At 38.7% G+C, this 128963-nt stretch overlaps 16 protein-coding genes, 1 long non-coding RNA gene and 1 pseudogene across 27 annotated transcripts; 12 read left to right on the forward strand and 6 right to left on the reverse strand.

Moving 5' to 3' along the window:
* The first annotated feature begins 912 nt into the window (after window positions 1-912).
* Window positions 913-8047, forward strand: LOC114823749 (uncharacterized). The gene is made up of 5 exons (XR_003771701.2): window positions 913-1135; window positions 1365-1428; window positions 5208-5271; window positions 6837-6880; window positions 7434-8047. It is a non-coding gene; the product is annotated as an uncharacterized lncRNA (long non-coding RNA).
* Window positions 8048-9206: 1159 nt separating this feature from the next.
* On the forward strand, window positions 9207-10081 carry LOC103426681 (auxin-binding protein ABP19a-like). Its single transcript, XM_008364768.4, has one exon. The coding sequence runs from the start codon at window positions 9274-9276 to the stop codon at window positions 9904-9906; it is 633 nt and encodes a 210-aa protein (XP_008362990.2). The 5' UTR covers window positions 9207-9273; the 3' UTR covers window positions 9907-10081.
* Window positions 10082-10808: 727 nt separating this feature from the next.
* On the forward strand, window positions 10809-11729 carry LOC103426680 (auxin-binding protein ABP20-like; annotated as a pseudogene).
* Window positions 11730-19311: 7582 nt separating this feature from the next.
* On the forward strand, window positions 19312-22349 carry LOC103406829 (MOB kinase activator-like 1A). 2 transcript variants are annotated; one of them, XM_029088966.2, is made up of 8 exons: window positions 19312-19468; window positions 19693-19739; window positions 20115-20163; window positions 21105-21213; window positions 21350-21443; window positions 21587-21720; window positions 21807-21970; window positions 22064-22349. In XM_029088966.2, the coding sequence occupies exons 2-8, from the start codon at window positions 19714-19716 to the stop codon at window positions 22136-22138; spliced, it is 651 nt and encodes a 216-aa protein (XP_028944799.1). In that variant the 5' UTR covers window positions 19312-19468; window positions 19693-19713; the 3' UTR covers window positions 22139-22349. The 2 variants fall into 2 exon arrangements, with proteins under 2 accessions (XP_028944799.1, XP_070670702.1); XM_070814601.1 differs by lacking the exon at window positions 19312-19468 and having other exon boundaries at window positions 19574-19739.
* Window positions 22350-22658: 309 nt separating this feature from the next.
* LOC103406949 (O-fucosyltransferase 35-like) lies at window positions 22659-27203 on the reverse strand. Its single transcript, XM_029088960.2, has 9 exons — window positions 26408-27203; window positions 25954-26100; window positions 25782-25854; window positions 25589-25659; window positions 25410-25498; window positions 25147-25279; window positions 24664-24896; window positions 23489-23965; window positions 22659-23381 (listed from the first exon to the last, which is right to left on the reverse strand). Exons 1-9 carry the CDS (start codon window positions 26930-26932, stop codon window positions 23180-23182), a joined length of 1950 nt encoding a protein of 649 aa, XP_028944793.1. The 5' UTR covers window positions 26933-27203; the 3' UTR covers window positions 22659-23179.
* A 3980-nt stretch (window positions 27204-31183) lies between these two features.
* Window positions 31184-35604, forward strand: LOC114819633 (DNA repair protein RAD7-like). Of its 2 annotated transcripts, XR_011576640.1 has the most exons (7): window positions 31184-32931; window positions 33608-34041; window positions 34154-34315; window positions 34394-34455; window positions 34654-34729; window positions 35059-35214; window positions 35306-35604. XR_011576640.1 is itself a non-coding variant. In XM_029088968.2 (6 exons), the coding sequence occupies exons 1-6, from the start codon at window positions 31366-31368 to the stop codon at window positions 35438-35440; spliced, it is 2529 nt and encodes an 842-aa protein (XP_028944801.1). In that variant the 5' UTR covers window positions 31184-31365; the 3' UTR covers window positions 35441-35604. The 2 variants fall into 2 exon arrangements, 1 of the variants encoding a protein (XP_028944801.1); XM_029088968.2 differs by lacking the exon at window positions 34394-34455.
* Window positions 35605-36988: 1384 nt separating this feature from the next.
* Window positions 36989-40545, forward strand: LOC114819638 (ankyrin repeat-containing protein ITN1-like). Its single transcript, XM_029088975.2, has 7 exons — window positions 36989-37292; window positions 37592-38074; window positions 38159-38308; window positions 38419-38532; window positions 39084-39131; window positions 39212-39660; window positions 39743-40545. Exons 1-7 carry the CDS (start codon window positions 37154-37156, stop codon window positions 40349-40351), a joined length of 1992 nt encoding a protein of 663 aa, XP_028944808.2. The 5' UTR covers window positions 36989-37153; the 3' UTR covers window positions 40352-40545.
* Window positions 40546-41278: 733 nt separating this feature from the next.
* Window positions 41279-48887, forward strand: LOC114823750 (uncharacterized). Of its 2 annotated transcripts, XM_070814630.1 has the most exons (5): window positions 41279-41490; window positions 41832-41937; window positions 44833-44881; window positions 47747-48105; window positions 48203-48887. In XM_070814630.1, the coding sequence occupies exons 4-5, from the start codon at window positions 47749-47751 to the stop codon at window positions 48737-48739; spliced, it is 894 nt and encodes a 297-aa protein (XP_070670731.1). In that variant the 5' UTR covers window positions 41279-41490; window positions 41832-41937; window positions 44833-44881; window positions 47747-47748; the 3' UTR covers window positions 48740-48887. The 2 variants fall into 2 exon arrangements, 1 of the variants encoding a protein (XP_070670731.1); XR_003771702.2 differs by lacking the exons at window positions 44833-44881; window positions 47747-48105; window positions 48203-48887 and adding an exon at window positions 42502-42552.
* Window positions 45708-47698, forward strand: LOC139192465 (protein ANTAGONIST OF LIKE HETEROCHROMATIN PROTEIN 1-like). Its single transcript, XM_070814627.1, has 3 exons — window positions 45708-46675; window positions 46770-46995; window positions 47090-47698. Exons 1-3 carry the CDS (start codon window positions 46166-46168, stop codon window positions 47545-47547), a joined length of 1194 nt encoding a protein of 397 aa, XP_070670728.1. The 5' UTR covers window positions 45708-46165; the 3' UTR covers window positions 47548-47698.
* Window positions 48888-57240: 8353 nt separating the features above from the next.
* LOC114822689 (ankyrin repeat-containing protein NPR4-like) lies at window positions 57241-57780 on the forward strand. Its single transcript, XM_029097625.2, has one exon. The coding sequence runs from the start codon at window positions 57241-57243 to the stop codon at window positions 57778-57780; it is 540 nt and encodes a 179-aa protein (XP_028953458.2).
* Window positions 57781-67369: 9589 nt separating this feature from the next.
* On the forward strand, window positions 67370-77516 carry LOC114822692 (uncharacterized). 2 transcript variants are annotated; one of them, XM_070810575.1, is made up of 6 exons: window positions 67370-67664; window positions 69461-69933; window positions 70027-70173; window positions 70411-70539; window positions 70656-71085; window positions 76777-77516. In XM_070810575.1, the coding sequence occupies exons 2-5, from the start codon at window positions 69582-69584 to the stop codon at window positions 71081-71083; spliced, it is 1056 nt and encodes a 351-aa protein (XP_070666676.1). In that variant the 5' UTR covers window positions 67370-67664; window positions 69461-69581; the 3' UTR covers window positions 71084-71085; window positions 76777-77516. The 2 variants fall into 2 exon arrangements, with proteins under 2 accessions (XP_070666676.1, XP_070666679.1); XM_070810578.1 differs by lacking the exons at window positions 67370-67664; window positions 70027-70173; window positions 76777-77516 and having other exon boundaries at window positions 69580-69933; window positions 70656-71131.
* On the forward strand, window positions 76638-77385 carry LOC114823751 (ankyrin repeat-containing protein ITN1-like). Its single transcript, XM_070811232.1, has 2 exons — window positions 76638-76667; window positions 76777-77385. Exons 1-2 carry the CDS (start codon window positions 76638-76640, stop codon window positions 77383-77385), a joined length of 639 nt encoding a protein of 212 aa, XP_070667333.1.
* Window positions 77517-78540: 1024 nt separating the features above from the next.
* Window positions 78541-87520, forward strand: LOC103427987 (uncharacterized). Its single transcript, XM_029088980.2, has 7 exons — window positions 78541-78752; window positions 78836-79345; window positions 85121-85270; window positions 85399-85515; window positions 85650-85703; window positions 85849-86309; window positions 86544-87520. The coding sequence occupies exons 2-7, from the start codon at window positions 79009-79011 to the stop codon at window positions 87150-87152; spliced, it is 1728 nt and encodes a 575-aa protein (XP_028944813.2). The 5' UTR covers window positions 78541-78752; window positions 78836-79008; the 3' UTR covers window positions 87153-87520.
* On the reverse strand, window positions 87434-91547 carry LOC103422190 (GCN5-related N-acetyltransferase 6, chloroplastic-like). Of its 6 annotated transcripts, XR_011572445.1 has the most exons (11): window positions 90244-90499; window positions 89833-89997; window positions 89328-89538; window positions 89162-89214; window positions 88688-88724; window positions 88539-88604; window positions 88285-88389; window positions 88022-88175; window positions 87833-87912; window positions 87586-87729; window positions 87434-87553 (listed from the first exon to the last, which is right to left on the reverse strand). XR_011572445.1 is itself a non-coding variant. In XM_029088987.2 (10 exons), the coding sequence occupies exons 2-10, from the start codon at window positions 89925-89927 to the stop codon at window positions 87664-87666; spliced, it is 867 nt and encodes a 288-aa protein (XP_028944820.1). In that variant the 5' UTR covers window positions 89928-90011; window positions 91286-91547; the 3' UTR covers window positions 87434-87663. The 6 variants fall into 6 exon arrangements, 5 of the variants coding, with proteins under 5 accessions (XP_028944820.1, XP_028944830.1, XP_070663274.1 ...); XM_029088987.2 differs by lacking the exon at window positions 90244-90499 and adding an exon at window positions 91286-91547 and having other exon boundaries at window positions 87434-87729; window positions 89833-90011; XM_029088997.2 differs by lacking the exon at window positions 90244-90499 and adding an exon at window positions 91291-91430 and having other exon boundaries at window positions 87434-87729; window positions 89833-89994.
* A 454-nt stretch (window positions 91548-92001) lies between these two features.
* On the reverse strand, window positions 92002-94782 carry LOC103427980 (uncharacterized). Of its 2 annotated transcripts, none has more exons than XM_070807189.1 (5): window positions 94454-94782; window positions 93700-93852; window positions 93266-93441; window positions 92890-93013; window positions 92002-92535 (listed from the first exon to the last, which is right to left on the reverse strand). In XM_070807189.1, exons 1-5 carry the CDS (start codon window positions 94583-94585, stop codon window positions 92470-92472), a joined length of 651 nt encoding a protein of 216 aa, XP_070663290.1. In that variant the 5' UTR covers window positions 94586-94782; the 3' UTR covers window positions 92002-92469. The 2 variants fall into 2 exon arrangements, with proteins under 2 accessions (XP_070663290.1, XP_008364285.2); XM_008366063.4 differs by having other exon boundaries at window positions 92002-92538.
* Window positions 94783-97420: 2638 nt separating this feature from the next.
* Window positions 97421-98373, reverse strand: LOC103445523 (uncharacterized). Its single transcript, XM_008384545.3, has one exon. It carries the CDS (start codon window positions 98360-98362, stop codon window positions 97421-97423), a length of 942 nt encoding a protein of 313 aa, XP_008382767.2. The 5' UTR covers window positions 98363-98373.
* Window positions 98374-102455: 4082 nt separating this feature from the next.
* Window positions 102456-104980, reverse strand: LOC103445342 (protein OXIDATIVE STRESS 3 LIKE 1-like). The gene is made up of 2 exons (XM_008384340.4): window positions 104477-104980; window positions 102456-103128 (listed from the first exon to the last, which is right to left on the reverse strand). Exons 1-2 carry the CDS (start codon window positions 104773-104775, stop codon window positions 102681-102683), a joined length of 747 nt encoding a protein of 248 aa, XP_008382562.2. The 5' UTR covers window positions 104776-104980; the 3' UTR covers window positions 102456-102680.
* An 11548-nt stretch (window positions 104981-116528) lies between these two features.
* On the reverse strand, window positions 116529-120105 carry LOC103451096 (protein FIP1-like). Its single transcript, XM_029089009.2, has 13 exons — window positions 119926-120105; window positions 119615-119811; window positions 119474-119523; window positions 119078-119144; window positions 118817-118889; window positions 118524-118579; window positions 118128-118224; window positions 117839-117923; window positions 117592-117654; window positions 117369-117428; window positions 117091-117183; window positions 116936-116998; window positions 116529-116839 (listed from the first exon to the last, which is right to left on the reverse strand). The coding sequence occupies exons 1-13, from the start codon at window positions 119985-119987 to the stop codon at window positions 116735-116737; spliced, it is 1071 nt and encodes a 356-aa protein (XP_028944842.1). The 5' UTR covers window positions 119988-120105; the 3' UTR covers window positions 116529-116734.
* Window positions 120106-128963: the final 8858 nt, after the last annotated feature.

The following is a 128963-nucleotide window of genomic DNA, read 5'->3' on the forward strand; positions in this document are numbered from 1 at the left end:
TTTCTCACTCCTTCCATAAATTTCAAGATTTTGCATTTATACTTAATGATTTTCTAATCAATACAATTAAATCTGTCATGATAAGAATCCCCATGACGATAATTATCCAGGTCTGAATAAATGCACAATATCCCTCTTTTTGCTTCTTCATTCACCATATCAACGAATATCGTACTATTCCCTTAAAAAATTAAAATGGTGATATATATATATACACACACACACACAATGAGTTTGATCCCTGTGGCTAGTCCGGTAGTAGGTGCTAATTGGCCGGGGCATTGCGGTTCCCCTGTGTACACCAGTTCTGTAAGGACCCATCCCCAAAAATTATAGTTTTTATACTTTTAAAATGTGAATTTACCAAAATGCCCTTCGAGGCAAATGTGTTGACTTCATGTAAGATCCATTTTCTTGGCGTATCCTCGTAGTACTCGTTATTACAACCGCGTGGGTGCAAACAGAACACAATTTGGAGTTATAACGAATGAGTTATTAACGAACGAAGTCGAGGACAAAATGGTCAATTAATTATTTTCTAGAAGGCTCCAGATTTTGGAGCAATATCTGATTGAGCCACATGTGTGGCCCAGATTGAAGGAAATGAGAAACGGATGGATGGGAGAGAACATAAAGGAGATGAAGGAGGATGGGCGCTGCCCAATCAGGAAAGAAGAGAAGAGAGACTGACTAATTAGCAGGAAGAGAAGGGAGAGAAAGAAGGTGTAGCCAACCTAGACCCCAACTCGTTTCCAGTCGAGACCCGGTATTCCACGACTTTTTCGATGCCTTTCACAGCGTTTTCCGAGCTTTTCACGGCCATCCACCACCTAGGAACAACTCCACGACCTTCCCTCTCCCATTTACACCTAGATTCAATTTCGTTTGACCTCCAAATCACTAAGAACAAATCGTACAGGTTCATGGGTGCATGGCGGCGAATCCGCCATTCCTGCAACGATTTTCTTCAATCTCCACCACTATTACATTCTCCTTTAACCCAGGAACAAAGCCCAAAAAACCTTGGAGGCGGTGAAGCACCAGAGTTGACGGATCGAAGCACACCTAATTCTAGGGTTCCGACGGATTCTAGTGAAATTGGGGCTTTTCCTTGCCAAATTAGCCTTGGTCATAGGTATGAAATTGGTTCTTTTCATTGAGATCTTCATTCCTGTAAAATTTGGGAATTTTTGGAGTTGTTCGATTTTCAAGCGAGTCGGGGCAGCCAGCCGCGAGTGGCCGGGGGGGGGGAACCCGAGGTCCTTCTTTAGGTTTCTTGATGTGCCAAATCCGAATCCACTATCTGTTATCCCAAATTATAATGTTTTAGTAGAGTTTTACTAAAGGTCCTTAATTGTGTTTAGGAGCGTTGGCGGGAAGTGATCACATTCTCGATAGTTCGAGAGGTTTTCGGGCAATGGAAAACTTGTGAGTGGACCCCTACTTAACTATATATTTTTATAAACTATTAACCTGGCATGCATTTCATATTTCATGCACTGAATATGCTTTTTATTATGTTTTTTGGATTTTCTATACTTAACATGCACATTTGAAGTTCATTTGCAGCTGCCCACCGACATTAGCTTGCTAGAATATTCTAGCATATTCAAGCATGCACAGCCATCTTCAATATTTTATGCTAGAATCTTCTAGAACAATTCCATGCACGTTTGAACTAGAATAATCTAGTTCCTTTATATTGACTAATCTTAATGGGCTGGTGTTGATCTTTAACACTCCCCATCAACACCAGCTCATTCTTTTCTTCTCGCTGAGTTGACGCTTTATCTTGAACACCCATTTGCATGATATGGGTTTCACATCTCTTAGCCTTGCCACTGGATCCCAAGTTTGATATTTCTTTAATGCACTGACCTCTTCTCCTAGCTTTACACCACTAAGAATTATGTGATGCTTCTTTACACATCTCAGCTTCAACTGATTCTTCTACTATGGCTGCATTGACGTATTTGGGATTTGGCTTCGGTATTCCTGTTGACCTCCTTAGTTGTGATCGTGGAGTTGATACCTCCACTTCACTAGGTCTAACTTCTCTTGGTAGTTGATACACATCAGTTTGCAAATTACTCTTAGGCACTTCTTGCTTGACATCGTCACCATTAAGCAATTCCTCAAGCTCATCTTGACTCGATTGGGTTTGGGCAGCTTGATCTCCCATTTTCTCCTGCAACGTATCTTCAATTTCTCTCGAGTTAGGAAACACCTCATTTTCTGAGCACCACCAAGAAGATGCTTCAGCGTTCCATTCTTCCTCCATAGCTAGATATGCTAGGGGCGTCCCAATCATCTTTACTTTTATTCTTTGAGTTGGCAACGTTAATCTCTGCGAGTTTTTTGAACCAACAATCATTTGCCATGTGGCCCTTCTTTCCACAATTGTAACACTTACCCTCAAAACTTTTATTATTCTGGGACTGACCACGGTTGCCATGATACTTCGGAGCTCCCCTGGTCAAGAACTCCCTCCTCCTTTATGATCTTTTTCCTTGTCATCACTTCTTTTAGATCCACCACTAGCATGCTGCTTAACACTGCCTTTACTTTTGGTGTAGATCGCTTCCTCCTCACCTCTTAACGAGACCCCTCCCATTTGCTTTCCAAAGCTTCTTGATCGGCAAGTAAATTTTCAAACTCAACAAGTGATGGTTGGGTCGGCCATCCTTGTATAGCGGCAACGAAGCCTCGATATTCAGGTCTCAATCCATGGTTAATTATTCTTTTTATCCTGGATTCTACAATGGCAGCACTAGGATCTAACTCAGAAATTTCACGACAAATAGACTTTACTTTGTGGAAATATTGGGCAATCGTCATGTCTCGTTGGGCCAACGATAACAACTTGTTCTCGAGAAGCTGCAACCTTGTATCGTTTCTCTTTGAAAAGAGTGTGGCGAAGGTGTCCCACACTTCTTTTGGTGTCTTGGCCTTTCGTATGTGCTCCAACATATCCTCTTCAACTATGGTTTTTAAGGAAAACATGGCCTTACATGCCTTGATCTTCCACTTCCTCAAAGTGCCGCTGGTGTCTTCTTCCGGCTGTGTAACTTCATTACCGTTGACGACATTCCAAGGATCTTAGCCTTGTAGGTAAGACTCCATACACGTCGCCTATATGTTGTAATTTTTGTTGTTCAACTTTTTGATTCCTCCAACAACTTGAAGATCTCCCATCATGTCGACAGAACTTCAATAAGCCGAATAAGATTAGTCAACAATCTTGCGAAGTACTAAACTTCTCACGATTCTCAGAAGCTTCACTAGAGACGGTCCCCGATCGTACCGCTCTGATACCAATTGTTGAGGAAAGATTAGAATACACAACTTTAACACAAATGTTGGCAAGACAACACAAGTAAACAAATTATTTGTATTACACAAACAAAATATTACAACACACAAACTCTCAAGGACACTCTTTAGAAGTTATGACACTCACTCTTTCTAGAGACACACTCTAGACCACTCACACTCTTCACAAGACCACTCACTTACAAGACTTCTCACTCTCTTACTTAGCTCTCTCTTCTTGGATACTTTCTTGATTGTTTTTTTTTTTTGTTGGTTATTTTCTTCTTTGGTTGGTTGCTTAACAACACACATGCATACATATTTATAGGCATGTTTGCCAACATATGCCATCACTAGAATTTTCTAGTGCATAATGTTGCATACACAACACCGACCTAGGCGTTGCATATTGGCCACACAATATTACAAGCTGCTAGAACTTTCTAGCCTAATCACCTACTTAACATGCATATATGAAGTTCATTTACAACTACCCACCGACATTAGCTTGCTAGAATATTCTAGCATATTCAAGCATGTACCAGCCATCTTCAATATTATATGCTAGAATCTTCTAGAACAATTCCATGCATGTTTGAACTAGAATAATCTAGTTCTTTTATACCGACTAATCTTAATGGGCTGGTGTTGATCTTTAACATGAACACCCTATACTAAACTATGGGAGTGGAATTCGAAATCAAGTGCAGAAGTAGTCTAGCCAACTTAACTAGGCATAAGTTTGCAGCAAATTTATTTTAAAACGGAGCCTAAAAACTTTGATATTTAATGGATAACAGTGTATATGAAGGTAAGACAATCTCAACGAGCGATTGGGGTAAACCGGTGGCTACTGGTTGGAGGGATTACACTACCTGATTGATGAGACGGCTAAATGAGGTCTCTCTACCTATAACAACTTGAGCCTTGGATTAAATCAAGAGTAGCTTATTCCATATATATGCCCCGATTTGAGATGCTTGTCTGGTTTTAATGTCGTAACCTGATTGTTTAACTTTTCCTCAGATTTTCTTATATGCACGTTGAATGCTGCTATTCAATTTTAAGTCAGTCCTGTTCAATTTGCTTTTTTATTTTGCCATATTTTTTTCATTTTTTTCACACAAAGATATACTCCCGGTGACACCCAAGTACTAGGGTTTACTTTGAGATTAGTATGATATAGATGCAATCTGCAATATGTATGGTTAATCTGCATTGACTGATATTGTAATGATAAGGTGAGATGTCAAAAAATATTACAGTTACTATATATACAAAGAGACAGAATTTGAAAAGACTTTCCACAATTCCCAATGATGAAATCTAAGAACCCTGCGAGACGGCCGGGAAACTTCTGATATCCACACATTTCCCATTTTCCTGCCCCCTTAGCTACGTTGATCTTAGATTCTTAAGTCACAGTTGCAAAGATTGACTTAGAAATATCTTAATCATATGCATTACAGTTTGAAATCTGTCGCTTGCCTCGGTCGTATACGTTGCGTTATAATATTACTGCTGTCGCTTGCCTCGGTCGTATACGTTACGTTATAATATTATAATATGGAGGTCGAATCAAGCACACTCAAATCTAAAGTTCCAACGGGTTTTAGTGAAATTGGGACTTTTTCCGGATAAATTGGCTTTAGTCACATGTGTAAAAGTTGCTTCACTCATCAAGATCTTCATTCTTGTAAAATTTGAGAATTTTTGGAGTTGTTGGATTTTCCGGCTAGTCGGGGCGGCCGACCGCCACAAGCGGCGGCGCGTGCAGCGGCGAGTGGAGGAAAAATCCGTGGTTCCTCAACGTGCCGAATCCAAATCCACCATCCGTTTTCCAAAATTATAACGTTTTAGTAGAGTTTTACTAAAAGGTCCTTATTTGTGTTTAGGTGCGTTAGCGGGAAATGATTACATCCTCAATAGTTCGAGCGGCTTCGGGCAATGGAAAAACTAGTGAGTGGATCCCTTCATAACTTATATATTTTTATAAAATTTTAGCTTAGCATGCATTTCATATTTCATGCATTTAATATGTTTTACAATACGTTTTTCCGGATTTCTATAATTATGATTTGTCGAAATTACGTTTTATTAAAGAGTATGAATTATTGGATTTGCATGGTTTTCGAATATAATTTATATTACGAATTTATGAAATATGATGGATTTACGAATATGGATTTATTACGGTTATGATGATGGTTTGAACTAGAAAGTTATATGATTTTATGATGCTTTGAGCATTTGAACTTCAAGATTTAATAGAAGTTTTTGAGACATGTTTTTAGTACTTATCTAGTGGGTTATCATACGGCACATCTGCACATCACAGGTATTATGTCTATGGCCATAGGACACAGATGATGGATGAGTGAGATATGATATATTATATACCCCCAGCTTCACCTCCGAAAGCAGTGTCGGACAGCTTCACTAGCCACGACAAGTGTCGGTGTGCATGTTATGCTATTTGATTCAGTTTCACCTACGGGTGATGGAGAAGTTATATAGCTTCACCTTCGAGTGATGGACATGTATTGCCTTCGGGCGACTATGATACCCCTAGTTGAGTACTTCACTGATGACACTTACGGATTTGCCTTCGGACGACGTTTTTAGCATTTTTAGCATGGTTTTACACGTATCGATTTTACGAACAGTTTTCATTGCATGCTAGGGTTTTCATAAAATCTACTATGTAGTATTATATATATGTTTTCAAAACAGGGGGTTACTATGTTCATAAAGAAAACGGTTTTTCTATTATTAATATTATTATTATAAATTCTGGTCCACTCACCTTTTCTGGGTTTGTACCCCCTCATGAATTAGGATCGAGGCACATGATCCTGGTGTTAAGGCACTTCGGCTTAGTAATCCTTTCATATTATTCTTAGTAGTTGTATGCTCTGAACACGATTCTGCATTGGTTTATATCTTTCTAATTAAATATTATATTGATATGCATGTTTTTAATGGCTTAGTCACCCTCAGGTGTCGGCCAACACATGCCTACCCTGGTATTTGGGGATATTGGGGTTGAGGCGTGTCATCTATGGCCATAGGACACAGATGATGGAGGAGTGAGTTATTATATACATTATACCCCCAACTTCATAGCCAAAAGCGGTGTCGAACAACTTCACTAGCCACGGCTAGTGGTGGTGTGGATGTTATGCTATTTGATTCAGCTTCACCTACGAGTGATGGACAAGTTATTCAACTTCACATTCGGGTGATGGATAGGATATTCAACTTCACCTTTGGGTGATGGACATGTACTGTCTTCAAGCGACTATGATACCCCTAGTTGAGTACAGCACATATATGATTTACGATGTTTGACAAATGTTTTACACTGCATGCTAGGGTTTTTCATAAAACCTATATGTAGTATTATATATGTGTTTCCAAAACAAGGGGTTAGTATGTTAAAAAATAAAATGGTTTTCCTATTACTTGTATTATTATTATAAACTTTGGTCCACTCACCTTTTCTGTTTTTGCACCCCCTCAAGGGTTAGGATCAAGGCAATCCCAGCATCAGGGCATTCTAACTTAGGTATTCTCGAGTCTTCTCAGAGTAGATATCATTTCCTTGTTCGTATCTTTTTATAGAATTCTTCCCTATTATTTCAAATTAGTTGTACGCTCTGAACACGTTCCTGCTTTAGCATGATCATCCTAATTACATATCCTTTACTTGAATGCATGTTTAAAATGGCTTCGTCACCCTCGGGTGTTGACCAGCACATGCCTACCCTGGTATATGAGGATATCGGGGTTGGGGCGTGTCAAGTTCAATTACCCTCCTTAATTGGAAAAAGTTCAAGAGAAATTTCAAGATCATGCATACTCTTTATTAATTACATGATGGATACATAAGTTTTCTTAAAGGTTAACAGGTTGCTTGTTAGGATAACAAAGTCCAAAATGTTGCTCCACGCCACTAGGTTTCTTTTTTTTTTTTTCTTTTTTTTTTTTTGAAGAACCACTAGGTTTCTGGTTCTCATTGAACATGGCAAAAATGCACCCTCTAACGTAAGCACCAGGTTTTTTTGGTGTCCCTGTTTCGAGGTTCTGTTTTTTCATAAAATTCCTGTTATATGTCCCAGCAAGTTTTGGAGTGGTGAAATTTCCAATCCCGTCCGAAGGCCAACCACTCTCCGCCACCACAACACTGAAATCACCCCTCCAGATTTCTCCACTGCCGCCAATAACGCATCCACCTTGGCATCAAACAGGTTGTAATAGCTCACGACCCATCCTGAACCACGGGGCTTGTTGCAGTAAATTGTGCAGACTCCATGAGTAGATTTGTAGGGTCTGATGCATAGGCGAAGTAAGGATACACATTGATCACAAGGGGTGATCCTTTCGCGGGTAAAAATGCAAGAATGCCACTCATAACACTGCTTGTTCTGATGTGAATGCACCACTCGAAGGCGGATAGGAAGATTGTAAGGCATTTCAGGGCAAAACAGTCGTCACCTTAATACAGCTAAGTTTTAATCGTGGAGGACTTTTTGTAGATACTTCATTACAGGCAGGACATACCCTCCCAAGGAACCAGGAATAATCTCATTACTAACAGCAATGAAATTGAAGTTAACGTCATTTAGGTATGTTTCTACATTGGTATTAAACCACGAGTTCACGGCATTTTGATTATGTAGCAAAAAATTCTGTCAAGACTGATCAAATTCTAGTGAAAAATTGCATTAGATAATTAATTCATTCTAATCATATATAGACGAAATCACATGAAATGATCATGAATAGATGTCAATAAAAAAATTAACACCCTATACTAAACTATGGGAGTGGAATTCGAAATAGGGTGTAGAAGTAGGAGCATGTCTGTCTAGCCAACTTAACTAGGCATAAGTTTGCTGCAAATTTATTTAAAAACGAAGCCTAAAAACTTTGATATTTAGTGGATAACAATGTATATGAAGGTAACACAATCTCAACGAGCGATCGGGGTGAACCGGTGGCTGCTGGTTGGAGGGATTACACTACCTGAATGATGAGATGGCTAAATGAGGTCTCTCTACCTAAAACAACTTGAGCCTTGGATTAAATCAAGGGTAGCTCATTCCATATATATGCCCTGATTGTTTTACTTTTCCTCTGATTTTCTTATATGCACGTTGAATGCTGCTATTCAATTTTAGGTCAGTCCAGTTCATTTTACTTTTTTATTTTGCCATATTTTTTTCATTTTTTTCACACAAGGATATACTCCCGGTGACACCCAAGTACTAGGGTTTACTTTGAGATTAGTATGATATATATGCAGTCTGCAATATGTATGGTTAATCTGCATTGACTGATATTGTAATGATAAGGTGAAATGTAAAAAAATATTACAGTTACTATTTATACAAAGAGAGAATTTGAAAAGACTTTACACAATCGTCTGCCCCCTTTTAGCCGTCAAGATGTCATCTTATGCCTCCCCCTGACTCAAGGACCACAATCTTCTGCTCCATTTTCAGACACTCCTCGTTGTTTTCAATCTTAGATTCTTAAGTCACAATTGTAAAGATTGACGTAGAAACATTTCGGACCAAATTAAACGTTTGCATATGAGCTGGCTGTACGTGCTTGACCAAGCTAGAGTCTTTGAGTCACAATTGCTAAGATTGACAATCTGCAATGTAGTTGGCTGTACTGCTTCTGCTTGATTGATATAGCTACGTCGATCTTAGATTCTTAAGTCACAATTGCAAAGATCGAGGTAGAAAATGTCTTAATCACATGCCTCAAAGTTTGAAATCTGTCGCTTGACTCGGTCGTATACGTTACATTATAATATTACTGCTGTCGCTTGCCTCGGTCGTGTACGTTACGTTCTAATATCCCTCTATAAATACAGTCCTAATTTCCTTATCAAGAAACACCTCAAAATAGAAGGCTACAACCGAAAAAATTACGAAACGATCCGTGAAGATGATTTTCCCTATCTTCTTCACATTCTCTCTCCTCCTCTCCTCCTCCCTTGCTTCTGTGAAAGACTTCTGCATCGCAAACTACAAAGCCCGGGAGGGCCCTGCAGGCTACTCTTGCAAAAAGCCTGCTAAAGTTACGGTAGATGATTTCGTGTACTCTGGCCTAGGCATTCCCGGCAACACCACGAATATCTTCAAATCCGCAGTCACCCCTGCTTTTGCTGCTCAATTTCCTGGTGTGAATGGCCTCGGCATTTCATTCGCGCGCCTAGACCTAGCTGTGGGTGGAGTCATGCCACTTCACACGCACCCCAGGGGTTCGGAAATCCTACTTGTTGCTCAAGGAACAATAATTGCCGGGTTTGTTTCCTCAGCTAATAACACGGTTTATAGGAAAACTCTTAAAAAGGGTGACATTATGGCGATCCCTCAAGGTCTACTGCACTTCCAAGTGAATGGAGATAAAACTCCAGCCCTTGCATTTGTTAGCTTCAGTAGTCCAAGCCCTGGTCTGCAGATTCTGGACTATGCGCTGTTCCAAAACGACTTACCTACTGAATTGATAGCGCAGACTACTGTCCTCGACGCTGCGCAGATAAAGAAGCTTAAGGGTGTTCTCGGTGGTACCAATTAGATTGCCTCTTTCTTTTCATCCCCCGTCTTCTGGGGTTATTCCATGTCCCTTTGTTTTCTTGTTGTGATTGAGAGTAAAAGAGTTCTGTTTAGTGTTTGGAAGCATTATACTGCTTCAGTCTGACCAATGTAGCAACAATTATGTTGAAGGCAATATATGCATCTTTGAAACAAAATTCTTTCTTTTTATATATTTCTATATTATTGAGGTAACATGCTTAATTTTCAATCAAGAAACAAGAACACTAGCGTACCTTATTCATTGAAAATTGCACGATAAGGTGAACAAGAGAAGAATTTTACAGTTATCATACACAAAAAAAGACAGAATTTGAAAACTATCTTCTTATGTCCCCCCACCCCCCAATCCCGTCCATTTTCTCAAGGACCACAATCTGTTCACCATTTTCGGAATCTCGCGATGGACTTCAAATCTTAGGACACAACCTTGGACCCTCTAAGTAGAAAAGATATATAAGTTCACAAAACACGAAATACGTCTATATCTCGTTAATGCATTGATTGTTTAGGAAAACAGTTGCAAAATATGTTAGGTAATCTATAGTTGATAATTATATATAACAGACCAAAAAAAACTTACTAGTTTTCGTTGTGTGGAACACCAAATTTTTATAGTACTATTGGGATGGGATTTACTTGAAACGGTGAAAGATTTGGGAACTTGAATAACAGTAAGTCAGTAGTTTTCTGCATATCATATTGTTGCTGTTACTGTATTGTCAAAAACAAAAAGAGGCTTCTTCTTGTTATCTGAATAAAATATCACACTCACATGCTTCACGGCTTGAAATCTGTCCTATGCCTCATCGTATAATTTCAAAATACAATACATGTAACCCTAATGGGCATATTCCGAACAACCAATTGCAATATGAGCTCAAGATATTTACATTATCCCACTGTGTGTGTATATGATCCCAAATTCCTTATCAAGAAACACAACTTAGAAAAGGCTTTAGCAAGCACACAACTGTTGCGCTTTGTAACCATGCTTTTTCCTATCTTCTTCACATTTTTTCTCCTCTTCTCCTCCTCCAATGCAGCTGTGCAGGACTTCTGTGTTGCAGACCTCACAGTGCCCGACGGCCCTGCAGGCTACTCTTGCAAAAGTTAAAGTGGATGACTTTGTTTTCTCGGGCCTAGACATTGCTGGCAACACCACAAACATCATCAAAGCTGCAGTCACCCCGGCATTTGCTGCTCAGTTCCCTGGTGTCAACGGCTTTGGCATTTCGCTCACACGTCTAGACCTGGCTGTTGGTGGAGTCGTCCCATTCCACACACACACCCTGGAGCTTTGGGAGTCCTGATTGTCATCAAAGGGACAATCTGTGCCAGCTTTGTTTCCTTGGCGAACACAGTTTATCTACGAACTCTTGAGAAGGGTGATATTATGGTTTTCCCTCAGGGGTTATTGCACTTCCAAGTGAATGGAGGTGAGACTCCAGCCCTTGCATTTGCTAGCTTCAGTAGGCCAAGCCCAGGGCGACAGATTCTGGACTTTGCGCTGTTTAAAAACGATTTAGCAACGGAACTGATTGCGCAGACTACTTTCCTCGATGCTGCTCAGATCAAGAAACTGAAGGGTGTTCTTGGTGGTACTAATTAGTAGTTAAGCTCTCTCATTTCGGTTTCCTCTTAGTGGCAGTTTCTGGATTCGTTGTAGAAGAGTACCATGCTCGATTTTTGTATGCTTGTAGTAGAAGTATAGTTGTGTGGGCTTATTCTTCAAGGCGAAATGCCCCATTTATTTGAAACCCTGTTCATATTTGCATCTGAAGATAATAAATGCATGTTTCTTTACATATCTTGTATAATTTGAAGCAAGAAACAAGTCGGGTCGAACAACTTTAGGATCGATATCAGCAATGCAGTTCATCCGACGATCAACTACTGAATCCGAATTACAGAGCTACGGCACAATTAAACCCGAACGATGAAACGAACAAAGGGTTGACCTCAACCATAAACTCTCAATGTTGACCTTAACTAATATTTGCATGGTTTAAATTTCTTTATGGAATATATGCCAAGTTCCAATGTCGCCTCACCGCCACGTGATGTTACTAATCCACTCGTATAATAACACAAGTATCTTTATATTGTACTATACCTAATTTCCATCAACTATTTACTATAGTTTACATACATTATAACACACGTGAATTAATACCACCATGTAGTTTCTTTCTCAAGAAGACTTCAATCAGTAGCATAATTAAGCCATCAATCTGGGCTTAATTTCTGCAGATTAACCAAAATTTCATGCCAAATCCAATTTTGCACGACGGTTATCGATCAAAATCACATTTTCCATCTCCCTTCTTTTCTACATCAAAAGGCGCTATGGCTGTTAAAGAAAAAAAACTTTATTGGCACTTTTCAATCACTTTCCTTAGGAACTTTCCATGAAAGAAACATCAAGTTCACAACTTAAGTTAATTTCATAAATTACCAATCAATACATCCACGTCAATAAATCACTCTCTTACGATGTTGAATTAAGGTTATTTGAATTCGGACGACAATGTTTTATCCATACTCTCATTTCCTTCTTCTGCACTCTTCTCTTTTTCTCGGATTGAATAATACAAAAAAGAATCAATGTATAACAATAAAAAGAGGAGCACGTGAGGAGAAAGTAGGGATTTGAACACATGCGAGAAAATGGCGAAATGTGATGATGACAATGGGATGAACGGGGCCAACTGCAAGGAAGGCCAAGAGTGGTGGGTGAATTTGGTTTGGCCTTACTAGATGGGAATTGTTATTGGCACTCCAAACTTTTTATATTTAAAAAGAAAAATACACCTGTGAAGAGTGTCAAATGAAATTTTTGAAGTGCTAATAACAATTCCTTACCTGGATTAGGCCTTGGAGGTGGGTGGGTGGGCGGGCTTCCTTCTTTGAGCTTGAGAGAGTTTGAAAAGCCGTTATTATAACGGTACATTGAGCTCCGAGATGGCGGGAAATGTCAACTACCCAAAAATCCATTAATATTGTTACTTTTTTTCTTGATGAAGCTCATGTTCATTAATTTGCTTTTGAAATGGAACGATACGTGTTTTTAGTAAACTTTTCAAATCTAGTCGTAGTGAGTGTTTAGAGCAAGTCCATCGGAGGTGGAATAGCCCAGCACCCAGTCAAAAAATCAGGCTGGGATCCTGTCAATCCACTCCAGCCCACGGGATTGCCTGGCACCCAGCCCAAGCTGGTCTCCAGGCCAGCCCGAAATTGACAGACCTTGGGACTGGCCTATATGATGTCATGATCTGAAATCGATGATGACGAACTCCATCTCCAGCAAGGAAGACAGCTGGACGATGCTACCTTCGAGGACGAGGCCGCCGACCCGGAACTTGCTGTTGAGGACGAGCTGGTCTTGGAAGCTGTTGAGGACGATGACATCCAATCCGGCGATGCAGCTGAAGGTCAGGGCGTAGGTCCAGAGGCGGTGGGTTTGGAGCTGGGGAGCCCAGGCGCCGATGTCGACCAATTTTGGGGGGGGGTTGGACCGTGAAGGGCGCTGGGCGGTGGAAAGGAAGCGGAGAGTGAAGGGGAGGTGGGGATTTGATGGAGGGGTATGGGGTTGGCGTGCTCTGGTCTGAGGAGCATTTTTTGAGAGAAAGGGAAGGAGAGGGGGAGAAAGAGAGCTCACGGTGATGATGAAGGTGGTGGTGGGTTGGCGTGCTTTGATGTACAATCTGTCAAATTATTATTTTTTATTATTTTATAACAAAAAATAATAATATTGTAATAAAATTGACTAGGCTATTTTTTGTTAGGGGTGGAGATGATTTGGCCTATTACTGTTCACGGGGGTCTATTACTATTCACTTGAGTGGATAAATGGGCTGAGTGCTGGCGCAAAGTCTTTAGGGGTGGACTTGCTCTTACCTCATATACAAAATTATATCATTAATTCAATGTTCTTTAGTATTACAAGTAGCTTGTAAATCAGTTGATTAAGAGTCTTCATCTTTGCACTTGAGGTTCCGTGTTTGAATCCTTATCCTCGTTGCTTAATGTAGACATTTTATCGTTTTTCAAAAAGTATGGCACTTAATATAATTAATGCACATATTATAATACAAGCAGAAATTTGAAAAGACGAGCGAAAAATTGGAATTGAAGTTAATTAGCATGGCAAGTAGATATTAAGGTTATGTTATTTGGACACTTAAAGTGATAATGCTGATACACTCTTTAATCTTATATATAAAGCCAATACAAAAGGTTAATAGTGCTTTTGGTGTCACCAAGCTTCAACAAAATATTTGGACAAAAATGCCCCCAAGACAAAAAAACTTCAAAGGCATACCAAAATAATGCAGGGGTATTTTCGTCATTTTAATAGTGTTTTTTTTAATAATTAATTTTTTGTGCTTTTTTTTTTAATTAGTACATTACAATAGGCTAGTAATAATGTGATTCAATTTCTCTATTTCGCAAACACGTTCAAAACATCTTAAGAGGCGTATAATGCCGGTTATAAAAAAGGTTTTTCGCATGCGGATAATAATATGATTAAATTAGTTGTCAAATGATTGTTTTTTTTTTTAACAAACGATATTATCTACACTAAGGGAGATGAGGGGTTGGGCAGTGATGTGATTCAATTAGTTGTTTATTAAATATTATTTTCTCTATTTTTAAATACGTTCAAAACATTTTAAGAGGAGTGAAATGCCAGTTATAAAAAATGTCTTTTGCACGCGGATAATAATGTGATTAAATTAGTTGTTAAATGATTGTTTTTTTTTTTAACAAACGATATTATCTACACTAAGGAGGCGGGGTGAGCTCAATCTCGCAATAAACTAGCAACAATGTGATTCAATCAATTACTTATCAAATATTATTTTCTCTATTCTTAATATAAATTCTATAAAGACCGATTTTATTATATGAATTCAGCTTCTTTAATTAGTTTATGAGGGTTTCTTCTAGCATGATCTAAGATTATTTATTTACTTCAAATATTTGACTTTCCTTTTATCAATTTACGCATATAAATACATTTAAAACATGTAAGTCGCGCGTAGCACGCCGTGATTCAAAAAAATGCCTTCTACACACGCATAGTGTAGGAAGATTCCACATACAATGTTAAGGTCACTTTTTTGTATCCAAATATTATAATTGTTATGGGAGGTGATTTTTACACAATTTTTAGCATCTCACACACCATTATCTATTTCTAGCTGTCAAATTGAGTAAATCAAATTAACAAAACAAACATAAATAAACAAGAATGTATAAAAAGCTATCAATCCCATAGGTTTTTCAACATCAATTTGACATTTGGATGGTAGAGACTTGAGAAATGCTAAGGAGACCTTCTCAAAGTAGGACTCTCCATGAATTCTATGTCACCTCACAGTTTAACGTTAATTTTCATACCAACATTATAAAATATTGTGCTAAAAACATAAGGTGACAGAAAATTCATAGAGAATATCACTTATGAGAAAGTTTCCTTCGCATTTCTCAAGAGACTTGTCACTAATCTAATCCCACAATTAAGGTTATTATTTGTCTAATCAAAAATGACCCCAAGTTGTTGGTGGGATGATAGATCAACATCGAAATCAAAGCTTCAACCCCAAGCAATAATACAATCCTATTTATATTTAAGACCAAGTAGTTTATACATAAACAATTGATTTAGGGCAAAAGACTATTTACTACCCTTATGTTTCGTGGTTTTTAAGATTTAGTACATAAAGTTTTTTTCGTCCCAGAGTCATACCTAAAGTGTAAATTTTGGAACAGTTTCATACATCCATTAGTCAAACTGTTAAGTCTTCCGTTAATTGATGACATGACACCCACGTGGATGATTGGACGTTACGTGTCAATAAGGGTCTCACGTGGATATTAAAAATTAAAACTTACAAAATTAAAAAGAATTACAAAATTACAAAATTTTAAAAATAAAAATTTCAATTTACGTCCTGAGGAAGGAAGGTGATGGCGATGCCTCTTCCTTCTTTTTCCTTTCCTGCTGGTTTCTTTCCTGCTCTTTCACCCCAAAACTACCCAACAACCCTTGCAAGGTTGCCCTCACGACCAAGTAATCCTCAGCAGAGGTTTGGGGGACGAAGGGAAAAGCTCAGTACGGACCTCGTTATCTTCGTCGTCGCTACCAGCAGACCCATCTTCCTCTCGCTGCCACCAACGATGATGGTGTACGAAGACCGGATCAGTCACCGGTGGAGGGATCGAAGGGGAAAATGAAGCGGGCCGAATGATATGCCTATCATACCGATTTGTAGAATTCGAATTCTTCATCTATGGAGTTTCACCTTGAAATTTTTTCCAAATCCATTTCCGTTAATTTTTCCCTATTCTTGCTTGAAACCACTGTGGGCGCTAAAGATTTTATTTGTGTTTTCTGGGAAATGGATGGATTAATTCTTGGGTATATGAGAAGTCCTTTGCTCTTTTGGGTTGTTTGATGGGTTAATTCTTTGATTAATCCTTCCTTTTTGCCTTTTGGAATGGGAAAAGAAAAACGAATGTCGAGGGGTTTGGGGACGAAGGGAGAGAAAGAAACAGAGAAGCTGAAAAAAAAAATTCAAAATAATCTTAGGCCGTAGGATATGAGCTGAACGGTTCGGATGGATTGATCCCCACTGGATCCGCATAGAAAGATCCACACGAGGATCCTGGTCCCTGCGAATCCACCATTCCCCCTCCATCTTCAGCCGTGCGCCATTGACGAGTTGTTCGCCAGGAGGATGAACCCAATTGAGAACAGCGAGGCAGGTGCCAAAGAAGAAGACGGTACAGACGAAGATGGGTCGAAAAATTAGGAAAAGCCGGTGTCTTTTTCCAAGGTCGGGCTCGAAGGTTTGAGCTCACGGGGCTGTCGGAGAGGAGATGAGGGTTGGGTGGGTGCAGAGAAGAGAAGGGAGGAAGGGAGGAGGGAGGGAGGAGGGAGGGAGAATGGATGGGGTGTCGAGGAAGGGGTGGGGGAGGTAGAAGAATACCCTTTAAAAAAAAATTAATATTATTTTATTATTTATTTTAAAAAATTTAATCCACGTGTCACCTAATCATTGTTCACGTATGTGCCATATCATCAGTTAACGGAAAACTTAACAGTTTGACTAACGGATGTATGAGACTGTTCCAAAATTTACACTTTAGGTATGACTCTGGAACGAAAAAAATTTGATGTACTAAATCTTAAAAATCACGAAACATGATGGTAATAAACAGTTTTTTGCCCATTAATTTATAAGACATGGTCCATCTCCAACTCAACTTGATTGGACAAATTAAATTCGTAGAATATTTAACATATTAATTTTGCCAGTAGGTATACAGCTAAGATGCATATCATATTACACTTTCTTGGTCCCACTCTTCACTAAAAGAATAATTTACATAATACGAGTTAACCATACGCTATTTTGTGCTAGTAAAACAAAAATATTTGTATAAAAACTTACACATATTACATATCTTTATTTTACCATCAAATTATGTTACTGTGGCAGTGTACATGTGCCATGTTACCATGTAAGTCTTTCTCTTAAGTCTGTGAACACAAATTAACCTAATTAATCATGTAGTATGTCGGTCTTGCTACACACAAATTCGAATCCCCGTCCTCCAAAAAGAAAAGGTTTCTCACAAACCTAATCACTAACACAGATCCTGATGCTGAATATGGTGCGTTATCTTTATCTCTATTTGTTTCACTGTCTAACGAATCATATCTAACACTAATCACCGAGGATGGTCCTCTTTAATTATGCTAAATTCCCAATCATTGAAATCAAAGTCCCTAATCCCTAAGATTAAGATATAAAAATTATTCTATCCTCTACTTAAGTCCTTTTTAATTAATTTTAAGAAATTTTATTTGAATCAATAATTTTATTCTACGCCCAACTCACTCTCTATACTGTATTATTTTAATTAAACTATTAATATCTTCTTAAACCCAATTTAACTATCTAAACTCTCCTCACAAATCCAATTTAATATGTATTTTCTCTAGACCCATTTAAAAGATAAAAACACAAAGTCAAAGAATATGTTCCTCCTTCCGACAGATTCATCGACTTTTTTTTCAATTCTTCATGATTAATAGAAATAGAAATAGAACTTAATTAGAATTGGTGAGAATTAATTCATCGTTTAAGTTTACAGGAGGATGACAGAAAGGACATTACCAACACCAGACACTTGCTTTTGATGGAGTCTCCATCACTCTCTACAGTGTTGCTCTCAATAAATTCCAAGTTCTCTTGCATGACCATGTTAAGCAAGCCGTCCTCTCCTCTTGGGGTCCCACCGCAGGGCTACAACATTAATTTCAACATAAACCCCCTCTTTGTCAAGGCAAAAGCTTGTGGATAGATCTATTTTTTCTTTTGTTTTGCACACGAAATTCGGCTAACAAAGTCTTTTTATTGCAGGCAATACACTCATAAACCCTAAACAAAATAATTCAATAAAAAAAAAAAAAAACTTGCACAAATCACTTCATCATACCTTAATAGGAGGATCCAAAATTTTAAAATCAACATCTATACGTAAAAAAGAGCTTATTTTTCTCTATGAGATAGCCTTAGGATTTCAACCAAAATAGAACATAAGAGAAAGATTGCGCAATGGAAAGGGTTTGATTATTGGGTATGGATTTATTGATAAAAAGTTTTATTGTTCACTTCATCTCGTACTTGATCATAATAATACAATAGAGTAAAAATGTCAATTCACATTTAAAATTTATGATGCGTGTATAAAAAAGGTTATATGGATTCAAAAAAAAATTCCATCGAGTTTTGATGCATGTGAAGACTCTTTTAGAATTATCTTGTATCAACGACCGACAAAATCGTGCATTAACATGCATACACATAACTTTCCACACATCTTTCTTTAATTATCAAATTGCCACCTCAGCAGTCATAATCTTCTTTGTCTTTCCTCTTTTGGACAGTAGAAAAATTATTCTTTTTAGTTAGGGGAGTATTTTTGCTCACCACCATAAACTATGGTGTATGCTCATCATACACCTAATCAATTGACACGTGTCATTTCATTTAATCTTGGTTGATTTTTTTCAAAATTGAAAAACTAACATTTAATGTGAGAGTTAACTAGAGTTAAGTGAAATGACACGTGTCAATTGATTAGTTGTATGGTTAGCATACACCATAGTTTATGGTGGTGAGCAAAAATGCTCGTGTTACATTAAACATGAAAATTATTTTCTGACCCTTTTTTCTATTTCCGTATGCTCGTGTTTATTATGTCTCTTTAATTTTTCTTTAACTATTTAATTTATTTTTTTAAAACAAAAAATAAGCATAATTTGCAGAAGGAGAAAAGAGAGATGTACGGAAATTATTTCCCGTGATGTATCAAACATTTCCATATACACTTAATTTAGAGTAAATGAGAAAGAAATAAAGAGATTGAGCCAGGTTAGCAGGGTGACAACCAAATGGAAAAGAAAGGAAGACAAACCCTTTCTCTCTCTACGTCTGAGATGTAAATGACAGACTGGCATTAGCAAGGTCAAGCAGAGAGAGAGAATATATATATATATATATAGACAGATAAATATGCCGTTCATATATATATATATATATATATATATATATATATATATATAGTGTGTGTGTGTGTGTGTGTGTGTGTGTATAGACAGATAAATATGCCGTTCATATATAGTGTCTCTGTGTGTATATTCCTTCTTTGTCCTAGAATTGTCCCTCAATTATCGCCTTGGGTTCTGCAGAGCTAGAGAGAGAGGGACGAGATGAGTCTCTTTGGCCTGGGAAGCAGGTTTGTACCTAATGATCCCAATTTTTTAAATCCAAAACTATATTGGATTCAGGATCATGAACTCTAGAACCCTATATTTTTTTTGTCTCGGGCTTTTTTCTTGGGTTTTTGTGACGATTGTGATATACCTGTCATGTTTGATGCATGCTTTTGCAGTTTGCACCAAAACTCTTGTCATATTTTGTTTTGCTAGAGGATTCTGCTAAATGGGGATCAATCAAAATTTAAAATTTTATCTGTTTACTCACTGAAATTTGGATCAGAAAAACAAAAAACCCAATAAAAATTTGTTTGTTCGAATTCGGAACATGTTTTTTGTTTTCGTCCTTCCCCTGAATCACATCTTTGATAATTCCATCTTTGATAATTCTGCAGAAACCAGAAGACATTCCGGCCGAAAAAGAGCGCTCCGTCCGGCAGTAAGGTTGGTTTATTACATACATACATTCCTCAGCCAACCCTAATCATGCTTACTTACTTCTGTGGTTTTTGAACTTTAATCTTTGAAGAAGATTAAAATTCAATGAAAAGCTAGTGTTAGATTGGATATTGGTTTTAGTTTTTTAATGTGTACTTAATTCAAATTCATTATATTATATTTTTGTTTTAATATTTAATAAAAATCTTATTTAATGTCATTACATTAAAATTCTATAATTATTATACGCATTTAATTCATTAATTTTATTTTACTTCCTCTAATTAGTATACCTAAACATTCGAATCATAATATATTTTACTACATTAGTGTACGAAAATGTCCATACCTAAATATATTGTAGCACCTAAATATATTGTAGTGAATTAGTGGCACATAAGAAAATATGCAAAAACATAAGCATACCGAAAAATTTCGTATCTAAATATATGATACTAAACTAGTGTACCAAAACGTCGATACCTAAATATATTATACTAAACTGGTGTACTAAAATGTCCATACCTAAACATATTATATTAACCTAGTGTGCCAAAATGTTCGTACCTAAATATATTGTAATGAATTAGTGGCACATAAGAAAATATGCAAAAACATAAGTGTACCGAAAAATCTCTACAAAAATATTTTCTTATATAACTAACCATAATGAGAATTAAAATTTATAATATTTTCATAAAATTTAATTTGAACACCATAAAATTATAAATAAAATAAAATAAAAAGACATTGAATACATATGCTGGCATTAAATAAAGTCTAAGGACTAAAATCAAATTTTAATGTTGTATAAGATATTTTTCTAAACTTCATCTTATTTAAGGATTAAAATCTAGTTTTCTATTTTTTATTTCTCAAAGGTTTTTCATGATTTTTTTTTTCCTGATGGAAGCAATATGTTTATATATATACGTTGATAAATGCAGGGTGCCCAGCTTCAGAAACACATTGATGCTACTTTGGGCAGTGGCAACCTGAGGGAGGCGGTTCGTCTGCCTCCCGGCGAAGATATAAACGAATGGCTGGCAGTAAACAGTAAGAACTTCAATATGATCATCATAATTCTTATGTTGTTAATGTGTGCATGTTTATGTATCGATACAAAATTAACCGGGAAAATTGTTATTGCACTATATTTTTAACTTCTTTCAATCTTGAACTTTTTCCGCAGCTGTCGATTTTTTCAACCAAGTGAACATTCTATATGGAACTCTCACGGAGTTCTGCACGCCGGTCAATTGTCCGACTATGTCTGCAGGGCCAAAGTATAGTTCTTGATCGTCCAGTAAATTCTTTATATAATTTTGTTAACTCTGATCAATCCTCCCCATTCGACATCAGTTCCTTCGATAAGCATTTTTTTGGGAACATATTTCCTGAGTGTTAAGTGTGGTTAAACTCTCCACAGGTATGAGTACAGATGGGCTGATGGAGTAAACATCAAGAAGCCGATTGAGGTCTCTGCTCCAAAATATGTCGAGTATCTAATGGACTGGATCGAAGTTCAGCTCGATGAGGAATCCATCTTTCCTCAAAGATTGGGTAAGCAGAAAACTTTTCCGAAGTTAATTAGACCTGAATTTTGATGAAGCTCCCTCCATCAACTTATCTGCTGTTATGTGTTACAGGAGCTCCGTTTCCGTCCAATTTCCAAGATGTTGTCAAGACCATTTTTAAGCGGCTGTTTCGCGTTTACGCGCATATCTACCATTCTCATTTCCAGAAAATTGTGAGCTTGAAGGAAGAAGCTCATCTCAACACTTGCTTCAAGCACTTTGTTCTCTTCACATGCGTAAGCTTTTGCCCTACCTCCTTTCTTTCGTAAGTTTAAGTTCTTCGCTTCGATTCTATTTGCTTGATGTTCATTCTTCGTGTTGTGACGCAGGAATTCCGCTTGATTGACAAAGGGGAGCTTGCGCCTCTTCAGGACCTGGTTGAGTCCATTTTACAGCCTAAGTGATCTCTGGAATTTTGGTCTGATGTTTCTGGATTTTGGTTCGGTTTTGGAGCACACAATTTTGTCAGCTTCTTTTCTATATCCCTCTCCTGTCCTTGTTATGGACCATTTTCTTAGATTTTGGGAATTTTAAGAAAGCTGTTTCTGCTTGTAATTTATGTTCCAAGCAATTATCTCATGTCAAATTACAACCGTACAGCCTGTTTGATCAAAATTGCTAGTCGTGCATCAGTTTGGATGATAGGATTGGTAATTTCATTCAGGTTACTTGTAAGCGACTCAGATTCACCGGTTAATTTCTTGGAATAACGCACATTCAATCGTTAAAGTTAGCAATGTATATCAAAACATTGTTATACTCGGATTGACGAAAAAATGTGAACCACTTGACATAACCCTGCCCTGAGAGAAGCCCTACAAGCCAACAACCTTGGTCCCCGAAATCTCTGGACCGGCCCTGACAAAAAAAGGTAATTCCACAAGTTGCAGCTGGAAAAATGATCCATGACGAGTGAATGAGTCATTTGATAAGGAAAAGGAGCTTGTAATAAATTAATATTCTTTGAATTACATTTTTGTAATCTTGAAGTAATACATTCGATTCAGTATCAACCCTTTGTATCCAATCAAATTTTGAAACCCCCTATGTTATGGACGAAAAAAGAACGAAAAATTAAGTGCAATATAAAACAACAGTGTAAACTTAACTGCTGTGGTACACTGGCAAGGAGGTCTTCTGTTCATCGTATCAATCTTTACTTTCCAGTGGTCGCTCGGGAGAACGCACACATGACTTCTGTGTTGAACCTCAAATTAGGCTGCAAACAACATCGTGTCACAGTTCTACACTACTCGAAGGTTTTTTTTCTTCACCCAAATGAGCTGGTGGAATTGCCAACCAACCTACTGATTTCTCTTTGCAATTGGAAATTTAAGATTGCCACTCCCTTGCTGATTCGTTTGAAATAATGGCAGCACAGACCTTGATGTCTTGCACGCTGCTGAACTCATACCGTGATTTAATGCAAAACCTGTTACCGCACTCTACTTTTTCCTTCTTGCTTCACATATACAGCCTGGATATGGATTTGCGTAAAAGCTTTCCTCCAGTTTTGGAAACTCGCCAGCCTCTCTCGGATATGGAGCTCCAACTCTGTCTATGTGAAGCTTTTTCACCTTGGAACTGAACTTGTTCCAAGAGATTTTTCCTTCGTCAAACTCATCAACAAGTTTCACAAAATTCATCCTGCATCCCCAATGGAATGGAACTTAATGTACGCCGAAAATGTAATGAATGAAAAAGAAAAATAATCATGCTAGAAGGAGTTGTAAGAAAATTGGTTATGTAATTACCTGTCTGGATTAATGGTCTTCTTAAAGTTCTCAAAGCGCCTATGACCTTGCACTGCTTTTGCCATGTTTCCATCATATGTATAAAGAAAAACGTCACTCTGTAAGGCAACAACATAGTCTATACCAGCCAACATGTTCTGATGATTCCTGAATGGATTCAGCTCTTCCTCTTTAGCAAGAGTGGAATGGGAAAATATGTTTGGGAATTCATCCTCAAGATGTTGCATACTTCCATTCCCATAAGCTTCACCAGCTACCAAGTAAATCCTGGTACTGGATGAAAATCCGAGCCCTCTGAGCAAAAGCGAAGTCTCCCTTGGGGTCAATGGGCAGCCCCCAAGCAACCTTCTCTCTGTCCCATTAATTTCTTTCTCCTTCCAGTGGCTGACTTCATATCGCATTCTACGTAGTTCTTCATCCTCTTCTGCTGTCAAACTATGACTGCACCCCGTAAATGCAAGCATATCCTTCTCATACCTGATGAGGAAATTACAATTTACATAAGAGGGAGATAAGTTTACAATAAGTTGCTGCAATCACCCTACATATCAAAGAAAGCAAAAGAAAACCTACTTTTACTAATGCAAATTCATTATATATATATATATATATATATATATATATATATCAGAGAGCTTAAGGGGAGGGATCCCCATTTTTTGAAAAAAATGGGAATTAGGTGTGGGGCCCACTTCACATCGAATTTCAACAATCCGAACCGTCTATTTTGTTAGTCTCGATTCATAGATCACCCTTGCAAAAATTCAATTCAATCCGAAACCATTTGCCCATTTAATTATCAAGATCAAATTTCATTTTTTCTTATATAACAAAGTATTCGTTCATTTCCTTGAACCCAAGTAGATGTCTTAAACATTTCCAATTTAGCTAATATTTTGCAAGGATGATCTATGAATCGAGACTAACAAAATAGACGGTTCAGATCGTTGAAATTCGATGTGAAGTGGGCCCCACACCTAATCCCCATTTTTTTCAAAAAATGGGGATCCCTCCCCTTAAGCTCTCTGTATATATATATATATATATATATATATATCAATACAAATATTTAACGTGAATCGCCATTTCATCTCTGAAAGATCACCAACTTCATGCACACCAAAAGAGTGAAATGGTCCATCGGATACTAAAGTTAAAATTTATACACCACTTGCCTCAAATGAAGAGCAAGATAAGGGCCTCCACTTTTCCGCATTCTAGAAATCAAGGTTCTTCCAAGTTCTTCTATTGGAGCTGAATACTTCAATGCCCTGTAATTCACACGGCACCTCAGCCTTTGAATGGAAATTGAGAGGTCATTGTTGGCAATTCGAGAATCCGTATGAGTGAAATAGATTACTTTGTGCTGCTTCAACAGTGGGAGAACCTCTGACTTATAATAACTAGCCTGGACAAATGAATGCAAAACAAGCTAATCAGCTGGCAATAATTAATCTAAGAAATAGTAATAAATGATATGAGATACGTTGGGAATTACAGTTAAGCATAGCCATTCGTGTGCATTGAATGGACAAAATATCTGGATCGTTTTTAGAACATAGCAGAGCATCCCTAATGAATGCTCAACCTATGTTCCTCTGGCAATATTACAGTAATAAACATTACTGTACGTTGGATAAGTTTACACGGACGCTGACCTTAGACCAAGATATCAGTGTTTTGTTGAAAGGCTCGATTCCAGCATAGGCAGGGGGTAATGTCTCTACTATGTGGATATCATCCTTTAGAGTCTCAATGAAGTGTTGCCAATTGAACAGATCTTTAAAACCACTGCGAGTAGATATGAAGTACTTAGTTCAGATTATACCACCAGGAAAACTTTAACGCAATCATATCATTTGGAGCATAAAGAAACTTGAACAACTATATGATATACTCAGAACTACGGAAATAAACAAACCTCTCATCAGCCCAGTAGCTAGTGTGATCAAGTGAAGGTAGGACAAGCGTCGCCTTCAAGATCTTAGCAACAGCAACCATATCACAGATCTGCACTCTCAAAATATAATGCATCAGACTATAGTTAACACCAATGAAATCTTAAACAAGTAGAATAATCAAAATGCACAATAGCCAGACCCCAAATCTCATCTGATTCAAGCCGCCATTAGCATTTATAAGAATGTAACCGTTGGTCTTTGCGTCCAGCTCTGCCAAAAGATGCAAGTAGGACATGAGATAATGAAAACCTCAAGCTCACAAATCTAAACACACAGAGGCCAAAGACAGAGAAAGAGAACAGTAAAGTCATTTGGTTGCATGTGTCACATACGTTTGTAAGTTTTTGGCAACTCAATGCACTGACTGAAATTCTCATTGTTCGGTCGGGACCAGACACCTGTGTACTGAACCAGAAGTCAATTTCCATACCCTCAATTACTTTCAGGAAACAAGAGAGCAAAAAGCGAAAGGAATGTGATCAAGACTTAAGATTTAAGACTTACTTCAGCGCTTTTCTCTTCAACGACCACACGGTTCACACCAGACGCCATCATTATTGTTTGTTCAACATGACTTCCTCCATCCCTATATCCATATTCGTGAGAGCTTTGATCCATCCGTTTTAAAAGATTCATGGAGTCGGCACCATCCTAAATTTAGAAGAAACCATCTTAGGAAAATTTGAACAAATACACGAAAAATCTAACATAGAGCAAATGCAATCCATCCTAAAACAATCTCATCAAGCATAACACATACAATATCGAAAGCACTCACTCACTCGAGCACGCGCACACACATATGAAAACATATATATAAACATACAACCATATATTTCTTTTTTTATTCGAGCGATATTCTAACCAATCAGAGCTACGGGAAGGGGATTCGAACTGCTCTAGCTAACTTAGCTACGAAATACAAGCATATTTTATAGAAACATAATAATTTGCCAACCTGGTTGGACGAAGCAGTTTCAATAGCAGATCCAAACCAACCAGTAGCACAAATCTTCAGAATCCCGAGAAACAAACAAACCCCACAAAACGCAAAGAACATCCAATGGCCAAGCTTCCGCTTCTCCCTCAACCCCAAGTCCGCCACCACAGATCCAATTGGCCTCCTCAGGAACCCTCTCACCGCAACTCTCTGGCTTACATGGTTGTGGGTCTGCTTCCTTTCCAAAAATGAGTCAAACCCATCAGCCGGAACCGGGTTCCCGCCGATTTCAGATCTGGGCGAGTTCAGCTGGAGATCAATCTCGTACTCGCCGACGAACCCGCCATTGCCGCCGTTGGTGTTACTGCTACTTCCGATGTTGCTGCTGTGAGAACTTCCATTGTTGGAGGCAGCAGCAGCGCCGGCGTTGGGGTTGCGCTTGAACGAGTGAGCTCGGCGAGTCATTGCGCCCGAGAATCTCGGGCTGTTGACTCGCTGCGAGACGCCATCGCCGGAGTTGTGGAGGTGGTGGTGGTGACCCATGTCCTGAAACTCTGTAACACTGTAAAACGCTGCGTTTTGAAGCGATCAGAGTGGTATTTATTGGTTATCGTTGGTGATTGGATTGGGTTGCGATCGCCATTAAAGCTGTCCACAAAGCAGCAGCAACAGCCAGGCTTTCTCTTCTCTTCTCTTATCTTTCTCTCTCTAGAATTGTGACGCGTCAGAAAGTCCTGAAATCCGAAAATGTGTTGGGGGCGGAATTTGGATTTGTTTAGTAAGGCGGTGGCCAGCCAATGAAGATGGTGACACTAATTCCGATTATAATATTTGGATCCAATATTCACCATGATTCCATTTTCTTTCCGTTTTTTTTATTAAAAAAGATTTAAGATATTATAAATAAAATTTTGTAAATTAAATGACATATAAGTTGATGATTATGTTATTATTTAAACGTTGATAAATATGCTTATAAAAGACACATTATTAAAAATAAATAAATAAAAAGAGGAACAACTGGTGGCGAGCCACGATTATCCACCACATCCAAGTTCACAGAAGCATTTCAACCTCTACTGACCATAAATCTGGCTTCCACACCAGCAACAGGTTTCAAACCCTCTAGTTTTTAGTGTGAATGAAGCCTCAAAATCTGACATTTACTACTGAACTACTAGCTCTTGGTTATAAACAACATATTATTTAGTTTGCTAATTTTATCTACAAATTTAATTTTATTCGAAAGAAATATATGTAATTTATTTGGATGCTGACTTTGATTGAAATGTAAGTTTGACTGCAGAGTTGATAGCGCTTGCATGATTGCATCCTTTATTGGGAGAATACTTTTTTATTCTTTATGAATAACTTTGACTAATACTAATCGTATTCAATACTTTTCACCATCTCAGATGATTAAATTTCTTCTAATTTAAATATTCGTGTAAATTATATTTAGCTGTTAGATGATGATTTATGATTGTATTGATGAGTTTTGAGGTCTTCCTTTTGAGAATCTACGAGGAACAAATGCATATTAACGTTAAGATTATATTAATCTAGATTAAAAAGCTTTAAATATTCGTATTTTAATGGTTTACTTTATTAAGTTGTCAAATAATTTAAATTTTAGATCTATACTATAATATTGTGGTTAATATGTACTTATTATTATTATTATTATTATTATTATTATTATTATTAAGGAGATAAAGATAATTCAAAACTATTACAATAATTTAAGACAAAAAAGAGTTTCGAACCCGAAACACAAGAGTGAAAAACTTAGTACCATATCTACTAACATATTGGACCACACATGCTAATTAATATGCACTTGGTTCTCATAACTCCCTAAAATAAGAACCTTTGGAGAGCAGAATTGTTGTATTGAATAAGTATTTTAGTCAAATTATGAATTGTGTAATATTATTGATAGGATAATGCTAGGTAAACTAAATAATTATTGATATGTACATGTGTATAATTTAATAATTATTGATATGTATACATATATGATATATGCATGTATATAAAATGCACTTGTGTATATATATATATATATGTAAAGTGTATGTATATATGCAAGTAAAATATATATATATGTAAAGTGTATGTATATATGCAAGTAAAATGCACTTGTGTGTGTGTGTGTGTGTATATATATAATGTATGTATATATGCAAGTCAATAATCACAATGGGTCCAAATGGGATGACAGAAAGGTCCAGACCTTTTAGGACGACGCGTCTTCTCTTATTTGTATTTTAGTATTTTAATTTTGAACATACTTTGTTTGTTCACTTATGTTTGCTAGTGTGAATGCGTGCCCAATTGTAAACTATATAGAGAATTGAAGGGGACATTACCATTATGTTATACGTACGGAAAGATAACTCAATATCTTAACCAATGATCCTAAAAAGTGTTGCCATTTTCCTAGGAAATACATCATTTCTGGATCTCTTCTACCAAGGTCATCGGATCAAATGATCCGAGCTTTTTAAATTTCATCGAACAGTCCACTTGTTTTAATCTCTTAAAAGCTATAATAATTTTTTGCCGTTGAATGAAATTTCAAATATTCAAATCACTTGATCCGGTGATCTTGATGAAATGGAAGAGATGATCTTACACATTACCATTGTTTTCTAATCACACAAACTCTAGTATATGCTTCTTTGAGCATTTTTACTGAAAGTGTTTTTTTTTTTTTTTTCGTCATTAGTTAAATTTGGGGGTGGGGGGAATCAAACTTGGGTGAGTGGGAGTTTTCTTGGCTCTAGTGCCACTACAACTAGGCCCCATCCTCTATTAAAAGTGTTTTTGGTGAAATGGTTTTGAAACTAATTCTTAATAAAAATGCGAGTAAATCTTGAAAAAACACTTGAAGTAGTTATTACATGAAGCACTTCAAGTGCTTTTAGAACCCATAATATTTTCACTAAAAACTCTTTCAATTATTTTGAAAGAGCTTCCAACGAGCCCTAAGAATTTTAATCTAAGTGCTTTTATAATTGTAAAACACTTTAACCTATTGTGTTAAACGTGTTATCACTGACTCGAAATTCTTAAGTTCAAATTTCTCGGGCTCCGTCTATTGAACATATTTTTATGGGTGGTGCTATGCATTCACTATTTTTTACTTTCCATACACTCTCTGTTAATTTTTGTATTTTAATCATTTTAAATTCATTCGATCCGACAGTAAAAAAAAAAAATATGTGTGTATAAATTAATGTTTTTCATAACTCACGATTGGGATGAATTCAAGCTGCCTGGTTGGAAAGTAATGGAATTAGACCTGTCTGGGCCTCCGGGCATCCAATGTTCTTCCTAAACGACTAAACGAGGAGTTTCCGAGTCATTTCCCTTTGGCCATTTCTCAATGGTCTATGGAACGAAAATTCGACATTCATTGACAAAAAGAAAAGGGACAAGGGAAATTTCCATGGATAAGGATTGTCTGTTATTCCACTTCCGATGCCCTCCCATGCCCTCTTGTTTTGTATGATCATGGTTAAGCCATATTAACATTTTATTGTTTTTTTATAGAGATAATAAGACAAAAATGAATAGTAATATAAAATGTTGACGTGGCTTAATCATAACTACATAAATAGGAGGGCACCGAAAGTGGAAGGGCAGACAATCTTTGTCCAATTTCCATTTGACAAGTTTCTACGCGTGGAAGAAACAGCGGTTTGTAGTTTGCGAAACCCTAGAGATGGTTTGGGGCTAAAAGTAGCATATTAGTCCTCGGTTGAAATTGGAAATGACTTTGTATCGTTGTTATGTAACTATGTTTGTGTTAAATTACAAAGTGATCACCATGCAAAAGGATATAAGATGACTTGGGAGAAAGTTTATCATTTTATTATAATATTAGTCGAATGGTGTTAAGTGTACACATTATATTTCCTTCAAAAAGTGTGAGGTGTCGTGTTGGAAATTTGGAGTGGTTAGGTGATGGTTGGCGTGTACAAAATTATTAGCGAAATATTGCTGATATTTTTATTTTATAATGATTTGATATTGTGACATTTAGCTTATTGATAATTTAGTGATATATTATTTTATTCCCAAAACTTTTTAATATAATTTTCACGAAAAAATGGTACATTTTGCCATTTAATATATTAAATGTAAAACAATAAATATGGAATCTTTTGAGTTTTCTTTCTGTTTGATAAAATATAGAATATTTACAACGAGATAGCTCACTAACGATAAAGCCTCGTCACCATACATGCGTCAATTACAATCAGGTCCTAAGCTAATATCCAAGCAAGTCAAATCAATACACACATCAAACAATGGCAAATTAACGAAATTAAAAGTTGGTTATCGTTGAGATGATACTTGTATCACATAAATATAAATACTACAGCCAAGTCCATAAAGTTGAGGGATTTGTTTGCGAAATTGTGATAGATTTTTAGGGGCTAATTTTAGATGAGTAATGTTATTCATACTATGTTTTTGTACCACATTATACAATTTTAGATGTCATTTGATGTGAACAACCACATTATTTGAATTAATTAGATTTTTAAATTTAGTTCATTATTTAATAAACTAATAATTAAAAAAAATTAGTCAATTAAATGATGATTGTGGTATACGAGGAGTATTTCTTCTTCATTTCTTTAAATTTTACAAATTTTTTAAATAATGTAACTGTGCATATCAGATAGCACATAAGATGATGATATAAAAACATAATATAATAACATTACTCGGTTTAGATTTCAAATAGTAGTAGTAATGAAATGGTGCGAAAAGAGTTGCACTTCCACACGCTCTATATATTTGGCGGGAAAATCGAACCGGCCCCAAATTAATCGTACGGTGAAAGCTTCTCTCTTACAAAAACCCTAATTAAGTGGACCTGTCACTTCCAATTCTCCGATCGTCTCCGCTCATTTTCCCGACATTTGGCGCCATTTCTCCCCATCAATCAATCCAGTCAAATGACGGTTCATAGGTCTCGCGATATTGCTCCGCCCAAAACGACGCCTCGGAAGCCCAAGACGCCGCTCAAATTAGAGCCCCCCACGCCAGCCCAGACCCACGAGTCCTCCACTCCTTCACTCACCGCTTCGACTTCCTCCTCCTCCCAACCCCAAAACCCTGGCCCTAATTTTGCCCCGAATCCCCGAAAGGGCTCTGTCGGGTTGGGCTCCGGGTTGGCTCCTGTTGTGGGAGTGATGCGGCGGCGGAGTCTGCGTCTCGCTTCCAAGTCTCTGGGTTCTGCCGAAGCGGTGGGGATAGTTAGTGGCTGGGGAGAAGGTGATGATCGTGATTCGAATGGAGAGGTGGGTTTTGCTCTGTTTGGGAAAAGGGTTATGGTTGCGGGTGCGGGAGTTGAGGAAGAGACTGAGGAGAAGAAAAGGAAGTTGGAGATCGATATTAATGTGCCGGCTTCCGAATGTGAAGGGGAAGATGGAGAGAGTAGGCGGTTTTTGAGTTTGCGGTCGGGGAAGAAACTGGCGAAACGGGGAGTGGATGGTAGTAGTAATGGTGCTTTGGTGATTGATTTAGTTGCCGATGAGAATGGTAGCGTGACGAGGGAAGGTGGAGTTGGAAGAGGAGAGAGAGGGAAGAGAAAGTTGGGGGAGAGTCGTTCTGCAGTCAATGGTGTCGATGTGGTGGAGATGGATTCAGATTCGGATTCGGACAAGGAGAGGGCAAGTGAGAGTGTATTGAAGAGTAGTAGTCCTAAAGGGAAGAAGAAGTTGAGCGAAGCCATTGAAGATCTTGAAGATGGCGTGACTCCCAGCGAGAATGATACAGGAAAGGTCAGAAGGAGATACAGCAGCAAAGAAAAAGGGAAGGGGAAATTGGTTGGAGAAGCGGATTTATCGAATGCTAATGATGGAGGAGAGAATGTAGCCGTGGACAATGTGTTTTCTGCTCCTATTCATACTGGAGAGAAGGTAGCATTGCACGATCAGACGCAGGTAAATGACAGTAACAGTAATACAAGAGAGAATGTATCAGATGGAAACGTATACATGGAGCGGTTTCGAGAAATAGCTAGGCGAAATGCGTCTCGATTTGCATATTTTTCTGCTGAAGAGGAACAGGTGAATCATTTGCCTCCTGATGCTGAAGTGCCACAGGACATCGAAGATTGGCCTGGTCCCTTCTCTACGGCCATCAAAATTATTAAGGATCGAGCAGAAAAAGATGTGCAAGTGCACTATAAAGACAAGACCAAGCCACCATCAGTGAATTGGGTTCCTAAGAAGTTTCCAGACCGTCCCCTCCCAAAAATTTCGGTTCCCTCACTGCAAGATCTATGTTTGTTGGTTCTTGCTAAGAATGCTGATGCAATTGTTTCACTTGACCATGTGGCAGATGCTTTGAGGCACCGGCTAAGTCAGATGCTTTGTGATTCTCGAAAAATGAACAGTCATCTATTCGAACTTCTTGTTCAGGGATCTCCAACAGAGGTTCGGTTACGGGATTGCTCATGGATGACTGAGGAGCAGTTTACAAAATCTTTTCAGCAGTGCAACACCGTCAATTTATCAGTACGTTCTCTTATTTTTGGTTGAGCTTCAGTTTTTCATATATAACATTCATTTGTATCTGGTGCGTGTGTGATATATCAGGTGAATTTGAAATGCTTAGTCTGAGTCAATAGACAAGCTTGCTATGTATGAATGCAATTATGGTTCATAGGTAGAAGATGAGAATACTCTGCTCTTATTGTATTGTGATGCTCATTTAACTGAACTGAGCTTTTATGCTGAATAATTAGAGTCTTGCTTCTTATAGTATCGACGGTGTCACTCCTGTTAACTGGGAGCGGTGAGAGAGCGAGCAATTGATTTGTTATGATCACATTCACATCTGAATGTAGAGAATGTTGAACTGACCATAGTTCCTACATTAGAGTTTTCAGTGCCAATTCTGCTGCCACAAGGATGTGGGAAATTATTGGTGCTGAAAGTCTACTTCATATGGTATTCGTGATTCTGTTATATGGGAGCAGAGGGACAGCAAACATGTTTTCTCATGTTTCCAGTGATATCCTGATAAACGTAGCTTAGCAACCAGCATTAATGTTTTATAAAAGGATTAATTACTCAATGAAAGCTATTTCTGTTGTTTATCAGTAATATGGAAGTTCGTTGTTCATTGAGTGTAGACTTCCAGCTTCTTGTCTTGTGATCTGAAACTTTTTTACTCTCTGGTGAAAATCAGGTGCTACAACTTGATCAGTGTGGGCGCTGTATGCCAGATTATATATTGCATTCTACTTTAGCTCAGTCATCAAATTGCTTGCCTAACCTAGTCACTTTATCCCTAAGTGGTGCATGCCGTCTCTCAGATGTTGGGCTTGGTCAACTTATTTCTTCTGCCCCTGCACTAAGATCTCTAAACCTCAGCCAGTGCTCTCTTCTCACTTACTCGAGTATTGGCACTTTAGCTGACTCATTGGGATCAGTTCTGAAGGAACTATATCTAAATGATTGCCAAGGCATTGATGCTATGCTTATGCTACCAGAACTGAAGAAGCTTGAGCGTTTGGAGGTTTTCTCGCTAGCAGGCTTCGAAAATGTTTGCGACAATTTTATTAGGGAATTTATCACTGCTCGTGGTCACAGTTTGAAGGAGCTTGTTCTGACTGATTGTGTGTAAGTCTTTCTAACACTTCTTAGTGCACAACTTTTGCAATAAATTCTCTCATTTGTTCCTCAATTATATGTTGTTTTTCTACTTATGCGGGTTGCTTTTTATTTTGTGCAGAAAATTGACAGATTCTTCTGTGAAAGTGATAGCTGAAACCTGTTCGGGATTATGTGCACTTGACCTTGCTAACTTGAACAAATTGACTGATTCTACTTTAGGATATCTTGCAAATGGTTGCCGAGCAATTCAAACATTAAATTTTCGACGGAATCCATTCAGGTGCTTTCCTTAATGAATAGGTTTAATTTTATTCTTTTTCCATCAAAGTAGATATGATTTTTAGTTTGTTTTTGCTAGAGATTATTGCAATGCTGGTACTCAGTCCTGTTTAGACAGAGTGCACGTGACTAATTAATTTGGTATGAGACTTAATGGAGTAGTTCTTAATTGCGCTGACCCTTGATAAATTTTCTAGGTTGGATTTTCGACCCCCGTTGAGTCGTTAATAGAACCTGATATATTTTTACTGTTATATGCTGATGTGATTTTAGTTTCATTTTGGTGCTCAATGCACAAAATAGGCACACTTACAGAACAATCTATTCCCTGTGTGACAGTGATGAAGCCATTGCTGCATTCCTGGAAACTTCTGGAGAATGCTTACAGGAACTTTCACTAAATCATATTGAGATGGTAAAACTTTTTCTCTCTCTCTCTCTCTCTCTCTCTCTCTCTCTCACACACACACACACACACACACACACAGAGTCACATCTTGTATGAGGACCAGAATACACACATTCGCAGTGAGTTTGTGTGTGCACACCCACCCAAACTCACGCGCACTCACACTGTCGATAATTTATGTCTGCTAAATTGCACGAGCCAAAGTTGGGGTTTGACTGATAATCTGCTCACCACTTGCTTGAGCAGTAGGCCAGAGGTTGATTGAGACCCTGGTCTACATAGCCATAACTAGTTAGTTGTTCTTACATTATGAATACGGATTGGGTTCTTTTCAGGTCGGCCACAACACAGCCATATCACTTGCCAAACGTTCAAGGATGTTGCATACTCTAGATCTATCATGGTGCCGGAATTTGACAGATGAGGCCCTGGGTTTAATTGTGGACAGCTGCCTATCACTGAGGATACTAAAACTTCTTGGATGCACTCAGGTACTTACAAACTGTGATCAGTGTTCTAATTTTGTATCGTGTCTTGACAATCTGTGGCATGATAAGTCATGTCGAATGGTGCTCGTTGCAGATCACAGATACTTTTCTGGATGGACACTCAAATCCAGAGGTGAGAATTATTGGCTTGAAATTTTCTCCGATACTAGAACATCTCAAGGCGCTTAATCCTCACGAAGGCCCACTGCGTTATTCCTCAGTCTGTTGAATTTAATCACCTGTTCGGGTCATTGTCGCAACATTCTGTAGCCAATCCATCAACTTTTGTAAAGGAAATGCAGCGTTTTCCTGTATCTGTAATCAAACAGTGGAAAGATGGATATTTTGGTAGTCGTTTCATAGTAATCAAGACGAATGCTTTTCTTCCTTGCACTTTCGGTGGATGGAGAATTTGTATCTTTAGCTTTTCTTTAACTAGAAATCTGGTATTTTCATTTTTCAACAACCCAAAGTATCAGCTAGACAAGTAAAGGAAATTGGAAATTAAGGAACCTGTTCTATGGGATTCAACCCGAAAAAAAAGACGTTATGGGAATGACGTGTTAAGGGCTCATTTGAAAATGATTCTCGGAGGGTTGTAATTATTTTTGGAAAGAACATGGGAACTGCTTTTTTATAAAATCGCTTCAAAGAGATAATAAATATTGTAAGAGCATCTTCAAGTGAATTTAACTTATGTAACGGTTATCAGTATGAGATTTTTCATATTTTGGTTCTCATGCTTTTCTTATTTAAATGTGAGAGTTGGTTAGACTGTCGTTAGTTTTTCCACTTCAAGAGACGAGGTAGAGGTAAATTATCACCTTTTACCCTCTTCAGTTAACGAAAAGGTAAGAGTTACCGTTGCTTAAAAGTTAAAGGGCAAATAAGGAGGTAAATGTGAATGGAATGTTAAAATGAACGTAGAAAAAGCAGAAAAAAACTAAAGTTGTCTGGAAAAAAAGCAATAAGAAAAAGAGAGAAAAAGAAAAAGGTGAAAGGACTAACAATATATACACGAATTTCTGTGTTTTTATTTATTTTTTAAGAAAATTGTAGCAACAATCTCTTGATTTTAATTTAATCGGAGTAATGGTAACTTAACTAAATTTTTGACCCCCTTTTACTCACCAAAATATGCAGTTATAGTCTTTTTCATCAACTTCATTAGAACTCTGTCAAAATGTGTATAAATGTGAAAAATCAAATGATAAAAATTGTGGCAATAGTCCATCAAGTTTAATCCAATTTGAGTAATGAACCTTTAACTTTAACCTAATTGTAGCAATAATCTTTTCAAAATGACTCATTTTAATGAAATTGTAACGAAATTGATGAAAATGACTATAATTGTAAGTTTTGATATATTAAGAAATTTTAATTAAAAAACATAAATTAGTTCGTAAATCTTTAGGCTTCTATTCTATTACCCAGGAATAAAAACTTTACGGATAAAACCCAACCGAATATAAAGCGGCTGATTCCGAAGAACGGACTCAGAAATGCTCGGTGTCATTTTTTTTTTAAAGTTAAGGTACTTCTTTGAAGGTGATTGGAAAGTCTGATCGAGGGACTATGATTCTCTTCCTTTCATTCCCATCTCTTACATTTTTTTATTTTATTTTTCTCTTATTATAATATTGACGTGGTTTAACCGTGATCGTTCAAATAAAAAAAAAATTATTGACGTGACTTAACATAACTTAATTATGATGATTAAAATTAATATAAGATGTTGACGTCTCTTTGTTAAAATGCTTTTCTCTCTCTCAAAGACTTGGATTTCCTTCGTCAAACGAAGGTGCTTTTCTACAATTTTCTCTTTTCCCTTTACCGGAATACGAAGTAGAGAGTAAGCATCTTTCCTCTAATATTTGGGCTCGTCGCAGAACCAAACGAGACATTGCAGCAGAAAAATTCACACACAAACAACACTGAATCAATGGCAATTCCAGACAGGGTAATTACACTCGATGTGGAGGGAAATCCCCCTACCAGTCCTTATCTCAAAACTGGTGGAAACCCAGCAACTTCTGCAACTTGGTCTATTCCTACCCAGCATGACAGCGATGGTCAAGAAGGTAAGCTGCTAATTACCCATGTTTTGATTTTACTTTTACGGCCATGTAACTCTCAAATGATGCTTAAAGATGTCATCTTTTTTTGCGGGGTGGAGGACTTTTAACTGAACCCAGCAAGTGATTAATTGAAAACTACTCTACTGTATTGTACTGTACTGCTGCTAATTACCCATATTTTGATTTTACTTCTACTGCATATATAATGCTTAAATCACACGTAAAAGATTCCATCTTTTTGGTGGGGTGAGAGTTTTTAACTGAACCCAGTAAATGATTCTTGCAAATATGGTGGAAAAAAGTGAACTTGGATCAGTACCTGCCACTCTACCGTGCTGCATTTAGTGGCAATTGGGAAGCGGCTAGCAAGTTTCTGGACAGTGATCCAGATGCTGCGAAAGCTAGGATCTCAGATTTATCAATGACTGCACTGCATGTTGCTGCAAGTGAAGGGCACTCCGAATTCGTTGAGAAATTAGTGAAACGTGTTCCTAGTGATGTCCTCGAAATGCAGGACAAAATGGGATTCACACCGCTTCACTATGCTGCAATAGGTGGAAGCCCGAGGTCTGCCAAGGCTTTGTTGATGGAAAATCCAAAGTTGGCACAATGTGTAGATGCCAAAGGAAGAACTCCGTTGCTCCTAGCTGCCACTCTCGCATCTGAGAATAAGGAATTGATGTGGTACTTCTTGTTGGTAACTACTGATGAGGCGCCTGGTCGTCCTTTCACTGGTGATTGGGCTGCTAACCTTGTCAATGTGCTTATCGCCTCCGGTTTCCTTGGTAAAAACCACTCACAATGTGGAACATGTTCCTTTTTGCTAATCCTATCATTATAATTTGATTGCTTACAATTTTCTGCAACAGAAATTTCACTGTATCTGCTTCATCTATATCCTGAGTTGGCCATTGCTATTGATCAAGAAGATTGTACTCCTTTATATGTTTTGGCAAGCAACCAGTCATACTTCCTCAGTGGCAGCAGGCTTGGCTTCTGGGAAAGCTGCATTTACTCATGTTAAGACCCTCGTCTCATTTTCAACTTTAACATTTTCCTGCTTACTTGTTCAATTTGTTTATCGTACTGATTTTAAAGAGGTTGCTTATTATTTTCCATTTGGTTTCAGTTCTCCCAGTTGAAGTGCACTCCAGACCACCACACTCAGTGAGAGCCGATGTGGCTTGCTACCATGGAAACATCCAAAACCTTCTGGCAATGCCAACACCAGAACAGTATGGAGGTCAGGGTTTGCGATTTCTATATTAATTTGTTGTTTAACTATTGTCAGCTTTTTATCATATGTGAGAAAAAACGACGATGAGGTTTACCTCTATAGTACAACGATATTAGGCAAAGTTCTATCTTCTTTTGGTTGGATAAAAGAAAGGAAAAACAGGGGTTGCAGTGAAAAGATGTAATTAGGTGATTCTGGAGTAAAATTACACCTTTTTGAATTTTATTTTCATAATTTTTTGGAACTCACATTGACTGAAGGTGTAGATTGTGAGCTCTAAATGTTATACGTTTGAATAGGAATAAGGAGCCAAAGGAAGTGTACCCTACAGCCAAATATTGTCGTACCGCTATAGTTGTACTGCCTATTAAATGAAAATAATCGAACCTCGTCTATTTTTAAAGTTCATAGTATGAAAGAAAAATGGATTTGTCAAATCACATTCGTGGTTTTAGTGACCACTTAGAGATGAAACCAGTCATGTTACTCCGAAAGGAATTGTCAGGTATCAATCTGCATAATTGACACTTCTTGCTTGGTTTGGTTCTCTGTTGCAGTTCTTCACGGGTTAAGAAGAACACTTTTTGGAGCTATTAAACGAATAGGTGCGATTTGAAACCTTACCCTACCATATTTACCACTGCTGGATGCCTTTCACCCACATCTTCACATTTTTAATTTGCAGCACCAGATCAATTCACGCGACTCCACGATGCAAAACTTAGTCATCACTATGCATTTGAACTGGTAAAACGTATTTGCTTTCAACTTTCACAAACGCATATTTCTTGGCGTTTCAATCGTCTTTTGAAATCAGATATACTGTACATAGCCACCGTTAATGGAATAGTTGAAATTATAAGAACGCTCCTAGAATCTTTTCCTCATCTAATATGGGTTTGCAAGAACAGCACCGACCAATATTTGTTACTCCCCTCTGCTATTGAGCTTCGGCATGAACATCTTTTTCGTGCTGTGTATGATAAGACTGCACGAAGTAAATTAATGGCTACTGCACTACCTGAATCGAGGGATACCATCTTGCATCTGGCAGCAAAGTTGGCTCCTCTTCCCCAACTCTCATCAATTTCCGGTGCAGCTCTACAAATGCAGAGAGAGTTGCAGTGGTTTAAGGTGTTCACTCGCAAAATTTATCAATTGTTAGTATTTGCTCATGTTTGACATTCTTAATAATTCTTTTATTTTGTATGTTTAGATGGTGGAGAAAATAGTTCACCCTTATTATAAGGAGAGCCGGAACAAAAACGAAGAAACTGCTAGGGAATTATTCACCAAGGAGCACAAAGCATTGGCTGAGAGTGGAGAGAAATGGCTAAAGGATACATCAAATTCTTGCATGCTCGTAGCAACTCTCATTGCCACAGTTGTGTTTGCTGCTGCTTTTACAGTACCTGGAGGTAATGACAACGAAGGAGCTCCAAATTTCTTAGAGAAGAAGTCGGTCATATTCATGGTGTTTGTTGTTTCGGATGCAGTAGCTCTATTTTCTTCTTTAACTTCCCTTTTGATGTTTCTATCAATCCTAACCGCACGTTATGCTGAAGAAGATTTCCTCTACTCACTACCAAGGCGGTTGATAATCGGTTTGGCCACCCTCTTCTTTGCCATAGCCGCCACTATGGTAGCCTTCGGTGCAACCCTTTCGATTGTGCTCAGCAACAAATTCAATTGGGTTTCCACCCCAATCACTTTGCTGGCATGTTTTCCGGTGACTCTTTTTGCCTTGCAGCAGCTTCCCTTGTTTATCCAAATGGTCCGATCGACATTTGGACGGAGCATGTTTCGCCATAAAAAACTTCGGTAACTCGAAGGACGGATGGAAGAAAAAATGTTAGAACTTGTGTTTTGGCTGTGTTTTTGTATACTGAATTACTGATCAACGATGAAGGGCAAATTACGCAAAAATCCAGAGTACTTATGTATGTTGTGGCTCATATTACTGGTGATTTAATCGTCATTGTTTGGCTGGACAAGAAATTAATCACAATTATTTATGAATTCTCTGTGGTTCTAAAAAACCTTGGTCATTTTTGGGAAGTGCTTTTAAATGGCTTAAAGCATTTGTAGGGAAAATTGTGTTTCTAATCAATCTCTAGTGAAAATAAAAAATGAAACTTGGAAAAGCAGGAGTTTTTTGCAAAAAAAACACTTCAGTATTTTTGAAATACAAAATCATTTTTTTCTAAAAATGCTTTCAGTATTTAAAAGCACTTCCCAAATAATTTCCTTGTCTTACTGAGTCCATTTGTTTACACCTTGACTGGATAGGCAAATAATCGCTGTAGGCTAATTTTAATCATGGTCCATGCAGAGACAATGATTTTAATGCGACATTTATGGTGAAAAAGTTGTAAATTAAATATATGAGGTGAGACTAGTTAACAATTTTATTCCAAACCAAATTTTTCTTTAGTCCTCTGTTAAAAAAGCGAATGTGCGTCTCCCAAGTAAGATTCAAATTGTTTCAAACGATTGACTTAACTTAGAGCATCTCCAATGCGAGTCTCTATTTAGGAATTTCCATCACCGCCATTTAGGGATTTAAAACAAATATACTTGTTTTAAAAAAATATTAGTTTTAATGGGAGTGTCCTTAGGGGCCGTTTGTTTGACAGGACTAGGGATGACTGGACTGGACTAGACTATAGTCCATTGTTTGGTTTGTAGCAGGATTAGTTTTAATGACCTTAGGTCGGACTCGCTCGGATTATTCACCTCCTTACGCGTTCTTAACGAGGAACCCCAGTTTCGGGAGGACTCGTAAGCCCTGAGAGAAAGCCGCGAGAGAGTCACTCATCCAAGAACCTACGTCGCTCGTCCTCATCGCTGCGTCTTCCCTCATCGTCGTCCTTGCCCTGCTCCCTCATCGTCATCTTCCTCATTCTGATCTCTGCGCCTTCCCTCATCTGCATCTGCTCGCCCTCATCTGCTCCGACTTGTCTGGTAAACTTCGCATCTTCGCTTTATTTCGTCAATTTGTTTTGCAGATCGTGGTATTACTGAGCTTCATTTGATTTTGTTGTTTTGGGTTTGAGAAATTTTCAATGATAGACCTCTGCACTTGAACAAATTAGGGTTTTGATTTTTAGGTCAAATTAAGATTAGAATTTGGGGTTTTCATATTTCAACTTTTCTTTCAAATCCTCAGGTAGTAAAAACCGCCATCACAAAATTTGCTCAGTGATGAAATCTAAGCCCTGAAATTTTGTTTCTTTTCGCGTTTTCTGAATTGGGTTTTTTGATTTTTCGGGTTTTGATGCTTTGCTTGTTTGGATTTTGTGAAGCAATTTCGTGTCTGGGTTTCACAAGAGGAAGAAGAAGAGGAGAAGGGAAGCTGAGCAGAAGCAAGGAGAGGCATTGCGGCGGAAACGTCTCAAGCTGTGCAAAAAGGTTGGATTTTGTGGCTGTTTTTTGGCCGTTTGATTGCCTATTTTGCATAATGTATAGCTTGTTTACCACTCATTGGATTTTGATAGTTGGTTGATTTGGTTTTTAATCTCATTGTTGCGAAAAGTTGGTGTCTTTGCAAGAGGAATTACATTGAATTATGTTACTACTCTTTGGATTCTGTGAGTGATTTTTATATATACCCCGATTTTGTATATATAAATTGGTACAAGTTATTAGGTTCTTCAAATATTGGCTGCCTTTCAATGTTTAGAACTAACCCAACTTAAATAATGAATAATTTCTCTTTAGTTCTTGAGTGCCCTGCCTTTCTTTCATCTGGATCGTAGAACAGAATATTAGGATATGGCCTTCTCAGAATCTAGAATATGTTTCTAGCACAGTGGATGTTTTCAGGATTTTGTTTTACCTCCACCATGTGCCATCAACAAGTTTATTAGTATAAACGTGTAGGATATGTAATCTATGTTCTGTTATCTGCCACTTTAAATCTTACTTCATTTTGTTTGTATTCGGTTTTAATTATTATGCGTTCAATTGTTCCAGGGGAATTCTATATCGACTACAAAGTACAACTTCATTACATTTTTGCCGAAATGACTCTTTGAACATGTAATTCACGGGCCTTCAATGAATTTGATTTTAGTTTTCAATCAATCTGCTTGCTGATGCAGTTCGAAGCTTATCTGATTTTTTGTGATGAAGTGTAGTTATATCATTTTGCTATGCGTTATGCATAAACAAATTGACTAGAGTGTATGTATGCAGTGTGTATGTATGCAGTGTGTGTGTGTAGTGTAGTTATATCATTTTATTTTGTCATGGTCCTGAGAAGTTGTTACACTGCCAGTGTGTATGTATGCAGTGTGTGTGTGTAGTGTATGTAGTGTGTGTGTGTAGTGTATGTAGTGTGTGTATGTATGTATTGTGTTTGTAGTGTGTATGTATGCAGTGTGTGTGTGTAGTGTGTTTGCAGTGTGTGTGTGCAGGGTGTATGCAGTGTGTATGTATGCAGTGTGTGTGTAGTGTGTTTGCAGTGTGTGTGTGCAGGGTGTATGCAGTGTGTGTGTACTTGCAGAGTGTGTGTGTAGTGTATGTTTGCAGTGTGTATGTATGCAGTGTGTGTGTGTAGTGTGTTTGCAGTGTATGTTTGCAGTGTGTATGTATGCAGTGTGTGTGTGTAGTGTGTTTGCAGTGTGTGTGTGCAGGGTGTATGCAGTGTGTGTGTACTTGCAGGGTGTGTGTGTAGTGTATGTTTGCAGTGTGTATGTATGCAGTGTGTGTGTGTGTAGTGTGTTTGCAGTGTATGTTTGCAGTGTGTATGTATGCAGTGTGTGTGTGTAGTGTGTTTGCAGTGTGTGTGTGCAGGGTGTATGCAGTGTGTATGTGTAGTGTATGTAGTGTGTGTAGTGTATGTAGTGTGTGTATATGTGTAGTGTTTGCAGTGTGTATGTATGCAGTGTGTGTGTGTAGTGTGTTTGCAGTGTGTGTGTGCAGGGTGTATGCAGTGTGTGTGTACTTGCAGGGTGTGTGTGTAGTGTATGTTTGCAGTGTGTATGTATGCAGTGTGTGTGTGTAGTGTGTTTGCAGTGTATGTTTGCAGTGTGTATGTATGCAGTGTGTGTGTGTAGTGTGTTTGCAGTGTGTGTGTGCAGGGTGTATGCAGTGTGTGTGTACTTGCAGGGTGTGTGTGTAGTGTATGTTTGCAGTGTGTATGTATGCAGTGTGTGTGTGTGTAGTGTGTTTGCAGTGTATGTTTGCAGTGTGTATGTATGCAGTGTGTGTGTGTAGTGTGTTTGCAGTGTGTGTGTGCAGGGTGTATGCAGTGTGTATGTGTAGTGTATGTAGTGTGTGTAGTGTATGTAGTGTGTGTATATGTGTAGTGTTTGCAGTGTGTATGTATGCAGTGTGTGTGTGTAGTGTGTTTGCAGTGTGTGTGTGCAGGGTGTATGCAGTGTGTGTGTACTTGCAGGGTGTGTGTGTAGTGTATGTTTGCAGTGTGTATGTATGCAGTGTGTGTGTGTAGTGTGTTTGCAGTGTATGTTTGCAGTGTGTATGTATGCAGTGTGTGTGTGTAGTGTGTTTGCAGTGTGTGTGTGCAGGGTGTATGCAGTGTGTATGTATGCAGTGTGTGTGTGTAGTGTATGTAGTGTGTGTATATGTGTAATGTTTGCAGTGTGTGTGTGTAGTGTGTTTGCAGTGTGTGTGTGCATGGTGTATGCAGTGTGTGTGTACTTGCAGGGTGTGTGTGTAGTGTATGTTTGCAGTGTGTATGTATGCAGTGTGTGTGTGTAGTGTGTTTGCAGTGTATGTTTGCAGTGTGTATGTATGCAGTGTGTGTGTGTAGTGTGTATGCAGTGTGTATGTATGCAGTGTGTGTGTGTAGTGTATGTAGTGTGTGTAGTGTATGTAGTGTGTGTATATGTGTAGTGTTTGCAGTGTGTATGTATGCAGTGTGTGTGTGTAGTGTGTTTGCAGTGTGTGTGTGCAGGGTGTATGCAGTGTGTATGTATGCAGTGTGTGTGTAGTGTGTTTGCAGTGTGTGTGTGCAGGGTGTATGCAGTGTGTATGTATGCAGTGTGTGTGTGTAGTGTGTTTGCAGTGTGTATGTATGCAGGGTGTATGCAGTGTGTGTGTACTTGCAGGGTGTGTGTGTAGTGTATGCAGTGTGTGTGTGTAGTGTATGTAGTGTGTGTATGCACTGTATGCAGTGTGTGTATGTATGTATGAAGTGTGTGTATGTATGTATGCAGTGTGTGTATGTATGTATGCAGTGTGTGTGTGTACTTGGTTTATAACCATGATATTACAATGTGAATGTTTTGTATTGTGTGGGGTTGATGCTGAATTGCAATTTTTTGTGGTTGTTGGTTGCAGAGAAGAGGAGCATAAACGGAAGGCTAAGGCTAAGGCTACTGCATTACAGGTGTCCTTTAATTTCCCTTTTCACATGCAATGCCTAGCAATGATAGCAATCCTCATACTAGTGTTCTTAGACACATGTTTATAAATGTATAAGAGTAGAACATTTTGAATATGATGCCTCGGGTTAATGAAAACTTTTTTTTTTCAACGCCACCTGTATATTTGTTGCCTCGGGTTAATGAAAACTTTTTTTTTTTCAACGCCACCTGTATATTTGTTGCCTCGGGTTAATGAAAACTTTTTTTTTTCAACGCCACCTGTATATTTGTTGCCTCGGGTTAATGAAAACTTTTTTTTTTCAACGCCACCTGTATATTTGTTGCCTCGGGTTAATGAAAACTTTTTTTTTTCAATGCCACCTGTATATTTGTTGCCTCGGGTTAATGAAAACTTTTTTTTTTTTCAACGCCACCTGTATATTTGTTGCCTCGGTATATTTGTTGCCTCGGGTTAATGAAAACTTTTTTTTTTTCAACGCCACCTATATATTTGTTGCCTCGGGTTAATGAAAACTTTTTTTTTTCAACGCCACCTGTATATTTGTTGCCTCGGGTTAATGAAAACTTTTTTTTTTTCAATGCCACCTGTATATTTGTTGCCTCGGGTTAATGAAAACTTTTTTTTTTTTCAACGCCACCTGTATATTTGTTGCCTCGGGTTAATGAAAACTTTTTTTTTTTTCAACGCCACCTGTATATTTGTTGCCTCGGGTTAATGAAAACTTTTTTTGTTTTTTCAACGCCACCTGTATATTTGTTGCCTCGGGTTAATGAAAATTTTTTTTTTCAACGCCACCTGTATATTTGTTGCCTCGGGTTAATGAAAACTTTTTTTTTTTTCAACGCCACCTGTATATTTGTTGCCTCGGGTTAATGAAAACTTTTTTTTTTCAACGCCACCTGTATATTTGTTGCCTCGGGTTAATGAAAACTTTTTTTTTTTTTCAACGCCACCTGTATATTTGTTGCCTCGGGTTAATGAAAACTTTTTTTTTTTCAACGCCACCTGTATATTTGTTGCCTCGGGTTAATGAAAACTTTTTTTTTTTTTCAACGCCACCTGTATATTTGTTGCCTCGGGTTAATGAAAACTTTTTTTTTTCAACGCCACCTGTATATTTGTTGCCTCGGGTTAATGAAAACTTTTTTTTTTTTCAACGCCACCTGTATATTTGTTGCCTCGGGTTAATGAAAACTTTTTTTTTTCAACGCCACCTGTATATTTGTTGCCTCGGGTTAATGATCTAGTTAATTTGTTTTTTGTTTTTTGTTTTGTTTGGATAGATATGGATCGAAGGAAGCTTTTATTGATCTTATTGTTAGAGATGTCTTATTTGGAGACAATTTGTATTTGTACGATTCTTGTGGTGATGATGCTACATGGCAAACAGAGACATGTTGAACGACCCACATTGACTAACCGTTCACTTATTAGACGAGAGATTAGTTTGTGTTATCTGAATGGTATAATAGGGAATACTGATACTGAATGTGTCAACGAATTGAGAATGGATAGAAGGACTTTTGGCATATTATGCGACTTACTTCGTCAAGATGGGAGGGTAAAAACTGATGGTTTGGTGTCTGTAGAGGAACAGGTGTGTATGACTTTACAAATATTAGCACATCATACTAAGAATCGTAGTGTTGGCGGTAGATTTTATAGGTCGGGAGAGACTATAAGTAGGTATTTCAATAGCGTATTGCAAGGAATTTTGCGATTACAAGGTATCCTACTAAAAGTCCCCCAGCCTGTGCCTATTGATTCTACAGATCCTAGGTGGCGATGTTTTAAGGTATGATGAGAATTTTTTTTCATTTTCCCTAAGCTTTAACTCTTCATTCCCTTTGTATAAATTAACAAAAACTTTTTTATTTTTTATTTTTAAGAATTGCTTGGGAGCATTGGATGGAACACACATTGATGTGCATGTACCTGAAATTGACAAACCAAGATACCGAACAAGAAAGGGTCGAGTCGCAACTAATGTGTTAGGTGTGTGTTCAGGAGATATGCAGTTCATATATGTGTTTCCGGGGTGGGAGGGTTCCGCATCAGACTCTAGAGTGCTACATGATGCAATTAGTAGGCCTAATGGTTTTAAGGTACCAACGGGTAAGACTATTACTTAGTCTCAACTTTGTAAGTTAGGTTTAGTTCTGTTTGTCAACTACAAAACACTAATAAGGTCTATTTTTTTTTTCATTAGGTTGTTATTACCTTGTAGATGGTGGTTATACAAATGGTGAAGGATTCCTTGCACCCTATAGAGGAATACCTTATCATTTATCTGAATGGGAGGGACGAACACCTTCTAATAAGGAAGAATATTTTAACATGAAGCATTCTAAGGCAAGGAATGTAATTGAACGCTGTTTTGGCCTGCTAAAAGGAAGGTGGTCGATACTAAGGAGTCCATCTTTCTATCCGATAAGGACACAAGGTCGAATAATTACCGCTTGTTGCCTACTACACAATCTTATTAGGCAAGAGATGTCTGTAGATCCAATGGAGAATTTGCCAATAATAGAAGATGGACAAAATACAGAAGAAGGTGAATATGTTGGTAGTGTTCAAACATCGGACCAGTGGACTGCAATGAGGAATGATATGGCTCAGGAAATGTATAATGAGTGGAGAGCAATTAGGAACCAGCAACCGAACTAGCTATATGTGTTAATGATAACATTTTATTTTAGTATTCCTTTTTTATCATGCATTTGTTAGATATTAGCACAATGATTGGATGGTATGCAAATTAATTGGATGTTATGCAAGTTGATTGGATATTATGCAAGTTGATTGGATATTATGCAAATTGATTATTTGTATGGTATTTTCCTTCATTAAAATATTTTTTGTTTAGGTATGGATAACGAAAATTTTTTGAATGCTACTCAAGAGCCAAAAGGAAGAAGGCGTAAATGGGAAGCATTTGAGGAAGAAGTATTACTAGGAGTTCTTGAGGATTTTGTTGCTCGGAAGCAACGGTGTGACACCGGTGCTTTCAAACAAGGTACTTTGGTTGAAATAGCAAAAGCTGTCAATGTTTTATGTCCTCATTCAAATATAAAGGCAAATCCACATATTGAATCCAAGTTGAAGAAATGGAAAAAAACATATAGTATGGTCGTTGACATGATAAACACAAGTGGATTTGCATGGAATGATGTCAAAAAGTGCGTTGAAGTTGACAGTGATGACGCATGGCAAACTTATGTGCAGGTTCATATCCTATTTTATTTATGCATTAGTTATATTCTTGCTGCTATATTTGTTACGCATGCTAAATTTTAGTTTTGCTATGTTGATATAATCTTAGAGAAATAAAGAAGCCGATGGATGGAGAAGCAAACCTTTTCCACTGTTTGATAGATTTGCATATATATTTGGAAAAGATCGGGCTACGGGTAATGTAGCCGAAACCCCTGCTCAAATGATGGAGGAACAAAGTCATGATCATGTTGGTGAAAGTGATATTGGAGGTGAAAATTTTGTTTCTTCAATGAACCAACAAAGCCAACAAAGCACCCCATCTGAAAATAGCCAAAGAAAGAGGAAAAGAGCTGTGGGAAGTTCAAATGATGGAACCGAGGCAATTATCAGTGGACTGAAAGATTTTTATGTTGAAAGTGGGAAGAGGATGCAAATGGTAACTGAAGCTTTAGTTCAAGGTACTGCAGATCATACTGACATAGCTAATGAACTTGAAGCAATGGGTCTCTCTCCTATGGATCAAATTGATGCATTGTCTCTTATTTTGGATAAACCAAAAAATGTGGGAGTGTTCAGGGCAATCAAACCGGAACTCAAGAAAGTGTTCGTCCAAAGGCTTTTAAGCGACAACACAAGCGGATGAGGATTTTAGCTAATGTTAACATGGATGTATTTTAATAACGTTAACATGGATGTATTTTATTAATCATACAATCTTATGTTATGACTTATAACTTAGCTTTGCACTAGTATTTTGGCTTATGTTAACTAGCCATTTTGTAAATTATGGACATCTATTTTGGCTAATGTTAACTAATGTTAACTAGGATTTTCTAAATTATGGAGATCTTATGTACTTGTATTTGTTGAAGTTGCATGTATTGGGCACTATTATTTTTCTTCTGTTGGGTGATAGAGTTTAAATCAAGCTACATTTGCAAATTAAACCCAATTCTATTAGCAGGTAATAGAAACAAAACAATTGTCAATTTTTTTTAAGATTCATAATATACATGGCAAAAATATGCTCCAATTAACCCATATCATGAGATTTGTAGCATTACTCTATTACACAATGGCAAAAATTTGTAGTCCTAGTCTAAGCAAACACAAATCTGGTGAACAGTACTGTTTTTCTTATCCTGCTTCTTAGTCCGAGACTGCACCAAACGCTTCACTAAGTTAGTCCAGCTTAGTCCAGTCTAAGCCAGTCCAGCTTAGTCCCGGCAGCTAGTCCAGTCCGAGACAGTCCGGCGCAACAAACGCACCCTTAGAGTATAGTCCTTAAATTTAGAGACTAAAAGGCTTAAAAATAAAATATATAAAAAAAAACATTGTTGTTTTCTCAACTGTTGATTTTCCTTCAATAAACCAAAAAAATAAAAATAAAATTAGTGGGACTCATGCATGCAAATGCAGCTGGACAACAGCAAGGAATCTGCATGTGGATGGACCAAGTTTTCCACTCAAAATGCTCACTGGGCTCCATAACTTATATGTGGGGTGTAACAACCCATCCCGATAATTTTTACGGATTTTAGAACGGAAGGGCATTTTGGCTTTTTCTCCTTGTGGGCTCGATATTTTTTAAATGAGTTACTTTTTGGGTTTTAACGTGTGTGCCCGTGGGGCCCACTTGCTTATGGTGTTGTCCCCCCTCCAGCCCACTCTCATCTCTTCTCTCTTCTCTCTTCTCTCCTTGTTAAGGTCATCTCTCCCACCTCTCTTCCTAAACTCACTTTCACTTATCTCCTTTCTCTCTCGGCAAGCACCGAGATAGTGCTTAGGGAAAGCCCCATTTGAAAACCACCAGTCTCGGTGAGGCCCTTCATTCACCATCACTTGGACCTCGTCACCATGAACCTTGGATAAGGACCTGGGAACTCTACTGTGGTAGAGGCCACGGTTCACGATCTCCAGCGAGTTTCCAACACCTCCGACGTAGGTGAGCCTCAAAAACACTCTAAACTTTTCCCTTTGGTCCTTATAATTAGTTTTTAATCGAATTTGTGTGTCTTGGACGTCGAAACTACCTCAGGGAGACTTCCCCAATTTTCCAGTTAGAATGCTGTGAATTCCAGGTCCTACTCCGGCCACGACTGAGAAAACAAATGGTATGATCTCATTCCTTATCTCTCTACCTTCATATTGGCTCTTAAACCTTGAAAAATGGTTCAAAATCGGGGTTGATCGGAGCTTGGGAAACTCCGGCTTTCTTCTTTGTCGAAACCTGCCTGAAACCAAGTAGACCCGACCCGGTAGCCTTAAACCTAGATCCACAACCTTAGTTCAGCCCAAAGATTTGGGCCATGGAACCCAACCCAATTGTCAAGCCCAAACCTGAAACCCTTTGGCCCAGCTATAGGCCCAACTCAAAGAAACCAAACCTGGGCTCAGACCAGTTACCTAACCTAGCCCAGAAACCCTTAGCCTAGCCCAGATGACAACCCAAGCCCAACCCGTTGACCGGATCCGACCCATTGACCCGAATCCGACTTGTTGATTGACCTGACCAGGACCCGGATGGAATATTTTGTGTTGACTTTTTGTTGACTTTTAAGAAATTTGCCCAGGACCCCTCTTAGGGCAATTTGACATCATGAATCTGTTTACCACGTTCGTTTTTTCCAAATTCAATCGTTTTAGTATAGTTTTATTAATTGGACCTTTTATGTGCTTAGGTGCAATTGTTTATGGCGTTTCCATCTTCGCTAGTTTGCATGGCTCTTCGACGACGAAGTACTGTGAGTGGACCCCTTCTAAAATGCATGATTTTACTAGTAGGAATGCATACATGAAAAACATGATTTAATGGTTACATTTTATGAAACGTTTATGAGTAAATTGGTTTTACGCTTTATGAAATATCATGCTTTATCAATTTTACGTTCTTCGTAGTACATATGATATGATTGATGACTATATATTACAAATATGTTATATGATATGATGTTTGAGCTATTGAGATCCGATGAGATATATATACTTATGTTTTGGAAATATTATGTTCAATGATTTTTGTGCTTATCTAGTGATCACGATCTGCCTACGGGCGAATGATATCATTAACTGGCTTTGGTCGGGAGATGTAGTGCCTACCGGTGAATGATATCATTATATTAACTTCGGTCGGGTGCTGTAGGGGTCTACGAGCGAATGATACTTATATATTGGCTTTGGCCATGAGATGTAATGCTTATGGGTGGAAGATCCTGCCTACGGGCCAATGATACTGCCTATGGGCCAATGATACTGCATTCAGGCGATACTGATACCACTATTTAGCACACTATATATAATATATGTTTTTGAAAGGTTTTATGGCATGCTAGGGTTTTTGGAAAAACTATTACATAGTATACTATTGAGTTTTCATAAACTTTGGGGGTTAGTACATTGTTGAATAACTGTTTTAGTACTACTTATATATCAACTTGGTCCACTCATGTTTTGTTTTGCGCCCCCTCAGGATATAGAATTGAGGCGGCACAATCCTGGCGTCAAGGCACTCCCGCATGGGCATCTTTGAGTCTTCTCGGTGTAAAACCCATCCCTTTTTTTCATTCAATTTTATATTATTTCTTTTGTAGTGTCCTGGTTTAGTTGTATACTTTGAATACGTTCCTCAATTGCATATTCATTATAGTTAAATTTATAAGTTTTATTTATGTTCGTTATTTCTCATGCACATTAGTATGGCTTCGTTACATTCAGATATCGGCCAGCACTTGTCTACTCTGGTGTTTGGAAGATATCAGGGTCGGGCGTGTCATGGAGACTTGTCTTCTATATCCAATGAGTCATTATATTTTTAAAGACTCAATTTTCGGTGTATTGAAGATCTTTATTCTTCGTTTATAAGGTCATCTCCAACTGATCCGGCCATAGGGCTGAAAATAGCCCAAAATGCCACGAAAATTGTCTCCAAACGAGGACTAGGCCAAATGGCTTGTGGACCCCACCGGGCCAAAAAAAAGGAATCAGGAAAACAGGTTGTCCCAAAGGAGCTAGCCAGCTAGCCCCAAGCCATACATAGAAGCTGAGGCAAACCGAGGAGGCAAGAACTCATGTCCATTCTCTGCTGGTCCCCCTCTTTGTTAATCCATCAATCAGATCAAACTCAAATAAAAAATTTCTTTTCCATTACAATTGTGGTAAAAATCTCCAAATTCGCAGGAAAATTACCACACAAATACTGAGCCAAAATTGGTTAGATTCACCTTCCCCTTCCCAGTAGAAGTTCATCTTCAAGCAGCATAAGGGATGCCAATCGACTCAATCTTGTTCTCTTGCACAAAAAAAATGGAACAATTGCAAACGCTTTCCCTCTCTATCCACACCGCATGCCCACGTTTTCCCTCTCTATCCACACCGCACGCCCGATCCAACAACCTTAATCTCATCAAGATCCAAGGAATTTATTCAGATATAGGGTTGGAGAGAGAGACATGTGAGATAGCTTGAAGAACAACCCATCAAAGACGGCGTTGAGGGGAGTAGTGCAATGGGCATAGCCACAGTGTCAGAGTGTAGATTGCTCCAATGCAGTTGCTATGTCGGCTAGACGAAGAAGGAGGAGGAAATGAAAATAAAAAAGATGAAGAAGGAGCAAAGAAAATTAAAAAAATAAAGACAACAAATTGGGGGAGAGAATGGGGGATGTCGGGAGACTTCTATATAGATAATTAATGAATGAAGATGGAGAGAAAAGAAAAATGGGAGACTTCTAGAGAGACTATTAATAAATAAAATAATAATTATTTTACATTTAATATCATACCCATAGTAGCTTTATATAAAAGTTTACCAATAAAATGATTGAGATTCCTTATAAAAAATTATTGACATTACATCTCGAAAAATTATTGAGGTAGTTTAATTTACGTAGCCATATTTACTGCAATTAAAATAATAAATTATGTTTGGCCATATGGTCCTTTGGCCCTCTTGGTTGGAGATGGTTTTTTGTTACAGAGCTATATTTGGCCTATGACCCTCTAGCCCCTCGGTTGAAGATGGTAAGAAATATGTCCTAGCATTGTTCATTAAAATATTAATTTCTTAGAGGGCTATAAGGCTAAAACAAGTCATCTGACCCCCCTCCTTCGGTTGGAGATGGCCTAAGGTCTATATTGAAAACAGTTTTGAAGACTACCTTTGGGGATGCTCTTGGAAGCTGAGAACATGTATCCCATGTATGACTGGTTCCATTAACGTTTTGAAATCCTGACTGGTTCCATTTGACTGTGTTTGGATTAAAACTTGATTTTTGGCCCAAGGATGGAGTCGGCCTAAAAGGAGGCCTGGAGGAATAGAAGATCAAGGCCCGGCCGAAACTTGGGAGAGCAGGAAAGGGCCTTTTCTGACTTGATACAATTCATAAGGGCCACTTGCCTACCTACCCAAGGACCAAGTGGTGTAGACTGATCAGACTGCACAGCCCATAAAGTACTTTATGGTAGCATTACATGTAATAAAGCTGATGAGTCATCACCCTTAGACCGCATTCGGGCAAAGCTGTCGCTACAGGAGCCAAACCAAGTCGTTTATAAAAAGGGGAAGAGAAGATAGGAATAAAGACACTCAATCAAACAAACAAAAGCACAAACTCTGCTCAAAAAGCCAGATTTGCCTTTCAAAACGAAGCTGTAGTCAGCCCAAGCCTTCATCCCCAGCGGGATAATCTTTTCTCCCAACCTCTATAATAGCTCTGCTACCTTGTTCGAACTTGTTGTAGTATCGATTCACCTTTTGTATTCTCCTTTCCTCTCTCCCCCTCTAAGCTTTCAGACCTTTGACAGAACTACAAAGATAGGGACCTGCAAGACGATCAGCCTTAATTGATAAGGTTTAATCTTGCCCGACCTGCTTTGCTCTGTCTTTGTCTTCTCTTTCTTTAAAGTCTAGCAATATGTTGTATATTTCCAGTTATATGCAAGTTGTTTCTAGCAAAATCACGATGACAAAGCTTTCTCAGTACTTGGATCCGATTTGAATATATCTTCAGTGTTTAAATCAGATCCAAGTCCTAAGCCCTCAGGCATGTAAATCTGATTAGTTTAAAAGTCTTTGGCCTCAAGGCATAAAAAAGAACTTTATGTGGACTTAACCCATCCACGACAATCCTTGATAAACGAGAAATCCGAAGTTACTTGGGGCGCAAGTAATCGACCTACCTCTTGGTTTTATTTCTATTATATCATGATTATCATAGAACGCTTAAGTATAGAATGGATTCTGATAGGAAGCCTCAAGGCCTACACCTAAGGCCCCACAAAGGCACTTATTTGGATTCATTCTATTCTGCGGTCTAGATGGTTTGAGTGTAAGAACGGACTCTAATGGGAAGCCTCAAGGCCTACACCTAAGGCCCCACAAAGGCACCTATTTGGGTTCGCTCTACCTCTCAGACTCGGATAATCAGAAATATAATAGTTATAAGACTCCGACAACCATAAAGACCAAATATAATATGCTCAAGTACTAGTTTAGTTTGACAGGAAGCCTCAAGGCCTACACCTAAGGCCCCACAAAGGCACCTGTTATATCTAACACGGTTTCTCGGGTATATGCATATTCACAACTAAAACTTGACATCCATTCAACATCTGCCATGCTGAAGATGGCAGTGGCACGCCTGAGCACTAAAATGTTAACCTTGATTGTGAGCCTCAAGGCCTACACCTAAGGCCCCACAAAGGCACCTCTCAAAGTTAACGATGTCCTTCTCTTTCAGCCTTGCCCGAAGAGCCTTGCCCGAAGAGTCTTGCCCGACGAACCTGCCCGAAGAGACTTGCCCGACAAAGCCCGACAGGAAAGCAGAAGCCCGACAGCAGCCCTCAACCGGCGCCGAACCTCCAGGGGAGCTGTGTGCTCGTTCGGCCAGGAAACACCCCCGACGGGAATTCCTGCCACGAACAGACTGTGCATTCCTCAAGTCTTTAACAAGTTGTAGTTTACTCATGGATGACAGTTTAGGCTCAGAAAAAGTAGTATCGTTAAAGGCAAAGACAACCTGGTTTCTTTTCGATGGCCATTGTACATGTTTTGCGGGCCATTACCTGCAAATTTTCTTCGGAGCAACTGGGGCATTCGTACATATATTTTTTTTTAATTTAATATATGGTAAATTATTGACAATTTCAAGTGGAAAAGGATCCTCACTGGACCTTTTTCCTAGAGATCATAGAAATTCTGTGATCGTGATTATTTATCGTACATCGTGCCATCAGAAATTATTTTAACAATAAAAAATTACAATTAAATATAAATAGTACCTAAGAAAACTGACCGTACGATATACGATAAACTGTCATGATCACAAGATCCTTAGGATCTCCAGGAAAATGATCCAGCGATGATCCTTTTCCTATATTTCAAGTTACAACTTACAAGTCAGTAAATTAGAATCACTTGCAACACACGTGAGTCCTTTATCTCCTTCTATCCTTTAACTCTACCTTACTACGTAGCATTTTTGCTTACCACCCTAAACTTTAGTGTATATTTATCATATACTTATTTATTTGTCACGTGTCCTTTCACTTAATCTTAATTATTATTATTTTTTTAAATTGAAAAAGTAACATTTAGTGTGAAAGTTAAAGTTAGATGAAATGACACATGTCAAATGATTAGGTGTATGGTGAACATTGTGAGCAAAGATGCCCCCGACGCAAACCTTATTTATGATCTTCACCAATACTTTAGGACTCTTTAAGGGGCTTCAAGGGAATATTTGGATTCATAAAAGAATAATGTCTTCAATGGAAGATCCTTGTGGTAGAATCCTTAAATATAGAAACTAAAATATTAAAAAATCATTGTTAATTTCGTTGAAATATTGTTGCCATTGATAAAAACAAGAAGAAAAAACAATAAGCTATATATACCGTTGGTTTCCCAACAGTTAAAAAAATGTCCCATGACTAACGTTCCATCATCAGTTGCTAGTGAGTAAGCTTTCGCCGCATGTGAAGGAAGGGTAGAGAAGCTGTTATGTTGCATTCACGTGTGTGAGGATTCTTATATAACTTCCGGCGGTCCCTTTACTATAGGAGGTGGAGTTCCTTCCCATTAGAAACCACCAAGTCCTTAAGTTTAAGAAACACACAGTGGCAGAGACAATTTTTAAAGAACCATTAGAAATGTTCTAATATCTCCCCCACTCTCTTTCCTTCCTTCGTAGTCCCAACCAGGCCGTCCTTTCGATTTTAGTGATGCCGCTGACATTTTGGGGAGCGATCATCATATGAGTTAGAATGAAGGCACCTATAATCTACTTCTGTCAGCTACTTCCTTGTGGAACTAATCAAGTTCTGCAATTTACCATTTGTAATGTTTGAATTGTTACTTAAGTGTTGATTAACATGTTTATTTACCTTTTGTAATACATCATATTGTTTGCAAATTTGGTCTAAAAATTTGATTTACTTAGCATTACTCTTTTAGAATATAAACTCCCTAGCAGGTCATCTGGTCATTCTTTCCCAACCACACGATTGAATCCTACGGTCACAAAAAAATCTATGTGAAGGCCCAGTTGCACCGAAGAAAAATTTCATTACCTGTTGATTCCATTCCCTCACCAATCCAACACAAACTAACAAAGAATGGCAAAAGATAAAGAAAGAAAATAAAGAATTTTACTTTGTTGAGAACTGAGAAGAAAGCAACCCATCCCAACATACTCAAAACATCTTGCTATATTTTGTTGGATCTGCAAGGAGAAGATAAGTTCTCTAATAATTTTTTTTAGCAATTTAGTACAGAAATTAAGGAAAAGGGCAATGACATTGGCATCCTCTCAATCACAAACCAGTTCTAATCTTGGAGGAGGTGCTGGTGAGGCTTCATCGTCTGCGGCGACGACGAGCACTTCAGAGAATCAGAGTGGCTTCTCATGAGTTTGGTAAGAAAGAATACATGTTTTAAGTAACCTGTTTTAAGTAACCTATGCCGGAAAATGTTCTCTTTCCGGACTATTAAGACACTTAAGGTTGTCCGACCATGAATTTGAAATACGGATCATATTATTTTTTCAGTGATTTAGTTCGCAGTGTGACAAAATAAGAAATGAACCCGACAAAATAAATTTGAAAAATGTGTATTGATTTGTTTATTGCCTTGCAAAATTGTGTCGAAATGGGAATGAGACACCACTACTACCAACCTTTGCTGCTAGCTGCAATCACAGGCGACTGGGAAAGTGCTAGAACCTTCTTGGAACGTGATCCCGAGGCAGTGACTGCAGTTATCACAAGCCAAGCGCTAACTGCGCTTCACGTTGCTGCGAAAGAAGGCCAGTGGCAATTCATAATGAAGCTTGTGGAGCTTATGCCTGCAGAAGCACTAGCAGCAAGAAATATCCTTGGTCAAACTGCCTTGCACAATCTTGCAATCTCCGGTGACAGCTGCATTGAGGCTGCTAAGTCTTTGGTGACGAGAAACCCGGCATTGCCACAAATAACTGATACCGAGGGATTTACTGCACTCCTTTGGGGTTGTATGATGGCTCCTGAAACATCTAAGGAGATGAGGTGGTACCTTGTTTTAGTAACCCGAGACGACTTCCCGAGCTCTCCCTTTACCGGTCCTCTGGCTGGCACGATCATTTGCAGCTTATCCACTATGGGATTCTTTGGTAAGAAATTAGACTGGTCAGAAACATATAATAGAAAATAGAACTAGGGTGACACTAAAGAGTCTAGTGCCCCTCCATTGTCTGATTAGCGTCACTCTAGTTGTATTTTCGATATAAAGTTTGTAACTAGTTCTATTTGTGCATATTTTCCTAAAGTTAAGTGATCTCATTGTTCTATTAATCTTGTTTGCCAGATATTTGCTTATACCTAATTCAACGATACCCGAGCTTAGCCACTGAACGGACTACAGAAGGAACCAGTTATATACTCGGCGGGTTGGCATCAAACCCTTCATTCTTCCTGAGTGGAAGTAAACTTGGATTCTGGGAAAGATGCATCTACCAAAGTTGGTGTTTTTATCTCCTTCTACTTCTAGTTACCCTACATTATGCATATGTTGTGCTAGGATAGCACCAAACCTTATGGAACCAACTCAAGCTAACCCACAGGAAATATATCAAATGAAATGCAAGAACAAAATATTAAAGACACCAAGATTTTAACGAGATTCCTCAACAATCAGTGTAACTGGAGTACGTCCTCGGAGCAGTAGGAGCTCACCCAATAATCCACTATCAACCAAATGGGAGTTTACAAAGTGTTGGCAAGCTCACAACCCAAAACCCCAATACAACCAATAACTCTCACACATTAAAGAAACAAATAGAGAAAGAAATATAGTGATTAATTTCTTCTCTATACAAAGCTTAAAGATATTACAACAATAAAACTTTGATGGAGTGAGAACTAACCAAGAAAGAAAATCACATTTCTTTCTTATATGGGACCTGCGTACCTCTCTTCTTCTTTCTGCTGCTCCCTTCTATTTTCTTCTTCTATGCGACAACCTTTCTCCCTCACCAAAAGGCAGCTGTTGCTGCTAGTTAAAAACCCCAGGAGTCCCGTGACTTCTCACATGGACCAAAGAAAAAACTTTAGACAAATTGCACTTTTCTTTTCCCCAAAACAAGGAAGAAACATAATCATGTTGTCTTTTTTTTTCTTTTGATTTGTTTAATAGCCACTTGGCCACTTGGCCACGTATTCAACAATCTCCACCTTAGCCAAGTTCCGAAAAACGCCATGATAAGCCAACCAACACAATTAACACACAACATCACTCCTAAACACAAGCAAGAGAACAACTCATGCAGAGCCAAATGCTCCAAAACTCCTACTGCTCAATGCCTTCTTTATGTAGGCAAAATGTGAGCCAAGTTCAAACAATGAACAAACTTGGCGACACCAACAACCTTAGTCAACATATCAGCGGGGTTGTCTTTAGTTGGAATCTTCTGGAGAATGATTTCCCCTTCACCAACAATTTCACGAACAAAGTGATAACGCACATCTATGTGCTTGGTCCTCGCATGATGAACCTGATACTTAGCCAAATAAATGGCACTCTGACTATCACAATGTACCTCCACCTGCTTCTGATCAACCCCCAAATCTCTAATCAGCCCATGTATCCAAATGGCCTCATTTATAGCTTCAGCAACTGCCATATATTCAGCCTCTGTAGTAGACAAGGCAACAGACGACTGCAAAATGGACCTCCAACAAACTGGCCCTTTAGCCATAGTAAACACATAGCCTGTAGTAGACTTCCTTCCATCCAGATCACCTGCATAATCTAAATCAACATAACCAACTGCAAAATGACCAATACCAGAGTTATCTCTCTCAAAGCATAAACCAACATCTCGAGTACCATGAAGATACCTCAATATCCACTTAGTTGCTTGCCAATGCTCTTTACCTGGATTATGCATATATCGACTCACCATGCTAACTACATGAGCAATATCCGGTCTAGAGCATACCATTGCATACATCAAACTACCAACCAAATTTGCATATGGTATATTTTTCATTTGCAGCTTCTCTTTATCAGTTTTAGGACATTGTAGAGAGCTCAATTTAAAATGAGGAGCCAAAGGGATACTAACCGGTTTGGTTGAATCATGAACTCCAAACCTCCGAATCAACTTCTCAAGGTATTGTCTTTGATTCAAACTGACCAAACCCTTCTCTCTATCTCTAGTGATCTCCATGCCAATGATCTTCTTTGCTTCACCAAGATCCTTCATCTCAAACTCATTCTTCATTTGTTTCTTCAATTTCTCAATCTCTTCAACATTCTTTGAGGCAATCAACATATCATCAACATATATCAATAAATAAATGAAAGACCCATCTTGCAACTTCTTGAAGTACACACAATGATCGTATTGACTTCTAGAATAATTTTGGCCTCTCATAAATTTATCAAACCTTAAATACCATTGCCTTGGAGATTGCTTCAAGCCATAAAGTGATTTCTTCAATTTGCAAAACAAATTTTCCTTCCCTTTCACTATATACCCATCCGGTTGACACATATAGATCTCTTCATTCAAATCACCATGTAGGAAAGCCGTCTTCACATCGAGTTGCACAAGCTCAAGATCATATTGTGCAACAAGAGCTAACATAATACGAATTGAGGAGTGCTTCACAACCGGAGAAAATATTTCATTGTAGTCAATGCCCTCCTTTTGTGCATACCCTTTAACAACTAATCTTGCTTTAAATCTCAAATTGCTTTTCTCATCAGCATCTTCCTTCTTGGCATACACCCATTTGCAACCGATAGCTTTCTTGCCCTTAGGCATTTTAGCTAACTCCCAAGTCTTGTTCTTCAAGAGAGAATTCATCTCATCACCTATGGCATTGCACCACCTCTTCTTCTCCTCACTCTCAATGGCTTCCTCGAAATTGGATGGAATATCATCAATGATAATAGGAAAAGCAAAAGCAACATAGTCACTATACCGAGCTGGCTTGGTAATTTGTCTTTTTCCTCTGTTCTTGGCAATAGACTCTTGAGGTGAAACTTCCTCTTCAACTTGAATAGAATCTTCAAGTTCAACTTCTTCAACATCCTCATGGTCTCCAACTTCTTCATTTGTAGTGGCATCGACATCAGCGGAAATAGGATTTGAAGTACCAGAGGCAACTTTCTCAAGCTCCACCTGTTGAACATCTTTCACATTCTTCTCAGAGTCCTTGAACATACTTTCTTCATTAAATGTCACATCTCTACTGATTACAAGTTTCTTCATCTCTGGGCACCACAACCTGTAACCTTTGACACCACTACTAAAACCGAGAAAGATAGCCTTTTTGGCTCTAGAATCAAGTTTATTTTCAGTCACATGAAAATAAGCAGGTGAACCAAAAATACGGATATAGTCATAATCAGAAGAAGGTTTTTCAGTCCATACCTCCATTGGTGCCTTACCCTGAACAGCAACTGAGGGTAACCGGTTGATGATGTGACATGCATAATTAACTGCCTCTGCCCAAAATGACTTGCTTAAACCCGACTGAGACAACATACATCTAACCTTCTCAAGCAAGGTTCGATTCAATCTTTCTGTAACTCCATTTTGTTGTGGAGTTCCCCGAACACTGAAATGTCTCACAATTCCTTCCTCTTTGCAAACTTTAAAGAAAGGATCGGATGTGTATTCACCACCATTATCCGATCTCAAAATCTTAATCTTTCTCCCAGTCTGGTTCTCAACAATTTTCTTCTAACCCAAGAAAATGCTTAACACCTCACTCTTGTGCTTCATAGTGTTGACCCAAGACCTTCTTGAATAATCATCAACAAATGTCACGAACCAATGTCTACCACTCAAAGAGGGAGTTTTTTTAGGACCCCAAACATCCGAATGCACATAATCAAGAATGCCCTTCGTCTGATGTACAGCAGTACCGAACTTCACTCTAGTTTGCTTCCCCAAGACACAATGCTCGCAGAAATCAAGCTTACAAGTCATGGAACCTTTTAGAAGACCTTGTTTCACAAGCCCTTATAGAGCTTTCTCACCGGCATGGCCTAATCTCATATGCCACAGTTTAGTAGTATCTGAATCAGATGTGCCCATATTTTCAGAGATTACAGATGCTTCACCTGTCACAGTGCTTCCCTGCAATAAATACAAATGGCCACATCGAGGAGCTTTCATCACAACAAGTGCACCATAAGTAACTTTCAATGTCTGTCCATCTGAATGAAACCTGAAGCCCTTGGATTCTAAAGTACCCAAAGAAATAAGATTTTTCTTCAAATTCGGTACATACCGAACACTTGTCAACTCTTTAACCATGCCATCATGCAACTTCAAACGAACTGTACCAATCCCTTTTGTTGTGCAAGGATTGTCATCTCCCATGAACACAACACCACCATCAAACTCTTTTAAGCTTGAAAACCAATCCTTGTGAGGAGTCATATGATGAGTACAACCCGTATCTAACACCCATTTAGTAGCACAATCAAATGATGAGGAAGTGGTTAAAGCAAAATCAAAAACATCTGTTTCAACCTCAGCAACATTGGCTTTAGAACTTTCTTTTCCTTTGGTCTTCAACTTAGGACAATCTTTCTTCCAATGACCCTTATTATGACAAAAGGCACATTCATCCCTTTCCAAGGTTTTTCTACCTTTAGAGTTTCCTCTAGGTCGAGAGTGTGATTTTTTCCTACTAGAAGATGACTTCCTCTCTGACGATCTACCTCTAACAAATAAAGCTTCAGAGGTACTATCATGATTTTTATCTCTATGCCTCATTTCATAATTCATCAAGGCATTTGACACATCTTCAAATTTCACAGTTTCTTTACCATGCATAATAGTGGTAACAAAATGCTCATAAGAGTCCGGCAAGGAATTCAACAATATTAAGGCCTTATCTTCATCCTTAATATCCTCATCTAAATTTAACAAGTCGACAATCAACTTATTAAAAGCATTGTCTAATCATTTTTGTACCTTCTTTGTATTGAAAGCGGTAGAGCTTTTTCTTCAAGTGTAGCCGGTTCTCTGCACTCTTCGTCATATACTTGTCTTCCAATTTTTGCCACAACACACTTGCTACCGTCTCCCGCATCACAAAATACTTCTGAATTTTTGCAAGGCACAACCGAATTGAAGAGCAAGCCCACAAATTTAATTTCTCCCATTCCAGCTTCGACATAGCTTCCGGCTTCTCTCCCAAAGCGGCAAGTAGATCTTGTTGAGTCAACACATCTTTGACCTCACATTGCCACATCCCGAAGTTGTTTGTGCCATCAAACTTTTCCACTTCGAACTTTGCATTTTGCACCGTAGTTCTTGCAAACCCGGAGCTGCTTCCAAAAGGATTTTCATCTTACCCGTCTGACATCTTTGGCAACTAGACAGTACCCAAGAGCAACCAGTGCTCTGATACCAATTGTTGTGCTAGGATAGCACCAAACCTTATGGAACCAACTCAAGCTAACCCATAGGAAATATATCAAATGAAATGCAAGAACAAAATATTAAAGATACCAAGATTTTAACGAGGTTCCTCAACAGTCAGTGTAACTGGAGTACGTCCTCGGAGCAGTAGGAGCTCACCCAATAATCCACTATCAACCAAATGGGAGTTTACAAAGTGTTGGCAAGCTCACAATCCAAAACCCCAATACAACCAATAACTCTCACACACTAAAGAAACAAATAGAGAAAGAAATATAGTGATTAATTTCTTCTCTATACAAAGTTCAAAGCTATTACAACAATAAAACTTTGATGGAGTGAGAACTAACCAAGAAAGAAAATCACATTTCTTTCTTATATGGGAGCTGCGTACCTCTCTTCTTCTTTCTGCTGCTCCCTTCTATTTTCTTCTTCTATGCGACAACCTTTCTCCCTCACCAAAAGGCAGCTGTTGCTGCTAGTTAAAAACCCCAGGAGTCCCGTGACGTCTCACATGGACCAAAGAAAAAACTTTAGACAAATTGCACTTTTCTTTTTCCCAAAACAAGGAAGAAACATAATCATGTTGTCTTTTTTTTTCTTTTGATTTGTTTAATAGCCACTTGGCCACTTGGCCACTTATTCAACAGCATATGCATGCCCCTTCGTTTCTGATTTGTCATTTTTTTTATTTTCCGGTTGCTGTTTAAGTGGTGCCAGTGGAACTCAATTATGAGCCTCCACCTTCCGTAAGAGAGGGTTCGGGTGTCCCTCCTAGATCCGGCGAAGATGTGGAAATTCCAATCCCAATACCTTCCAAGGGTATGAAGCTAAATAGAAATTTTCCAATGTTCCATGCTCAGTGTTTAAGACTGATTATGTCTTGTTATAGTATTTCAATGGTTGACACAAGTATTTTGGAAAGCTGCTGCACGATTAGGTATGCATGATCATCACAAAAGTTGAATTACTCTATGTTTAACACATCTTATATATAGCTGTTTAATATGTAGTAATGCCCCTAATCAACCACGTACGAGAAACAAAGTCAAGACACAAATGTGCTGAAGAATTGGCTAGACAAGTTTATGCACATGCTTCAAGTATGAATTCCATGGAAATACTACGATTTTTCTTAGGAGGCGTCAATGGCAGTCTCGATCATGGGGGTGGGACAGTTGAAGTTCCAAGGATGTGCATTGAAAATTTTCCTGATCTGCTTTGGGTGCCAGCTCTACATGGGGATAACATATTGCAACGCACTATTTTCTATCGGCGAGAAAACATGTATAATATTTTAAAAGAGTGTACAAATGGTAGTACTCTGTTGTCTTTCGGCACAGGGACAACAGAGGACACTATTCTGCATACGGTAGCAAAATTGGCTCCACTTCCTCGTCTTAAATCTGTCTCCGGTCCAGCTTTTCAACTACAAAGAGAGTTGCAATGGTTCAAGGTAATAGGTACTACATAGAATTGAACTTCTTTTTCTAGTTAGCCAATTAATTAATTAATTGCACGCTACTATCTATTGCTTTTGTAGGAGGTTGAAAAATGGTGTGATGCGGTGGGTAAGGTGCGACTAGATGCTGCAGATAGAACTGCGTGTTAAGTCTTCACGGAGGAGCACAAAGGGTTGCTTAAAGAAGGAAAGAAATGGATGAAGGACACATCAAATTCTTGCATGATTGTGGCGGCTCTCATTGCCACAATTGTCTTTGCTGCTGCCTTTACCATGCCGGGAGGCAACACGAGCGATAACAAAGGAACTCCGATTTTCCTAAGGAGCAAAACATTCATGCTGTATGCTATTTCGGATGCAGTTGCTTTGTTTTCCTCTCTGACTTCTCTTCTAATGTTCTTGTCAATCCTAACTGCTCGTTACGCCGAAGAAGATTTTCTCGAGTCACTGCCTAAGAGGTTGATCATTGGGCTCGCTCTCCTCTTCTTGGCTATAGCTGCCACGATGATAGTGTTTTGCGCAACGCTTGCAATGGCACTTGGCGAAAGATTCACATGGATTTCTCTACCAATTACTTTACTACTGGCTAGTTTTCCTGTGGCCTTGTTTGTAATGCTGCAGCTTCCCTTGTTCATGCAAATGGTCCAGTCTACATATGGATCCAGCATCTTTTGCAAATAAGAATGTAACTTGCATTCTCTTTGTTTTTTTTTTTTACCGATCTTCGGTAAATAATTCGAACTCATAACATCTTCTAACTATTGGAATTTATTAGTTTATTTAAGAAATTAATTAGAGATTTGATTGATTTTGTTTTAGAGTTTTTTTGGGTACTTGCACATTAGGGTTTTTAGGTTGATGTCGTTATAAATATAACTTGTAATTTATTTTGAAATAACAAGTTAGTCACAATATAATCTTACGGATTATATAGCCGTCTCAACAAACTTGTATGCTCTTTTTCTTTTCAATTAATAAAATTTTATTCATAATTTTATATTTGATTTGTTTGTCACGTACTCTAAATGCTCAACTATCGAAAACTTGTATTGGGTTATATGGATTTGTTTCCTTTTTAAAGCGCAATCAATCATTGATTGAGCACTACTACTGTCTCACATTTATCGATTGATGATAAAAGAGAGAAGATAGAAAAAGAAAAGGACTAGAGAACTTTCATGAAAAGAGTTTGGACTAAATTTATTTTAATAAAAAACCATGCTATAACTTTATTTAATTAAAAAAACTTAAATTTTAATGAAAAATCCTTAAATTTTAATGAAAAACCCTTAAATTTTAATAAAAATGACAAAAGAATTTAAATTTTAATGAAAATAACATAATTTTAATATTAAATTTTTTTTTTTAAAATCTGACTCGTGGACCCATGCATTTTTACACTGTTTATGAAACTTCTACATTGTTTATGAAAACTTACGACACTGTTTATTAAACTTACTATACTGTTTATGAACTTAACGATACGCGAGGTTGAGTGAGGAGAATTCTTTTGGTCGAGTGGGACGAGTTGACTTGGGCACGTCAGCTCTCGACGTTGGCTGGATTGCAGAGCTAGTCAGCGAGTGAGTGCGAAGACGACAAGCCGTGGAGCCTTATCTGTTGGGTCGACTCGTTGGTCGTTTTTCCGTTTTGATTCATACTATTGGGTTGGTGCGGTAAAAATCGGTGGCCTTTTGATTCTTCAAACCTTCTGGTGTGAATAGCGCGGTTAATTTTGAAGCTTTTTGACGTAAATAGTCGATGTGGACCTGTGAAAAAGTTAACTTCGTTTTGCAAACAATGAAGAAGAATTTTTTTTTTTTGGCAAACAACAATGAAGAAGAATTTTGTCGGGGCTGCTGGGGGGGTTAGTTGGTTGGGTAGAAGCAAAGTTGTCTGATGGAGTTTTGGGTGGGGAACACGTGCACAGCGCGTTTTTTATTTTTTATGTTTTTTATTTATTTTTATTTTTTTGTCCCTATCATTAAATAAAGTTAATGTATAATTTTTTATTAAAATGCAAAGTCTTTTACATTAGTTTTCGTAAAGTACTACTCATTGCTGAATATTGAATGATGACTGAAGGTACTGACATGAGTGTCTTTCTCTTTATTCAGCGTCGGTCACTTGTGGCACACTTTGTGTGGGGTGCTAAGAAAGGAAGCAAATAATAAAGGCCTTTTATAGCAAATGGTCCGTGAATTCACCTAATTTCATTTTGATTTCTGAGTTTCAAAATCGGTGAATTTGATCCTGACTTTTACTATTGCAATTGATATGGTCATTTCGTTAGATTTTGTTAACAATTTTTTTAGTGTAATGTAAATCAAGGATTACTCAAATTACACTTTTCTTCCTTGTATTTGAGACATTTCACTTCATTTAGTTCTGTAGTTCAACGTTGAATATTTCAGTTTGTTATTCTTTAAGAAGAAGATATGAAATATGATGTGATAAAACTTTCATCTCGCACGAGACGGCCACGTGGGATTTATTTCTTAAAAAGCAACTGATTTAGTCACCTAGACTTAGACAGAAAAGTTTACCTAAGCTACAAGATTGGAAATTGTCAAAAATGGAACTACAATGACGAAATTGAAAAGTGACTCAACAGGAAGCAACTTTTAAAGACATTCATTTCTTCATCATTGGCTAATCATAATCTATTTTGATATTCTAATCTAGGGCGCGGATTATAAGTTTATAACTTGGATGTAAAGAAATAGTAAACACACTGCTCTAACCAACTCATTTAACTGAAAAAATTACTGCATGCGGAACAAGGTTTACAAACACGTGAAAAAGGAGAAAGAAAAAGAAAAAGAAAACATGCCAAAGGAAAAAGCAAGAGGTACGCACTAAAGTAGTACTAGCTAGGATCCAGATCTCTCACGTTACTTTCCACACAACCACATATGGATATGGCGGACCACCAAGACAATGTTAACGGTACTACTGTACAACCATCAGACACCGCGGCCACCGATCCACCATCATCAGAAAATCGGGATAATATAGTGCCTGATCCGACGTCGCAGCATCCAGTTGATGTTCATCATCAAACAACCAGTGTACCTACACAAGCAGGAAGTACTAGCACTAGTGCTGCAGCCGCAACAACGCCTAACATATCGCAACCACAGCCGACCCATCAAGATGCTGCTGCTGCTGCATGTGCCGAATTTGGTAAGCAGCTAGCCATGCTACACATTATCCCAATCAAGGAAGAAAATATCGGTAATATCGGAAATATCGGTAGTCCGAAAACACGGAAATATCGATGGAAATATCGGGATAATATCGATATCGATAAAAATTACATGGAAACCACGGAAATTGTAAGAAAAACTTGGAATTTTTTATTGAAACTTTGCAGGATGTTTATTTAGTCAATTATCTATTAGTTTATCACAAAAAATTGGAAGGAAATGTATTGCATGATGGATTTAACTTATTTAAGTTGATTATATAGCAAGCTGGCAAACATTGTAAGTGTAGAAAATATGTAGTAATTAATGAAATAAGTTTAAACACACCATAATCATTTATATATAATGAATTAGTACAATATTTTACACTTTATACATTGTATGGTAAGATACATGAGTGACTTAGTATCACATAGAGTGAACGTGGTGAGTAGTTCAAAAGTAGATACTTGAAAAGAAATTAATCAAATTTTAGTATGATGTAATTATTTGGACTTGATTTAAAATAGAAATTTATCATATATAATATATGTAACTGAAAAAAAAATAATCAAATTTTAATATGATGTAATTATTTGGACTTGATTTAAAATAGAAATTTATCATATAGAATATATGTAACTGAAAAAAAAATAATCAAATTTTAATATGATGTAATTATTTGGACTTGATTTAAAATAGAAATTTATCATATAGAATATATGTAACTGAAAAAAAATTAATCAAATTTTAATATGATGTAATTATTTGGACTTGATTTCTCTTTATACATATATTCTTCTTCCTATTTTCTAGTATTTCAGTTTAGTAAGTGATTTTAAATTTCGGAGACGAAATTCTTTTAAGAGGGGTAGATTGTTACACCCACCCCAATTTAAATTGTATTTTCACTAAGTTTGAGTTTATCTTGCTTTTAAAATTATTTTTAGATCTTAATAGGTGTGCCCAGGGGGCCCACCTTGCTTTTGTGTCCCCGTCTCTCTTTTCCCTCACTCTCTTATCTCTACCGTGCTCTCTCTCTGCACTCTCTCCTTCTCCCCGTGAACCAACCCACACGCCACACCCTCACTTCCACACCACTTCAACGGCGACACCTCCTCATCGCTCTCTGCACTCTCTGCATTCTCTCCTTCTCCCCGTGAACAACCCTCATTCTCCCTCTTCGCCCTCTCTGCACTCTCTGCACTCTCTCCTTCTCCCCGTGAACAACCCACACCCTCACTTCCACACCACATCAACGGCGACACCACCTCATCGCCATCTCCGTCTCTACGTCTCTGTCTCTGCCTCGGTCTCTCCGTCTCCGTCTCTCCGTCTCCGTCTCTGCCTCGGTCTCTCCGTCTCCGTCTCTCCCTCGGTCTCTCCGTCTCCATCTCTGCCTCGGTCTCTCCGTCTCCGTCTCTCCCTCGGTCTCTCCGTCTTCGTCTCTCCCTCGATCTGGTTTCTGGATCCTTCTTCTTCGATCTGGTTTCTGGATCCATCTTCTTCGATCTGGTTTCTGGATCCCTTTCTCACCTCCCGGCGGCGGCGACGACGACGAATATCGCGATAATATCGCTAATATCGATAATATCGCGATATTAGCGATATTATCGCGATATTTTAAAGATATTTTATTTTTACTAAAAAAAATATCGCCGGGTCAAAAAAACGATATTATCGGCGATATTTCGCCGATAATATCGATATTTAATTCCTTGATCCCAATTAAAAAATTAATTAACCCAAAAGAATGTAACTAACTAAAATTTGTTTGTGAACAATATAATTCAGCAAGTGGAATGAAGCATCAGTACTACCGCCCCTTGCACGAAGCTGCATTGAAAGGTGACTGGGAAAGCACTAGCAAGTTTATCGAGCACGATCCAGGCGCACTAACAGCATCACTGCGCTGATGATCGCAGTTAAGGCTAGTCATTCCCAGTTTGTGACTAAGATAGTGGAACTCATGCCCACGGAAGCGCTTTTACTACAAGACTTTAGTGGTAACACCGCCCTCCACTACGCTGCTGTGGCCGGAACTATGCAGGATGCTCAGACAATGGTAAGGAAAAACCCTGCTTTGACACAAATAACCAACGACGCAGGTGAAACTCCGCTTTTGCTGGCGGCCTCTTTTGCTGCTAATAGCAAGGACATGGTCTGGTACCTATCTTTGGTAACAAAAGACGAACCTCCTAGCTATCCTTTCACTGGTCTTTTGGCTTGTCGACTCATTAGTTTCATAACTGGGGCAGGTTTTTGTGGTAAGAAAATTAAATACTTAATTTCTTCTTCTTTGTTTTCTTTGTAGAAACTAAATTAATACAGCACAAAGCATATATTATTTTCTTTAACAGATATTAGCTTAAATTTAGTTCGACGATACCCTAACTTGGCGACTGCTGTTGAATCTGGGAGAAACGTACTCTCTTCCCTGGCATCTAAACCTTCAGATTTCCTAAGTGAATATAAGCTGGGATACTTGGAAAGCTTCATCTATCCATGTTGGTCTCTAAACTCTTCCTTCTGCTATTTCGTTACTGAAAGTAACAAATCACACACACGTCCGCAAGAAGCTTTTCGTTTTGTGTTTTGGATAAGTTATATTTATGTGTATTTATCAGACTTTGATTTAAAAGTAAGGAGCCAAGCAATGCTCTTTAATGATTACTTAAGAAAACATAATTTAGTCAGCATAATAACCTTTAATTCCTTTTTTGTGTGGAATATTGTGATATAAGTTGTTTCGGTGGATCTCACATGTCAACCACCTCATTCCGTAAGACGGTATGTGGAGGATCTCCATGGAAAGTCCGGAGACCTTGCAGCAGAAGCAAAAACACAGTCAATAATCCATTATGTGTATCAAGGTTCGTAGTTAAATTCTACTGCATCTGTTTTCCGATCTGTATCATTTGCAGCACCTGTCAATGATCCTTTTGAATTACCACTTACTAATAAAGTTTCACATTTTTTTTTGTAGCAGTACTACCAATTATTAAGCAAGTTCGAGAGAAAAAGATGGAACTCAAATGTGCGGTGGAATTAGTAAAACTTGTTTGTTCACATGGCAATTCTAGCATGAACTGCTATCAGATTATTCAATTTTTCGGTGCACAATGCCTGAGATTAGCGATGCGGGTTGGAGCAGTTGATATCGTAAAGTTATGCCTTCAACATTTTCCGATTCTGGTTACCGTGCCTTTAACAGCAGACCGAAACATTCTGCAAGCTGCTGTTGAAGTTCGGCAAGAAAGGATATACAACATTATACTAGGAATGGGTGTTAGCACCAGGTTGCTGGCTTCCGCTCTAACCAGGACAACCGGAGAAAACATACTGCATTTGGTTGCACGGTTGCCACCTTCTACTCGTCTCTCATTTGTTTCTGGTCCTGCTCTACTGTTGAATTAATGGCCACAAGTGTCCAAAAAACCTTTCGGCTATTAAACAAAGAAAGAAAAAAAAAACAACATGATGATGTTTGTTGAAAAGAGAAAAGATGGACAACATCATTGTGTCTCTTCCTTGTTTTGGGTGAAAAGTTTTTTCTTTTTCTTTTACCTTTAACACCCGTGGGTTTTTGGTTCAAGACTTGGTGTTGTTGCCTTTGAAGCTAGATATAGAGAGCTTATTTTCTGCAGAGAGAAGGGAGAGTTGCAGAGAGCCCAAAACAGAAGAAGAAGCTGCTGCTTCATTTGATTAGTAATCATCAACCAAAGTAGTTGTTGTTGTAATATGTTTGAGCTATATGTATAGAGAAGAAATTATTCATTATATTTCTTTCTCTATTTGTTTCTTTGGTGTGTGAGAGCTATTGGGTGTATTGGGCTTTTGGGTTGTGAGATTGTCAACACTTTGTAAACTCTCATTTGGTTGATAGTGGATTATTGGGTGAGCTCCTACTGCTCCGAGGACGTACTCCAGTTACACTGACTGTTGAGGAACCTCGTTAAAATCTTGGTGTTCTTTTATATTTTGTTCTTGCATTTTCATTTGATAAATTTCCTGTGGGTTAGCTTGAGTTGGTTCCAACGGGTTTGGTGCTATCCTAGCACAACAATTGGTATCAGAGCACTGGTTGCTCTTGGGTACTGTCTAGTTGCCAAAGATGTCAGACGGGCAAGATGAAAATCCTTTTGGAAGCAGCTCCGGGTTTGCAAGAACTACGGTGCAAAATGCAAAGTTCGAAGTGGAAAAGTTTGATGGCACAAACAACTTCGGGATGTGGCAATGTGAGGTCAAAGATGTGTTGGCTCAACAAGATCTACTTACCGCTTTGGGAGAGAAGCCAGAAGCTATGTCGAAGCCGGAATGGGAGAAATTAAATTTGTGGGCTTGCTCTTCAATTCGGTTGTGCCTTGCAAAAACTCAGAAGTATTTTGTGATGCGGGAGACGGTAGCAAGTGTGTTGTGGCAAAAATTGGAAGACAAGTATATGACGAAAAGTGCAGAGAACCGGCTACACTTGAAGAAAAAGCTCTACCGCTTCCAATACAAAGAAGGTACAAAAATGATTAGACACCTTGATGCTTTTAATAAGTTGATTGCCGACTTGTTAAATTTAGATGAGGATATTAAGGATGAAGATAAGGCCTTAATATTGTTGAATTCCTTGCCGGACTCTTATGAGCATTTTGTTACCACTATTATGCATGGTAAAGAAACTGTGAAATTTGAAGATGTGTCAAATGCCTTGATGAATTATGAAATGAGGCATAGAGATAAAAATCATGATAGTACCTCTGAAGCTTTATTTGTTAGAGGTAGATCATCGGAGAGAAGATCATCTTCTAGCAGGAAAAAATCACAGTCTCGACCTAGAGGAAACTCTAAAGGTAGAAAACCTTTGGAAATGGATGAATGTGCCTTTTGTCGTAATAAGGGCCATTGGAAGAAAGATTGTCCAAAATTGAAGACCAAAGGCAAAGAAAGTTCTGAAGCTAATGTTGCTGAGGTTGAAACAGATTTTTCTGATTTTGCTTTAACCACTTCCTCATCATTTGATTGTGCTACTAAGTGGGTGTTGGATACGGGTTGTACTCATCATATGACTCCTCACAAAGATTGGTTTTCAAGCTTGAAAGAGTTTGATGGTGGTGTTGTGTTCATGGGAGATGACAATCCTTGCACAACAAAAGGGATTGGTACAGTTCGTTTGAAGTTGCATGATGGCATGGTTAAAGAGTTGACAGGTGTTCGGTATGTACCGAATTTGAAGAAAAATCTTATTTCTTTGGGTACTTTGGAATCCAAGGGTTTCGGGTTTCATTCAGATGGACAGACATTGAAAGTTACTTATGGTGCACTTGTTGTGATGAAAGCTCCTAGATGTGGCCATTTGTATTTATTGCAGGGAAGCACTGTGATAGGTGAAGCATCTGTAGTCTCAGAAAATATGGGCACATCCGATTCTGATACTACTAGATTGTGGCATATGAGATTAGGCCATGCCGGTGAGAAAGCTCTACAAGGGCTTGTGAAAAAAGGTCTTCTAAAAGGTGCCACGACTTGTAAGCTTGATTTCTGCGAGCATTGTGTCTTGGGGAAGCAAACTAGAGTGAAGTTTGGTACTGCGGTACATCAGACGAAGGACATTCTTGATTATGTGCATTCGGATGTTTGGGGTCCTACAACGACTCCCTCTTTGAGTGGTAGACATTGGTTCGTGACCTTTGTTGATGATTATTCAAGAAGGTCTTGGGTCTACACTATGAAGCACAAGAGTGAGGTGTTAAGCATTTTCTTGGGTTGGAAGAAAATGGTTGAGAACCAGACTGGGAGAAAGATTAAGATTTTGAGATCGGATAATGGTGGTGAATACACATCCGATCCTTTCTTTAAAGTTTGCAAAGAAGAAGGAATTGTGAGACATTTCAGTGTTCGGGGAACTCCACAACAAAATGGAGTTGCAGAAAGATTGAATCGAACCTTGCTTGAGAAGGTTAGATGTATGTTGTCTCAGTCGGGTTTAAGCAAGTCATTTTGGGCAGAGGCAGTTAATTATGCATGTCACATCATCAACCGGTTACCCTCAGCTGCTGTTCAGGGTAAGACACCAATGGAGGTATGGACTGGAAAACCTTCTTCTGATTATGACTATATCCATATTTTTGGTTCACCTGCTTATTTTCATGTGACTGAAAATAAACTTGATCCTAGAGCCAAAAAGGCTATCTTTCTTGGTTTTAGTAGTGGTGTCAAAGGTTACAGGTTGTGGTGCCCAGAGATGAAAAAACTTGTAATCAGCAGAGATGTGACATTTGATGAAGAAAGTATGTTCAAAGACTCTGAGAAAAATGTGAAAGATGTCCAGCAGGTGGAGCTTGAGAAAGTTGCCTCTGGTACTTCAAATCCTATTTCCGCTGATGTCGATGCCACTACAAGTGAAGAAGTTGGAGACCATGAGGATGTTGAAGAAGTTGAACTTGAAGATTCTATTCAAGTTGAAGAGCAAGTTTCACCTCAAGAGTCTATTGCCAAGAACAGAGGAAAGAGACAAATTACCAAGCCAGCTCGGTATAGTGACTATGTTGCTTTTGCTCTTCCTATTATTACTGAAGAGATTCCATCCAATTTTGAGGAAGCTATTGAGAGTGAGGAGAAGAAGAGGTGGTGCAATGCCATGGGTGATGAGATGAATTCTCTCTTAAAGAACAAGACTTGGGAGTTAGCTAAATTGCCTAAGGGCAAGAAAGCTATCGGTTGCAAATGGGTGTATGCCAAGAAGGAAGATGCTGATGAGAAAAGCAATGTGAGATTCAAAGCAAGATTAGTTGCTAAAGGGTATGCACAAAAGGAGGGCATTGACTACAATGAAATCTTTTCTCCGGTTGTGAAGCACTCCTCAATTCGTATTATGTTAGCTCTTGTTGCACAATATGATCTTGAGCTTGTGCAACTTGATGTGAAGACGGCTTTCCTACATGGTGATTTGAATGAAAAGATCTATATGTGTCAACCGGATGGGTATATAGTGAAAGGGAAGGAGAATTTGTTTTGCAAATTGAAGAAATCACTTTATGGCTCGAAGCAATCTCCAAGGCAATGGTATTTGAGGTTTGATAAATTTATGAGAGGCCAAAATTATTCTAGAAGTCAATATGATCATTGTGTGTACTTCAAGAAGTTGCAAGATGGGTCTTTCATTTATTTGTTGATATATGTTGATGATATGTTGATTGCCTCAAAAAATGTTGAAGAGATTGAAAAATTGAAGAAGCAAATGAAGAATGAGTTTGAGATGAAGGATCTTGGTGAAGCGAAGAAGATCCTTGGCATGGAGATCACTAGAGATAGAGAGAAGGGTTTGGTCAGTTTGAATCAAAGACAATACCTTGAGAAGTTGATTCGGAAGTTTGGAGTTCATGATTCAACCAAACCGGTAAGTACCCCTTTGGCTCCTCATTTTAAATTGAGTTCTCTACAATGTCCTAAAAATGATAAAGAGAAGCTGCTAATGAAAAATATACCATATGCAAATTTGGTTGGTAGTTTGATGTATGCAATGGTATGCTCTAGACCGGATATTGCTCATGCAGTTGGCATGGTGAGTCGATATATGCATAATCCAGGTAAAGAGCACTGGCAAGCAGCTAAGTGGATATTGAGGTATCTCCATGGTACTCGAGATGTTGGTTTATGCTTTGAGAGGGATGACTCTGGTATTGGTCATTTTGCAGTTGGTTATGTTGATTCAGATTATGCAGGTGATCTGGATGGAAGGAAGTCTACTACAGGCTATGTGTTTACTATGGCTAAAGGACCAGTTTGTTGGAGGTCCATTTTGCAGTCGTCTGTTGCCTTGTCTACTACAGAGGCTGAATATATGGCAGTTGCTGAAGCTATAAAGGAGGCCATTTGGATACATGGGCTGATTAGAGATTTGGGGGTTGATCAGAAGCAGGTGGAGGTACATTGTGATAGTCAGAGTGCCATTTATTTGGCTAAGTATCAGGTTCATCATGCGAGGACCAAGCACATAGATGTGCGTTATCACTTTGTTCGTGAAATTGTTGGTGAGGGGGAAATCATTCTCCAGAAGATTCCAACTAAAGACAACCCCGCTGATATGTTGACTAAGGTTGTTGGTGTAGCCAAGTTTGTTCACTGTTTGAACTTGGCTCATATTTTGCCTATATAAAGAAGGCGTTGAGCAGTAGGAGTTTTGGAGCATTTGGCTCGGCATGAGTTGTTCTTTTGCTAGTGTTCGGGAGTGATGTTGTGTGCTAATTGTGTTGGTTGGCTTATCATGACGTTTTTCGGAACTTGGCCAAGGTGGAGATTGTTGAATTAATGGCCACAAGTGTCCAAAAAACCTTTCGGCTATTAAACAAAGAAAGAAAAAAAAAACAACATGATGATGTTTGTTGAAAAGAGAAAAGATGGACAACATCATTGTGTCTCTTCCTTGTTTTGGGTGAAAAGTTTTTTCTTTTTCTTTTACCTTTAACACCCGTGGGTTTTTGGTTCAAGACTTGGTGTTGTTGCCTTTGAAGCTAGATATAGAGAGCTTATTTTCTGCAGAGAGAAGGGAGAGTTGCAGAGAGCCCAAAACAGAAGAAGAAGCTGCTGCTTCATTTGATTAGTAATCATCAACCAAAGTAGTTGTTGTTGTAATAGGTTTGAGCTATATGTATAGAGAAGAAATTATTCATTATATTTCTTTCTCTATTTGTTTCTTTGGTGTGTGAGAGCTATTGGGTGTATTGGGCTTTTGGGTTGTGAGATTGTCAACACTTTGTAAACTCCCATTTGGTTGATAGTGGATTATTGGGTGAGCTCCTACTGCTCCGAGGACGTACTCCAGTTACACTGACTGTTGAGGAACCTCGTTAAAATCTTGGTGTTCTTTTATATTTTGTTCTTGCATTTTCATTTGATAAATTTCCTGTGGGTTAGCTTGAGTTGGTTCCAACGGGTTTGGTGCTATCCTAGCACAACATCTACAACTACGAAGAGAGCTGCAATGGTTTATGGTACGTACGTGCGCGAATCAGTATAACTCAAACACATATACGTCATTATTAAATTAGTCCATTTACTTACATCAAGTACACGATACATTACGTGCATGCATAACCAAAAATATCCCGCCTTCCTTGTAGGAGGTTGAGAAATTGGTTAACCCTATTTCTAAGCAAGCTGTGAATAACGAGGAGAAAACAGCGCGCCAAGTATTTACAGAGCAGCACAAAAGTTTGCTTGAAGAGGGAGAAAAGTGGATGAAGGACACAGCAAATTCTTGCATGGTGGTTTCAACTCTAATTGCCATTGTAGTCTTTGCTGCAGCATTCACCGTTCCCGGTGGAAACAACGGTGATACAGGCACTCCAATTTTCCTATGGAACAACATGTTCATGGTGTTCGCAATTTCGGATGCACTCGCTCTATTTGCCTCTCTCACTTCCCTCTTAATGTTCTTAGCAATCCTTACCACACGCTATGCAGAAGAGGATTTCCTCGAGTCCTTGCCCAGGAAGTTGATAATCGGACTCGCTTCTCTTTTCTTCGCTATAGCCACACTAATGATAGCATTTGGTGCAACTACTCTTACCATTGTGCTTAGTGAGAGATTGAAATGGATTTCATTTCCAATCACATTGCTGGCTTGTTTTCCGGTGGCTTTGTTTGCAATGCTGCAACTTCCCTTGTTCGTCCAAATGGTCCGATCAATGTATGGCTCCGGCATCTTTTGCCCTCAAAAGCTTTGGTAATTAATTTGGTAGAGGAAGTGATCACTTCCATGAACTTCGTTTTAAGTTGTCGAGCAATGAACAATTGTAATTTTAAGTTGTCGGGCTTTCGGTAACATTTCCTTAAGCAAACAAGTAAATTTTTCTATGAACTCTGAACATTGATATATAATTATTTTACTCAAATCATAGCACTTGTATTTTTTTAAAGGAACTTTAACAAATAGCTCCAAGTACTATTCATTTTAACAAAAAAAAAACCATATTTTACCTAAAAAGTCAATTTTGGTACTATTTACTTTACCTTTTTATTTTGTCTTTATCGTTAAAACTCAAATACTTCAAGTTATTTTCATTAGTTTTTATTTTTTTTAATCCTCAAAATTTCTTAGAAGCCTCATTCAGAACCTCAGACAGAGTCACAAATCAACTAGACCACGAGAACTAGGAAGATGATGTTGGAGGATGATAGTTGAGGTAGAAGAGAGAAGACTTCATGATACAGGAGACGAAAAAAAAAAGTATTACTACACTCATTACATTTTTCATACTACTTTTATATGAAAAAAGAATTTTTTTAAAAGGAAAACTAATGAAAATGGCTTGAAAACTTTGAGTTTTAATGATAAGGACAAAATAAAGGGTAAAGTGAATAGTACCAGGATTGATTTTTTAGTGTAAAAATGTGGTTTTTCGTTAAAATGAACAGTACTGAGTGCTTTTCGTTAAAGTTCCTTTTTTTAAATGCACACTCCCACTATAGTAGTGGTGCAGTGGGTCCCACTCGTGTGCTACCCCTGAGGTCTTACTTTTTTACAGAATAACATATTTTTTGGTAAAGAGATCACATTGATTTGCATAACCAAGTTCAAGAACAATCGATTTTCAATTTGAAAGACCAAAATGAAGACTTACGTAAATTTCAGAGACTATTTTGATAAAGACCCTTAAAACTATTTAGAAGGGACCCAAAAGGTCAGAACTCAGAAGGAATCGCTTACTTCTCAAATATTTGCACCTCCCAAACAAAAGCTTAGGTAAATCCTGCGTTTTACTTTATCGGATTCTACTATAATTCTCTCAGTCATTTAACTGCAAGTCTTTGAATCTTGACCGTATATTGCTTGCTCATACAGAAAAGCATAAAACTATTCGCAGTAAATAATCTCTCTCCATTTGAAGATGTTATGGAGGAAATGCTAAGCAGTAGCGCTCATCATCTGCAACAATGAGCACTTAATTCGCTTCGGGGACATCCGATAAAATTGGAACGATGAGCACTCAGTCCGTTTCGGTGGCATCCGGTGAAGTTGGAACGATGAGCACTTCAACAGATCCTGTGTATAATCATCTCCAACTCCAAGATCTTTATGTTCTTAGAGAATTTGGTAAGCGTTTAAAATCCGGATGCATGCTTAATGAATCACATATTTTAAATTTCCTTAAGTACAATTGTTTGCCAATTATTAAGCAACGGCGTTGAGGCACCAGCACTACAAGCCTTTATATCAAGCTCTGCTCAAGGGGGACTGGGAACGTACTAGAAGGTTCGTGGAGCGTGACCCCGATGCGCTGAATGCACGAATCACCATAGACACGCAAACTGCTCTGCAGGTTGCAGCTAGAGTAGGCTAATGGCAACTCATGAAAAAAATGGTTGAACATGTGCCAGTGGAAGCACTTGCAATGCAAGATTGTATCGGCCGCAATGTCTTGCACACTCTTGCAATTTCTGGAAGCGCCAAGAAGCAGGTGGCTGGACAGATGAAGGTGGCTAAGGCATTGGTGACGAAAAACCCTGTGTTGACACAAATAGCGGACCAAGACGGAATGGTCCCTCTCCACCTTTCTTGCTGTAGTGACGATAGGGAGTTGGTGTGGTATCTCACTTTGGTAACGAGGGATGAGCATCCTACTTGGCCCTTCACCGGTCCTATGGCCAGTTTTTTAACCTCCGCCGTAACCTATTCGGGCTTTCATGGTAAGACAGACACACCAACTACCTATTGGTCTAATGATATTTCTATTGTGCTTGGATAGCACCAAACCCGTTGGAACCAACTCAAGCTAACCCACAGGAAATTTACCAAATGAAAATGCAAGAACAAAATATTAAAGACACCAAGATTTTAACGAGGTTCCTCAACAGTCAGTGTAACTGGAGTACGTCCTAGGAGCTCACCCAAGAATCCACTATCAACCAAATGGGAGTTTACAAAGTGTTGGCAATCTCACAACCCAAAACCCCAATACATCCAATACTCACCAAAGAAACAAATAGAGAGGGAAATATAGTGAATAATTTCCTCTCTATACAAAGCTCAAATCTAATACACAAATACAACTTTGATTGGGTGAGTACCAACAAAGAAAGAAAATCACCTTTCTTTCTTCTCTTCACAATGGGGTTGCAGCACCTCTGTTTTCTTCTCTGTTTTTCTGCTATGTTTTTTTTCTCTTCTATGGCTGCATTACTACTCTTCATCAAAAACAGCAATTACTTATCATTCAAAACCTCAGCCGTGGCTTTCCATAGGCCAAATAAAAACAAAAGGACTTTAGACAAGGTTCCAAGTTTTCCTCCCCAAAACATTGAAGGGACATAATTATATTGTCATTTTTCCTTTTTTTCCTCCCCAAAACAAAGAAGGATGTTGTCCACCTTTTTTCTTTATAATTTTTTATAGCCAAAAGTTGGCCACTTGGCCACATACTCCAACAATCTCCACCTTGGCCAAGTTCCGAAAAACGCCATGATAAGCCAACCAACACAATTAACACGCAACATCACTCCCAAACACTAGCAAGAGAACAACTCATGCCGAGCCAAATGCTCCAAAACTTCTACTGCTCAACGCCTTCTTTATATAGGCAAAATATGAGCCAAGTTCAAGCAATGAACAAACTTGGCTACACCAACAACCTTAGTCAACATATCAGCAGTGTTGTCTTTAGTTGGAATCTTCTGGAGAATGATTTCCCTTTCACCAACAATTTCACGAATAAAGTGATAACGCACATCTATGTGCTTGGTCCTCGCATGATGAACCTGATACTTAGCCAAATAAATAGCACTTTGACTATCACAATGTACCTCCACCTGCTTCTGATCAACCCCCAAATCTCTAATCAGCCCATGTATCCAAATGGCCTCCTTTATAGCTTCAGCAACTGCCATATATTCAGCCTCTGTAGTAGACAAGGCAACAGACGACTGCAAAATGGACCTCCAACAAACTGGTCTTTTAGCCATAGTAAACACATAGCCTGTAGTAGACTTTCTTCCATCCAGATCACCTGCATAATCTGAATCAACATAACCAACTGCAAAATGACCAATACCAGAGTCATCTCTCTCAAAGCATAAACCAACATCTCAAGTACCATGGAGATACCTCAATATCCACTTAGCTGCTTGCCAATGCTCTTTACCTGGATTATGCATATATCGACTCACTATGCCAACTGCATGAGCAATATCCGGTCTAGAGCATACCATTGCATACATCAAACTACCAACCAAATTTGCATATGGTATATTTTTCATTTGCAGCTTCTCTTTATCAGTTTTAGGACACTGTAGAGAACTCAATTTAAAATGAGGAGCCAAAGGGGTACTAACCGGTTTGGTTGAATCATGAACTCCAAAATTCCGAATCAACTTCTCAAGGTATTGTCTTTGATTCAAACTAACCAAACCCTTCGCTCTATCTCTAGTGATCTCCATGCCAAGGATCTTCTTCGCTTCGCCAAGGATCTTCTTCGCTTCACCAAGATCCTTCATCTCAAACTCATTCTTCATTTACTTCTTCAATTTCTCAATCTCTTCGACATTCTTTGAGGCAATCAACATATATCAATAAATAAATGAAAGACCCATCTTGCAACTTCTTGAAGTACACACAATGATCATATTAACTTCTAGAATAATTTTGGCCTCTCATAAATTTATCAAACCTTAAATACCATTGCCTTGGAGATTGCTTCAAGCCATAAAGTGATTTCTTCAATTTGCAAAACAAATTCTCCTTCCCTTTCACTATATACCCATCCGGTTGACACATATAAATCTCTTCATTCAAATCACCATGTAGGAAAGCCGTCTTCACATCAAGTTGCACAAGCTCAAGATCATATTGTGCAACAAGAGCTAACATAATGCGAATTGAGGAGTGCTTCACAACCGGAGAAAAGATTTCATTGTAGTCAATGCCCTCCTTTTGTGCATATCCTTTAGCAACTAATCTTGCTTTGAATCTCACATTGCTTTTCTCATCAGCATCTTCTCTCTTGGCATACACCCATTTGCAACCAATAGCTTTCTTACCCTTAGGCAATTTAGCTAACTCCCAAGTCTTGTTCTTCAAGAGAGAATTCATCTCATCACCCATGGCATTGCACCACCTCTCCTTCTCCTCACTCTTAATGGCTTCCTCGAAATTAGATGGAATTTCATCAGTGATAATAGGAAGAGCAAAAGAAACATAGTCACTATACCGAGCTGGCTTGGTAATTTGTCTTTTTCCTCTGTTCTTGGCAATAGACTCTTGAGGTGAAACTTCCTCTTCAACTTGAATAGAATCTTCAAGTTCAACTTCTTCAACATCCTCATGGTCTCCAACTTCTTCACTTGTAGTGGCTTCGACATCAGCAGAAATAGGATTTGAAGTACCAGAGGCAACTTTCTCAAGCTCCACCTGTTGGACATCTTTCACATTCTTCTCAGAGTCTTTGAACATACTTTCTTCATTAAATGTCACATCTCTACTGATTACAAGTTTCTTCATCTCTAGGCACCACAACCTGTAACCTTTGACACCACTACTAAAACCAAGAAAGATAGCCCTTTTGGCTCTAGGATCAAGTTTATTTTCAGTCACATGAAAATAAGCAGGTGAACCAAAAATACGGATATAGTCATAATCAGAAGAAGGTTTTCCAGTCCATACCTCTATTGGTGTCTTACCCTGAACAGCAGCTGAGGGTAACCGGTTGATGATGTGACATGCATAATTAACTGCCTCTGCCCAAAATGACTTGCTTAAACCCGACTGAGACAACATACATCTAACCTTCTCAAGCAAGGTTCGATTCAATCTCTCTGCAACTCCATTTTGTTGTGGAGTTCCCTTGACACTGAAATGTCTTACAATCCCTTCTTCTTTGCAAACTTTAAAGAAAGGGTCGGATGTGTATTCACCACCATTATCCGATCTCAAAATCTTAATCTTTCTCCCAGTCTGGTTCTCAACCATTTTCTTCCAACCCAAGAAAATGCTCAACACCTCACTCTTGTGCTTCATAGTGTAGACCCAACACCTTCTTGAATAATCATCAACAAAGGTCACGAACCAATGTCTACCACTCAAAGAGGGAGTCTTTGTAGGACCCCAAACATCTGAATGCACATAATCAAGAATGCCCTTCGTCTGATGTACAGTAGTACCAAACTTCACTCTAGTTTGCTTTCCCAAGACACAATGCTCGCATAAATCAAGCTTACAGGTCGTGGCACCTTTTAGAAGACCTTGTTTCACAAGCCTTTGTAGAGCTTTCTCACCGGCATGGCCTAATCTCATATGCCACAGTCTAGTAGTATCAAAATCGGATGTGCCCATATTTTCTGAGACTACAGATGTTTCACCTGTCACAGTGCTTCCTTGCAATAAATACAAATGGCCACATCGAGGAGCTTTCATCACAACAAGTGCATCATAAGTAACTTTCAATGTCTGTCAATCTAAATGAAACCTGAAGCCCTTGGATTCCAAAGTACCCAAAGAAATATGATTTTTCTTCAAATTCGGTACATACCGAACACCTGTCAACTCTTTAACCATGCCATCATGCAACTTCAAACGAATTGTACCAATCCCTTTTGTTGTGCAAGGATTGTCATCTCCCATGAACACAACGCCACCATCAAACTCTTTCAAGCTTGAAAACCAATTCTTGTGAGGAGTCATATGATGAGTACAACCCGTATCCAACACCCATTTAGTAGCACAATCAAATGATGAGGAAGTGGTTAAAGCAAAATCAACAAAATCTGTTTCAACCTCAGCAACATTGGCTTCAGAACTTTCTTTTCCTTTGGTCTTCAACTTAGGACAATCTTTCTTCCAATGGCCCTTATTATGACAAAAGGCACATTCATCCATTTCCAAAGGTTTTCTACCTTTAGAGTTTCCTCTAGGTCGAGACTGTGATTTTTTTCTACTAGAAGATGATCTTCTCTCAGATGATCTACCTCTAACAAATAAAGCTTCAGAGGTACTATCATGATTTTTATCTCTATGCCTCATTTCATAATTCATCATGGCATTTGACACATCTTCAAATTTCACAATTTCTTTACCATGCATAATAGTGGTAACAAAATACTCATAAGAGTCCGGCAATGAATTCAACAATATTAAGGCCTTATCTTCATCCTTAATATCCTCATCTAAATTTAACAAGTCGGCAATCAACTTATTAAAAGCATCAAGGTGTCTAATCATTTTTGTACCTTCTTTGTATTGAAAGCGGTAGAGCTTTTTCTTCAAGTGTAGCTGGTTCTCTGCACTCTTTGTCATATACTTGTCTTCCAATTTTTTCCACAACACACTTGCTACCGTCTCCCGCATCACAAAATACTTCTGAGTTTTTGCAAGGCACAACCGAATTGAAGAGCAAGCCCACAAATTTAATTTCTCCCATTCCGGCTTCGACATAGCTTCCGGCTTCTCTCCCAAAGCGGCAAGTAGATCTTGTTGAGCCAACACATCTTTGACCTCACATTGTCACATCCCGAAGTTGTTTGTGCCATCAAACTTTTCCACTTCGAACTTTGCATTTTGCACCGTAGTTCTTGCAAACCCAGAACTGCTTCCAAAAGGATTCTCATCTTGCCCGTCTGACATCTTTGGCAACTAGACAATACCCAACAGCAACCAGTGCTCTGATACCAATTGTTGTGCTAGGATAGCACCAAACCCGTTGGAACCAACTCAAGCTAACCCACAGGAAATTTACCAAATGAAAATGTAAGAACAAAATATTAAAGACACCAAGATTTTAACGAGGTTCCTCAACAGTCAGTGTAACTGGAGTACGTCCTCGGAGCAGTAGGAGCTCACCCAAGAATCCACTATCAACCAAATGGGAGTTTACAAAGTGTTGGCAATCTCACAACCCAAAACCCAAATACACCCAATAACTCTCACTCACCAAAGAAACAAATAGAGAGGGAAATATAATGAATAATTTCCTCTCTATACAAAGCTCAAAGCTAATACACAAATACAACTTTAATTGAGTGAGTACCAACAAAGAAAGAAAATCACCTTTCTTTCTTCTCTTCAAAATGGGGTTGCAGCACCTCTGTTTTCTTCTCTGTTTTTCTGCTGCGTTTTTTTTCTCTTCTATGGCTGCATTACTACTCTTCATCAAAAACAGCAATTACTTATCATTCAAAACCTCAGCCGTGGCTTTCCATAGGCCAAATAAAAACAAAAGGACTTTAGACAAGGTTCCAAGTTTTCCTCCCCAAAACATTGAAGGGACATAATTATATTGTCTTTTTTCCTTTTTTTCCTCCCCAAAACAAGGAAGGATGTTGTCCACCTTTTTTCTTTATAATTTTTTATAGCCAAAAGTTGGCCACTTGGCCACATAGTCCAACAATTTCTGCTTAATTTTTAAAAACACATTCTGTTTTGATTTCTATCTAATAGGACTGCTTAGTTAATTTTAGCTATTTTTTGGTAAACAGAAATATGTCTGTATCTAGTCCGGCAGTACCCTAGCTTAGCGACCGCTATATCCGAAAAAGGTTATACTTTGCTAAGAGGGTTGGCAGATAGAGCTTCCGACTTCCCGAGCGGGAGTAAGCTTGGATTCTGGGAAAACTTCATCTATCAGGGTCAGTAATTTCTTCTTATTTATTTACTTACACTCCTATTTATTTTTATAGGACAATATATATTATAAACTACTGTAATCTACTGGGACGAAAATGTAAGTTTCATGCTCTTGTTTTGGGGTTTCAAGTTGTACCAGTGGAGTTCAATTATGGACCACCAAGTTCAATGAGAGGGGATGAGGAGGCTCCTCATGAAAACTCTGCACAAATTGCAGTCCAATCACTAAGAACCTATTTTCTACAAGGTTCGCACAATTGGTACACTTTGATTTTGATCAATAAAACCGTGTCTTAGTTCTAAATTGGAAAAGAACTAATTAAACTTGCCTAAAAATTGATTAATTGTGCTGACCATGGTTTTGTTTTTACGATCATGAAGTGTTTCAATTTCAGAAGTTCGAAAAATTATTTTGGAAAGCTTTAGAGCAAGTTGGTAAGTACACTAGTCTAATTAGTGTTAATTAATTGTATTGCATGCGTTGATTATATAACTTATACATATACATATATATATATATATATATATATATATAGTGGTGGAGGGAGAAGCTGATTTAGAGTTTGACCGTCACTCGCAGCGCCCTGTATCAAGAAAGTTCGAGATACAAAGTTGAGACACAGGTATGCTATGGAACTGGTAGAACATATCTTTGCACACGCTGCTTCGAGTATGAATTTATCGGAGCTCCTTGCGTTTGTACAAAATGGACAGAGCCTGACCATTGCCATATCCAGTGACATAGTTGAGATTTTGAGGGTATGCTTTCATTATGTTCCGGATGCGGTTTCCATTTCACTTCCTACATTAGGAGGTATAAACCTTCTGCAATTGGCTATGTTCCTCCGGCGAGAAAAAACTTTCAACTTTCTTTGTCGGATGAGCGACGCATGTCCTAGGATGATTGCAAACGCTTTGCTGTTCGAATCGAAGTTTACTATCTGGCATATGGTAGCTCAGTTGCCACCTACAGGATCGAGTCAATTGTCACATGTTGCCGGTTCTGCTTTGCAACTGCAGAGAGAGTTGCAGTGGTTTAAGGTGGGTGTATCTCATCGGTTTTAATTGGTTTAATCTTCTCGCCAGACCTTTGTTGCTAGACAAACACATACGTTGTAAGACTGTGAATCTAAACTATGCATACAAGAAAAATAAAAAGGTCAAATGAATATATGGTGCGGATTCACAATTTTGCAACATATAGCCTGACAGTCTGACACGAGAACATTTTTTTGTATAACTGAAACTGACACATACCATATGCATACGCTGTAGGCAGTCGAGAAGTTCATGTGCCCGGTCTTTAGGGAATGGAAAACACCCGAAGGGAAAACACCCGAAGGGAAAACAGCCATTGAAGTGTTTGTAGAGGAGCACAAAGGGCTGCGCGAAGAGGGAGAGAAATGGATGAAGGATACATCAACCTCTTGCATGGTGGTGGCCATTCTAGTTGCCTCAGTGATGTTTTCTGCCGCCTTTACTGCACCCGGAGGCAACCATACCGACAAAGGAACTCCAATATTTTTGTCCAAAACTACGTTCAAGGTGTTTGCTATTTCGGATGCACTGTCTCTATTTTCGTCTTTGACTTCAGTCCTGATATTCTTGTCACTGCTAACACCACGCTACGCTGAGAAAGACTTCTTGGAGGCCTTGCCGAAGAGGTTGATTTTGGGACTCGGATCTCTCTTCTTTTCGTTAGCCACCATGATGGTAGCGTTCGGAACAGCTCTTTCGATTGTGCTCACTCAGAGATTGGATTGGATTTATGTTCCAATTACTTTACTGGCTTGTTTTCCGGTGGCTATGTTCGTGATCTTACAGCTTCCATTGTTTATCCAGATGATCCGATCAACTTATGGATCCGGCATCTTTTCCCCCTAAAACCCTAGCCTGTCTGGAAAATCTGGCAAATAATTGTATCAATTTATGTTGTACGTGTATCTTTCAAAAACCATAGATTAATGTCTCCTTAATCTCCTCGAATACTTAGACTGGTTCGGATAAACCTTCGAGGAGATTAAGGAGACAATCAATGGCATTCCCAAACAGTGAATTCTCACAATTTCTGTGTAATATTAAATTTGTCGGAGAAGCTAGAACAACAATAATTTCTTGAAAGCAGAAACTAGAGAGAGAGAGAGAGAGAGAGAGAGAGAGAGAGAGAGCGTGAATATCGTGTTTCATTGACAATATTTGTTGAACAAAGAAGTACAATCTATACCAAGAACCTTGCAGGGTCTTTTTTTACACCAGGACTTTGCGCGGGAAGTGAAATTTCGGATTTTGACCTAACTTCACGTAACCTGTACACACATTTGTATTCTTCTACTGTAATTTTCTTTTAACTCCTAAAGAATGAAATACAATTCATGAATTTCTGTTGAATCGGCTTTCAGGTCTTGAAACAAAGCAAGTAAGTCTGCTCCTCTGACAATTGAGAGTTCGCCCTTTCAATGATCTGACAATAACGAAAATCTGCATCATTCCTCCTTGTTCCAAATATAAAAACTAGAGATCATATGCTATAACTGCAAACTACAAATGCACAACCACGATAATACCTCAAAGCCCATCTTTCGGTACAGTTCCTGGGCGGGTTTGTTCTTTCTATCCACATGCACATATATCTGTTCCACATTAGCTACATTTAAACAGAAAAAGAAAGGGAATGAGAAGACTCAGAAGAGGAATTCAAGTGGTCAGACATTTCTATAATCCCAGAGAACAGTTCATGCAGTATTTCATCTTACCATTTAAAATTGCGGATCTAATAGCAAATTGTAGCATATTGCTTGCAATACCCTGTCGTCGTGCTGCTTTGGCCACACATAAGTTTGAAATATAACCATATCTACTTGACTGTGTCCTGTTGGTACTGCAAAAGAGAGGAGCTTTTACCCGTTCCTGCAACAGAGATTAATCTCATGGTCAGTTCAGCAAAAAGCCAATAACTGGATAGACCGGTAGATACAAATGCAGTAGGGTCTTTAGTTTTTAAACAAGATGTTTGTACCCCTGGAAAGGTCTCTCCATCCAACAAGTACCGAATGCTCAAATCAAGTGTTCCAACTACACTTTTCACAACAGTGCGTTTCACATTCTTTGTGTCCTTCTTCACCTGACAAATTCGAAAGCAAACAGTCACCATCAATGGTATATTTTTATAGACTGGTAACTTTAGCTAAATATAACATGCCCTAATGCAAAGAAGGGTTTTCTGAGTTCAAACTAACAAACCAGAACCACACTCCTTCAAATATGTCATACCGTAACAATGCATGTGCATAGCTGCCCATTCTGCCCCTTTGCTCGTCTTTTTATAGCATTGAATGCCTAAAGAGATTAAAAGTATAATTCAGAATTTTATTTGAAACATCCATTTACACACATGGGAAATGCAAATGAATCTTCCCTACCCGGTCTGCAAATTTCCTTTTGTTACTATCAGCAAATCTGTGTCAATCAAGCGTAGCTAGAATCAGCAGTGTCCAACCCTCCATTTGATTGATAAAAAAAAACTTAACAGACGCTTGAAGCCTACTAAAGACTGCACATGCAGAGAGAATTCCACCACTGGCAGGATCCAGCCGTGGGGGTAATTCTGTAGAAGTCTTGATTGATACAGAACTAGAAGTTCTGAACCTTTCCTCCCTTGTTTTATCTATCACCTTGATTGCCAGCTTTTGTTAAAAGGGTAGGACTATTCTTCTGCATGTATGCTCTATATAATGACTTCAGATGGTCTAGACCATTTAGTCGGCCTACCTATATTAGGAACTTTATGTTCCCCATTTAGTTTGAGTAGTTCGATTAACAAAGACCAAAGAGACAGAGAAAGACAGAAAGACAAAGAGGGAAGTCTGAAAGTAATAAAGAACTACAGTACACACCGGTCATTTTTTTGCTCCTCCCAGTGACTTTCTGCACGTAGCCATGCTGCTGTCTGTCACAAACCCAAAAGCATAAAAAAAAAAACAAATATTATTCGTGGGCACAAATAACTTACACTTAGAAATTTCGTGGCCAAGATGTGACATCTAGAGATTGATTACTCACCCAGTATTCTTCATCCAGTGTGGCTTCTCGTGCAACAAATTGTCCAAATTCCAACTTTTTCTCTTGATCTAAATCTTCATCTGATGGCTGCAGCCGGTCAAATTGCAGATCAGGATGCTTTGATGGTTCACAGTGAGGAATAGTTTGTGTTGGAAGCTCTACTGAAAGTTCTTCCATCTTCCTTGGATGAGAGGACTTTGAATCCCTTTTCCTGTTCATTTGGTAATGAAATAAGATAATGAAAGATATGTAGCGCAGCTAATATACTAAATTTCAATTAGCTATAAGGAGACGCCTTTACTTGAACTAGAGTATTGCATAAGAAACAAAATTAACTGGCTAGATCAAATAAAACTAAAGAATTTCCATATAGGACATCAGCACACAGAAAAAAGAAAAACCTTCAAGAATACAGTACAATAAGAATTTAAGAATACAAGTTACAACAGAAAGTAAATGAACTAACCCAATATCAATCGAAATATAAATTGTAACTCACACGTACCAAGTGGCATTGATCCTGAGAAACTTTTGATGACTTCTACATTTGACATGGGAAAATCTCAACAGCACAGGCTTGTCAATTGAAATCGTCAACATCAGAACAGTTCTTCCTCTGGAATTGACTTTCACAGAGAGAGATGCTTGTGAAACGCTTGTTTGATCCCTGCTGGATGCGGCTGTCTATTAGAACAAAAGCAAATAATTTCAAAAAACATGACTCCGGATATAATACCAGTTATAACTACCCAGCTGTCAAGTGCGGGGCAGTAAATAGTGGATAAGAAAAAGATGACACCATGTGGGCTTGAGTCTATTGATTTATTAATGAAAAAGAACAATCTATCAAAAAGTGCCTAAACAACGATGGTTAAAATACCATTCTTGTGACTTCCCAGTACACAATTATTATCACATCATACGGGACCGAAATATGGATTCCCATGATGATTTTGGGGCGAGATAGAGTTCGGATTCTAGACCTCCAGCACTGAAGAGGAACCCAAACTCAAAAGTGGTCCGAACAAAAACGGCCATAAGCGGTTTATCTTCATTGCGTTACTCGGAAGGGTCTATCTGGTGAAGGAAACAAGAAGTGGGTATGCAGCAAATACACAGGTTTGTGGACAAAACCAGGGGCAGCTCTAAATGTGTACAACAAGTTGATATCACTGAAACCTCATTCTGTTATTCTTTTTTATTTCAATTTTTTTCTATAATACCAATTATTTCCTAAAATAAACAAAAACAAAAATGGTAATCAAAATCTTGGCCAAAGATTTTGTTGAGATTAATTAGTGGATAATCAGCATAACATGCTCTTAATGGTGGGACTTGAATAATAATTACTGAGGACCACTCAGAAAATATTATCCAAAAAAATAATTTACCAAATTTGGGGGCTTGAAGCTCCAATTGCAGAGAGCATTTAGCCCCACACCCACTGCCAAACTAAGCTTCTCTCCTTTTCTTCCTTCCCTTCTTTATACCAAACAAATCAAGATTTACCAAATAATCAATGGATAAATCTTTACCCTAATCACATTTTTCGCACTTGCATGCACTCATTAGAAAATTTAGAAACTTTAAGCATAAACATGGGCACATGTAATCCGCACATGGATGATGACATAAATTATGGAATTTAATTTTAAAAAATTAACGCAATATTTCTACCCACGTCAATCAATCGATATCCACAATGTAAGAGAAATTACAAACATTTCTTTTTACAATTCTTTTTCTTGTAGCGTAATTTTATACTTTCGTTGGGGAAAGAGGGCAACATTCGCCATTGTCGACTGAGTCGACTCGGAGGAGATATTCCCGACCTACTCCCTTACAGTTAAACGCCAGAATTTCGACGGAATCAAGAAAGCTAAGGGTTTCGCGCCATTGAAACGCACAAACTCACATGCAATTTCAAACTAAAGAAGAACAAGAAAAAGAAAGTTTACTCAACTCCTTGGTGGCAAAGAATCAAAGCTTCGCGTCGTTGGCGATGGAGTTGTGCGGCGAATACATGCAAAAGCGCGGGCTTTTTGGCTTGTCTGCGGTTGAAATGGATCGATACTTTGGGGCGGAGGTCACGGTGGTTTGCGGTGGCGCTGTGGGCAACGGTTACGGCGCGGTTGGATTTTTGGGGAGAGAAGAAGTGGAAAGCATTTTGCTTTGTAGGCGCGCACAGCGATGAGTCGATGGCTTGCGACGTTTTCCTTTGAAATTAAAAAATGAAAATTAGTAATAAGAGAAGGTTCGGATGTCGTATAATTGTGGGCCCCTTGATAAATAGTTCAAAACATGTTTAAAATAACAGAATTGAATCATCGCCGGATCCCCTTCCTAAGAATTCTAAGAATCAACACACACAGACTGTTGATTAAAAATCATGCGGCCACAATTTTTTCTTTTTTATATTTTTCATGCAAAACCATACTGTTTTACTTTTAAAAATATAAAAAACATTTAAATTGGGACCGCACGATTTTTTATCAACGATCTGTGTGCAATGATCCTAGGATCTCCAGGGAGGGGATCCAACGAGGATCCAAATCCTAAAATATCGATAGAGGTGGAAATAACAATATGTAAATTTATAGAAATATCAATGGATGTATATCGATACCGACAATGATTGTTTTTCAAGAAATTATGAAAACTTGCAATGGTTAGATATATCAACTCATCCAGATTTAGTCGAAATTAAAGAAAATTTTCAAAAGTTCAACATCTTCAATATGTTCCAACAAAATTTATGTAATGAATTGTAAATATGGTCGATATTCATTGATTTTCCTATATCTCGTGAAGTGTCCACCAATACATAAACTACGGACAAAAACTTTGTTCTAATACTCCTCCATTTCAATGTAAAGGATGGTAGCAGCACCCAGCAAGAAGATGGTGAACGAGGTGAACATTGCATTAGGCAGAAATTTAAACATCATTTACACGATGCTAAACAACAAAAGTAGACAAAACCGTGATCTGATTTGCAAGCATGCTCAGCTCAAGGACATAACAGCATGTACAATTACTTGTGTAAATCTGCAGCGTCCTCCTATCCATCGATCCACCACACAGAAAGGCCATTGTGTGATGAAACATTAACACACCCGTTTGCGCGAAAACTCGCTTCACTTCATTTTAAGGGATCCGAAGGACTGGAATAAGAAATCACATCCGTTTCAGGTCTCTGCTGCTGTTCCTGCTGAAGAACAATGCAACGTAAACTCAGTCTCTGGAGTATTTCGTAACAGATTAATCACAAAGTAATCTAATCCGTCCCCATCAAGGTGCAAATACCATTAGCGATTCTGAAAAATCTAAACTACGAAAAGGCACGTTTGTGAATTCAGCAGACACGGGAATCAGGAACAAAAGAAACAATCTTCACCGTAGAAAAGACATAGCAAATAACTAGCATGCTAATCGACCCTAGGATGTGTGGAGTACGTGGGTGTCAACGCAGAAAATAAGAACAAAATGTATAACAGTAAGAGCTAGGTAATCGAGTACACTGTCAAAAGCGAGTTTTCATGTGTAAATTCAACAGTCGTACCTTGTCTTTGGACTTGTATGTATTGTAGATATCAGTGTAGTTTACGATGGCCTCAACTCTATCTAGTGATGCTTGTAACTTTCCCGAGTTCATGTTGAACCACGGTTCACCAGTACCCAACGCCCTAATTAATTCAAGGTTTCGACCATGAGCCATAACTACTCACAATCAAATTAGAAGTTGAAACAGAAACAAGAACAAAACCGCATGTAATTTGAAGAAAAATAATTCGAATACTAAACAATAAAAGACGGTAAAACCTTAACAGATATGAAAAATAAATAATGATAAGGAGCTAACTTGAAAGCACACTACAAGAGATAGTACTTTGAATTATCTCTACTTCCATAAATGCATAAAAGACTAAGGAACTTGCCCGGTGATTTCTGGAAGCACATAATCCGCCCTCCACCCAAAGCGCAAATCCACACCAGGGACCAAGCCAACCGATGTCTTATTCCGGATCCGAGATATGCCATCTCCACCAAAACAAGTAGTAAGTTTCCATTTCCACCCGGTTGCATTCATTTGAAAATTATGGCCTATGCCAACCTGCTTTTTCCAACATTTTGTAACGTTAATTCTACGATACTTGAAGAAATATGAGCTCAGTCCAGGCAGGGGGGCACATACGCAGAATATATGATTGTTCAAGCTAAAACATTATGAATTCCTAGTAAGTTTGGCATACGTTAATCCAAATGTGCTTGAGATGGTGCAAAGGATCCGAAATTAAGTTTGGCATACGTTAATGGTGTAGGAAAGTGGAGCGGGGAGTTGAATAAAAATGTAGATTGAAAAGTATCAAACCTGAAGATTTAGATATCCAGTTAGAGGAATCTTTTTTGAAAGAACACGAACATCCTGATGGATAGGCTCGTAGATGAACTTCCACATCCGTTCAGGAGCCAACGGCTTCAATACAATCTTTCCTTGAAACTCATTGATTGGAGCATTAAAGAACTGAACCAAATCGATGATCTCAACAAATCAAAATTCGGAAGCACTCAATACGGATTAATAAACAAACCTAAGACTCATAGAAGCTTATGTCCCACAATGTATACAGTATACATAAACAACTGCAGCCAATCTTTATGAAAATTTGAACATTTATCAAGTACTTTCAGTTGTTCAATATAAACACATAGAAATTCAGTATTCTCATCGATTGTTTAGGAACCGTTTGATAACCATTTCTCCGTCATCCCACCGCCCCCTCTCCACCCTTTTCGTCCCTCTCTTCCCCCTCCACTTTCCCTTTATCTCTACCCAATGAACCGAAAGTAAAAACTAAAACCGAAATAGTTATCAGACGGTCCTCAATGTTTACAAACACAAAAGATAACGAATCTCTCCAATTCCAAACAAAAATTCAATCCAAAAAACCAATCTTTACGAACAGGACACTTTAACTTGTGACTAGCATGGAGTAACCCAAGTAATTCTTCATATTAACACAGAAAACAGAGAATTAAGCATTGGATTATCAAAAAATTCAAACCCTTTGAACTGGGAAGGTAAGAAAACAGTTAAAACTCTTGAAGAAATTGGAATTTCGTACCTCCAGATTGAGGCCGACCCTTAAATTCTGCACTTCTTTCCGGAACTTGAAAAATAACTCCGACGGTATCAAATTTACACTGTAAAGTTCTTCGCACGAAGTTGGTTCTTCCCCACTCGAACCCCAATCCATTTTTTTGATGAATTCGGAGCCGTGAACTGTACGGACGAGGCTTTGGAGCAGTCGCTCTCTGCTTCTTCAGTGTGAGAGGAGTTGAGAGGGAGAGGAGAGCCGGGAGGAGGTTGATGAAAATGCAGACGTAAATTGCAGATGCGCCATTAAACTAGGAACCTTCTTTGGATAAGAGTGGAGGAGGGGACGGTCCATTGGGCCATTGTCCACAAATCGTCATTATGAAGATGGGATTCATTTTGATTAAAAGTGGCCCACCAAACCTTCAAAGCTTTTTTTTTTTTTTTTTTTTTCACAAACGATGTTCTACACAAAATTCATCTAAATTATAAAGAGAGTTATTCAAACTTGGATATCGAGGAGAAAGAACACTGCTTTAACCAATTTAGTTGAATCAAAGTCTACAGTGATATTCTAGTTTATATTAATCAAAAGAGAAATGTTAGTGAAATTCTTCATGGACTCTTAGTAATTCATTTACCAACAAAACAAAATATTATGCCAAAAATATGATGTGATTGAGAGGTTATAGAAAATACCGATTTTGATAATCTCAATAGCATTTCTCTAATCAAAATTACAAGAAAAGTCAAACTCAAATGCATCAAAATTTCGATATCATAAATTCCGTATTTACAACAAAATTCGAGGACTTCACGTTTATCTAATGGCATGATGATGAAGGCACATGATCCAAGTAGTGGCTTGGGTGTGCTACTTCTTCATTAAGATCCTGCCCAAAATTTCAAAATCAGTATGAAGCCATTACTAGTGATAAAGGATTAACATTGTTTCATTCCAAGAGAAATACTAAGGTAACTCTCTTACAGTGAAATTTTTTATGAACTTTCTATCATCTCATGTTTTTAGTACACTGTTTTGTAATATTGGCACAAAAATTAACGTTAACTTGTAAAGTGACGAATAGTTCATGAAGAGTCCCACTTTTAAGAATCTCCTTAACATTTCTCTCATTCCAATTTGAAATTTGAAATTTTTGCTTAGACTATGACCTTCCAAGCTACAAAGTTAAATCAACCATTAAAAAGAGTGACAAGTTAGCCTTGTTTTCTTAAATCTTAATTAGAAACTAAATTTGGTTACATCAACCATGATTGTGTTTCACTTTCTTAAATCTTACTTAATTTCTATTGGTCTCACTCAATAGCTTATAGTTATTTTTCCCTCAAAGAAAATAAGTATTTTTATAGTCCTTTTTTTCCAAGTTAGTTTTTAGGGTTTTGCTTATTACACAAACGAGTTGTCCAAATATTTTCCTTTTATTTGGTTTGTACATTGATCACTTCTCACATTTTCGTGATAAAGTAAATTTGAAGACATTAATTTCTTCAACCTTTGACAATAGTTGGGTTACATTTCTATCAATGAGATTATGATATCTACACTATAATTATGATGTTTAAACGTTGAAAGCCTCTTCCAAAACAATCTTCTGAGTCCGCCGTTCTTCATATACGACAATGTAACACTTTATGTTCTTAACGTTATCCTTAATCATTGGCCCCTTCGTAAAGAAACCTCAACTTCGCGCCTAGGTTAATACGTGCACCACAACAATGTAGCACTTTATGTTCTTGACATCGTCCAAATAATTAAACGCGTTTATACTTGGCATGGTCCGAATTAAAGATTGATTTGCAGAGTCTAAAAATAATGATGCATATATGATGTTCCTATCAATTTTATCGGTTAACAAAGTGGCTAAACCCCCAATTATATTCCTATCCTTTGTTAAACTAAGATATTCTTCAAAATTATATCCTATGTAATATTTATGCATATATTATATTCCTATCAATTATTTTCACTGTAACATCTCACATCGCCTAGAGGAGTGATCTTTAAATGTATATTCTCATCCCTACCTATCACGATGCCTTTTGGGAACTCACTGGCTTCGGGTTCTGTAGGAACTCCGAAGTTAAGCAAGAAGGAGGCCAGAGCACTCCCAGGATGAGTGACCCACTAGGAAGTTGCTCGTGAGTTCCCAAAAACAAAACCGTGAGGGAATGGTAAGCCCAAAACGGACAATACCGTGCTACAGTGGTGGAGCTAGCCCGGGATGTGGTGGACCCGGGCCGGGATGTGACAAATGGTATCAAAGCCAATCCCTGGCTGGAAGTGTGCTGACGAGGACGTCGGGCCCCTAAGGGGGGTGGATTGTAACATCCCACATCGCACAGGAGAGTGATCCTTAAATGTATATTCTCATCCCTACCTAGCACAAGGCCTTTTGGGAGCTCACTGGCTTCGGGTTCCATAGGAACTCCGAAGTTAAGCGAGAAGGAGGCCAGAACACTCCCATGATGGGTGACCTACTAGGAAGTTGCTCGTGGGTTCCCAAAAACAAAACCGTGAGGGAATGGTAAGCCCAAAGCAGTCACTGGGAAGTTGCTCGTGGGTTACCAAAAACAAAACCGTGAGGGAATGGTAAGCTCAAAGCGAATAATATCGTGCTACGGTGGTGGAGCGGGCTCGGGATGTGGTGGACCCAGGTCGGGATGTGACATTTACTCCATCTGTCATAATTTTTTATTCACCTTATATTGATTTAACTTTTATATTTTATTATTAAGGAAGTGATTTTCACACAATTTTTAGCTTCTCAGACACTCATTTTCGTTTATGATCATCGAATTTAATAAATCAATCAAAATCAATAAATATATTAATATGAGTGTGTTAATATTACTTTCCTTACTATTAATTGAAAAGAAAAAAAAAGACAATAAAGATTGACACAGAGTTCCAAACTTTCATTTATTTCATCAAACTTTCACCATACAATTACAAAAGTCCACCACCTTCACCAATTCATGCCCCAAAAGGAGCAATTGGTGGTTGCCAAAGCATTGGTGGAAGCAACGATCGTGTCCTTCTCGGCTCATATCTCCTCACCCAAATGTGTTTTCCATTGATTGTAAACTTTGCCTTCCTCATCCCATTGAGTATGGCCTCGATCGTCGTCGGACAGTGGAAGACAATTTTCGCAAACAGTGACTGCTCGTGTGGCTGCACCTCCTGCATTTGCAGCGACTCGATTCTAGCCCCGAAAGTCATCGTGAAAAACTGCCTCACTTCCAATTCCTGCACCGGGTACCCTTTCGAGAACGTGACAAACATCGTCCTGTCGTGTGGTGGCGCCGCCTCGTTCCTCATCTGCAGAGGTTGCTGCTGCTGCTGCAGATATGGCTGCTCATTAATTGAAAGAGAAAATGGGAATAAAGACGAAGATGATGGTTGTTGGGATGGTAACGAAGACGATGATCGTTGTGATGGTAACACCACGTTGCAGTGATCCACAGAGTTCTGAGCGAAATTCCGCTCAATTGTCTTCTGCATGATGTCGTCGAAAGCCGGGAGGCAGACCTCGTTGACGGCCTTGGTGACACCGCGAGCCGCTGCATCCCGGTTCTCATGGAAAAACTGGACTGAGATTTCTTTCTCTAGAAAGCTTTGCATGAGTGGGATGTCCGTCTGCTCAGAGGAAAGAGAGAAATGGGTCCCGTTGATGAGGCCGAGACAGGTGACGGCCTCATCAGCGAGCTCGTTGATCAAAATGTAGGGCAAAGAGAGCATCCTTTTCACCACATTCTTGAACCCGTCTCTCTCCAGCCAGAGCCACAGGGCCAGAACCTGCATGGACTCCAGTGGGTCCCGGAAGAGCTTCAGCACCAGAATCGTGTACAGACTTCTGTCAACGTTGTGAAACTGTTTGAAGTTCTCCTCAGTGAAAAGCGAATAACTCGAAGCCATGTCGATCTTTCCGCAGCCCCAAAACTTCAAAAGCTGCCACCTTTTTGGTCGGAAAAACACAAAGGTTACGACAAAATACCCAGAAAATAGAAATTAAAAAAGATGAAACATAAAAGTGAAAAATCAGATGAAAAAAAAAAACCCAGAAAGGAAAATTTGAAAAATACGAGATTTTCATGATAAAAATCGAACCTTCTGAAGCTGTTTTGCTCTTCTGCTGGGATGGGTTTTTTGCGTTTGTTTTCTCTCACAGCTGAAGGCACCCAGAAGATTTAAAGAGGAGTGAGACTGGCAGTCCAGAAATTCGAAACCGATGCTGAGGTGCTGTCACAATGTTGGTGTTCTTATCAAATTTTCAGAGGATATTGTTTGTTTTAGAGATTACTTTTAAGCAAGAAATAATTAATGCAAAAACAAAAAATGTATGTTTGCTTCCAACTTGTTTTATGGAATTGTTGCCTGGTGTCATTAAATCTCTCTGCTTTACCCCTCCTTCTGAGAAAATTGTATTTACGTTTTCAATCTTTTTTTTTGTTTGTATATATATTTGTTCATCTAGAAATTTTGCGGATGTTTGGCCAGTCGATGGGTGGTTTTATCAGTAAGTATGGTTTTTATCGTGGGTGCCTTATCTTGGAAAAAGTGGGGGTGTAATTGCTAGATTAAATCGTATAGAAAATTAAGAGATGATTCAGGCAATTATATATCAAAGTAATGCATACACATGAGTAATCAATGTTGAATGAACATGACATAATGGATTAGAAAACCTGAAAATTGGTCAAGGCAAATCTGTCCTTAAGACAAGTTTACGCCCCACCTGGAAATTGATCGCGCGCTTGTCTCCCAAAATACAACGAATATGTCCGTGTAATACTAGCACACCAAATCATAAAACTCTAGCAAACCATAATTGTGTTGAAAACTCTTTGATATAAACTCAATAAGACACTCTAATATTTAGTGCATTATATTGATTATACGTACAATGATTAGGGGGCTTCTCTATTTATAAAATTTGAGATACTACTTTAGAAAACATGTGAAAATTACAACTCTTCACTTGATTAAATATATCATTCTACCAAAAGACACAAGAGATTTTTCAATGTGACCGGTACACGGAGTGGTACATCATGTGTTACTATATAAATGTTGGGATGTGTGTGCCAAAAAGTTAATAACTTAAAAAATAAAATTTCTCACCACTCCTATTAAAACACGTGATGTACCACTTGTGTTTCCGTCACAAAAAAATTTCTTCAAAAGACACCCTTTATAATTTTCATTCGATTAATAAATTTAATATAATAATTTGGCGGATTGCCTTGATTACTGCAGCTTTTTCTCTGTTTTCCGTAAAACGGCTCTGCATGAATCTCAACACTTGGCGACCAGTGTCTTTCATGCATTTTCTGCGTTTTCCTCTGCTGCAGAAGAAACGGCAAAAGAATTAATTGAGGGATGTTAGTTGAAAATTGCAGAAATTTGTAGTGTTTTTTTGCCCCTCGAAGGTACCTCAAGGTTTGTGTTGGCAGATGCCCCTCCACGACGTCCCTTCTATACGAGGAAGTCCAACTCCAGTATTCCACAAAGAACAACCAACCATAAAGTGTTTGATCACTCTCATAGACACCAGAAAATTTCTTAAGTGTGCTGGAAAATTTAGCAAGTTGGCAGTTTGATTTGTTTTATATGAGAAATTTATCAGTGCGCTAAAAATACGATATTGTACACCGAATGTTATAAGTTAACACTTGTATTATGATACTTGATGCATCGTGTTGTATTCTTGGCAATCAAAAATTTCTTCTTTATATTAGGGCATTGTTTTCTAGTAGGATGAGGATTATGATTTCTTTCCTATTTTTTTGGGATTCAGAATTTGTTTTCCTATTTGTATTAGGCTTTTATAGCACTTTCTGTAACTTAGCAGGAGAAATTAAGTCGTGATGAGATGTAGTGGTGGTTTGGGAGTGAGGTGCTTAAAAAAAAAAGCACTCATGAAAAAAAAGCTGTGAGGGTTTTAGGTGTTTGGTAAACTGAAAAAAAAAAGCTTATTTTGGAAGCTACTGTGAGAATAAGATGAAATCAAAGGAAAAAGCTGAAGCTGCTATTTGCAGCTTTGGAAAACTGGCTTTTTTTTCAAAGCACACGGAGCTACAGTGCTCCTTTAATGAAAAGACCCACTATCAGACTGTTTTTTTTTTTTTCCAAAAGCACTTTTACAAAAAAGTTTATCAAACACTCTGCTGATTTATTTCACAGCCGCTTATTCTCACAGCACATCCGCTTATTCTCACATCAGCTTTTTTTCAAAGCACAGTAATACCAAACCAGCCCGTAGTCTTCTCGTAGCGTGTTTACGAAACCAGAATGGAGGTAGAATAATAAGAATTAAATTCTTCCCTGAGTGATTTATGCTATTACCAAATTTTGGTAATGAAAATATTAGTTGACTCCACCCAAAATCAGAAGCCAGACTCCTAATATTCCAAGAATCAAGTGATTCCCCAGTTTAGGGATGTTGTTTATGTTTACTAATAGGATAAAGATTAGGATTCCTTTCCTATTTTGAACTAGGTTCAAGATTACTTTCCTTTAATATTACTTTCCAGTATATATCACAATTAGGCCTTTATAATTACAGCTCTTGTAACTCACTAAGAGAAATTAAGTCTTGACAAGATGTACTATTTTCGTTATATGGCTGTCTTGACAAATTGTTATGGATAATACTTGCATCTCCGATAGGAGAATGAACAATATCCCCAATTCAAAATACATTATACACTCTTTGCAAATAATGTATTTTCACCGTATAAATCTTGTAATTAGAACAATTCAATTTCTTAACATTCATTTAAAGATCATCTGTACAAAAAAAAAAAAAAATTCATTCGAATCAAAACGTTTATACATTCAAGTATATGAAAGAAATCGACAATGAGTACCTAATAACATATTCATAATGAACCATTAATGTATATAATTTGAATGATTCCATAAATATACAATATTCGCAAATTGTGAAATATGTGCATTTTTCCATGAGAAGATGCACATATTGTCCAATTTTTATTTTTTTTCTTTATTTTATGTCAACAAAACTCGGAAGTTGCGATCAACTTTTGCTCTTTATTTTCCCATCCTTTGATCTACCAGTATTAAAATGCACTAGAGTAAATTGTAGATATGATCCCTTAACTTTAACTCAATTAGAGCAATGGTCTCTCAACTAAAAATTCATTACCATTGGTCCCTCAACTCATCAAAACGTGCAGCTATAGTCCCTCAACTAAAAATTCATTACCATTGATTCCTCAACTCATCAAAACGTGCAGCTATGGTCAATCAACTAAAAATTCATTACCATTGGTCCCTCAACTTTAATTCAACTGGAGAAATGATCCCTTAACTTTAACCCAATTGTAGCAATGGTCCTTCCAACATAACTCGTTTTGACAAAAATTTTAACGTAGTTGACGAAAATGACTATAATTACACACTTTGATGAGATGGGGGACCCTAATTATATAAATGGTTCTTCGAACATAATTTATTTTGACAAAATTTTGACGAAATTGATGAAAAATACTATAGCTACTCATTTTGATAAGTTGAAGGATCATTGCTCCAATTTAATTAAAATTGAGGTATCATTACTACAATTTACTCAATGCACTATTTGGCTATATTTCCACTGATAGAACCATGTCGTTCTTCAAGCATTTCGTAACTAGGATGATTATTTTCGAGTACTAGTAACATCTCTGAAAACTATGTCGTTCTTCGAGCATTTCAAGTTGTATGTCGTTCCTCAAGCATTTCGTAACTAAGATAATTATTTTTTGAGTACCAATAACATCTCTGAAAACTAAGTCGTTCTTCGAGCATTTCAAGCTGCAAGTGTTCAAGCATTAACTTACAGCGACCTTCCTCTGTCTCCGGGTACCTAAGTATCAATTCGTAAGCCTTTCCCAGGACAAGCATTGAACTGAACAACTGAATTGGATTGCGGCATATAAGGAAAAGATAAATCAACTTTGTCAATAAATTTGCTTGTCTATAAAAGATGGAAAACATTTCCAAATTCGGAAACAGAAACATAAAATTGATGCTTGTATGATACAAAGGACCCATTATAGTCATCGCATAACAACTAAATCGTATACGTAGAGAAATGGGCATGCAGATTCTACAACTACACTGGAAAACCCCAGGAGACTGAAACTTAAAACACGACCAACATGCTTCCAGAACCGTGAAAACGAAACAGGAAGCTAAAACGTCAATGTAGATTGTTGTCCTCCCCGCTTCAAACTCCCACGCCAGTTACGTCAGGTGTTTCTGCAGCGATGCACTGCAGATCAGAAAGAGAGAATGATCTCCAAGGAGAACTCCGTCGAGGAAGAGGTGGTGATGGTTCTTTATCAGGTGATCGTCTACCGTGTGGAGGCAGAGGTGGAAGACAGGAAGAAGGTGATGGTGAAATTGAGTTGGATCCCTCCCCGTTGCTATAGATAGGGGAGCGGCTCAAAGTCTCCCCAATAAGAAACGATGCTCGACTAGAGTTAGCAGCTGGTCTCTTTGATAAGTCATTGCAGTTTTTATCCTGAAAATAATTCTGGGCTAATATATTCTTGCGCTTCTTGGTATAACGGCTTTTTGGCTTTGCAAGTTCCTTGACAGAAGAAACAGACGAGATATCTGCTAGGCTTGTGAAGGACTTTGATTTACCGCTATAAAACTTGGATATACCTCTCCTGAAATGAGAGAGAAGACATTATAAATATATCGCAAATCAAATGCATGAAAAACATAAGATAATATACATAAGTACGGTTTTTGAGCTTGTAGATTGTACTTAATGATCTTAAAGATTCATCTAATCCAACCATAATGGGTAAATATTGCCACAAACAAAATTTGATTCTTGCATAACGCAAAACAACTAAGTCACAAAAACTTGCACAAGGCATGGAAGGAGTGTGAAGTGCCTTCCTTTCGAGGCGTTTTGAACAATACTTTTAACCATTAAGACATTTTTATAACAATCAATCCGACCCCCTTGTTTGTTTCAACCTAATTCTTTCAACCATTAGGACATTTTTTAACCATTAACTTATCAACTTCCTAATAAGACAGTCGATAACTCAATTTTCCTCTTTCATCAAAGATTGAACATTAATTCAGGCTTGTGTGTCAATAAACTTCAAGAAAATAAAATAGATAACTACAAGCTTATTAGCTTGCATTGCAAAAAGAGTATAAGAACTATACTATGATTGCATCACCACCACACCATGACACCCTCAAAGTTTTCCTAAATGCTCTGCTTGTTGCTGAGAAGACCAGATAAGGTAGAAAAATAAATTTCAAACATGTTTCATCACCGGAGGATTGTAAAGACCAAAAGGAAGAAAACAACGAAGTGACAACAAACAAGAACAAACAAAAATCCGAATGAGAATTAGAGATTGCCAACTGACTTCCCTTTTCAATACTCAAACAACAAGAGCATCCACAAAGCCCAAACATTTAATATTCTTTCATTTCCTCTAGTTTCACGAAACCATACAAGCATACAAAAAAATCCAAATTTCAGAGAAATGAGTGAGCTTTTAATCTTAATTTCTTAGAACAATAGTTGGAAATCCACCCAGTTGTGATTAACGAATCCTAATCACGTCATCGTCAGTAGTGTTCAATTTATTGCCATTCAATCTTAATAGCTTATTTCCATTATTTCTTGTTTAGTTTGCATCTTTTGTAGTTTCTGCAAATTACTGAATCATGAACTAACAAACGCACCGGCTAATAACTTTCAAGCTCTAATTTTTTTGCAGCAAAAAGCAATAATATGCTCAAAAAACAATCAAAGCATCAAACTTTAAATCCATGAAACCACAACACCAACCACTCAAAATCCAGATTATATCAAAAACCCAACTTGCTAATTCAGTAAAACCACAACACCAACCAATCAAAATCCAAATTAAATCAAAACCCACATTTCTAATTCACCAAAACTACAACACAAATAAATCAAAATCCAGATCATTCAAATCAAAAGTTCAAAACCACTAAAGTAAAAGGTACCAAGTAACATACTTGACAGGCAAAACCTCCTCGAGCTGGTCCATGGTGTCCAACGGTCCTTTAAGCGAGCTCTGCACCTCAGCCTCACCGGATTCCTCCCCCTCCGACGACCCATCGGACGAGTCGCTGTTCCTTCCAACTGAAGACGACGAGCTGCTGCAAGAGTCCTCCTGGTCAAGACGACGATCTTGAGCAAACCCCTTATTTTCCGACGAGTCGTGGATGGGGATGCAAGGCGCCCCGTGGATGAACCTCGGCCGTCGGATCATATTATTGCCGCCACCGCCGTTTCTCTGTAGAGCGATTGACATGATGGGGGCTGGTTCCGGGTTCAAAGTTGGAGATTTTGGATAGAAGAAGAAAAGAGTGCGAATTTTGGATAGAAGGCAAACAGGGAGAAGGGAAAGGACTGAGATGGGATATAATAGCTGGTGATCAGCACATGGGGTGGCGATGATTTCGCCATTTTCTTATGTATATATACTCATAAATTAATCTCCATTATCCAAAAACCAAAAGCTCATAAATTAATAATATGATCGGAGAAGTATACTACGTATTATCATTATATAAATAAAGTGAGAGTGAAAAATATATCTATAAGTGAGTCATACCAACTACGTTGTTTACATAATGTTTCATCTTGTGTTTGGATATACATAAAATTTTCTTGATCAATTAGTCAGTCTACTTTGTTGAAAGAGTTTATGATTTTAATTTAACTCACGTAACTTCAGAACAAAAATTATATATTTACGGTGTTTTTTATTTTACAGAATTATTTGATATAAAATGGTTAAATATATTTTCTGACACTACTAGAGTGATACGGATGGAAAAGGGTTCCTGGAGATCTAGGGGATTCTGTTATCGTGTCCATTCATCGTATATCGTGCGATCAGAAATCATTTAAAATTTAAAATTTAAAATTAAATATAAATTATACCTAACAAAAACTGATAATGTACGATGAACAAACACGATTATGAAATCTTCCGGATCCTCTGAGAAAGGATCCGGCAATGATCCTTTTCCAATACTGATAACATTTTACACAAAGTTGTCGAAGTGGTTATAAAATATTTGGATTTATAATAAATTTAAAACATGTGCATAATAAAAACACTTTTATCAAAAAATACTTACCAATATAAATGATTTACAATAAACTCGCAAATGAGAGTTTTAATTATAATATTTAGTTACATACACATACAACGCGTATGATAAAAGTAAATATGCTATTATTTGAGTAAATGAATAACGATATATTTTTCAGTGCATTTGCAATAAGAAGCAGAAAATCACGTGCTATTATGCATTAGAGAAAAAGAATTCTTCTAATTATTTAATAAATAATATGTGTTATTTTATTTCATATTACGAACACATTGAAAAATCTATTGTAGATAATCAAGAAGGAAAAAAAGAGAATAAATAAGTGAGGGCGAACCTTATCATGATTTGAAACATGGCATAAAATATGGGAATATGGAAGTATAGGTTTGCGGGGAATAGTAAACTAAGTTATCTGATTACATACTTATTTATCCACTTTTTTAATCTATTTCTCAAATATATTTTTTGGGTGATTGGGGTGCTTTTGGGTGTGGTGGACTCATGGTACACTTTGTTGGGTTGTGAAAATGTACAAGGATTTGGTTTGACTCTTTGATTTGTTGTGTGTGAATGTGACGCGTGGAATGGTGGATCCCAATGTGATTTTGATAAGAGTAATGCTACACTTAAAATAAGAAAAATTGCAGACTTTAAGATCGCTCTCTGGCATTAGTAACTTAATTGGGTATTAACCTTAATTAGATAGACAAATTTAAACAAAAAAAAAAAAAATCACCTGATGAACAACCATGGAATACCAATGAAGATTGGAGACAGAAATACTAGAAGGGGAAAGAGGATTGGGGCTACAAGGCATGAGTCTGGAGATATAAATCAATAATGATTATGGTATATGAGTAAATTCTATAAAGCTTGATCATAATCATGGAAATCAACATAAATCAATAAAAAAACTGGCATGAAAAATAAAAGGGAAGGAAGAATAAGCATAATGGATAGGGGAAGGAAGATGAGATTTCTCGTATATAACAATTATCATTTAATTAACAATCTTTTTATTAATTATTGATTAACAGTTCGAAATTAAATACTAATTAATTTAGATGATGTGACTGTTTACATCAGATGCCACCTAAGATGATATACAATTATGGTACAAAATGTGGTAAGAATAACATTGATAATCATGATTAGTGGAACCCTATAGTGGGTCACACTTTTGGTCTCACACTCTAGCATATTCTAGCATATTGGTTGATTTATATAATAGCTACATTTCTTTTATAATTTTCTCTTATAGATGGACCCATTATAATATTTTTTTAAGTTTAAAGAAAATATCTCTATTACATTCGAAAAACTCATGTATGCAGTCATCGTGACGTTTCATATACTTAGTATAGTAATGTGTAAGTTGTTTTTATTTGTATTATTTGTATTTATAATTGGCATTGGACATCATAATAGTAGTGCAGACGTACAATATAAGTTGTTTACATATCTTAGTGGCATGCAAAAGGGTAGTAATATCCATACACTCACTTTTATTTTTCACACTTCTTTCAAATTTTTGTCATCGAATTGAATGAACTGAAGAAAATCGGGATTGTGGATGTAAAAATAGGTATATAATTAGACCTATCTCATACAAAAATCCCTTTCTTATCACATAAGTAAATTGTAAATCATGAATACCTACCGTAATATATAAAATTGAATCGTTGCAAACATAAAAGCGTCTAAGTTTAATGAATACATGTAGCTTACGAGTAATTGTATATATTTAGAACTTTAAGATTTTGCAAGGATGAGAAAAGTCGGTCAGTGCACCAAAATTGAAGTTAATGATCCAACTTTTTTGTGCAAACTTTTTCTTCTTTTGGCAAAAGCAAAGATGCACCAAAAATGAAGTTTAAACTCAAACCATTATAGTAATGGATGCATCCACCACCAAAGGGAGAAATCAATCTTCAATACTTTCTATTCTTTTTCTTTTTCAAAACAAACAGCGAGTGATTTGCCCACAACAGTCTACCTTTTAAATTTAAAAAAAAAATTACAGATGCATTTTAGCCTTTCTCTGAACACTATCATGTAATTCACCAGCACCATAAATAAATTTCAAAATGTGTCATGTGAAACATGGATCTGAATGTTTGCACGACATAGGCGAAGTTGCTCCCTTTTTTTTTTCTTGTAAAGTATAGGCAGGGGAAGCCAAGTTGCTCCTTTTTTTTTCTTGTAAAGTATAGGGGAAACCCTGTATTGTATTGTATGTCTCCATTCAATGTGGAGAATTTAGAGGACGTAAGAGATGATGTCACGCCGACCGACTTGACTGCCAAGTTAAAAACAACATACAGAGATTTTGAAGAAGAATAAGCAGAGCCTTGTTGTAGTAAAGTGGGGCCCAACCACATGATCATGATCTCTTGTGATCTTTGTCTTGGTTTGGTACTGAGGTGCCTCTGAAAAAAGTGGGTATAAAAAAAAGTTTTTTGTTTGGTAAACATTCAACTTCAGTTTTGTTCCACAGTTTTGAATGAAAAAAAAAAAAAAAACACAAAGCTGCAAAACCCAGCTTTGAAAAATCGGTTTTTTTTGCTTGCCCCCTCGTGAGCTTGAATCTCTTGACACAAATGCAATGCCGATAACTCCTTGTAATGCTTCCCTGTCTGCCTAACTTTGACCCATTCTGATGAAGCCGATGAAGAAGAACTTAAGTTCTTGGCGGGTTTCTGCTCCGGTAATGGTGTCAGCGGCGGCACCGTGTTTTCCCTCTCTTTCTCCCCAATCAACACACTCACAGCAGTCCCCACGCCTCGTATGCTATTCTTCAACAGAGCAACCCCTCTTCTCTTGCTCATCCTCAGGCTCTTCGAAACAAACGAATTCACCCCTGCACCAACCTTCTTGTTGTCACCACTGCCTTTGCTGGAAATGCTCTATCTTCGCATAACCTCTTTCACCATCGGCAAGTAGCGGACACATTTCTCAAACTCGTCCATCGTCAATTGCTTTCCCGTTTGAAGATCGCTAAGTCGATTCTAGCACCCGTCATGATCGTACTCGTTCACGTGTCCAAATTCTTAATCAAGAAGAAGGCTCCTAACCGGTTGTTCAACAAGACCGACAACAATCCACCTCCGGTCCAAATCGATCGGCTCTTGGGGGTTCATAACTGTTTATAAATAGTTGATATAAATCTTATAAATGTCATAAATTATTATATAATATTCAACATGTTGTAAACATTCCTAGTTTAAGTATGATTGTGTAAATCCTAGATAAGATTTGATTCTAGTTATCCTTTCCTATTACAACTTGTATTACTTGGAGGAGAAGGAATATCTTCTCTCCCTTTACTACTATAAATAAAGGCACAATGTAGGAGGGATAACAACACACACATTCCCCTACAATTCTACAAACACACATCTCTCTCCTCTCTCTCTCTGCCGCCGGCCCTAGTCCCTCTGTCAGATAAAATAGACCACAACACGTTATCAGCACGCTCTTCACGCTGTGCTTAGAAGAATTTAAAGAGAATTTATTCGTCTACAATCAGGGGAGTATTACGTTTCAATTATTTTTAATTGATTAAATCTTGATTTTATTGAATTCATATATTGTTATTGATTCAATTTATTTTTCTTCTTATGTTGAACGTGATACAAGCTTGAAGATGAAAGCCGAAATTGAAGAAATAATTTTTCTGCATCAAACCAGTTCATCCATATCATCACGCAATCAGGTTCTTTCCAAACAACGGCTTTTAACTCGATATTTTGCAAGCCCTGATAGCATGAACATTCACCATGATGCATGACCCAACTTTACGTTTAACGTATTTTAGATTCTACATAAATTGTGTATGCTTCATAATCAAAATTGCTACAATTATGTGAATTTGATATTTGTCATGAATTGAATCTTACATATGTACATGCATTGAAACTATTATTTGCATATGCATCAAAGTAAATATGTGATTCATTAAAATTATACATGCATATAATATAATTGAATACAAAAAAAAAAAAAAAAAAAAAAAAAAAAAAAAAAAAAAAAAAAAAAAACGAAAAAAAAATAAAATAAAATTTAGGGCTGCACACAGCAGCCCATTCCCCTCTTCTCACCCCGTGGGCCTGTAATCCCACCCGAGGGTTCTTGGCCTATATTTTTAGGCCCTGAGATTTTATTATTTAATTTTTTCTAAATAATATGGGTTTTTATATTTTCACCCACATTTTAATTTGGCCTCGAAGACCAAAAATAAATTAATTCACTTATCATTATACAATATTTCTGCATATATTCTTTGCATATTTGTTTGCATATATATTTGTGTTTGCTTGCAGGAATATATGAACCTGAAGTTCATAATTACTTTGAAACCCGAAGTTTCTTATACACATGCCTTGTTTGAAAACCCGAAGTTTTCACTTAAACATATCACCCATGAAAACCCGAAGTTTTTCATGCAAAATTAAACCAATACATGTCTATTAGAACCTGTATGTTCTACTCCTATGTGAATGGATTGATTTTTTCTCCATTACACTAACCACATCTTGTCCATCTATTTTGTGATAGGACCATGTCGAATTTGAACAAACTCGACTTCACCGCTTTGGAGGTTTCTGGAAGGAACTACCTCAAGTGGGTTCAAGATGTGAAGCTCCACCTCACTGCCAAGAACTTGCGTCCTGCTATTGAAGAAGCAACGGATGCACCTATTGGCGAAGCTGAAAAAGCCACTGCTATGATCTTCATCCGAAGACATATCCATGACGCTCTACAAACTGAGTACCTTGCTGAGGAGGATCCACGTGCATTATGGGTCGCTTTGGCTGATCGTTTCGATCACCAAAAGGACATATTCTTGCCTGAAGCAAGACACGACTGGCAGCACTTGCGCTTCCAAGACTTTAAGTCTGTGAATGAATATAATTATGAAGTTTGTCGAATCCGATCACTTCTCAAGTTTTGCAATGAAACTTTGACTGAAGAGGATCTCCTGGAGAAGACCTACTCGACCTTCTCTGCTTCTAATATTGTCCTGCAGCAACAATATAGAGCTCAGAAGTTCACTAAGTTCTCGGATTTGATCTCTGTTTTACTTCTTGCTGAAAAGCAGAACCAGCTATTGATGAAGAATCATCAAGCTCGACCTACTGGGGCTACTGCTGTGCCTGAAGCACATTATAGAACTAATCAGCACCCAAAACGCCAAAAGAGGCGTGGTAAGGGCGGCCAGAAGCCATCCCACCAAGGTCAACAGAGCCAAGGCCCATCCAAGGGAGGAAACAAAGCCCAGAAGCGCCCAAACCTCGCTCCCAAGGCCCCGAACTTCAAGAATAAGGGCAAAGCACCTGCCACAATGAATGACGATATGTGTTATCGTTGTGGTTCCAAGGACCATTGGTCCCGTATTTGCCGTGCTCCCAAGAAAGTTGTGGATGCATATCATTCTCGTCGTACGAAGTTTGAATCAAACTTCCTGCAAGTGGACGAACCGGAGACTACAAAGATGGAGGTTTCTGATTTTCAGGAGGATACCACTCCTATGGAAGATTAGAATCTTAGACATAGACTTATTTTTCAGTTAAAATAAGACAATTGGGGCCGAATTCCACCTAGTGGCCGAACCCCACCTTGTTTTTTGGTTGATTTTGAACAATTTTCCTTTATGTTTTGGATTATTAGTTGACGATTTATTTTGGATATTAAGTTTTTTCCTTGAATAAATGAAATTATTTTGAATTGATACTTGTTTTTATAAACTTTTATGCATGTGACCGATTCAAATTAATTTTTCATTCTAGGTATGACTAGTGGGAAAGTTAGTTGTCTGGCAGATAGTGCAACCACGCATACTGTTTTGCGTGAACGCATCTATTTCACTAACTTCGTACCTAAGAATGCACCTCTGACAACCCTCTCAGGCCCATCCAACCTGATCGAAGGATACGGTAAGGCACGTATAATGTTGTCCAATGGTACAATCTTGACCATTGCTGAGGCACTCTATTCTCCACGTTCCGGAAGAACGTTACTAAGTTTCAAGGACATTAGAGATAACAATTACCACGCTGAAACCCACGTAGAAAACGGAGTTGAATTTCTGTGCGTAACTTCCTACGAATATGGCCAGAAGCGTATTCTAGAGAAGATGGAGCGTAACCCGAGTGGTCTGTATATTACGACCATACGCCCCATAGAATGCCACTATGTGGCCGGCCCTACCACAGGGACCGCGCACGAAATTACACTTTGGCATGATCGTTTGGGACATCCTGGACGAATAGCGATGCGCCGTATCCTCAAAACTTCACACGGGCATCCACTAACCCGAAGCTTAGGTTCGATCCATGAAATTGCATGTCAAACATGTTCTATGGGAAAGCTTATTACTAAGCCTTCTTATGACAAGATTCGTTCGAATCCTCCCATTTTTCTACAACGGATTCAGGGGGACATTTGTGGACCGATTCAACCTCCCTGCGGACCATTTAGATATTTTATGGTTTTGGTTGACGCTTCTACACGTTGGTCACACGTGTGCTTGTTGTCCACAAGGAACGCTGCATTCTCCAAACTGTTGGCTCAGGTTATCAAGCTCAGGGCTCACCACCCTGATTATCCGATCAAATCTATTCGATTGGATAATGCTGGAGAATTCACATCTAAAACTTTTGATGACTATTGCATGTCGGTTGGGGTTGAAGTTGAACATCCTGTACCCCATGTTCACACCCAGAACGGCCTGGCAGAGGCTTTCATTAAGCGTTTACAAATGATTGCTCGATCGTTGGTCATACGTACCAAGTTCCCGATCGCTGCTTGGGGCCATGCAATATTGCACGCAGCAAAGTTGGTCCGCCTGAGGCCTGTTGCGACACAACCATTTAGTGCCCTTCAGTTGGTCACCGGATGCGAACCCGACATATCGCATCTGCGCGTTTTTGGTTGTGCGGTCTATGTGCCGATCTCGCCGCCCTTACGTACAAAAATGGGGCCTCAGCGAAGGATGGGAATCTATGTCGGATATGATTCTCCTTCGATTATTCGTTACTTAGAACCTTTGACAGGCGATCTGTTTACCGCTCGTTTCGCGGATTGTCACTTCTATGAGACAGTCTTCCCGTCGTTAGGGGGAGATAAGAACGTCAACGTTCCTAATGAACGACGCGAATTATCGTGGACGACTCCCACTTTGTCTCATTTAGATCCCCGCACCGCTCAGTCTGAAGCTGAAGTGCAGCGCATATTAGATCTCCAGAGCATAGCTCAGAGCATGCCAGATGCTTTCACCGATCTAGCGCGCGTGACAAGATCACATATTCCAGCTGCGAATACGCCTGCAAAGATGGATGTACCAAATGTATGACGGACTACCCTCCTGGAAGCCCGGGACGCCAATTCTGGTGATCCACGTACATTAGCGGCTAGCCAATCATCTGCCCCTACACAAAAGCGTGGCAGACCTCTTGGTTCAAAGGATTCACACCCCCGGAAGAGGAAAACCACGGCACAAGGTCCTGAAGAGCCTACCGGGAATCCGACTATCGCTTACTCATTTTACCCAACTCATGAGGAAATTCTAGATTATGGAAGCGTCCTTGAAGAGACGAATCCTCCTCCCGAGAATCGTGAGATTTCGGTCTATTATGCTAGCTTAGATGATGTGTGGCGTAGAAATGAGATGATTGTCGACGATGCATTAGCATTTGCAGTAGCTACTGAGATCATGTTGAGCGATGACATTGAACCGCGTTCCGTTGATGAATGTCGACGTAGAGCTGATTGGTCAAACTGGAAACAAGCAATCCAAGTCGAACTTGATTCACTTGCGAAACGTAAGGTGTTTGGACCTGTAGTTCCTACTCCTCCACATGTGAAGCCCGTTGGCTACAAGTGGGTTTTCGTTCGGAAGCGTAATGAGAAGAACGAAATTGTGCGTTACAAAGCTCGTCTTGTAGCACAAGGTTTCTCACAACGCCCCGGGATTGACTATGATGAAACTTACTCACCCGTTATGGATGTGATTACTTTTCGATACCTTATCAGTTTGGTAGTTTCCGAAAAACTGGATATGCAGCTGATGGACGTAGTAACCGCGTATCTCTATGGGGATCTTGATACGGAAATTTATATGAAAGTTCCCGAAGGACTTACATTGACTGGTTCAAATATTTCCAAACCCCGGAACACGCTCTCAATTCGGCTGAGGCGTTCACTATACGGTTTGAAACAATCCGGAAGAATGTGGTATAACCGTTTAAGTGAGTATTTGACTAGTCAGGGATATGTGAATAACGAACTATGCCCTTGTGTGTTCATTAAGAAGTCACATTCCGGATTTGCGATTGTTGCAGTATATGTCGATGACATGAATCTCATCGGAACTCCTGAAGAGCTCGCGAGAACTGCTTCGCACCTGAAGTCGGAATTTGAGATGAAAGATCTAGGTAAGACTCGATACTGTCTCGGCCTCGAGATAGAGCATTGTTCGGATGGAATCCTAGTACATCAATCGAACTACACCCAGAAGGTGTTGCGCCGTTTTAATGAGGATAAAGCGAAGTCTTCGAGTACTCCTATGGTCGTTCGTACGCTAGATGCAAAGCGAGATCCCTTCCGTCCAAAGGAGGATGATGAAGAGATTTTGGAGCCTGAAGTTCCTTATCTAAGTGCGATAGGCGCTTTATTGTACTTAGCTCAATGCACTAGACCCGACATCTCCTTTGCTGTTAATCTTTTGGCAAGATACAGCAATGCACCAACACGCAGACATTGGACTGGCGTGAAAGACATCTTCCGTTACCTTAAGGGTACTACGGATTTGGGCTTATTCTATCCCTACGAATCCTCGAGTGATGCCGCACCCTATGCTCATCGGGTTGATTCTCGCCTTGTTGGTTATGCCGACGCTGGATACTTATCTGATCCGCACAAGGCGCGTTCTCAGACGGGTTATGTCTTTACCGTTGGAGGCACCGCAATATCTTGGAGGTCAACTAAACAGACCTTAGTTGCCACTTCGTCTAACCATGCTGAAATTCTCGCCTTACATGAAGCAACTCGGGAATGCTTTTGGTTGAGAGCAGTAGTGGGCCATATTCGAAGCTCCTGTGATCTTCATCCCGCCGTTAATGCCCCGACGACGATTTTTGAAGACAACGCAGCTTGCATCGAACAGCTCAAGAAGGGTTACATCAAAGGAGACAACATCAAGCATATTGCGCCGAAGTTCTTCTTTACACATCAACAACAAGAGCATCAGAAGATTGAAGTCACGCAAATCCGATCACAAGACAATCTGGCCGACCTCTTCACCAAATCACTACCGAAGGCGACGTTTCAGAAGCTTGTTCATGGAATTGGTATGCGTAAACTTTCTGAGTTGTAACTTTGCTATTTCTCTGTGGAATTATGTCAAACTCAGGGGGAGTATCTTCTAGATACTTGCTTGATCTTAATGTACTCTTTTTCCCTACGATTAGGAGCATTTTTCCCACTGGGTTTTTGCTACCTAACTAGGTTTTAACGAGGCACCCACCTTGGGCTGGTCATATCCCTGATGACGTCATGTAGACGTTTCTTTTGACTTTGCATTTCTCACGCATTTTTCCTTAGACTATGGATTTTGTCCCTACTTGGGTTTTTGCCATAGCCTTAGGGTTTTTTAGTGAGACTTACTACTTATGCAAGTTCCTACCTTATTGAGAATAAGCGTTGTTCCTTGGAATCAATGCCGACGAGTCGACTTCCTCAACTTCTGCATGATGCTGAATCTACCTTGAGTATTTACCCACTCAAGGGGGAGTGTTGTAAACATTCCTAGTTTAAGTATGATTGTGTAAATCCTAGATAAGATTTGATTCTAGTTATCCTTTCCTATTACAACTTGTATTACTTGGAGGAGAAGGAATATCTTCTCTCCCTTTACTACTATAAATAAAGGCACAATGTAGGAGGGATAACAACACACACATTCCCCTACAATTCTACAAACACACATCTCTCTCCTCTCTCTCTCTGCCGCCGGCCCTAGTCCCTCTGTCAGATAAAATAGACCACAACACAACATCATTTTTTTTTGTCATTTTACACAATCGTAGCGGTTTTACATAAAAAATTTACCGAACACTTTAACACTGCTTTTTTTGCTAAAAGCACTTTTACAAAAAAGTTTACCAAACACTGTACTGCTTTATTTCACAGCTGTTTATTCTCGCAGCACAACATAAACAGTTTTTTTTTTCAAAGCACAACAATACCAAACCAACCATTTGTCTCCTGGCCATTGATTTTTGCTTTTACCCAATTCAAGTCAACAAAGCCCATAGGACCAACTATATAAAAGCCCACCAAATTCAATGATTCGGAAATGAATAGTTGTGATTAAAAATAAAAAAATTAAACATTTTTTTTGAAATTAAATTTAAAGGTAAAGTAAAATACTCAGTATCATTAAAGCCATCCCAAATTGATCACTAACTTCTGGTTTGGAAGATGCTATTGACACTGCAAAAGGTTATTTTGACGATTTACAAATTGTATTTGTTTTTTAAATACAAAAAGTTGAGAGTATAATAACTTTAAGAACAATATTGGCTAGTGGCTACTCAAAGAATGAGCAAGAGTTCTTACTCAAAACTATTGATTACTGATTCATAGAACTTTGAGTTTATAATCTGGACGTTCATATTACAAATCATTCTATAAATATCACCTCTACAGAGAATCAATTAAACTTAAGGTTCTTTAGTCATCTAATTGTAGAAAAACAAATGAACATAATTAGTAAAAGCATTACGAAACCATCTATATATTTGCATCAATAGATTGACTAAACGATCTTACTTTTAATTCATTTTTTGTAGAGATGATCTTTACAACGTGAGTCATACTATGAACGGTTTTGATCATAAGCACGAAGCTCTGTGATTCGAACTAGAAGAGTTTTGAGTCAGAGTTCCTACTCATCCTTGAGTAACCAAGCATTGTTCTAACTTTAATTGAGTGTCAAAAGTCGGACAGACTTTTGAGTACTATAGGTAATGATAGATTTCTTTCTTCACGTCTATTTTTATGTACATGTGTAATGCTTCATGTCTACTTCGCCTCCTAGATTTTCTTTTCCAAACTAAAGTAAATGAAAGCAAGAGAATTACAGAAAAGCTACTTGCTTGGTTCAGCTGACGATTGTGATTGACTTCTGAGCGTCGGAATCTTCTTTTGGAGTTCAAGATTGGAGATCCGCTCCGCCTCCAGTGCTCGTTCAAGCTTTAATTTCAAAAAATTACAACATTTGTCACAAAAAATTCTCATGGGAAAGAAAATGATGCCCCAACTAGATTGACCAAGGTAGGACGACAATACCTTTGCTGCTCGTGTACTCCATTCTCCTAAAATGGCCCTCAACCTTTCGTTTTCCTCCACGTACTGTTCGAGTATTACAATTGCGGAGGTTAGGGAAGAAACGAAAAAAAGAGATAAGGATTCAAGTCCATAGTGACCATAATGCAGTAGGAAACCTGATTGTTGGTGGTCCGGACTTGCTGGATTTCGGAATCCCTCTCAGCTATCAAAGACCGAGCAAGCCTGAGCTCAGACTGCAATTGATTCATCTACAATGTAAACACATCTCTCAGACTCTCAGTCACCTTCTAATGTCAATTATGCGATGTAGAAGAGAGCAGCAAATGAAACATTGAAAGGAACCGTGAATGAGGTAACTGCATAACACTAAGAACATTCTAATTTTCATAATGAATCAAGAGCAAACCACTTGGTATTTCTAACCAGTCATTACCTCAGCGGAAAGCGTCCGTAATTCCTGATCACGAGCTGCCAACAGATGGGCGAGGTCCACCTGCAAAGACAGACATCGGTATTGTTCTGTCAATTTTTCATATAACACAGAGCATGCAACAAGATCAGTGCTCAAATTACAATGGCAGTTGTATGCTCACATTTTCAAGAGCTTTGTATATCCTATAGAATACGAAAATAATAGTAAGTTAGTAACTAATTACCTGAGGTGTGCTCCCATCATTAGTCCTTTCGTATTTACTTAAGCACTCTTGTAACTGAAGGATCTGTAACAAACACATGTTTAGAATAAAATAAGACTGTTGATTTGAAGAACTTAATTTGCAGCATGGAACACCTAACTGTCCACACCACACTTCAGTACCCAAAATCATTAGTTGAAAACCCGAAGAAGCTGCTTGTAATAACATTGAGTACAATAGTACAACCACCAATGTCAAGGTGAGATACCTCTTCACTCAAAAAATGAAGGTTTTCACGCTGATATTGCAACAAAGCCATTTGCTGATCAGAAAGTCGACCAGCATCATGATACCTGTCACAACACATAATGCGTGTTCTTACATTAGGATCTATGAAATATAGCAGTTTCCAGTAAACCAACTATGAGACATATCTTATGTTATAAACTGTTAAATTTATTGACACAACTCCTGGTGATTGATCTCACTTCAATTTCTGTATATAAAATCAGGAAGGAAGATCATGGGCTATTCCAGAAGAAAAAATGTATGATTACCTCAAACCTTCTAAAGAACTCGAGGGTTGAAGAGGAGAATATAACGACTTTAAGACATCAGGCTGGGAGTTTAATGAGTTGTACTGGTGAACATAAGCTGCAAACGCCAAAATTAGCGATTGATGATATGTGAGTACAATAATATTTTTTTTTTTTTGAGTACAACGATATATTTTACACTAAGGGGAGGGGGAAGTTTGGTTAAGCCACACAATGGGCAACCGAATTTGGTATTGAATTCGCCATCCACGAGATTCAAACCTAAGACCTCTCACTTACAAGTGAAGAGGAATACCACCAGATCGTAGTACAGAGTGGCGTGGGTACTATAAATTTAAGAGTTCATGTTTATGTAGGTTTGTGCTAGACATGAAAATGATTCAGGACTAAGCTCACCAATATAGAGACTCATAAAAGATCCGGCACATATTGCTTCAATTACCATTATAGTCCTGCAGATTTTATGAGTAACAAATAGTCGGTCACAGATGAAAACTAGCTTTCACATTAAACTCATCCAACAAAAGTTTAGACAAGATCTTGAACTATCCCATATATTGATCTCATTATCAATGCTGTTGAGACCACGAATCCGAAAAAGGGCAAAGAAACTATAAAGGAGACAACAACTACAAATTTTGAACGAAGAAATGCTTATGCTTGGAATCATAGGTTGGTAATTCCTATACCTCAATATTGCTGGGAGAGTAAGGAAACTGATGTTGGGTCTCCAGACCATAACAAGTAACAATGCAGCAGTTCCTAACATTCGACGAAGATATCAGAAACTGAATTGTGACAATAATGATGATAACAATATTTTCGAGGGAAAATGTAACGGCAGACTCATAGGAAAGAAGTGTAGAGTCTTTGCAATGATAAAAAATGGAAGCCACCACATTTCAAACAAAAAGAAGAAAAACAGACAACTCAAATACAAAACCACATACCATATGAAGTAACTGCAAAAGGTACGCGAACAATATGCTTCAACTTCTGGCTGAAACTATAATAACCCTACAAAACAATGTGCATCTCGTCTTTCACAAATCAAGTAAGCAGCACTAAACAACACGATTTAGCATCCCGCTGAATCAAATACAAGTGGACAAGTATTTGATTCAGCGGGATGCAAATACTAGTGGACAAGACTACAAAAGAACTGGACTTTAGTTAGCCGTACCGATTTAATATCTATTCAATTCTGAGATGTTGGGGCAGATTAATCCACCAATATAACCAAAATTATCGGTTCAAAGGATTTATTAGCAACTGGAAAATTTCCATCTGCGCATAATGCCGTTCCTATCCTAGATAATCGATATCCGAGTAAACTAAAAGGTTACCTGTAAGCGAATTTTCTGAACCTGGGACACCAGATACTGCTGAAAAATGCCTGAAAGAAGTTGAAAGATTAAATTTTGATGCGAAAACACGAAAAGTCTCTAAATTTGAAGACTGCCCAGATAAAAAAAAATCACAGATACCTGTGACTACCAGAAGAAGGACGTTGCAGCTGCAGAGCAATTGGGGTATCAAATCGTCTATGGCCTGAAATATCCACGGAGCCGCGACGGCCACGGCAGAGTAACCGGCGAGTATGATTAAGTAGAAAACACTTCCGAAGAGGTTCCTCGACTTCCGGTGGCCGAACAGCGTAGCCTCGTGCATGATATCCACAAACCTGAAAGGTGAAGCGCCGAAATCAACGGCGGGGATTTGGAATCGGGCGGCGGAAAACGATGGCATTGGCGAGTAGTGTGTGGGAATTGGAGGGAGATTGAGGAGGAAGACTTACAGTGCGTTGTCCTCCGGCGATGTTGACGGCAGAGAACCTTGCCGTTCTCTCTCTGTTGACATTTTTAGACACGGATTTTCGGTTCTGTGTATTTTTGCGAACTGCGATCTCTGCTTTCAAGTTTCAGACTTTTGGAAGGAGAGTTCAGTCTCAGACTCGGAACTCCCCAGAGCTTTGCCAATACTTTTGTTTATTAATTAGATAAAATTGCACAAATTGGCGCCTGCAGTTTTCTTCTTTTATGTATCTATCCTTTAACAAACAAATATTTACACTTAACGACCCCAAATTTGAGTTTTTTTAACAATATGAAATTTCAATCTAATTTTCATCCACAATTCCTTCAAATATGAGCTCGTGACTTGCACGAGGACCCATTTTCGGATTCATTCTTGTTAGTTCACAAGCCAATGAACCCCTTCCTAGGCTTATATTTTTGAGGTGTACATGTGTAATGCTTCATGTCTATTTCACCTCCTAGATTTTCTTTTCCAAACTAAAGTAAATGAAAGCAAGAGAATTACAGAAAATGATGCCCCAACTAGATTGACCAAGGTTGGACGACAATACCTTTGCTGCTCGTGTACTCCATTCTCCTAAAATGGCTCTCAACCTTTCGTTTTCCTCCACGTACCGTCCGAGTATTACAGTTGCGGAGGTTAGGAAATGGGAAAAGAGAAGAAACGAAAAAAAGAGATAAGGATTCAAGTCCATAGTGACCATAATGCAGTAGGAAACCTGATTGTTAGTGGTCTGGACTTGCTGGATTTCGGAATCCCTCTCAGCTATCAAAGACCGAGCAAGCCTGAGCTCAGACTGCAATTGATTCATCTGCAATGTAAACACATCTGTCAGACTCTCAGTCACCTTCTAATGTTAATTATGCGATGTAGAAGAGAACATCAAATGAAACTGTGGATGCAAATTTCTTCCTCCTTGATCTTGGACAATTTTGCACCTACAAAACAATTAACACCTTAGGTTAAGGCCAAAAGCCTCACGCGCCCACGATGAATGGGGAGGGCTTTGGTCGAAGAACCTCCGATGCCAAAGTTAGAATTTAGAGAGAAAGAGTGTTTAGAAAATTTTGAGATTTTTGTCAAAGTGTTAGAATGAGTGATTAAATGGGTGATTAATGGATTAATTAGGAATTAATCTATTAATTAGCCAATTAATCTCTATTTATATGAAATAATTTGTAGGTTATGAAGTAATTACCTAAGATGAGGATAGATGAGATAACTATGAATTTGTTACCTTCTTTTGGGCACTTTTGACTTGGTTTAGGGATGATTACTTGCTGCTCGAGCGTAGGAATCCCAGTATGCCTCAAGAGTATTTTTGTCCTATTTTACCCAAAATCCACGTGTCGCCTTGTGATTATTTTTGGCTCCACAAATGCCCCCACACCTGTTGGGTGGCTCACAGGAAAGGGCAACAGGTGTAGAGATTTTCTCGCTTTAATAGGAAATTAAATCCTTCTAGGAAAGGGAAATAAATTTCTCTCAAAACCTATTTAAGTCCACCTTAAGTGGGTTATTAAATCAACTTTGGAGAGCGATTTATTCTACCCTACAAGAGAGAGAGAGCTTAGAGGATATTTGTTCCCCCTCCTCTAGCAATCTTCTACATCTTGCCCGTGCAAAGGACTATCTTTTGTTGATTTCTTCGTCTTCTCCGTGTCGCATCGATGTAAGAAAATTTTAATTTTTCTTGTCTTATTTTTGGATAATGCTATCGGGGGGGCAGCCGCCGGGGTGGTCCAACACATCGGCTGGGAAGGGCCAGGAGTCAGCTCGGCATAGGCCGAGAAGGTGTTGTGGCAGGGACCACTGCCTGGGTTGTTTGGCTTGGCTAGAGCCAGGGGCAGCTTGAACGGTTGGGGCTGCAAACTGAGGTGCTGGGGTGCAGTGCTAGGGTAGTCACATGGCTCATATCCTTTAGGCTTTTGGACCTGATGTGGGCCAAGCTGGCGATTGAGAGAAATGAGAAGGTCATGGGCTTCATAAGCTGCTGGAATGCTGGGCATGCAGACCTTATACCCGCTAGAATGCTGGGTTAAGCTTCTCTGCTGAGTACCGCGAATGACGTTAGCTGTTTAGTTCTCTTTGTCGGGAGAAAAGTAGGCTGCTCCTGAGAGATGAGGTAAAGAGGATCAAAGTGGATGCATTGGCTTGTTTAAACACTGTTGTGTAACCTATTATGAATAAAGGTGGAAAGAATAGATTTTCCCGCCTACTCAAAAGATGTCGGTTGGGAAAAACTGAAGACTTCATCCGCTGCTTGTGAGGGTCTGCCTGCTGCCGAGAGGTCTGTGATTGACATGACTTCTTCCAATGGGAAGAGAAATAAGGCTGCTAGATCTGAGCATGTGGCGCTGGCCATGTTGAGAATAGCTTGTACAATTGTTGATAGAATTGCTCAATGTAAAGGTCCCTTCATGCCCCTAGTGCCGAAGTCTGTACCAAGACGTCTGTTGAGAGCTAAGTCTGGTTCACATTTGGAGAAGCTTGCTATTATAAAGAGCAATGAGATGGACTCTATTACTAAGGTGGTGCCAAGGCCCACTCCTCTGCTACCAAGACTGATTCGCATGCTGGGAAGGAAGAGACTGCTTGCATGGGTAGCTATGAGAAATCCACTAAGCCTGTTTCTAGGGAGGCTAATGAGATCTATGTGCTCTTGAAACCAGATCTGCTTGAAGATATGGACGCTTGTGCCAAGTTTGTTGATAGCGTTAGAAAGGTTTGCTTGCCCAAGTTCTTTTGCGAAGCATACAACATAATATATAATGACTGATCTGCTTGCTATGATGCAGATATAGCAAGGCTGCCAATGAGGTGGCGAAGACTATGGCAGCTGAAGCTTATTCCTCGACTGAGGAGATTAAGAGGTTGAATTCTGAGCTCGTTACTTTGAAAAGGTCTAATATCTCTGCCCCCACTCAGATTTAAGATTTTGAGCGCATCGTTTCTGAGCTTCATTCTGCTGCCTATGCAAAGGATGAAGAGTGTATTGCTGCTTATAATCAAGTGATCCATTTCAAGAGAATCGTCGATATGCTTGAACCCCAAGTGTTGGAACTTCAAGGTGTACTGAAGATCAATGAAAGTCTGAAGAAGGAAGTGGATTAGCTGCAGCGCATCCATGTTGGTCTGCTCGAGGAGAATGAGCAGTTGAAGGGTGAGAATGATGGGCTCGAGGTTTCGAGACATTCTCTATTTCTCCGGAATACTTGTTCACCTTTAATTTTGAGGCCTTCATTGGTAAAGTAGTCAGAGATGTTGGTGTCCAGGTTGGTGCAGCCGGGGGTGAAGCGCCGGATGGTGCTGCTGATGAGAATGTCGCGGCTGCTGAAGGTATGGTGACCGAGTAGTCGGGAAGTGTCTAAGTTGTTGAAGATGAGTCTTTTAGGTAGCCTTTAGAATTTTCTTTGTTTCCGTTGTTGCTTTTTGCTTTGCTTGAACTTCTTCGATCTTTTCTAGTTGTTTATCAACTTTGCTAGAAAATTTAATAAACTTGGTTCCTTCGTTTTTCTTCATCTTCGCTTCTTTTGTTCATGCCCTAACCTTTGGACTTTATAGACTAGTGGCAGACGTGCTACTTTTTTATAAGCACACAGGTCGCGTAGTCTATGCAGCTGTAGGTGTTGGTGTAGAACTTTGCAAAGTTGTTAGACACAGGGTCGGCAGCCGGACGCCTTACTTATAGAAGCAAATAAGTCTGCGTGACCATTAGGCTGTTAACCTTGGCTTTCTCCACTTCCGTAGGTTGCGTAACAAGTATCACAACACTTTAGGACTTGGTGTGAGTCGTTCTGCTCTTGGCAGAGGTGAAGCTTATCGACTACGTAGCATGTCGGTAGTGGATAAAACTTCGTATATGCACGCTAGCTTGTTTAACCTTTCACAAGAATGTGCGGTTGTATAAGTTTAGCGTGGTTTACTGCTCTAAAGGCAAGCCGTAGGCAGTCTTCCGGAAACCGTAGGCTACCTTAGTGCACTCGGTATCAGCTTTAGGCTTACAGGGCAGCCGTCTATCGGATGTACTGCGTAATGTGCCCTTTCCGTCTCTAGGTCCTGGTTCCCCACGGATTAGACCAAGAGACCCAAAATCCTTCAATTAGCTAAGCCTTAAAAAAGACCATTGTGGCTACTTCTAGGAATCCTGACGCAAGCCATCGTGTATTTAGTTATACTAGGGCAGCCAGGCTCATCCATGTCTGCATATTTGGAGTGTAAAGTTTATCCTTTCTTCTTGGAGAGCTGACCCATATGGGTGTTGGGAAATTGGTTTACCCTATCGCGTTAGAGAGTAATTAGTTTACCCTCTCGCACTAGAGAGCATGGTTGGTCTCTCGGGGCGCAATTCTTGCGATGGGTCCCTAAGAAGAGCGCAATCTTCTTTTGAAGTGCTAGAGTGATCAGTTGTTGTAAGCATGTAGCCGAGCCAAGTTATGATTACTTCTGAATTCCTCATTAAAAAATGAGTGAAATGAACGAGAACTTAGCTGTAAGGTAGGAACTGCATAACAATTGGATAGTCATCGACTTGTGAGGTGGTGCCCGTCGAGCTTCTTGAGTCTTCGGGCTTTGAAATAGTGGGAGGTCACACATGGTACTTCTTCAGATTGTAGGCGCTCCACTACTTTTTGATCTTTTTATCGTTTCATGGTGGCGAGGGTGTAATTACTCTTGTTGCTTATTCTGCTGATCTTGTACGGACCTTCCCAGATGAGATCCATCTTTTTGGAGCCTTCTTTATGGGCAATGATAAAGGCTTTTCTTAGGACTAGATCTTTGGGTTGGAACTGCCGGATCTTGGTTGTTTTGTTGTAGCTGGAAATGAACTGTTGCTGGTAAGCTGCGATGCGGGTGATAGTCTGCTCGCACTTCTCCTCTGCCAGATTTAAGCTTGTGGCCATCTCCTTTAGGTTGCTCGTCTTTTGGTGGTGCGATATGCCCATAGACATCTAGGGAGTTCGTCTGGCCATTTTCTTTTCTTACTGGTGGGGGATTTCTTGTGGCAGTCGAGGATCATCTTGGTGGATACTTTGGCCCGCCTATTGCCTTGAGAATATCTTGGTGTAGACATGTGATGCTTGATGCCATATTTTTTGAAGAACTTCGCCAAATCTTTGCCCATGAATTGCGGGCCGTTATTGGTGACGATAGATTAAGGGATGCCAAATCGGTAAATGATGTTCCTCCATATGAAGCGCTCTATGTCCGTCTGAATCGTGGTCGTCATGGGCTCTGCTTCTACCTATTTGGTGAAGTAGTCGGTTGCCATGATCATCATGCCTTTGCTCCTAGTAGTCTGGCTGATGATTAGCTGGGAATCAGAATGAATTGAAAGCTTTTTCATCGCCAAGTCTTTTGTCATTCGAAGGCCTACTAGTGGGGCTTCGTACTCTGCTTCGTTGTTAAATGCTTTGAAACCTAGAATGATCGCCTACACGGCATTGAACCGCCTGGGGTGATAAGGACCACGTCTGTTATTGAACCTTTGTAGTTGGATGCGCTGTCGACATGCAAATGCTAGAAGTCTCAATCGGGTGGAGCAGGCGCGGCTGAAGTGTGCTCAGCTACCTTCAGGGCGTCATTAGGCTGCTTTGTTACGTTGTTAAGGCTAGGCGTGAATGCGTGGTAGGGAGTCGTGGAACTGGGGCCATGTTACATGTGGCAGGAGATGCTCAACTGCCGGTATTGGGCCACTCTATAGTTGAATAATGGAGCAAGGGTTGGCTAGGACCGTGTGACGCGTAGCAGGAAGTAGTGCTCAACTGCCGGTACATGTTGCTCTTATGTAGAATCTTCTGGGGCGACGAGGACAAAACTTGATTCTAAGTGTTCCTTCCAATGTTCGTCTGCCCTTGGCATGTTTTTTGGGCCGAGTTGTTGTGTTCGTCAGAAAACTTTGCATCCACCAAGGTCTACGCCTTTATTGTCGCGTGTCTGGATTCGGCGGAATAGTGCATCATGATGATGACTGCGTGCGTTTGAAGGTAAAACTTGAGCTTTCAGGTTACAACAACTATTGCCAAAGTTAACTTTTGAATTTCTAATAGCATTGAGGAGAGATTTTGAACTATAGAATACAGGTAGTCGGGCCCTCAGCTCTTCTCGCATGATGATAGAGCTTATTGCTGCTCTAGATACCGTCAAACACGTGAATAAGTCATCCGCTACTTTCGATTTGGATAGTAAGGAGGTGACGTCGGGTACTTCTTCAAGTCTTTGAATGTGCATTGGCGAGCCTTGTCCCAAAGTGCATGCTTCTCTGCCAGAGCGAAATAGTCTGCCAAAGTTAGATCTTCTTTCATAATCAATTTTCCAAATAATGGGTGATCTGCTGGAAGTTTTTTTTATAAGGTTACTCTAGCTATCGAGTCGTTGCATTCGACTATCCTTGCCTTCTCGGCTTTGAACCTCTTCATATAGTCGCGAAGTGAATCCTTTGGGTTCTTCTTAACGTCGAACAAATGGTCGGACTTCTTTTTTATAGAGCTTTATGATGAATATTCTTTGGTGAAAACCAAAGAAAGTTGGTCGAAATTCCGGATGGATTATGGCGACAGGGTGTAGAACCAATCTTGCGCCTCGCCTTGTAGAGTGGTGGCGAATATCTTGCACATAAGATCATCGTTGTTTCGATAGAGGATCATTGCTCTTCGGAAGTGCTTTAAGTGTTTCTCTGGATCTTCATCCCCTTTGAAAGATGTGAAATGTGGTATGCTGAACTTGCGTCGAGGCTTTGCCTGCTCGATCTCGTTCGTGAAGGGTGACCTGCTTATGTTGGTCATGTTCCGTCGTAGTGCCTCATCGGTGTTCTCATTGCGTTGGAAATTACGCAATCGCTTGGTCAAGAGTCTCTCTACTTCTTCCTGAATTTGTCTTTGTTGGGGTAGCAGAGCTCTTGGTTGCCTCTAGTCGTGACTTACTGGTATAGGTTGTTCTTCCATATGTTTGGCTCGTCTATGCCGCGGATGCGGTGCATGTAGCACGTTCTTAGTAAGCGAGCGAGTTCTTTGCAGGCTGCCGGTTGAACTTGAGCCGTATTGAGTAACTGCTTCTCTCCGTTCGTCGTGCTGCCTACTCCGATGTAAGGTGGATGATGCTCCTTACGGGTTTAGCCATGAATGAACACTTCGCCTGGAAGGCTGCTCATGTTAATTATCGGAGTGTGACCCCAACCGTGAATGTATGCTCATCTGTGGGCCTAGTCGACAGTGTACATTCCTCCGCGCTCTAAGACGGGAGTATACGCTATCTCGGGGGCCCAATCGGGAGTGTACACTGCCTGAACGCTCGGTTCGTGGCTGGTCGAGTGGCTGCTGGAGAGGTTCTTTATCTACCTTTGTCCTACTTCGGGACACCTCATCTGGGGCACATTGCATCTCGGTGCACTGCAAGAGCTGGTTCACCAAGATTGTCTGCTATGCGAGGGTGCTCGTCAACTCTATAACTTGTCGAGACAAGTGTTGTTCTCCATTTGGGTTGGAAGAGTTTGGAAGGAATGTTTAGTGGAAGTGTGGTAGACTCCGAGTGCGAGATTTGAGTTGAAAAATGTCAAATCCTTGAAAAAATGTAGTGAGAATGCCCCCGACTCGATAGTAGGTCCGGATAGTTGAGATAGTTTTGGGCCGACTTGGGCTGCTTGGAAAGCTACGGGAGCAGACTGGACTGCGGGAGCAGGCTGGGCCATAAGAGTAAGCTGGGCCGCAAGAGTGGGCTGCTCGGCAGGAGCAGGCTGGACCACGGGAATGGGCTACTCGTCGGGAACAGGCTGGACCACAGGATTGGGCTGTTCGTCGGGAACATGTTGGGCTACGAGAGTAGGCTGCTTGGCGGGAGTAGGCTGGGCTGCGATAGTGGGCTGCTCGGCGGGAGCAGGTTGGACCACGGGAGTGGGCTGCTCATCGGGATCAGGCTGCTTAGCGCTTGATGCATGCGAATGCGAGGCTTAGGCTCGGACCCGTGCAAGCTTGGATGGCACAGCTTGGGCCATGATGGAACCTCGTAATGGTGGTACCACTCCGCTTATGACCACATTTAGCCTCGTGGATTGCCGCAGTCCCATTTATTGAGTATTAGAATTTTCACTTGTGGAATTTTCTAAATTTCTAGCCATTATATTTTTCTTATACGTTTTATCAAAGAACCTTTGCAAATAAAAAATTCTAATAATAAGAACGTATGAAAAATATTCAAATGGACTAGAAAATAGAGAAAAACCTTTTTATGCGAGAGTCTTCTATGAGTATGGATCTCAACTCTCAATGAAAGCACCAATTTGTGGATGCAAATTTCTTCCTCCTTGATCTTGGACAATTTTGCACCTACAAAACAATTAACACCTTAGGTTAAGGCCAAGAGTCTACGATGAATGGGGGGGAGGCTTTGGCCAAAGAACCTTTGATGCCAAAGTTAGAATTTAGAGAGAATGAGTGTTTAGAGAATTTTGGGATTTTTGCCAAAGTGTTGGAATGAGTTTTTGGTGAAAATAAGAGCCTCTTTATAGGGGCTAGGCTTGTCCATTTTTTCCAAGGAATGGCCGGCCCTTGAAGGAGTTTTTGTGGTTGAGATTTTGGTTTAATTAGCCAATTTATTGGCTAATTAAACCTTAAAGAATAAATTGGTGGTTACATATTTATTTAGAATAAATTGATAATTAGGTTATGAAAAGGTTATAAAGAATAACTAAATAATTAGCTAAAAATGGGAGAAAAGGGGTAAGGAAAGGTAGGAAATAGGATGGATGCCTTTTTAGATGGGGATGGCCGGCCATTGATGTGGTTTTGGGTGGTTTATTTGATATAATGGGTGATTAAATGGGTGATTAATGGATTAATTAGCCAATTAATCTCTATTTATGTGAAATAATTTGTAGGTTATGAAGTAATTACCTAAGATGAGGATGGATGAGATAACTATGAATTTATTATTACCTTCCTTTGGGCACCTTTGGCTTGGTTTAGGGATGATTGCCCACTGCTCGTGCGTAGGAATCCCAGTATACCTCAAGGGTATTTTTGT

Source organism: Malus domestica, chromosome 02 (genome assembly GCF_042453785.1).
Source record: "Malus domestica chromosome 02, GDT2T_hap1".
Classification (NCBI taxonomy): Eukaryota; Viridiplantae; Streptophyta; class Magnoliopsida; order Rosales; family Rosaceae; genus Malus; species Malus domestica.

Bases quoted from the DNA above. Each gene is read 5' to 3' on its own strand.
- LOC114819633 (XM_029088968.2), top strand. From the start codon at position 31,366: ATGACGGTTCATAGGTCTCGCGATATTGCTCCGCCCAAAACGACGCCT. The intron at 34,042-34,153 runs GTAAGTCTTTCT...TATTTTGTGCAG, and splicing joins CTTGTTCTGACTGATTGTGT to AAAATTGACAGATTCTTCTG. The intron at 34,316-34,653 runs GTGCTTTCCTTA...CCTGTGTGACAG, and splicing joins TTTCGACGGAATCCATTCAG to TGATGAAGCCATTGCTGCAT.
- LOC114822689 (XM_029097625.2), top strand. From the start codon at position 57,241: ATGGGAATGAGACACCACTACTACCAACCTTTGCTGCTAGCTGCAATC.
- LOC103422190 (XM_070807173.1), bottom strand. From the start codon at position 90,365: ATGGCCGTTTTTGTTCGGACCACTTTTGAGTTTGGGTTCCTCTTCAGT. The intron at 89,539-89,832 runs GTACGTGTGAGT...CCAAATGAACAG, and splicing joins CTCAGGATCAATGCCACTTG to GAAAAGGGATTCAAAGTCCT. The intron at 88,725-89,161 runs GTGTGTACTGTA...TGATTGACACAG, and splicing joins GAGGAGCAAAAAAATGACCG to ATTTGCTGATAGTAACAAAA.
- LOC103406949 (XM_029088960.2), bottom strand. From the start codon at position 26,932: ATGGGTCACCACCACCACCTCCACAACTCCGGCGATGGCGTCTCGCAG. The intron at 25,499-25,588 runs GTCTGGCTATTG...TTGAGAGTGCAG, and splicing joins TGAATCAGATGAGATTTGGG to ATCTGTGATATGGTTGCTGT. The intron at 24,897-25,146 runs GTCAGCGTCCGT...TCATTTGTCCAG, and splicing joins CACTGATATCTTGGTCTAAG to GCTAGTTATTATAAGTCAGA.
- LOC114822692 (XM_070810575.1), top strand. From the start codon at position 69,582: ATGATCGCAGTTAAGGCTAGTCATTCCCAGTTTGTGACTAAGATAGTG. The intron at 69,934-70,026 runs GTAAGAAAATTA...TTTCTTTAACAG, and splicing joins AACTGGGGCAGGTTTTTGTG to ATATTAGCTTAAATTTAGTT. The intron at 70,540-70,655 runs GTTCGTAGTTAA...TTTTTGTAGCAG, and splicing joins AATCCATTATGTGTATCAAG to TACTACCAATTATTAAGCAA.
- LOC103445523 (XM_008384545.3), bottom strand. From the start codon at position 98,362: ATGGCTTCGAGTTATTCGCTTTTCACTGAGGAGAACTTCAAACAGTTT.
- LOC103445342 (XM_008384340.4), bottom strand. From the start codon at position 104,775: ATGTCAATCGCTCTACAGAGAAACGGCGGTGGCGGCAATAATATGATC. The intron at 103,129-104,476 runs GTATGTTACTTG...CTCTCATTTCAG, and splicing joins GAGGAGGTTTTGCCTGTCAA to GAGAGGTATATCCAAGTTTT.
- LOC103427987 (XM_029088980.2), top strand. From the start codon at position 79,009: ATGAAAAAAATGGTTGAACATGTGCCAGTGGAAGCACTTGCAATGCAA. The intron at 79,346-85,120 runs GTAAGACAGACA...TTTGGTAAACAG, and splicing joins AACCTATTCGGGCTTTCATG to AAATATGTCTGTATCTAGTC. The intron at 85,704-85,848 runs GTAAGTACACTA...CGTCACTCGCAG, and splicing joins GAAAGCTTTAGAGCAAGTTG to CGCCCTGTATCAAGAAAGTT.
- LOC103406829 (XM_029088966.2), top strand. From the start codon at position 19,714: ATGAGTCTCTTTGGCCTGGGAAGCAG. The intron at 20,164-21,104 runs GTTGGTTTATTA...TGATAAATGCAG, and splicing joins GCGCTCCGTCCGGCAGTAAG to GGTGCCCAGCTTCAGAAACA. The intron at 21,444-21,586 runs GTATAGTTCTTG...AACTCTCCACAG, and splicing joins ACTATGTCTGCAGGGCCAAA to GTATGAGTACAGATGGGCTG.
- LOC103427980 (XM_008366063.4), bottom strand. From the start codon at position 94,585: ATGGATTGGGGTTCGAGTGGGGAAGAACCAACTTCGTGCGAAGAACTT. The intron at 93,442-93,699 runs GTTTGATACTTT...TGGAAAAAGCAG, and splicing joins CTGGATATCTAAATCTTCAG to GTTGGCATAGGCCATAATTT. The intron at 92,539-92,889 runs GTACGACTGTTG...ATTGTTCTTCAG, and splicing joins CATACAAGTCCAAAGACAAG to CAGGAACAGCAGCAGAGACC.
- LOC114823751 (XM_070811232.1), top strand. From the start codon at position 76,638: ATGGTTTATGGTACGTACGTGCGCGAATCA. The intron at 76,668-76,776 runs GTATAACTCAAA...CCTTCCTTGTAG, and splicing joins GTACGTACGTGCGCGAATCA to GAGGTTGAGAAATTGGTTAA.
- LOC103451096 (XM_029089009.2), bottom strand. From the start codon at position 119,987: ATGTCAACAGAGAGAGAACGGCAAGGTTCTCTGCCGTCAACATCGCCG. The intron at 119,812-119,925 runs GTAAGTCTTCCT...TTCACCTTTCAG, and splicing joins TCGCCGGAGGACAACGCACT to GTTTGTGGATATCATGCACG. The intron at 116,999-117,090 runs GTTTCCTACTGC...ATACTCGAACAG, and splicing joins TCCGGACCACCAACAATCAG to TACGTGGAGGAAAACGAAAG.
- LOC114823750 (XM_070814630.1), top strand. From the start codon at position 47,749: ATGGATAACGAAAATTTTTTGAATGCTACTCAAGAGCCAAAAGGAAGA. The intron at 48,106-48,202 runs GTTCATATCCTA...ATATAATCTTAG, and splicing joins CATGGCAAACTTATGTGCAG to AGAAATAAAGAAGCCGATGG.
- LOC103426681 (XM_008364768.4), top strand. From the start codon at position 9,274: ATGATTTTCCCTATCTTCTTCACATTCTCTCTCCTCCTCTCCTCCTCC.
- LOC139192465 (XM_070814627.1), top strand. From the start codon at position 46,166: ATGGATCGAAGGAAGCTTTTATTGATCTTATTGTTAGAGATGTCTTAT. The intron at 46,676-46,769 runs GTATGATGAGAA...TTTATTTTTAAG, and splicing joins CTAGGTGGCGATGTTTTAAG to AATTGCTTGGGAGCATTGGA. The intron at 46,996-47,089 runs GTAAGACTATTA...TTTTTTCATTAG, and splicing joins TGGTTTTAAGGTACCAACGG to GTTGTTATTACCTTGTAGAT.
- LOC114819638 (XM_029088975.2), top strand. From the start codon at position 37,154: ATGGCAATTCCAGACAGGGTAATTACACTCGATGTGGAGGGAAATCCC. The intron at 38,075-38,158 runs GTAAAAACCACT...TTTCTGCAACAG, and splicing joins TATCGCCTCCGGTTTCCTTG to AAATTTCACTGTATCTGCTT. The intron at 39,132-39,211 runs GTGCGATTTGAA...TTTAATTTGCAG, and splicing joins TGGAGCTATTAAACGAATAG to CACCAGATCAATTCACGCGA.